A 141,314-nucleotide genomic window follows, 5' to 3' on the forward strand; every position below is an offset into this window, starting at 1 on the left:
CAATGGGTCTGTGTCTAACGATGGAGATGCTACTAACATAACCCATGTTATTCCTGGTTAATTATGTAAGGCCATATCTGCTCTGGTACGCTTCTCTTCGCTCTGTGACACAAAACTAATGAAGCTCATCGTAGAGAGAAAGAAAGAGAGAGAGAGAGAGAAAGAGAGCACGGTGCTCGCTCTACCAAAGGAAATAACACAAGCTGTAGGCCAAGTAGTTCTGCTTAGCTCTTGGTTTACTCATCTCTGTGATTGTTGCAGATGGTAATCAGAGCCCAGCTGGCCTGTCGGCTGCAGCTTAAGGCTTTCATTTCAAAATAATATCAGTTGTAGTAAGACGTTTAAGCCAGCGTCTGAGACTTTATTTTTAGTTGGAAAATTTCTGGGATTTTTCTAATCTTCATATCGGTTAGTTTGAAGAATTTCTAGGATCTATTTTATCCCACTTTCTTATTTGCTTTTTTTGAGTGATATTTTCTTATCTATGAATGAAGCAGTGCCGGAAACAATTTAAGAGGAGAAGGATTATTTGGTCACTAAATATTTACACCATTGATTTGAAAGAGTGATGTTTTTTTGTAGGTGAAAGTAAAAGGAGGCGTTGAGGTTCACAGCTGTTGTCTGTAGGAAAAATAACATCCCAATAGCACCTATCAGAGAACATCGTCAGACTTGCAAATCTTGACACGCTCGTATCTGAAAGATATCTGGTGAACAATATAATGGATACATGCATGCACAGGTGTGTTGAATGTACACACACACATGCGTGTGCGTACATGAACACACACACAGACACACACACACACGCCCGCGGCAAATTGCGGAAAAAACTAAGTGAAGCCATGCAAATCCCCAGATGTGCAGGACGACAGGGGGAAGTAGATGAGGAGGAGAGGATGGGGCTGGAGGAAGGGAGAGGGATGAGAGTCGGGGGGAGTGGAGTGCCCAGAAAGGGGGTGGGCAAGGAGGGGAAGGGGGGGGGCGGTGATGGGGAAGGCTGGGTCTTTACTACCATTTAAAAGGCACTGGGTGCTGTGTGCAGATTAATAAACAGGAGGTAATAGCAGAAGGACTCTATATATATTTTTTATCTTAAATGTTGCTTGTTTGTCGGGATGGATGAATATTGACTGTGAAATTGGGATCAGGGGCGACGCATGACAGTGCTCTGTCTTATCTCTGGGATGCAGGCAGGCCCGGGGCCGTTATCGCAGTGCCACAGCGGCGTGCCGGCACTCCAGCGCTCTCAAAGCCGCCACATTCCCTTTGTATCTGCTCAGAGAAGCCTGTTTACCTTTCACTGGCTTGATATTCCTATTAGAGCTGCTGACTATTTACTCACTGCCACCTCCTCCTCTCCCTCCACCAGGCGCTGTGCTGTCTCTCATCTCTTTCTCTTTCTGTTTCCCTCTCTCTATGCCTATCTGGCTCTTTTCTGCTGTTTGTTTCCTTACTGTAGAGCTTTTTGTGCTGCCTCCGCTTCTGACCTTCATCTTTACAGAAATACTGGACCCAGCTTTGCCTACCAAGAAGTAAATGGCTAAGAAATAGGGGCATACTTTTACATACAGATATTTCATACATAATAATGAAGTGGTTCGCTTCACACCACGGCGCAGTAGGAGGTTGTCCTCGCTGGAAAATGGACAACATTTATCATGTGTAAAGTCAAAATCTGGGTTGCAGTCGCCATCCTGACTCTGTCCTCTGCCTTTTTCCATAAGTTACGAATCTCACACAAGAACAAACTTGGTCTTGAATACCTAATATTTTATATATCTTTCATTTATAGACTAGATACTTCATTAAAAAGGGTAATCCTGTTGAGAAAATGAATCTGCATGTTCATTTTCTGCTAATTTTTCTCGATGAAAGAAAGGCCTTGCTTGAGGAGTGCAGTTACAGGCAAATGGGATTCTGATATTGATAAATGCACACATTTCTGTCCCTGATACTCGCCATGGGTTCAGGATTAGATAAATATAAGCACTGAAATGAAAATCAAGTCGGTGCCGTTGGAAAGACAGGTGAAATTTCTCGGCCCACAAATCTGGATTAACAGAACAAAACAAAATCTTTCTAAAGGACTGGAGAAGATGGGAACTTCTTTCAAAATGGAAAATAAACCCAAATCCAGAGTGGGACTCCAGAGTGATTTGAGAAGATGTCAGATTGTTCACTTAAAGGTGGAATTTCTCGGTAGTCATTAAGCGAATGTAAAAAAGGGTTTGCATAGTGTTTCCAAGACAACAGTGTAGCACTGAGCTGTGGTTGACGGTCATTTCCAGATCATTTCAGAGTTTCTTTGACTAGTTTTTGTTTTGGAAAATGTCACATATCTCAATTGTTGACATTTATTTTTAAGTCACAAGTAAACATCAGAGCCATTACACTCAGTTGAATTTTGCAGGAACAAGGGGGTTACGCCATCTGGGGGTTAAGATTCTAGAAATATTTTGTTAACCAAGAAATGTAGTTTTATTTCCATCTTCATCCATCTTGAATTTAATATTTTTGGATGAAACTCTTATTTTTGTTCTAGGAACTGGCCATTTATTGTAAATGTCTGCTGTACAGAGGACAGGAAGTCCTCTTTCAATAACTCTATAAGCAACATAAATTTTGACGTTTTTGAATCCATGCGTAAGGAGGAAGATGAAGAGGACATGCCGGTGCTGGAGACACATCGCAGGAGTCATACATAGTGCAAAGACGGTGAAATACACGCAAATGCAATGAGCAGAAATAACACCATCCTCCGTACTGTCAATGGTGACAGCTTAATTACACATATCTCTACAGTATTTATAAGGAAATTCAAAGGGAAGTGTTCCTGTTTTGAATCTGTAATAATGTCTGATATTGTATTTTTTTAAATAAAACAATTTTTCGACCGCTGTTAATAGTCAGGCAAAGATCTATACGTACAAATAGACTATTAATATATAGCACGTAACACATTACATCCTGAAGGCATTTTAGCAATCTAATGCAACGTCTGTGTATTGACAGCTTAAGGGATCATGTAATCAAAATCTTACGAGCACACATGCATCACACACACACATACGCACACGCACGCACTCATACACACACACATACACACACACACACACAAGTACCAGATGTGTTAAAAGCACAAAAGGTATGATCCCTCTTGGAGTTGCTCTCACCAGCCACCTTCCCGCTGCAGGCAGCTGTGTTCACCAGCTTCTAATTGCATCACAACCTGCAGGCAAACACAATTAGAACTGAAACAAAACTGGGTTTTGCAGACAATCAGTTGGTTGAAGCTTCCAGAAAATTAATTGGTACGCATACGACAGGAAATTCAGTTGCAACTTTTTTTTTCCGTGTCTGACGGCGTCCTCCTCTATGAAGGGCACTCAGATTCCACCAGCGATGACTGCTTCCTCTCTGACTGCAATCTTCATGGCAGTTTTTTTGTTTTTTGTTTTATCTCTCTCTTCCATGCGGGGCGCACCGAGGGGCTCCAGGCACGCTGTGCAGTACGCCATGCCACAAGGCAGGATAAGAAGCAAACAAACATACGGGCAGCACCCTGATCAGAACGTCTGCCAGGGTCCTGATAAGCCGCTGGGTAGAGGTGGAAGGAGTGAGTGGAGGTTGTGGAGATAGAGGACTGTTGACAATGGAGGGAGCTCTCCATCTCTGAGGGCTAATGGCCTTGAATATCACAACAAACCACAAGAAGGACTGTTTTATCTTGAAGGTCCTGAAAAGCGTGGACTGAAAATTGAGAATCTCCCATGCATGATCTCAGACGACAGAGTCTTTTTTGTTTGTAACGCAGAGGTGGAACTCCTGCCGCAAGGAGGATCTCCGTCAGAGCTCTGGAAACAAAACTTGTCTCCAGTCCTTCCACCATTGCTGATAGACCTCAACTAACTAAAACAGAAATGATGGCAAATCACATGCAACAGTTCCCTAAGGTTTATTAATTCGTCGGAGCGGACCGATCTGCCCGTAGGGGGCACAGCATCTGCGCCATCCGAGAGTTCAGGTAGCATGTAGATTGTTTGCACAATCTGTTTCCTTCTTTGGCGGACATGCAGGCTTCTCTACTACTTGGACGTCGGTGGCTGTGACGTCAGGGTGCTCTTCTTTGACTTTTCGACCGCCTTCAACACCATCCAGCCCCAGCTCCTGCAGGACAAACTGACCTCCAGAGCTGTGGACCCCTTACCTCGTGAGCTGGATTACGGACTACCTAATGGACAGACCCCAGTACGTGTGTATGGGGGACCGTTTGTCTTCTATGGTGACCAGCAGCACGGGGGCGCCACAGGGGACCATGCTCTCCCCCATTCTCTTCACCCTTTACACATCGGACTTCAAGCACAACTCGAATACATGCCACATACAGAAGTACTCCGATGACACTGCAATTGTGGCATGTATCTGGTAAGGTGATGAGGGGCAGTACAAAGCATTGGTGGCTGACTTCGTGGAGTGGTGCCACAGAGCCAGTTCCAGCTCAACGTCTCCAAGACGAAGGAGATGGTGCTGGATTTCCGGCGGGCACCTCCCTCTCCACAGCCAGTGATCATCGAGGGCAGTGAAGTGGAGGTGGTAGAAAACTGTAAGTACCTGGGACTGCAGCTAGACAGCAGACTGGACTGGTCACTCAACTCGGACTGTGTGTACAAGAAGGGGCAGAGCGGGATGTCACACAGCTCCTCCACAGAGAGGCTGAGGTCCTCCTTCGTGCCCCGTGCCATCAGGAGGTACAATGACTCTCTCAGGAGGAGCGGGGGGGAGGTGGCGAGGTCAGCACAGGGTTGAATGGATTTAATTTAATTTTATACTGTTTATATTTTAATTTTATACTGTTTATATTTTAGTTATAGTTTAGTATATAAGTCCTGTTAGTGCTGCATGTGTCTGTTAGTGTAGTGTATGTCTTGTGGTATGTCCTGTGATGTCAGTGTTTCTTTTTCTCCTGGTGTTTATCCAGTATTTATTCGTTATGTAATGCCTGAGCAGTGGATATGTACAATTTCCTCCAAGATTAATAAAGTATCTATCTATCTATCTATCTATCTATCTATCTATCTATCTATCTATCTATCTATCTATCTATCTATCTATCTATCTATCTATCTATCTATCTATCTATCTATCTATCTATCTATCTATCTATCTATCTATCTTCGTTGGCGGACACGCAGGCTGGATATTTTAAGGCGTTACGTCATTTCAGAAGGTTGTCTTTTTCCTTCAGTGTATTTGCACGGACTCGACCACAGATGTGCTTCAGTCACATCAACATGCATCATGTGTTTGGTTTGAATTCAGACCCTATTCTGATTCCTGCCATCCTCTTGCATCACCAGCTACCTGCTGACAGCTGATACCATTGGCCTGGTTTCACTTCTTTAACACTGACATATAAACACAGACTCCAACTCACCTTCTTTACTCCATTTCTTTCTACTTTTCGATGTAAAGTGAGTCATAATTGGGTTAATGTCAGCCATGTATCACCTTTGTCTCTGCGTAGCATCATTCTACCCCTGGGCTGATCAGACCTTGACAAAATAATTACGAAGCATGAGACGTAAATCAGCCTCAATCAAAAGCACTTTGGCGTCTGTTTTATTACAGTATGTGTTGCGTTGATCAAAGTCGATTTCAAAACTGAGTAAATGCACAATATTGATAACATTGGCTTGCCAGATTTAAATATATAAGCTAAACACAACCTCCATATGTTGATTATACGCTGAACATACATCGTTGTTTCACACGGATGTCTGCTCCACCTAGATCTTGTCGTCTTGCGTTCATCGCACAGGAAACATTTTGCAAGACGACTGACAGATTTTCCTGACTGTGTGAAACCAGATGAGACCAAATCAATTCAGTTCAGCTCATACTCTAGTGTGTACAGTACAGGCTGTAGGATATTACAGGATGTGTTTGTGTTTTATATTTGGGGCCTCCTTAACCCAGATGTATTTTCATTTAACTGTCTGAACATCTGCCTGCCTTTTGATGGTTGGTCAATCCATCTGTCTGTTGATTAGTACTCATCTGTCGATCCATCCATCTGCCAGCTTTTGGAGTCCATTTGTGGGGCACATGAGCAACACTTCTGTCCCTGTTCTACATGACAGTATAAAGATGAAAAGATCGAGATGGAAAGGACACGCCGTTGGTCAATAACGATCATTTCTCATTTAATCTGGATGCTTCAGCACTTCTGATGCTTTTATGATGCTTTTATGAGGTGACAGTCGCCTGCTTTAATGCCGAAAGTCTTGTAATTATTAGGTTTGATGTTAAAACGTTTTATTTCATGCCATTCGTTCCACATTTTTTACTTTACCGAACTATTGACTGCTTTGAAAATCCCCAAATGTATTTTATTTTCCTCTAAGGAACGTCGCTATGTAAAATGTGACCTCAGCCAGCTGGAATTGGATGGGTTTCCCTAAATCCCCAGGATTTTTTCTCGTTTTTCTTTTTTTTCCATTAAATATCTTGAAAGGTTGTCAAAGGATTTTGACGGACTTTTGTGAAGGCATGACGGTTGGACCAATGACAAAACCAAAATTCATATCTGACATCATGGGAGGTTTTGTTTTGTTGAACTACTGCAGATCACATGATAACAAATGCTGGGAGCAGGTTTCTGTGAATTTGTCAGTGTATCTTAACTTGCATGAGGCAGATTGTTGCTTTCATCACATAGTGTTGTGATACTGATACTTGAGATATGAACCCATGAGAATCACACATAAAGTGATCGAAGTGGTTCCCAACACCTCCACTGACAAGATAATCTGGCTTTTGCATCATACCAACTAAGATTCAACACAAGATTTCTCCTGGGTGGGATGAATGGAGGCAAAATTGACCCCATTCTCTTGCAGTGTGATCCCACCTTAAGTATGTGTCCCATGAAATGCCAGCACAATTTGTGCTTTTTAAACTGTTATTGATTCACTTCAGTTCCACGGTTGAAATGCTGAGCCGTAGCATCGGTGCCTATTGGGTTCACGGGAGGTCTGAGGATATAAAAACCTAAATGATATCTTAAGCTTATAAAACGTTTTCACCGGAGGTGGGTCTTATATAACTAAAAAATGCCGAAACTGAGATTCCTAAAAGAAACTATGGAATACTTTAAATACTGTTAAGTATCCGAACGCTTATCTGTATGTTATTTTGCTCAACCATGAGACTCTCAAGAAGCATAAACAAAGCATAGAAAGTATTCGCCAACACTATTTGACCAGGATCTGTTTACAGATCAGTGAGCCTTAATTGGTGCTGTCAGCCCATGCTCACTTCCAACCTATCCATTTCAATACTGAGACAATAACAGCATTATGGAGCTCAATAGTTCATATTCCTATGTGGCAATAATATCTAGATCCCTCCTCCTCTCAGTGCAAATCAATGCAGGGAGCTGGCCTTTGGTTTCATTTTTCATCTTTAATATTGATTGCTGTTCTGGTTTGGAGTGCACTGTCAGTCCAATTACCGAGAATTTAATTGATTTTTCTTCACGAGCTGGGTTAGATCGGATTGGTTTATGCAAAGCAGATCAAATACAAGTACTCCCTGGACTGCTTTCTATTTGTAAGAAGAAAAAAAACACAAGCAAATGCAGCTCTAATGAGCAGGCGCACCCTGACACTTACGTATCTCACCCTTATATTCCCTCAGTCTCAGCACAAAGGGGACACATGTGTGAACACACACACACACACACACACACACACACACACACACAATCCAATCCAGTGCAACTGTAGAAACATTAATTATTAATAGAAACACATTGATGAGTCAAAAAATGTCATGTGAATAATTGTCTTTTTCCAGAATGACTGTTTAGAATGGTTGTGTTCATTCAGGTGGATGTCAACTGTTGTGGTTCCCCCAGAGAGCGCTGGAACTTGGGCTATTATACTATTATTTGCAGTGAATAAAGGTGAGTGTCTCTTCATTTGAAAATGACCTTTACCGGAGGCCTCCTCTCATGAAATATACATGACCTCGAACACAATATGTCAGACAAGTAGACTCGGCTAATTAGCTGCAAGGTGAATTCTGAAACCCTCATGCTCGCTCCCTCCATCCCGAAACTTCACCTATGCAAGTAATTTATTCTCATATTTAGCTCCGTTGGAGCTAACACCTCTCCGATTCGCACATTTTTGCACAACCTCGCAATCGTGTTTGCGTTTGCGTGAGTTAACGGGTGGGAGATGGTGCCGTCTCCCGCGTCTCCGGTTGCCCCCTCGCTGAGCTGTCATCACTCCCTGGCATCGGCTACGCGGCACAGCTGCAGGGGAACCACTCTATGGGGAACCTTCGTTTCCATCTGTCTCCAATTCACAGTCGTACCTATTTAGAGCTGCTCAGCGCCTGTGCATGCCACGAGCAGCAAGAGAGAAGGGTGAGGCTGGTTTCAGACGGGCCAAGAGGTGTCCATCTACCAAGCCCATGCTTGAGTTTATTCAGCGTGATCCGTTATATTCACAGAGGCGTAATAAAGCTGTCATTTGGGAATTTGTCTCATTGATAGTTTGACCTCTGTGTAACATATTGCATTTTTATTGCATTTATGATGTGATCAGTGTGTCATTAGATTTTAATGTGAGAAGGGTACAAAAGATGAAAAATGAACTGATGATGGAAAAACAAGCCAAATGCATGCATCCATTTTTTACTGCAGTCGAGCAACCAAGAATTCAGTTTATTTATGATAAAATCCCAACAGAAGTTCTACCAATTGACTTTATGAGAAGAGAAGGTCTGGACTGTGTCCAGCAATCCCCCACGAGCAACAACATGGAGACAGTGGACAGGAAAAACTGACTTTTAACAGGGAGAATCCTGGAGCAGGTCTGAGGCTGGAGGTGGGCGGAGCCTCAGGGGCCACTAGTTAATTCATTAGGATAACAGGAGCTCCCAACATGAAGCAGGTATTCATTAGGTAATGTTGTGAATGTTGGGGAAAAAAGAAATGCATAAAGAACAAACAACAAAAAAGAATATGATGTGGGGGAGAGAGAGAGGGGCAGAAAATGGGATGGCTGGAGAGAGAGAGAGAGAGATGGATTAAAGATAAAGATATGTGCAACCACAATAACAATCACAGCTACTATCATAGAATCATCACAGTTTCTACCATTTATAATAACAATCACCATGACAACTCTAATAATAATAATGATGATGACAATGATAATGATGCTGTTAATTATAGCTATAATAGTGACGATAATGGGAATAGTGTGTAAAATGATCTTAAACACACTTTCAGTTAAACTGAGATCTTATCTTATTAAGTGTATAAACTTTTTGTTTTTTACCTTTACAGAGAAAAAAAAATACTTTTAAACCAGCAGATATTCATAATGTCTTTCAGGACAATCTCACCGGTTACCCTCTCAGTCCTTTTTCAGTTTAATATCACCCAGAGCGCACATCAGCCCCTTGCGTATGTGCTCCGGACCGTTTTGTGTGCTCTTGCGCACGTATGTACACACGGCGCGTTCACGAGAGCGCGCCTGCGTCTGTGGAAGTATGCGAACGGGTTTAATTTAGCAGGTGTGCTTTGACAGTTCTTGAATGAGTGCCAAGTCTGCTGTAGGAAGGATAAGAGAGGGAAGGCGCTCAGTGTGCATCTGTGTGGAGACTGTGACAGATGGGGACGGTTTAACTTATAGAGTTCTGTTAAGATCTAGAGGTTTTTCTGACGCTGCCTCTGGCAGCAGGTGTGTGTTCTGAAAGCACCACAGAAGAAGAAGGTGAAGGGGACTCCGCTAACTAATTCGTTCGGTGGTGTCTCTTCTGATAAAGGGAGGTTGGCGGTTTATTTTATTTTTATTTATGTGTGTTTTAGTTACTTTATGAGAGTTACACCTTATCCTGGGGTTTCATTCATCCTGGTTCATTGTAGGCAAGCTGTGAATTTTTATTGTGGTTTTAAGGGATTAAATTTCCAAATTATCACAAAAACTGTCAGAATGTGAAAAATACCACTTTGCACCATCCACATAGATAAATAATGAGGTGTTTTGGTTTCATGTATACAGAATAAAGAACAAAAATGTATTTTTCAATATATCCTTGTTCAATTAAACACATAAACGTGTGTTTGGGTTTAATCTAAAAAATACAAGAGGTGGATTACAGGTAAGAGGTTGACTTTTTTTAGGTTTCTGAGGTGAGTGGTAATTATTTCAGGAGGCGCTGTTTGCTTCACGTGTCAAATTTTGTTTTTTGTCATGTCTTCCTTGTTCATTTAAAAATTAAACATATTGATTTTAAATAACATGCACAAAACAGTCACTTCAAAAACTTTGAATATGTTGGCTAAATATGTCTGTGGCGTCCAGTCGTCGTGGCTTCTGAAGGCCGTTCAGTTTCCCACGCTTTGATCGAGACATAGGATGTGAAAAGTTCCATCTTGCCTCACATCGGGCTAAAAGTATTATTTTTATGTTCACGCTCATTTTCTCCAACATTAGGAAATTCTGCTGGCATTGACAAAGAAACAATTAATAACCTGGCTTGAAAACAAAAATGCCAGATTTTGATGCATTTCCTGTGGATTTCTGATACACCAACAAAGTTGCACATTATTTTGCTTCCCCTCCTGCATGCTGATTATAGTTTTAAAGGGGTAATGAAGTCCTGGTGTGTCCTCATGCTGGGTTTGTATTAAGCGAGGGTTGTCTGTGTGTCGCTGATAGAGGGATCTCTTTGACACGGCTGCTCTGGCTCGCCACATCTGGGAGCCGGCGGCGGCAGCCGCTGGAGGGAGATAAGGCCATCCGTTCGCCTGTAACACACGGTTTGTCCCCTTCTGCCCTGTTCTCCTCTCCTACCCTGGTCCTCTCTCCACCCATCTGCTGTCCCGCCATCCCCCCCTGACCTTATCTTAGGGGGGTAGAAGGCACCACTAGGTTGCTGCTGTGATAGCACCTGCTATAACTAGTGCTGGCCTCTGGTGATTATGGGTAATCATTATCTCTGGCTCCCCAAAAAACTCATTTTATACTTTCCAACAACTGAGGTGAGGAGGGGGCAAAAGGGCTTCTAACAGGTAACAGGATAAAATGGAAGTGGGTGAGTGTCTGTTGGGGTGTTTAAAACATCTCATCTCTGTTCTCTGTGGCATTCATTGATTTATTGATTATAAATTAGGATGGTTATTTAACTGCTGATCTGTTTCCAGCTTATTACTGTATTATTTTATGTCATTAATGGAGGAATTACATCATCATCACAAACTAATCCCATAAACTTTAGTGTGGATTAAAAACTGATTAGGTTAAACATTGCTAACAGTTCTTCAGCTTGATGGTGAGGAAGTTATAAGTGGTCGTAACAAATCTCTACCAATATTTTGGGAAGACAAAATTGTCCAGAAGATTTAAGTTATTCGCATTATCTTTGAGGTCATAATTGAGGTCCTAATAGATCTCACCAATATGACCTAGCCATGGTTTTATCTATTAGACAGGGCACATGTGGTAGCATTTGATTAGCTAAAAAGGCGGGAAATACAAAGGTTTGCGTCACATGAAAATGTGATATCTGAAATATCACCTGCCAGTCACAGATGAGGCGAGAGCTGATCGGCGTGCTGACAACGGTGAGCGAATAGCAACCCTAACAGCTGCTATCAGGGCTGTCAAGCGCTCACCTCAAATGTGTGGAAAACTTACTTTTTCTCTGTTAATAAAGTTGTTTCATCCGAAACACTTCACGCAAAAAGAGAAAGGGCATCGAGAGCTTGGAGTTAAAATGAAAACCTGAGGGCGACATTGCCAGCTTTAGTTTAGCCAGTATGCTAATTCTTTGCTTGAATGCAGGTTGATAGCAGAGGTGAACATTAAATCAGTGGATTTAATGTAACATGATTTGAATTGAAAATCCCATAAAGATGTTAGAAAATTAATTCATATGCAGAATACATGGTGGCGGGTTCAGGAAGTGCCGCAATCGTTCGATATGACCCTGCATTTTTGCGCCTTCTGCTACCATTTCCTTCCCCTTCCTATAATTGTTTCATCAGCAGAGAACAGAGGAGACAAATGGATCTCAGTTAACAAGAGGAGGACTCTTAATTGTCAGCTTTCACTATCAGACATCTGCAAATTCCTCATCTGCCCCGTCACCTGCAGAACACTTCACATCCCGCCACATGTTTTTCATTTTCATTTCGCTAACTGATGTAACGACAGGACATGTCCGGCTCACGCAAAAAATATGAGCACAACTAAATTTGTGCAAATCAGTTGCATAAATTCAGATCTTTAAAACTAAAGTTGATTTCATTGTTATAAAGATGTGTAAGCTATATAATCTGACATATCAATATTTATAAAAGAAAGCACCTGAAACCATGTGCAAGTTTCTCAATGTAAGTTTCTCTCACTTCCCCTTTGCTAATGGTCATATGTTTGTCGGTTTCAGGCACATCTGTGCGCTCACATCCCCTCTCACTTCTCTCATCAACACAAGTCTTGACCCGTGATGTTGTGCGAATGTGTATTTGTGTCAATGATCGTGTGTGAGGAAAATGGTTAAATACCGGCCACTGCATTAAGGGTTAATGAGTCCTGAGAGGGGGCAGAGGTCGAGGAGGTGACGGCTACAACGCCGCTCCGATTTCATCTCGGCACCCCGTTTCAGCTGTCCCAGTTTGTGAGGTTGGTTTTGTCGTCTTTGATCGTGGGCGAGGGACACAAGTGTTTCAACATGTGTCTTTTCCTGAGTGGGATCGGCCCTGAGTGCTTCTTCTCTATTTTTAAGGCGATCGCTCGGCTTCATCGACACATTTCAGACGCGATCTGAGTCCAGCAGGTCACTATTTATGAAGCATGTTGACCCAGTAACACAACACAAAAGCTGATTAGTTAACGTGTTATAAACATTCATAAACAAGCTGTAGTGTGTAAGCGACTGATGTTTGCACTAAAAAAGCTACATTTGAACTTGATTAGTATTAATATGTTAATTATTATTTTAATAACCTCAATTTTAACACTTCCCAAACTATTTATTTTTGATTTTTGTATTTTTATTTTTTGGTCAGCGTCCTAGTGAGTTAATTGAAATTTGCAGTTTTTGCTCTACAGTTTTTAATTTTCCAGCTCAAATATTGAGTCTTACAACTAAACAAATATTCACGCCGTATAAAACCTCATGTAGCTGCTTCCAACAAACAAGCTTCAAAAAGCTATCTGCCCAGCACAGAATGTCTGAGAACCAAACAGCTGGTGAAGAAAATCAATCATCTGACAGGCTGACAACACATATTTTCTCTGTAGCTGCACCAAACCACGACTTAAAGGCCAGGCAGCGCCAGACTTACTGGAGATGTGTCGGCCGACCGAGGAAAAGAAGTCGTACAATTATTAATCGGACTCGGAGCAATGAAAATGTGAAATCCTCCTCTGAACTCTTCTTCTGTGAACATGTTAGTGACGGAAAAGCTTGTTACTGTGATCTACAAAAAAAAAAAGACGCGTCACAGAAGAAAATACAAGAAATGCAAATCAACATGGAAGAAAAAGTTGGAGCACCCAGTTTGATGTTAGGATATACAAACGCGAGGTTTTTGGTTGTGCGACAGCAAAGGATTCTGGGAAACAGACTGGTAGGTGTAAACTGGCCACGTTAACAGCTGGTTCCTGATGGAGGAAGCCCAGACAGAGGCCCAGGTCCTGCAGCCTGCTGCTGACTACTGCTATCACCACTGCCAGCACCGCTGTAGAGCTGCAACACATACACACACACACACACACACACACACACACACACACACACACACACACACACAATATAGGAACACACACTTCTCTTTTGTGCAGCACAAGCAGTCAGGGCGGGAGGAGGGTTTAGATGAGAGCACAGCCCCTCAGCCACCAGACAGGCTGGCCTGCTACTGGTGTTCACACACTCTGATACACAAGCCCACACACAAACACACACACACACAAACACACACACACGCACACTGCTGAGAGTTAACGAAGGGAGATGAAGAGACCGAGATCAACGGAAAAGAAAGAGGAACGTGTACACAGGAGACATGCCAAGCAGGTCAGATAATAATTACACATGACCACCTGACGTCCTTCTAAAGTTTAACGCAGACGTGAAGCACAAGAGACGAACCGGAGGAATCCAGGAATGAGACGAGCAGTACAAGGATCTATGATGAGGAGATGAGAGGGAGAAGAAGAGGAAGCAGCCTTGGTTTCATTTTCTGTTAGGAGCTTCCTTGCTAGACGACCGTCTTCTGCGTGGCAGTTCAGTGGGTCATGGAGTGATCGATTCCACGTATCTACAAGTCCCCGCAAGAAAGCTCAAAGAAATTTTTTAATACCAATTGTTTTTACCTCACGGCTTGGAACTCTAGAGGAGACCCGGTGCCTCACCTACATCTGAAACCCTTCAGCTGGTGAACAAATTGGAGATCGATCTTCAACATGTCCGCCAAGGTCCACTTGGAGTGCCAGAAGAAGGCCAGCCTCAGAGCCGGAGCGTCCTCCGATCCCGCGTTTACGCCACGTATCCCGACGGTCACCCTGATCAGCCACAGAGAGCTGCGGGACAAACACGGCGCCCTCAGGCCGCCGCCCGGAGCCCTGGATCCGAACCTGTACACCGGCAGCCGCTACAGATACAGTGAAGGTAGGAGCTCGTTTTCCTTTAAACGACCTGCTTCAAGAAATCTTTTAGCAGCGCTTGAGCGGTGAGTGATGGAGAGTCCCACGGCTGTCAGGACTCCTCATTAAGTTTGAGTGATTGATGGATAATCAGTTTGTGTTGACTTAGTGCTGCATGCTATGAAAGCGATGTGAGGCTTCTCCGCTTTGCTGGCGGATCAGTTGATGTCTGAAGCTAGGGATTCAAGGTTAAAATGACTTCCAGCGTCGCAGTGGAAATTATTTTAACATGTAACATAATCTAAGGATCCCTTCCCAGTACGCTTGTGAATAAATATATATAAACTAAACTCATTTCAACCCAACTAAATCATGAATCAGGTTGAAATTGACCAATTTAACGAAACAGCATCCTGTTATTGTTGCATATTACGGTTTTCATGCAAGCTGTCAAGCGCAAATCATCAGTGTGAACAAGCCCGGTGGAGCACGTTCATCCCATAGAACAGGAAAGGAAAGGGGTAAGAAGGTTTCTGGGGGTCTTTCTCTGGGTTTCCAAATACACCTGTGGGGAACAGAACTTCATTCTTGAATTTTGCTGCTCAGTTTCGTTGGATTTTGCGAGAGTCGTGAGGATCGTGAGGCGAATCACAGAGGAGAACCTGCAGGCGGATGAGGGACACTTGAAAGTCTTACAAGGGAAAGAAAGAGAAGAATGTAATTGATTCTTAAAACACTGAAGTAGTGTCTTTATGTTAAAATGGAACCCTTCAGTAAAGGGGTTCAACGAGAGAGAAATGCATTAAGAATCCGACATTAAAGGCCCAATTTTATAGACTCTGGTATGTAGGAACTGTAAGCCAGAGCAAGGACTAATACCCAACGGAGTGAATTACCTGCAGCGGCTGCCGTCTCTTGGCAGTAATGAGCTTTGTGAAAGTCGCAGTGATAAGGCCTCTATAATTAGGCTTAGTCATAAGCACCCCCCTGTAATTCTGTGATAAAATCCAGGCAGAACTCAGAGGAACTGAGGAAATCAAAATGTGAACTGTAAACACAGCTTTTTGTCTTTCTAGTTCACCTGATGGAGCTATGAGTGCGGTCCAGCAATACGTTAACGCTGTATGGAGAAGGAGAACCAATGTGTGCGCCCGTGCACGTTTGCCTATATGCGTGTGTGTGTGTGTGTGTGTGTGTGTGTGTGTGTGTGTGTGTGTGTGTGTGTGTGTGTGTGTGTATGTGCAAGGTGTTGTGAGCTGCAGCATAGGCTTCCTGTGAGGGAGCAGATGTCGAAGAGCTCAGGCACAGCTGCGACGGGCGATAACTGCGGTGGCAAGAATATGTCGGCACGCTGGCTCTTCTCCCCGGGTCTTATCAGCCGCATGCAGCATACAGACACACACACACACACACACACACACACACACACACACACACACACACACACACACACACACACTTATATAGACACTAAGGAACTGCCACCCAGCGCTCGCACACCCTTCACAGCAGGCCCAGATAGACAGGAGGAAGGCAATAAGGGAGATGGAGAGAGGAAGAAAAGGAGCAAGGACTAAATCAAGGGACTTTAAAGGAGTGGGTGCAGTGAATCCCTAACAAAGCCACGGCTCGTGTGCGTAGTGTATCATAGACGTCAGGAATTTGGTGCCAATCAAAAAAAAAAGATGTAAAATAATCCTTTAAAAGGGACTTTAAGATGAGGTGTAAACACATGAACAAGCAGGATGTGTTTCATTTCTTGACTTTTTGTTTTTTTCCCCACCAAGTTCAAACCCCCACAGTTGTGTTCGGTGATGATCAGCTACAAACACACATTATCTGTAACCGCCTCAGCATCCATCCATGGAACGCTTGACGATCACATCACCTTATTTTTTCCACGGACACGAGCGGATATCGGTCGACGAGTTGGAAAAGATGGGCGCTGATGATGATGCAAGACGAGGAAGAAAAACTGAGTAAATAAGGAAGGAAAAATAAAGTGAGGGCACAAGTGGGAGGAGAGGTGTGTTCGAAAGAGAGCTGTGTGTGTGTGTGTGTGTGTGTGTGTGTGTGTGTGTGTGTGTGTGTGTGTGTGTGTGTGTGTGTGTGTGTGTGTGTGTGTGTGTACGTGTGTGTACGTGTGTGTACGTGTGTGTGTTACCCTCTCCATTTCCTCAGCAGCAGCTTTGTGGTTTCTATGAGGAACAGATGTTCAAAACTTGATACAGTGCCTCATCCACCTCTACCCACTATCTCCAGTGCCAGCACCACCAACTGTCTGCACACACAGACACACACACACTCTCTCACACACATACATATTGTCTCTTGGGAACAGTGGATATATATTTAATATATATATATAGCATATATAGCAGGTGCTTTTTTATGGGCATGTATTCACTTGCATGCTTAGGATTCCTTTTCCTCTTTCCCTCCGAGCTCAGGCTGCGTATCCTGGTCTTGACTCAATACTGGAGACAATCAGGTATTACTTTCTCCTGTGTCGGTTGTGTTGCTCAGATGTGACCCCGCTTTGAGGGATCTGTAAAGGAAATACACATGTGCCTATTTATTTAGAAAGCTTTTTTTTTTTTTTGCATGACTTAAAAAAATAAAACTTGGATTTTAGTTATTGCGTTTTGCTGTTGTGTTGTCACTTGAGTTGAAGTATATGCTCATTTTTTTCTCATGGATTAAATTTGGAGTTCACATAGTTCACACATGATTCAAACAAACAACATTCCGCTGCTCAAATTGCAAACAAAATGTCACCGGGTTGACAAGTTCAATTTGTAAGAACAGAATTCCAGCGTGAGTGAGGGTCAATGGTCTGTCACGCTGCGCTGCGTTACAGCCAGCCTTCTTGTCCTCTTTCACAAAATTACAGCACAACTTGAGAAGATGCTAACATCCAAAGAGAAAGAAGAACATCCTCTCAGAAATGCATCGCTCCAATCGCAAATCCCCACATTCAGGGAGGAGTCATGTGACTCAAAGGGAATTTATTATCGCAATAGAAATCCCTGTAACGCTTCTGGAATGGAGATACAAAAATGTGCTCTTTTTGGGATAAAGTGTCGTCTGCGATCATGCCTTAAATGGCGACCGATGTGAGAAAGGAGGTCTGGTGAAGGTGCAGGAGAGAGGAGAGGATAGCAGACGAGAGAGGAGTGTGGGAACACAATGGTCCTAGCCTTCCTTTCAGTCGGCTTAGGGCCTTATCTGCGGCTGCCACCATAGGAAAGGATTTACAATGTGTGATTGTAGGAAATGCTGCAAACTAAACTTCTCTCTTCTTCTCAGGCTGTTACTCTGACACACACAGAAATAGTCATTTCCATACAGACACAATAACTAAAGCCGGCTCTTGCATCTGAGTGCACGGCCAACTAGGAGGGGTCCGAATCCTGGAGCGGTGGAGGGAGTGGGAGAGATAGAGGAGAGAAGGAACAGACAAAGCTGTTTTCATCATTAATGCCATCAAAGAGATGAACGCTGCTGGTTTTATGGCTCGGGGGGAGTCCATCGAGGCTGGTTCCCAGAGAGTGTGTCTATTTCATTGTGTAGTTTATCAGAGGGGCCACATGGAGTGTCGGAGCTAACCCAGTGACCGCTCAACAAAAGGCCAAATTAAGAGGAGTGAGAGGCTGTCGGACGCGGAGGCTGACAGGTTGACTGACGCTGTTCCGGAGGAGAATAGCATCCTGTCAATCTTGGAGCTGACACCTTGACAGGACTCCTTTCTTTGGATGCAACCCCCATTACCAACCTTTCTGTCACTCAAGGCCACACACAAACAAGAACACACACATACACACACACACACCTTCCTTATTCTGCATTCTGCACAGGAAACAAATAAGACATCTATGGTAACATATTAAAGATGCACACAAACATAGAGGCACCTCAGGCCATACCTCTGAAGGAGAAGCATACATTGTGGGTTCGGTGAACGCTGCATCCATCTCCCTGACAACTGTACATGCATCCTGGTACGCTACGACACACACACACACACACACTGCTTCTAATGGTTTCTATGGATGAAGTGCTGCTGGGTTGGAGTGGATGTATGTGATCGGTTAATGATGTCAAGTTTTGAACATGAAGTTCTTTCATCTCATCGATCCACGCACAAGAGACCAGATATATCTCACTTGTGCGTTTTTTCTCCATGTATTCAACTCTTCTTAAAAGTCGTCCGTGCTCCACGTGGAGGTGGCGTTGGAGGCCGGTGAGACCAGAGTTATAGCCGAGCAGCTGTCGGTGTGTACTTTACAAGCTGGTTGTGTTTGTTCTGTAGGAAACGGGAAGGGTCAGCAGTGTGTCAGCTTTGTCTTCTGTTCTGTCGCCACGGCTGTGAACGTACGTACGAGTCTGGGCGGGCGTGTGCGTCCGCCAGAGGGAGAGAGAGGCCGAGTGGGTGAGGCAAAAGGTGGGTGACAGGTGGAGAATTCTCACCAGGTGTCGTACCTACCTGCCTCCCTCGCCTCGCTGTTTCTAGATGTGTGTGTGCGTCCATCGAGTGTCAGGGTACCTTCATTTCATGACGACACACACAAATCCAAGACGTATTTCAAAGTTCAAATCCTGCTAAAGAGACAGACAGACAGACAGACAGACAGACAGACAGACAGACAGACAGACAGACAGACAGACAGATAGATTCTTTATATTCTGTTTTTCTGCAGTCGTGGCCCTGACACGAGGAAACAGCGGCCTCCACTGGCAGACAGTGGAACAGCAAAACAAACATTTCAGCTGTTATTCTTTGGGGTTGGGGTGGGGGTGGGGGGGTGAATAAGTGAAGTAATACCCCAATAAAATTTGTTTGAAAGCCATTCGTGCACACATGGCCTATATCATCTACATTATCAGCTACCGTAATTTTAACAAAGTGTAACCGATCATCACTTATTCAGGCACAGGTAAAACAGATAAAACAGGGCCAAGTGTTTCCTCTTTTCATCATTTCTTTACTCCTCCATTTGGATCGCCTTCAATTCAGAAAGGATACCTGTACAGAAGCTGCCAAATCCTGCTTCTAGTGGTACCCGAGAGAGAGAGAGAGAGAGAGAGAGAGAGAGAGAGAGAGAGAGAGAGAGAGAGGGAGAGAGAGAGGGAGAGGGAGAGGAGCTCCAGATGGTGTTTAAACGCAGACAGAAGGCTACAGACATACAGACAGGACATAGAGAGAGGAGGAGGAGGAGAGAGCCGCGGTGACTGCGCGCTGTGGGCCCGTTTGCTCCACTCATCAGTGAAGACAACAACAGAAAATAATTTTTAAAAAAAACAAAACAACAAGTCCGTTTGACGGAGATTGTTCCCTAAAAGATGTTCTCAGCTGCCTGCGATCCTCTCCAGGAGATGTGTTGGTGAGCCGGTTCTGGATGAAGGCAGGTCCGCGGAGGGTCGGCGCGTCGGAGGAGGACCATCCGGAGAAACGTGGTGCGCAGCGGACTGTGAACAAACTGTGATTTCACGAGGGAAAAACACGAACGAAATTCATGTCCACGGCGGATGCGCGTGGATTCGCTCCTCACACCAAGGACTGTGAAGTCAACAAGATGCTTTTTTAAGTTGTGACTGGAGGAATAACAGACGCACCCTGCAGACAAGACGAGTTCGTTTGCTTATTTTTTTTTTTTTTAACACGGGAGACGCAAGGATCCGTGGAACGAACAGCGACACAATCATTACCTGTGAATAGTTTTTTTTTAAAAAAAATTTATGTTTTAAACACACCAGAAAGGACTGCCATTCGATTTCTTTTAATTTTATTTTTTTTTGTTAAAGTTGGAAGTGCGTGTCTTTCTTCTGTTTTTTAATTTCTTCTGTCTGTGATGGTTAAGATGAGAAAGAGAGGATTTAAAAGACTGGGACAAGTTGTGATTTTTTAACATCTCTGTCAACACAAGTAGCTGTTTGCTTTAAAACACACACACACACACACACACACACACACACACACACACACACACACACACACACACACACACGCACGCAGAAAGAGAAAGACTACAAAAACCAAAGACATCTTAAGGATCCAACAGCTTCGTTTTTCTTTCAAGACGAGAAATACCTCATAATTTATTTAAATAAAACCCTCCTGGAAAGTCAAGACACTTTTTTGAACCCCTAAAGGAAAGTTGAACCATTTCTTTTGTTGGACTGTGGCGTTTGCCTCTCTTTCCTCTAAACATTTTTTTTAAAACTTAAGAGGAATAATACCTGAATATTTCCCTGCACTATTTCCAGAGACAGGCTTTACCCTTTTTTTTATCCAAATAATGAGGAGGGAGACGATATAACCCAGTTTTAGTAACTACTGGATTATCACCGCTACAATTACCTCAACTTGACCTCGACCTTCACAAAGTAAGTAGTCCACAACCTTCAGACTCAACTGCATTGAAGCCATAATGGAAAGCATCTCATTTGTTCTTGGTGTGACTTGTTTTAAAGGTTTATAAGACCTTCATGAGTGTATGCTCACCCTTTTTATGTATGTTTCCTTTTCTAAAAATGGATGAAATTCATCCTATAGAATAAAAAAAATATATCTCAGAAACCGTCAGGATATTGAATTTACAAAAGATGATTTCTTATTAAATTCAAGCACAGAAAATTTGAATATCATGATCGTTATCTTTGTGATTATTCTTATTAATATGCACTCATCTCTTTATTTGGGCTGTTGTTGCTACTGTCTAGTGTTGTGCTGAGTGCGGTGAGAGAACTGAAGTGGGGAGGGAGACAGAGAGAGGGAGAGAACACCCCCCCATACACACACACACACACACACACACACACACACACACACACACACACACACACACACACACACACACACATCAAAGTGATGCTGAGACAAAGTGGTGACACAAAATGTTTGGTCTGGGTGAAATCGGCGTCCACCCGGATCAGATGGAGGTGCTTGGTGACCCCGAAACGGGACCCACGATTGCCTCGGAATCGACTTCTGTCTGTTGTTGATGATGCCTCAAGAAATCAGAGACTTGAAGTGTTTAGCAGGAATCCTGTGGCAGCCAGATGATATAAACACCAAGAAGCGAGCAGAAAAAAAACAAAAAAACCAACAAGTTGCGGTGGAAATTTTTAGCAGCCGTTGCGACTGTGGGGACACTCCCTGAGAAGAAGTCCAACCGGAGGCTTCCACTCCCACTCACACTACACCCTCCTGCCTCTGAGCTCCACAGTAAAACACTCAGGCCCCTTTTCTTTGCAGGGACACGGCCCCGGCGTAATTGGCCCTGGTAAATATCATCTGAATAATTGAACAGCTGATAATTGTCTCCAACAATGGATGGGAGGTTGCATAGGTGAAACCGCAGTGCAGACACCCTGCCCCACCACATCGCCCGGCCGGCGGCCTGTCATGAAATAGCTCTCCTTTAAAGGGAGCTCATTCATCATGACCCCCAGACTGCCGCGTTACAGGTGTATGGGATGGGGTGGTTTCACGTAAGGAAGCACACTGCTCTGTAGGAAGAAAGCAGAAGCGTAGAAGCCAGCAGACGGTCAACTCTGATACTGGTATTCAATGGGAAAATACAAGAAATCGTCCTTTACTTCCCCTTACTCCTCTTCTCTTTACTCACAGCTGCCATTTCAGCCACAGAAATAATCTTGTTTTACCAACAAAGCCTCAAAGATGCATTCATTTTTGTACTTTTTGCTCATGTCAGATTATTTGTGATTTAAAACCAGGGTTTTAACATCAGAAATTCAGTCATTTTTCACCTGATGCCAATAAGAACAATCTTGGGCTCTGCGGAGCATCCTGGGTTCGAGTCTCGGTTGCCACCGTGGGCGGTTAGGCCTGCAGGACGTGAGCAGGTACAACAAACCAGAAGCAGATATACTTCTGAATTTGCCGCCGAATGGGGTCCGTCATCCGTCCGTCATCTGTCGTCCGCAGGAACCTCCAGGGTGTTTAGAGATTGCTCGGACATTGATGCACAAAGAGCAATAACCCAGCACACATGACTGTTGGTCATGGAAGAGGACGCTGGACTGAGGGAAGGGAGCTCCCCGGTGCTGCTAAACCTGCAAAGACCACATTAAAAAATGTGCGCTGGAGCTAGCAGACCACACCCTCTAATGACAGAGAGCATTTAAACGTGGTAGATGTCAACCGACGCCGCTTTTTCCACCAGACTGGGTTCCACTCTTACAGAAGAGGTCATCAATAGAGCAATCAGGCTTCACCAGGACATCATCAGCTCACCAGCGTCAGGACTGACCGAGCCAAGGAAGCTATCGGTCAGTTAGAAAGGAAATGCAAATGTTCATGGCAAAATGGGAGAATCATCAGATCTGACAGAAGACAAGATGAACGCAGATAGAAATGACCTCAAACAGATAGTTCAGAGCGAGACGGATGATTCCTCATGTTGAGTTCAAGCAGGAACAGATTGACTTTTTGGAAGGAGCGTTGTCATTGATGTGACTTGTGAGATTTCAGAGGTTTTGTGCTTCCATCTCAAGTCATTGTCAGGAATAAAGTAGCCTAAAAGAACACTTTATGGAGGTTTCCTTTGATGGAGTCGTGGTTTTTTTGTAAAAACAATTCATTTGCGAGACAAATTTAGAGACAAATGTTTGCAGTTTGCAAAAAGTGTTGGCAGTTTATATCTAACCAGACCTCAGCAGGGAAGGAGAGGGTGTGTGTTTGAGTGTTTGTGTGTGTGTGTGTGTGTGTGTGTGTGTGTGTGTGTGTGTGTGTGTGTGTGTGTGTGTGTGTGTGTGTGTGTGTGTGTGTGTGTGTGTGTGTGTGTGTGTGTGTGTGTGTGTGTGTGTGTGTGTGTGACTAACTGGACCTCTCACCATTTTAATTGACGACCCTTCCCGTGGTACCGGTGGTATGTTTACATGTTTACTGTACGAGTGTGTGGGCTTATTGAGCATGCTTTGTGTGTGTGTGTGTGTATGTGTGTGTGTGTGTGTGTGTGTGTGGTGATTATTGTCATCTAAATGCGGGCGGTGCAGGTGAAACTGGATGTCTACTAATTAATGAGCGGAGCAGATGGCCTCTGGTGGGCGGGAGCCGCGAGCACACAGCGAGGCCGGTCAGGTGGTCAGCATAACACAGACACCTGGCCCACAAACAAGTGTGTGTGTGTGTGTGTATGTGTGTGTGTGTGTGTGTGTGTGCTGTTGTGCGTGAGCATTGGGGGGCTTCCTGAAAGTCATGCATGCTGAGTTTTCTAGGTGATGTGACAAACGCAGCATCCACTGCAAGATCTGAAATCTTCTCTGTCCAGACTTGTTTCAGTTGTAATCACAAGTTCTTATCGTTGCTGCTGTGAACGTGAAGCAACAAAAACAAAAAACGACCTAAACTAAACTGAACTGGAATGTTTTATAAAGACACGTTATTTGACTTTTTAAAGTGCTTTGGGGTTTTCTATGTTTAGGAGGATAAATGAATGTGTTTTTTTCTGGTGTGGATGCCCAGAGCAGAAACATATTGTACTTATAGCACAGAGAGCTCAGTGTGTGACTTTGTGTGTTTGTGTTACTATGGAGCAAGTAAACCTCTTCAGGATTGATGAAGTGGCTCATTCTGCTTGATATCTATGGTCTCACCTCTCTTTATTCTAATGCACAGTGGGAAAAGACCTGCGTGGGTCGAGGGTACCTTCTGGGCTGTCCACCATACTGTGTCCAGGAGGCTTTGTGCATGTGTGTGTGTGTGTGTGTGTTTGTTTGTGTGTGTTGGTCTGCCTGCCCTGGTCTGTTCCACATGTGTTTGACATTAGTGTGACAAGGCTGCCTGGCCTCTCAGGGGAGATGGGGAATGTCAGAGACCAGAGTGGAGAAGAGAACAGCTTCCCAACATCTGACGGAATGAGAAACACACTGCTGAATGGCTGGCCTGCTGACACCACAGCGTGGGAGCCAAACAGAGGGTGGAGGCCAAGCAAAACCCCAGATGTGTGTGTGTGTGTGTGTGTGTGTGTGTGTGTGTGTGTGTGTGTGTGTGTGTGTGTGTGTGTGTGTGTGTGTGTGTGTGTGTGTGTGTGTGTGTGTGTGTGTGTGTGTGTGTGTGTGAAATATCACTCTTTCACTCATTTGTTTCCCTACATTCGCAGTCCTGCACACACCGCACAGGCATTTTGTATTTATAAGGTTTATTATAAGGTTTTCTGGGTTTCCATGCATGCAGAAGCAGGTGAAACGTTTCATATCTAAGGCGTTTACGGATGTGCATTTCAGGGAATCCTTTGTTTCATGTTCCTGAAATTACTTTAGAACTCCAAAATTGCATCCTTTCTTATGCATTTCAAAAGGAAGGGAACGCTCCATCATGAATGTGGCTGAATATCTGGCACTTCCTCCTCCTCCCTCTCTTGTCTATTTCACCTCCTGCCGTCCTTCCTCACTTTTTACTTCCTCAGATTCCCGCTGACCTGCAGTCCCCTTTTGACCCCTTTCTCTTCCTCGTCCCATTCTCCTCGCGGCAACTTCTCCTCCCACCTCCTCCTCTTCATGGTAGGAAGTGTGTTCAGATGAGAGTCAGACACAGGAAACAGCTGGTGTAATCTACAGGGGTCCTGAGCTCGGTTTTAATCAAGCCCAACGGACGGGCCAACAGAGAAAATGGGAAGTTCATATTGCTACCGCTACCTGGTATCAGCAATCCCTCCCTTTCCTCTCGTCCCACGCCGAGGCCTTTTACGACAAGGGGGGAGGGGGGCAAACAAGCGCACACAGAATACAAACTGAAGTTGTTAATGCCTCTCCTCCGAACCGGTCATCTGTAGATGTCTGAGGAAGTCCTGCAACAGAGGAACATGCATGCAGAGATTGGAAAGGAAGGCACGTCGCTCACTTCTATTCTGTCTCTCTCTCTCTTTCTCCATGTACAGTATTTGTGAAATTAAAAAAAAAAAAAAAAGCTGTTATCTTCTGGAAACAGATCCTGTGCCACACAGATGGTTCCGTCTCTCTTCAAATGGGAGGCTGAGCCATTGAGGGCCGTTGTTCAGTCGTACAGACCTTAATCTTGGCTCCAGCCTTCCTTCCTCTCTCTCTCTGTCTCTCTCTCTGTGTCAGACACAAACACACGCAACTCTGCCAAATTAGATAAAAAGCATTACCTGTTGTAAAAGACATATTGTAACCAGGACATTTTAATTTCTTAGGTGATGTTTGATGCTTCAGAGAGGAGGAGCGAGGTGGTTAAAGTCATGGTCGGTTGTGTTGTAGTAGTTTATTCTCTCGGCCTCAAAGCGAGATCGTGTTCTAACCTCTATGAGGCTTTCAGGTACATCAGGAGATGTTACAATCTTTTTACTTTAACCTCAGTTTTTGTGATTTCTTCAACTTCCAACCTCTAACGTCTCACAAAGAGGCCGTGAGGTCATCAAAGCGGCGCCTTTCGTTGTCCACTTACTTTGACTTAATTCGCCACTTAGCGCGAGCGATCCGGGTGTCACTGACACCACGGTCACCCCCGCTCGATGCAGGTTTGTGACAGCGTCCCATAGTCTCCTGGTGTCCCTGAAGGATTGCTGGTGTTTATTTCAGCGGCCTCCAGCCTGAGATGACTGTGGGCTAAATGGAGATACCGTCAAAGCTTCTCTCTAACCTGTCACATGAATGCACCCCCACTCCTCCCAGTTACATTCTGTTTATGTGCATGTGTGAAACCTATGGGGGGGGGGGGGGTCCTGCAGGATAATATGCAACACCCTACCCCTGCATGTCTCATGTCAGGAGCTATTGTTGCTGCGCCGGTGTGATGAACGGAGAGACATGCGAGAGCTCGCCGGCTGTGGTGTGTGTGTGTGTTGGGGGGGGGCGGATGGAACTGCAGATAGTTTTGTCAGCGCTGACAGCTCCAAAGTGACGTTTAAACGTTTAAACGCCGAATGAAATGAAACACACGACATGGAGCAGGAGAATGACTAATCTGCTGTTTGTTTTCCTATCTTTGCACTAAGTGACAGCTCGGCGGTGGGGATTTTACCGGCGCACAAATCACCAGAGCGAGAGACATCGGGGACAAAAACAGGCAAACCGAAACACACGAGGATGTCAGGGTGTGAGAGGACGCGGATGCTGCAGTTGCTGCGGTGTGTGTGTTGCCAGGGTCAAATGGGAGTCTTTTGTGCTCCGTAAATCAGCAGGCGGCGGCGGTGACGTAAGAACAAACAGAGCTGCTCTCTGCTGCAGCTGGCTGGAAAGAGGGAGAAACGGGAGAGAGGAACACAGACGGGGAAAGAGAGAGCAGGACAGCAGCTGTCAGGCCTCCATCGCACACCTGTCACACAGGAAGTGAGAGTCGGCCGCCGTTTCCTGGATACACCTCCTCAAACAGCGCTTCTGGAGGAAATGGACGCAGGACATCTGCCGTGGGGGAGAGACGGTCAGGCAGACAGATGCATTAAAAAAGATCAATAGGTGCGGCCGTTTGAGACGCAAAGGAAATTCCTGATAACGTGAGGCGAACAAATAAAGTTCCCATGCCTGCGTCGCCTCTGTAGCATGTGTGTGTGTGTGTGTGTGTGTGTGTGTGTGGTGGTGGTCCAGTTAAGAGGATGTTTGTGTTATCGCAGACATGTCATGATGTGGAGACTCCGACCCAACTCTCCCACAAACGGGCCTGCACGCCATAAACGTAACGGCGAGACATTCTCACGCTTGCTCCGTTCACACACACCCCTCCCTCCCCCACCCAACTCCACGACCAATATTAACCAATCCAGATGTGTCCAGATGTAGCACAGATGTACCCATATCACGGCCCTGGTTTCCGCTCTCCTCACTGGCGTGCACGGCCGACAGGAAGTGACGTCACCCGTTGGGCTCCGGCGCCGCCGATGAGGCACTTTGAGCCGCCGGTTGTCGCTCCTTCTCCAAAGGGGCTGCTCTGTCGCGACTGTTGTTTTGTATTTTCTCGTCAAGCTGGGTCCTCAGGAGCCCCCACTTGCTCTATTCCCAGGCTGCCCTTCATGCCGCCTGAACACAATTAACAGAGTAATTAAGAACCTGATGAGCGAAGTGCTGATGGGTGAGGCTGCAGGTGTTTGGTCAGGCAGCTGATGAGGAAACGGAGGGTTGGATAAACTCGCTGCGTCGATATTGTTTGGTTTTCATGCTACGCTTTTGCAACCTGACCCCCCCCCCCAAAAAAAAAAAACATATCATGATGTGTTCAAGTCTCAAGTCTCAGGTTACTGTTACAGGTTCAGGCAGGACAGATTCTTGAAGCCACCTTAAAGTTTCTGCTCGAACCTCCTGACATCCATCAACAACATGCCGGGTTTTAAAATGCATTATGTCGTGTCTGAATGAGACCACGAGCGCATCTGATGGAAGGATGACGAAAGAGGGTCTGATCTGATCGACAAAAAAAGATCAGAACATCTAGATGAGAGAGAGACAGAGCAAGGGAGAGTGTGATAACCTCTTCGCAGAGCTGCATCTTCTTGTTTCCTCCTGCTTCTTCCCCATATGTCCCTCCTCTCTACCAATAGTACCCTCTCAGTCTCTCCCCCCCCCTCTCTCTCTGTGGCAGCTGTGCCGGTGATGGCTGTGTGCCCGTGGTGCAAGCCGGCTGTGGGGTCCCAGGTGGTCCACATGACAGTTATTGATGTTCAGGTGTTCAACTTCTCTCACACGGAGACCCTGGAACCCCCCCCCCCCCCAACACACACACACACACACACACACATGCATACACAGATACTCATGCATGCTCAGTATACACGCATGTCGTTGTGTCGTTGCATTATTCATCATAAACTCTGTATTTCTTTAGCACCTCTGAGGAAGTGTAGTCACTACAGGAACAAACACAACAGGCAATCTGTGCGCACGACTATTGGATCGCAACAACAGCAGTCAATGTGCAATAAAAACAGCTGCATAAAGCGAAGTCTGTTTTGTACATGATTCCTACGGCTGGGTATTGTGACTGTTTTCTGTGTGGTGGGATAGCCAGTATCGGAGCCGGTGCCCAGCGCAGCCCTAACACTCTCCAGATGTGTCTGGCTAGCCAGGGAGTTGTTCTTGGCACAGATGCCTCGGCCAAATGTCACAAATACTTTCCTTTATTTAGGAATGGCTAAGGGTTAGTGGCTGGAGAGAGAGAGAGAGAAAGAGAAGGCAGCGGGGATGGATGGATTGCATTGGGTCTGAAGGGGGAGTGTGCAAAAAGAGAATAGGTAGATGACAAGAGCGAAATAAATGATTAGCAGGGTAAAAGGACAGGAGGGAAGGAGGAGGAGGAGGAAGGAGAGAAGATATGGAGGGAGTGGTGAAGGAGCAAGGCAAAAACAGCTCCAGTCTAGCATCTGGATTTTATTAGCAGCCGTTGGGAAAATCTGAAAAGGAAGTTTTTTCTCTGCGAGCTGCAGTGATGTGCTGCACATAACCACTTCACCGCCGACGAGGGCAGCCAGACCCTCCCAACGGAAAACAGATGGTCGCTAGAACTTCAATACAATTACATCAATAACAGCTTTCACAGATATAAGCGCTGTATGACAGGATCCCTGCAGCTCCGAGAGACTGAAGTACAACTCCTCTACCCTCAGCACCTCTGGCTCTGGATGAATTGTCTTCAATCCATCCTCCCTCCCCACCTGACTTCAACTTATCTTTATTTACCTTGCCAGTTTATCCATTTTCCAGAAAATGCAACAGGCTTTTGACTTGGAAAAACCTTGCCGACTTTTCATTGATTTTCTCGCGGTAATTCGATCAAAGACAAGAGCGCCTTTTGTCATTGCTTATTAAGGAGAACCCCCCCTCCACCCCCAGTTTGTTTTTGTGTTCAGTGTGTTTGCTCAGCCGGCGCTGCATGTGTACTATCACAGGGATTCTCAAGTAACATAGAGGGAAATATGTGTTTGTTTCCGCAGCGTGAGCACATGCATCCTGCAAACTCACAAGCATGTGCGTATGCATCTAAGCATGTGTGTGTGTGTGTGTGTGTGTGTGTGTGTGTGTGTGTGTGTGTGTGTGTGTGTGTGTGTGTGTGTTTGTGTGTGTGTGTGGACGCAGTGTACAAGCCCATCTCCCACCGTGTCATTAGTGAAGACTTTGAAACCTCTGAACTAAATCAGCTCAAGATGAAGTCTGGGATTTGTCTTCAGGAGCAGATGCTAATACACATTCACACACACACACACACACACACACACACACACACACACACACACACACACACACACACACACACACACACACACACACACACACACACGTCTGACCGTCACACAAATATCCAAATCTAGAACCATCATTTTCAGAGATGGCACTGGGTCACAAGACGATGACATCCTTCTGTCTGCAGTCTTTATGGCGTCTGGGTGTGTCATCTGGAAGTGGAGGTGCTGTGCTCCTAATTCTTAGGTCCAGGCTAAGGGGTACAAGTCTTCACGTTGTCATCCGAAGGCCTCGCGGGGGGACCGGGGGCCAGGGGCTCAGGCTCTGTTTGTGTGGACTCCTTAGCGGCTTGATAGGGAACAGATGTGGAAAGGCAGGCAGCCGGGCAGCCAGCCAGAGCAGCTGGGAGAAATTAAAAACAACAGCATTCCTGGAGACTGGGGGAATTACAGAGGAGGTGGGGGGGGGGGTAAGAAGGGAGAGACAGAGGGAAAGTTTTAGAGCTATGTGGTCACTGACAAGAGTCTGTGAGCACCAGAGATTGAATAGTCAATGGGATTTAAAGGGACTGTTCTGCAGCGGTTAGCTACAGTGGTATTTCAAGTGAAACACACATGTGCACGCACACGCACACACATCCGATGTCCTCCTGATGTCTTCATATGTTGGTGTTTATTCCTGCATGATCATGAGTGTTTATTTAGGGCTTCAGTGGAAACATCCTGAAAATCATAACGGAGACACTGAAACAAGTTTAGTATAAAGCAAATAAAGTTGTGTGTGTGTGTGTGTGTGTGTGTGTGTGTGTGTGTGTGTGTGTGTGTGTGTGTGTGTGTGTGTGTGTGTGTGTGTGTGTGTGTGTGTGTGTGTAGTCCACAGTCTGTGATCTGTGTTCTTGGGTGCTTCTCAGTGAATTGTTTTTCATCTTGTTTCATCATGGCACAAGGGGAAAGCAGAAGACAGAACATTTTTAGAACTCAGACTGCAGACAGCTTCTTTGGTGAGCAATGTCTCAGCCCCAGTTACGTCAAACCTGAAGACATACAGCTGTTGAGAGTTAAAGAAACACAGACAGAGATGCAGACGGTGGCAGACGAGTGGGTAATTATTTTATTTTGTGTGGTTTGATTCTGATAGTTCTATCTAGATAAACGGCGAGGTATCTGTGTCCTGAGCGGATCTATAACAGGCTGTATTGATCACGTATCGGTTCAGAAAGAGAGAGAGAGATAGAAAGAGAACTCTGTTGAGGTGGTTTGTTGATCAGCAATAACCACAATGGGAAGGTAAAAGAAAGACCAAGCAGAATTTATTAATATATTGAAAATCCAGTCTCTTGTCCATGTAAGACCCCCACCACCCAATCAGTCAGATTAAACAGATGTCAATAATCCCACAACGGGGCAGAGATACCGACAAGTCAGTCCACTCCTCCCCTCCCCTCCCCTCCCCTCCCCTCCCCTCTCCTCTCCTCTCCTCTCCTCTCCTCTCCTCTCCTCTCCTCTCCTCTCCTCTCCTCTCCTCTCCTCTCCTCTCCTCTCCTCTCCTCTCCTCTCCTCTCCTCTCCTCTCCTCTCCTCTCCTCTCCTCTCCTCTCCTCTCCTCTCCTCTCCTCTCCTCTAATACATGATAGAATACACAGTATACAGTATGATGTAATAACATGTGTACATGTTGTATAGTACACACTGCTAAGAGTGACACACAAAATATAATCAAAGGGGAGGCGAAACAAGCCCCTCCCTGCAGGAAGCAGCCCACCGATGCAGCGTCGCAAATCACTTGTTTGTGTGTCGAGGATTCTTCAGAAGAAAATCTCTTTCTACCTGTCCTCTCCACAACTTGGCGTGTTTGTATTCAGAGGGGCAAACAGCAGCGTGTTCTTGAGGATCACTGTGTCAATGGCCCTCCTGCATCACACTCCAGAGCGGGGGCTCTTTAAATACTTATACCTGCTGCTGGATGCATCAACATGGGCTTTCAGAAATAGGCTAACAACACAGACAGAAGCTGACTGAGGAAACACACAGTTCACAGTTTTCTGAGATGGAAAATACATTATTATTAATGGTATTACCATTAACAGGGTTCAGGACAGTAATGGCCTTTGACTATTTTATTTTGGACTGGCAATGTAATAATGATAATAATACCAAGTTATTATTATCAATGTTTATATAATATGATATTACATTAGTAATAATATGAATTAGTAGTAGTAGTAGATGTATCATTAGTAAGAACAATAATAATACAAATCTAAATACTCATGTCTAATAATGATAATAATAACTTTTATTTTTATTTTTATTTTTTTTATTATATCTTAATGGTTTTTTTAAGTATTATTAGGGGCTAATTCAAAATACAGTATACAGTCGTAGCACTTGTGCATTAAATATGTGTTTGCTCAGAATAGTGAAAAGCTTCCGATGGCATTGGAACCTCAGAGGAATCCACATATTTATTCAAGATCAGGATTTATTTCATTTGCTGTGAGTTGAACGCATTAGAGAGCGACACAAAGTCAGAGAACTTGAATAAAGCCTTAGAATGCGACCTTGTCCAGAAACACTTGTACTCCCTGAGATGCCAGTGAGAAATAACACATCGTCAGAGAGAAAGGAGTTACTGAGAATCAATGAATTCCACAGAACATTTACAACACCATTTATATCGGCCACCCCCCCCCCCCATTTACTCTGCACAATAAAACCAACAATTACTAACTACATTTAACAACGGCATGTGCAGCGCTTCTGCACAAATGCGTGCATTTCTTTACGCCTGTATGTTTGTGTCATTGTTTGTAATTGCCTGGTGCACCTTTATTGTGCTCCCTGCCAGTTGCACACATGTACACGTTCTCTAAAACTATGTTCACACTGGCAGCAAAAGTCATCATCCAGCTCAGGTTTACATTGCAGACAGATCTGGTTCCAGCAGCTGCACCAATCCAGACAGACACAGAAATACATCCAACGCTCTCGATTCTGATAAAGTACATTGTGTTGTGTTGACTACCTTGACGCCATATGTATGGAAAGTAAGACAACAAAACCTTGTGCATATTTGTGTTTGTGGAACATCCTCCTGGTGTCGTGTTTTCACCTCACGTCGCCTGCTGACGTGAGATGAACACACGGATGCTGTTCCATCCATCGCCTTCGTGCCACCTTGCCTTGTTTGGTCCTGGCAGGATGTCTGGCAGAGGACAGAGAAGATCCTGGTAGCAACACGGAGCTCTGCTCAAAGCCGCTCGGCGGTGATGGACAGCAGCAGATCCAGCTGCACTTGTCACTGGCTGTCAAGTCGTCTGGGGGGGGGGGGGGGACGACGAGATGGGACAGGCGGGCAGGACTCAGTGTGTGCATGCGGATATATGTGTGTGTGTGTGTGCATGCCTGGGGGGGTTGGAAGTTTGCAATGCAGGGGCACTGATTGGGATGTCAGAGCTTCGTGGAGTGTGTGTGTGTGTGTGTGTGTGTGTGTGTGTGTGTGTGTGTGTGTGTGTGTGTGTGTGTGTGTGTGTGTGTGTGTGTGTGTGTGTGTGTGTGTGTGTGTGTGTGTGTGTGTGTGTGTATGTGTGTGTGTGTGTGTGTGTGTGTGGATAGAGAGAGAGAGAGAGAGAGAGAGAGAGATAGGGGGAGGGAGGAGGGGAGGGCTCAGTCAGCAGCAGCTGAGTGAGTGAGCAGGTGTTACTATATGTCTCCCAGGCCCACAAATCTCCAACCAGAGAGACACAATACAAGTTTGGATTCGTTTTCACTCCCTGCATTGATTTGTTTTGGTGCTTTTTTTTTTTTTTTCATTGGACATTTGGGTTAAGGAAACAATCAATGGTTCCCAGGTGAAAATGTCAGTGCTCTCCCTTTTAACCAGCTGTCTCCACTTTAAAATTTTTGGAGTTATTTTTCAGGTTGAACTTCTCCTTTTCTTTTCTTTTTTGATGACTGTGCGTTTGTCTCTTCCCGTTTCTCCTCTCCATTCATAGGTGGCAGACTGCAGAAGGTTGGAACAATGCCAGATTCACCTGCGGATGTGAAAACCCAGCCCAGGTCCACCCCACCCACCATGCCTCCTCCACCCCCAGCTGTTAGCCAAGCAACCAATCGCAGCGCTTCATTCACCCCCGCTACCAGTAAATCAAGTAAGGACAGTTTTAATTTAGTTTGTTTAGTATTCTAGGAATAAAGGCACCAGCAGGAATCTATATACCTATAATTTTATTAGCTAGTATCGAGGTAGATAACTCTTCTCTACTGCGCTGACATGCACAGGTCACTGGGTCAAATGTCTCTTTTGCATCTGGAATAAAACTTAACTAAACTGGGTCAAACGGCAGCCAAGAAGTTACAATGCATTTCATCCACTGAGACGGGAAACTGTGCTGTTTAATTTCAATCCGGAACTTTTTTTATTTCGTGTCAGTCGCTGCAAGGACAGACTGTCAAAAGCAAGAATACTTTTAAAAAGAGTGTTTAATTCGGTTAAAGAGTCACATTTCTGGTGACATAAAACGCTTATTATGACAGTTTTTCACTGCTTTAAGACCTTGAGGTGGAACAAATCACACATCTGTCTGCAAAATATGAGACAACTTGACACACCTCTGCAGCACCTGTGCAACGGATGGCGTGAACATTAGTATATGTTTGGTCAGAGGCACAATTATTCGAAACATGGGTTTAAGTCATTTGTGCGTCAGGTGTGTGTGTGTGTGTGTGTGTGTGTGTGTGTGTGTGTGTGTGTGTGTGTGTGTGTGTGTGTGTGTGTGTGTGTGTGTGTGTGTGTGTGCAAAAACCCCATCGTGTCTGTAGGTGCACAGAATGCCCATAGCAGTGTAAAGAGTGTCTTTAAGCGCATGTGCAAGTGTGTCTGTGTTGTTTACCAGCTGGTTGGGCGGCGGTGGCCTGGGGTGGCGGCGCAGTATGTAGACTACTTTCTTCCCTATATAGCAATGACAGACCATGTTATTTCACCTGTTGTGGCGGGCGGTCAGCGGTGTAGTTCTCTCCTTGCACCCTCTCTCTAAAACCGGAACACAAGTGCTGCCTGTCGGGATCACATGGGTCAGTCCATTTGTGCTCCAGCCTCCAACTGAGCAACAAGCGTGCCCGAGAGGAACCAGGGGAACGCAGTACGGACCGGCGAAGCTGTCTGTAGCCTTGTCAAATATAATTGATTTATTAGTGACTGTGATGTATTATTGTGTGCCATGCTAAAATCCTGCAAATATAGTCTGGTAAATAAATACTTCTGAAAAAAGTAGGACACATAAACAAAGAAGTTTGTATTTGACCAAAAAAAATCATTTTTTGAGCTGAGTGCATTTTGTGAAACAAAATATAGAAAGAGGGCAAAGGTCAAAAGAGTGCATGTGTATGTTTGTGTTTGTTTATGCCTTCATTGTGAAGAATATGTGAGTGATTATATATGTGTGTACGACTGACTATTCTGAAACATAAAGCTGCAAATCTACTCTCAGCTGGTGGACATGTGGACGGCCAGATTTAGCTACACACCTGCTATTGGAATAAAAGTAACACAGGCTTCGGGCCTATTTTTGGCTCCTCTTTAACAAGTTCCTCTTATAGTTGTGTCCTAGTGAGTGGGGGGTGAGGAGCACCAGAGTGGAATAGGCTGATACATGGGGGGGTCAAATGGTCAAATGGTGCCATTTGTTCAACAGCTGAAGTGACGGCAAACACACACGCTCACACACACGCTCACAGCTGAAAATGGCAGAGCTGAAGTCACTTGTGATATCATGTGTTGTGTGGGAGTCAAACTTCACTGAGGTTTGCTTGACTTGTGGTTTTTGTTAAACTCACAAACCCTTTATCTTCCAGGAGAGGAGAACCTCCTCATCCTACCCCACCCACCCCACGTAGATCTGCCAAACGCCTCTGGGCTCCTCCAAAACTACTGACCCAGTTTGTCGTCTCCTTCTGTCTGTTCATCTGCAGTGCTGAATGGGAGCAGCCATTCCCCTACGTCGCTGAACGGCGCTCCGTCCACTCCCAATGGCTTCAGCAATGGACCGGCGATGTCCTCCACGGCTTCGCTCTCCAACCAGCAGCTCCCACCAGCGTGCGGCGCCCGGCAGCTTTGCAAGCTGAAGCGCTTTCTGACCACGCTGCAGCAGTTTGGCAACGACATATCACCAGAGATCGGGGAAAGAGTACGCAGCCTCGTGCTGGGACTCGTGGTGAGATTTCTTGCGAAATTATTTTGATGATGTTTCCAACGACGTGCATTCATTCATTCAGAACCGTTATTGAGATGCATTGTGTTCTGAAAGCGTGATTCTTTGTTCTCTCTCACGCAGAACTCCACGCTCACCATCGAAGAGTTTCACTCCAAACTTCACGAGGCCACAAACTTCCCTCTGAGACCGTTTGTTATTCCCTTCCTGAAGGTAAGCGTTCGGGCACGTATTGATGCGCACGTATGTAGGTGAGCTAAATCAAGCCTCGCTTCTTCAATTGGCAAACCCGAGGATTACTCCTGGTCTCCATATGGCCAGTGTTTGGGACTGTGTGTTCATTTGCATGCACATTTTTTGTCTCCAGACAGACATGTAGGTTTATACTAAACAGACACATCCATTAAGGTCCAAATCTGACACCTGAGGGCCCTAAACCTCTAATAATAGTATTAGCATTAACGATAATAGCTATAATAGACATATTCGTTCAGATGGAAGCCTCTTACTGTCCACATTTGACCCACAGGTCACCATCGGTGACTTTTGCTCTATATGGTACTTAAAGTATTATGTGTGATACTGTGGGATGCGCTTGGGAATATCCATTGAGAGGAGAAGGAGTGTGTCAGGCCTCACGGTGTGCAGTGATCCTCCACATCTGGGACAATAAACCAATGCCTGTCCTATATCAACCAGACAGGTCTGAGAGAGCTGTGTGTAAAACACACACACACACACACACACACACACACACACACACACACACACACACACACACACACAAGCGCGTGGCAGAGGAAGGTGTCAGGGGACCTGTCTTATCTCATCCTGTCTCTTCATCTATCACTTTCTTTTTTCTCACACTAACCTGACATTATTTCACTCTCACCCTATCCATCTATCGCTCCATCACGAGTTCCACACTCCTGTCTTGTCCTCCTCTACGTCATCCGACACATATCTATATCTTTTCCTGCCACACGTATTTCCTAACCCAGAGCCGTCTGTATTCTTGATTTCTACCCCTGAAGGCCAACCTGCCCCTCCTGCAGAGAGAGTTGCTCCACTGCGCCAGGCTGGCCAAGCAGACTCCGGCTCAGTATCTGGCCCAACACGAGCAGCTTCTGCTGGACGCCAACGCCAGCTCGCCCCTCGACTCCTCCGAGATCATGCTGGAGATGAACGAGCATGGCAAGAGGAGGACCCCTGACAGGTAGCGGCGCTTTAAACACACAGAAAAGTCAGACTTCACCCACGCGCATGTGCAGACTCTCCCACAGTCGGTGTTATTCGTGAATTATTTCAGGGTGTTTCAGAATGCCAAGCGACGAGGGGAGTGAATAAATCCTCTGTGCGGGAGGCGGAAGTCTGGACAGCCTCGATGCCAGTCAGGCTCTGTCTGCTGTCTGAGAAGGAGGGGTTAGATAAATCCAGAGGAGGAAAATAAAGACCATGTCTGAGGAGCGAGAGCGAAGTTGGGGGGGGTCGAGGAGAGTAGATGTCACACAACCAGAAAGCAGCAGCGGCTTGTGGTTTACGATTATCCCACATTTTTCCCGTGCTATGAAGGTGTCACGAGAGAGAATTAACTGCCCCCCCCCCCTTTTCCCTCCTCTTGCCTTCAATCATTTCCCACCTTCCCGGATTTCACTCCCTTTCTCCCCCCTTGTTCTCCCAACTGCCTGACCCACAGGCTCCCGGCAGCTGCCCATATGTCACGGATGCATCCAGATGGTGATGTACTGACCGTAACACCGAGTACATCCTGAGTGGGGGGGGGGGGGTTTGGGGTGCTGGAAGCTGGAGCAGAATGCTCAATCCCACTGTAATCTGCACACCTCCGCCTCCCGACCTGTGACTTACGGGCAGGGCGGCGGCGGAGGAGGAGGGGGATGAGGCTGAGGCAGGGCCTACGTCGCGCCAGCTGTTCCTCCGATTTGTCAGATAGAGCCAGAGATTTGTACTTGTGTAGCCAACACACACACACACACACACACACATCAGGATAAGAATGAACACACACACACACACACACACATGTATAAGAGCACATCAGCTTCATAAAGCAGCCTTGCATTTAGTCGCTTTTGATCCCCGGGATGATAAAGAGTGATTTCCATCCAAATGCCCCACTATTGCCATCCAGCTAAACAGATTAATATCAACACTCCCGTTTATAAACTGTCCAGATGGCAGGAAAAACACAACCTCTCGCACACATCTACACACAAAAAGTATGCAGGCACAAATAAGTGTCGCTAAACATCTGTTAAAAACGCCGTATCCGGCCCATATTGCCCCTTAAGCCCAAGAGCAGGGTAGGACTCGCAATCTAAGAGTGGACTGAGGGATATTCACATTAATAGCCTGAGACGAAGGGTGCGCTGCTGGACTTGGCTTTGTCTGATGCATATGGCGAGCAGCTGTGCTAAAGCTTTGGAAGGCAGCGACCATACTGTAGCTGAACAACAAGCAGCTCTCAGCAGGGATACGTGTGAGTGCGCTTGTTTGCATGCACCAGGCCGGAGTAGTGAAGTGTTACTGGTGTGATATTTGACGATATGTTCTAATAAAAGTACATGGCAAACTACCGGTATTTTTTCTTATATGAGAAATTATCCATCACCAAAAGTCACAAGGATCCGTTTGCATCTAGAATCCAAGTCAAGGGCCGTTAGCCTTTGTTAGCCTGATAGCTTGCTTTCCTTCCTAAATTTGATGGACATGGTTTCCCAAACTGAAATAAGTGCATAGCTGTCACCTTGTGGTCGTGGTGAGGTGATAAACTCTGACCATTGATCCCATACTGGTGGAGAAATGCTGCATGCCTCATTCTGTGCCTGACTAGCTCGTGTTTCTACCCATCAAAGGACTGTATCATCTACTTCCTGTCTTTGGATTACCTTCTTAATTCCCCTTCAACTTCGTTTTCCTCCCCAGGACCAAAGACAGCTCAGAACGAGATGGCTTGCACCCAGAGCACCTGGCCAAACGGCCCTGCACCATCAGCCCCAGCCAACGCTTCAGTCCCAGCACGGGTCTTCCTGCTCACCCGCCTCCCAATGGCCTCCCCACACACCCTCCTAACGGCCTGTCTCACCCGCCTAACCCCCAAATGGGACCCCAGCACTATCGCTTAGAAGACATGGCCCTGGCACATCAGTACAGAGACGCTTACAGACACAGCGAACACCGCGACGCCCGAGACAGGCACCGGCAGACAGGTACAACAGCTGCGACACGTTCTCAGGGTCAAATAAATGTTGGGTCTGCAGGCCTTGGAGGTCAGGACTGTGAGCACGTGCGTCTGAAAGTGGGGTGCATGTAGAGAACAAAGGCCAGTTGTCCGTCCTGTGCGATAATCCTCATGGCAGTGCATCTATATAAAGACCACAGCCATACATGCCCTTGTGCTCCAACTGTGGCGTCCATATATGCCACCCTTTTGCTTTCCCAAAAGGACGGAGACGAATTCTTAGCCAAACTGTCTCACTGTTTAGACCGGAGGCTGTAGCATGGGCACAGGAGCACGAGTCATGAGTTAGTTTTGTTTTTTTCCATTAAAATGCATAGACAAAGAGAAAGATAGACTTCATATAACAATAAATTTGGTGTAGAAACAGAAAAGCAACTTCACTTGCTGGATTGATTGTTTGCTGTCTACATGTGTGATCAAGTCGCTCACGGGCAGGGCTGACTTTTCCCGTTAGCGAAGGACCCGGCAAACTGAGAACACCCATGTGTTTGCTCCCAGCAGTGCACGGAGCCCGCCAAGAAGAGGTGATTGACCACCGCCTCACGGATCGGGAGTGGGCAGAGGAGTGGAAGCACCTTGATAACGTAGGTAGCAGTGCGGCGGACGTGTTTTTACCCGCAGTGGAGAGGTTTACAGCCAAACGTATGACGTGACAAATTCACAACAGACACCTACAGTAACTGACTTCCTGGCATTTTAAGTCTACAAAGATGAACTCACGTATGAAAACACACACACACACACACACACACACACACACACACACACACACACACACACACACACAGTAGAAGGGCTCCAGATGGAGCTCAGGACCCAGCAGAGAGCAGCTCCAGCTGGGGAGAGCAGCTGAGACAAGAGCTGCAGTCATGGAGAGAACCAACCAGGCCTGGACCAAAGCCAAATTAGAAACACTTCACTGAAATAAATATAGCTAACACAGAGGGGGGAGGGAGACGGGGTGGGGGGAGGGAAAGATGAATGGGAATAATGATATGGATTGAATGCCAAACATGCTAAACCCATTTAGTTGTATCAGGCTTGATCTGGAAGTACTGGGCACTGTGGAGGAAAAAAAACAAAAAACGACACTGTTTACGGCGGCGAGGGGAAAAGGAGGGAAAGGAGAGGAAATCTGTTGAGCTGGCAGAGAAAACAGAGCAGAAGGGTGGAAGGAATTGGCTCAACGTTCTCATCAGCAGCCCAGCTGTTACATTATCAGTGTTGTAATGCTCTTAGACATTGAAATTCTCTGATGAGCGCACAACAAATGAACAAATAGACACACACACACACACACACACACACACACACACACACACACACACATACTGTAGGTGGTGTGTGCTTTGCACTGCATTAAAGCGGTGTGTAGATTTACAGCTTGGTGAGTCGAACATGATGTGTTACCTTTTCAATGGGCTTGGTTTCTGTGGGTTGTGGGGTTGTGGTGGGGTTGGAGGACAGCAAGGGGGGGGGGGGGTCACTAAGAGGGATCAAGGGGTTAAAACAAGGGGTATTCTTCATGTTCCCCCATGAACCACACATAAATATGTCATTAAAACAGTAGTCCCGCCTTAAAACAGGTTATTTATTTTGGTCTTAATTTCCCACACTTTGTGTGATGAACCCTAAAATCATGCCTGCCCCCCCCCCCCCATTTTAACACCTCCATCCCATCTCTGCAGCTCTTGAACTGCATCATGGACATGGTGGAGAAGACGCGCCGCTCCTTGACGGTGCTGCGCCGCTGCCAGGAGGCTGACCGCGAGGAGATGAATCACTGGATTCGGCGCTACAGCGACGTGGAGGAGATGAAAAAAGGTGGGAGCAACGGCCAGCACTGCCTTCCTCCTCCTCCTCCTCCTCTTCCTCCTCCTACTACTCACCACAACTCCTCCTCCAACACAGCTAGCAGCAGCGAGTCACTGCCCATAGGAACCTCCTCGGCTGCCGAAAGGCAGACGGGCAGACAGACAGGTAGACGAACACACGCAGGGTTATTTTTTGGCAAACACTCACAGTGAGGTAGGGCTTATCGGAATATCACATGTCAATACAGACACACAAAGTTGCATTGGCCTATTTTTTTCCTGCAGATTTAGCTCAGACTATGAAACGTGATCAGCTGATTCCACCCTGAAGCTGCCAGCGTGTTCATTTATATTTCAGATGTGTGTTCTGTTCTAACTGCTGTCCCAGAAATGGTTGAAAAAGTTAATCATAGCTTATTTGCTGATGTTGCCATGCACATAGTTTTTATAGTTCTCGATACATATCAAATTATAAACTATGTGAAGACTCACTGTGTGTGTGTGTGTGTGTGTGTTTGTGTGTGTAACCGTACACTCAGCGTACGCCTGCTTGTGTGTTTCAGAGATCCACAGGGACTTCCTACACCGGCCTCCCTCAGGATACCTGCCGGAAGAGATCTGGAGGAAAGCTGGTAAGAGCCAAGAGTCTCCCTCCTCTCTATTGTCTTTGGGAGTGACCCCACCCAGACCGACAAAAACGCACGCAATCACCATCATCAGCCTCACGCCCCTTCCTCCCCCACCACCCCATACCCAAGGTTAGAAAAGGCAGATCAGAGGCCACGTAGCCGTAGGTCCATCAGGGCGATGGGTCGGAGGTCGTCCGTGTCATCTGGGCTAAATGTGTGCCATCTGTCACCACTATGAAAGGCCACTGCAGTTAAACCAGCAGTGAAAACGCAGTCACCTGCATAGCCTCAGCAGCGCAGCGCAGGTGGGAGATTAGCCCCCCTCCTCTGCGCTAAAAACACTCGAACTTACGTTGTTTTTACGTCACGTTTGTCCTCTAATTGATTGCAAAAGTGACAAATTCAGACATTCAGAAACACGGATACAAAGAAGCTTTGTCTGGTTCAAAGTCGGAAGCAAATGCATTTTTTAATTCATGTCAGACGGAGCTCCTCCCAAGATTCATCTGGCTCAGCCCTTGTCCACCCCACCACCACCACCACCACCACCACCACCACCTCGCCATCCCCTGCCCAAAGTCCCAGCACTATTATGTTGCCGTCATACTCCAATACCCCTCAGAGGAAAGATGCTGCTGCTGTCGGCAAAAATACTACGCTGCATTTTCACCGGCTGAAAAAAAAAAAAAAAAAGCTCTTTTAATTGCAGTTGTTTTTCATACAGGTACCACAAGTATCCCGCTCTCCCCAGCACTAAAGCACCTCCAGAACAGGCAGGGTGAGTAACACCCCTCACGACATCTCACACATCTCACATCAAGTGTGTGCTTGTTTGTGTGTGTGCGCGCGCGCGCATGTGTGTGTGTGTGTGTGTGTGTGTGTGTGAGTGTGTGAGTGTGTCTTAGACAGCGTGTGTCACCTTTCCTCTGTCTCAGCAGCCAGATCCCCCTCCTGATGCTGCTGCAGCGGCTTGTGCTTTTAATTAAACCTAGAAGAATGTTTTCCGGTCGGGTTTGGGTTACCACACTGAGGCGCTTTTGAAAAAATAAGACCCGAAGTGTGAAAATCAGACAGAAACAACACATTTCAGGGACTTGCAGAACCTCTGTGGAATTAAAACATTAATATTTGCTGCCCCCGTGTTTTCCATTAAGTGCTAATTGCCCGAGCATCTGCTATGCAGCCTCCTTGATATGAATTAATTGAATTTGCAAACTAATCTTAGTGGTGCATGCATTAGGCCAGATAATGGAGAAGCTGCAGATAATGCAGATAGTGTTTGCATGAGAGAATGGATGGAGGAAGAAAAACACTAAGGAATAGGTGAGGTGAGGGAAAAAACATCAAGATGGAATTTGAAGTATACGAACTTTTTGGTGTATGAGCAAAGGGTTAACACACACATACACACACATACACACACACACAAACACACACACAAAATAACGTCTTCAGTCTCTGAAAACAAACTGAAAACAAACAAACGATTGACTGAAGTTTTTTCAGGTCCGATCATTCATAAAAAAACATTCAGAACCTTTTTGTGTTGAAGGTCCATTTAGTCCTTCAGATCCAGATCAGGTCTCTGTTCTTTCCTTGGGTTATATTCTCCACTTTAGTTCTGTGCTGTCAGTGATGTCAGAGCTGTCACTAGTGGATCACTAGTAACCCACAGATCACCTGTGACATGAGTGAGGTGACACACCTGCGCAGGTAGTTGTAGCGGCCTTGAGACAAGTTGGTTTTGCAGTCAGTGAGGATGTTTAGGTTCTTGAGCGTGGGAAGAACATCATAGGTAGCTCAGGTGATGGAGCTGATTTGGCTTCCTTCCGTTTCCCAAAGATCCGTCCATGTGATCTTACGGTGCCTCCTCCTGTTGCCGCACATGAGAAGGAAAAGACCGCAGGAAGTTTCTATTTTAAAATGCCATCTGGAAAAAAGTCTTCCATACTCACATGGCAAATTAAAGAGGCTCAATAGAGGATGGAGAATGGCAGGGTGGGATGATAATCACCCACTCTAACTCTCTCTCTCTCTCTCTCTCTGTCTGTCTGTCCTTTCTGTGCGTGTGTTTCTATGTCGCTCTCAGAGGAGGCGGTGAACGAGGTGAAGCGACAGGCCATGTCGGAGCTGCAGAAGGCCGTGTCGGACGCGGAGAGGAAAGCTCACGAGATGATTTCAGCCGAACGCTCCAAGATGGAGAGAGCGCTGGCCGAGGCCAAGAGGCAAGCCTCCGAGGATGCACTGACGGTCATCAACCAGCAGGAGGACTCCAGTGAAGTGAGCATCACAGACCCCCCAGCCACACTTCCTCACCCTCTTCCTCCTTTCACTCGTTCTCCTTCCTCACTCTTCTTTGGCTCCATCCACACCCTCCTGGGATACGCAAGCGGTTGTCATAATTATCGCAGAGGCAATCCGGTTGTCTGCCCTCATAAAAACAGAAAGACCCAGATGGTTGGAGTCGGGTGCCAGGTGGGGGTTCGTGACAGAGCAGTTGACCACCACCTGCTGGGAACACAAACTAGCGGTGGTGGACGGTGGGAATGAGATGATGAGAGGTAGTAGTAGAGGTAGTAGCCTAGTAGACTAGGCTATAAACATGACTTCTGTTAGGTTTGGACATCTTGATTGTGGTAACACAAAGAGACTTATTTCTGTCAACCCACTCTACCCCCACTGTCTCCCCAGAGCTGCTGGAACTGTGGGAGGAAAGCCAGTGAGACGTGCAGCGGCTGCAACACGGCTCGCTACTGCGGCTCCTTCTGCCAACATAAAGACTGGGAGAAGCACCACCACGTCTGCGGTCAGGGCCTGCAGGGGCTGCCCGGGGGCAGCAGCGTCCCCCTGGGCACCCCCTCCTCCTCCTCCTCTTCCTCCTCCAGCTCTTCGGCGTCCTCCAGCGCACCCCCCATCCACCCTGAAAGCACCCCGCCGGGCGGACCCCTGTCCCTGGCGGGCCAGAACAGCATCACGGGAGGGGCTGGCAGCGGCAGCATCTCTGCCAGCCCGAAGGAGAGCAGTTCCAGCAGTGCCTCTCGCTCCACCACTCCGGCCACCCCCGCCCTGTTGGACGCCACTTCTCGCTGAGGTCCCATCCTTTTAACACCAACGCGACGACGCCCACACTCCACACAAAAAAACAAACTGAGGAATCTTCACCACACACTGCTCCCCTTTTCTCCTCCACGAAAGAAATTCTTGTTCTAAGCTTTCTGGAAATCCTGTTATCTGATTATACACGTATCTCCAATTGTCACCTAGACCCCCCCCCCCTCTCCCCATGCAAATAAAACAGTCACAGCCACAAATACAAAGATTCCAGGATCCGGTGCGGTGGAACGCATGAACATGTCTCCTATGTGTGTTCAGTTACAGAAACATATCAGAGTTTGCTAAAAACGAAAGCTTTGACTTGAATGTGTGAGGAAAATGTGCTCTCAGTGATGAACCAACATTAATTACTGTCCACATAAGGGTAAAACACAAGGGCTGTGGTAAGGCAATATCAATGGGGGGTGGGGGGCGGTGTTAGCACTTGGATTAGATTTCCCTTTAATTTTAATCTACCAATGAGAGAACAGTACCCAGCCCTGACACGTGGTCCCAACCGTGCGCGGACGCGACAGTTATTCTACGGTGTCCTGATAAGGACAAGAAAGGAACAAACTTTTTTTTTAATTATTTTGGAACGAATGAGGGAAGAAGGTGGGATTAATTCCTCATAAACACAGTTTAGTATTTATGAACTGGCTTTAAAGGAGAATAAAGAGAAGTCCAAATATCCTAAATAAAGATTAAATAGCGATGCTGATGAAGCTGATAACAATATGAGAATAAATTAATTTTAAACTGCTAACTACCTTGCTAGCGAGCCAAGAAAATCTACACCGGACTCACCTCTCTGAACCCAAATGAATTCAAAGATGAAAAAAAAAAAAAGAAATGACATGATCCAAACCTTTGTATTACACTGCCAAAGTGATAAAGCGATAAGGAGAAAGCACTCATCTTATAACCAAACGCAAAGCAACATCACCTCCTCAGCAGATAAGCCAGCCCTGAGAGGACCGGGCTGCAGAGAGGCTGTAGAGCGGGACCCAGAGGAAAACAACAAAAATTTAAAAAAAACACTGACTTGCTCAGATTTGCAGCAGATGTCTGCGGTCTGGATGACACTACGATTCCTCAGTGATGGCCCAGACTAGTGAATATGGACAAAGCTGTGAAATTACCTGTGGGAAAGACTTCAAACGTAATGGACGGAAACCCTGCCGCAGTGTGATTTTTATTTTACTTTATTTTATTTTACCGTGAATGGTAACAAAGAGGACAGACAGACAAAAAAAAAATTAAAAAAAAAGGAGTAAAGGAAAAGCTACACTGCCTCAAAGGAGATGACGGTAGTGGAGCTGCCAAAAAACCCCACCTCAAAACAAGCTTGAAGACATTATCTGAGAATGGGCTGCAGACTTTAGAGGAAAGGAAAATTGTTTGAAAGTCCTCTTTTTTCAAAAAAACAACAAACAACAACTCCAAAAAGAGGAGCAAGGAATCTCTGTTACCTTCATTTTTGCTCCCACCTTTTCCAAAGGATGACAGACAGACGAAAGAGCCCGGTAAAGTGTGGTTCTCCTCTTTCTACCTCCCCTCGCCCCCTACACCACACCTCCCTACTACTCCCCGACTACTTGACCCAAGTCTGCCCCCCACCCCCGAGACGCAGTCTGCTTTGGACAGAGCCTCAAAGTGGGATGGGTTCAAAACCTTGTAGATATTGTTCCTCATTTCAGATTCCAAACGTGTCTCTTGTCGCTGATGTCCACATGTGCTGCCCGTGTTTATATCCACCAAGATGGACTCAGTTTTGTTGGTTTATTTACCTTTTTTTTTTTTTGTGTTCCTTTATTGTGTTGGGACTGAGCGGCAAAGTTTTTGAAAGGAGGCCCCCGCATTTTATTATGGTTTGATTTTTGTTGTATCTATATTAAGGAGATGAAACCCCTCTTGTAGAATATTTTGTATTGCTCGCATTGTAAAACAGTGAGAGGACGGAGGTGCAATATGAAGAGAATTCAGCTACTGAATGGAACCTCAGCAACTGCCCATAGGGTGTCATATAATAGATACATATAAATATATTTAAAGTAACATCAGTAACTTAATGTGAATGTACATAGTATTTAAAGAGGTCCAAAAATGTGTTTGCCAAATAACAGAAACCTTTAAAATTTAATGTCCAGGATATGATTTTTTTCCCCCTCACAGTTCATTTATTTCTCTCATGCAATTCAGTTTTGTCATCCAAAAAAAAAAGTAATTAAACGGTCATGTGACCAATCCACCCCCACCCAGGTAAAGGAAACAAAGTGGCCCCTCCTGCCGAAACTGGGCCCCTAATGGAAAAAGAATGAAAACAGATTCAGGGAAGATGAACACAAACTTCTAGAATATTATCTCAATGCGTCAACTTGTCTAACTTGTTTAATCTCCTTAATGTGAATGGGGGTGGGGGGTGGGGGATAAATGGGGAGTGGAGAGACCGAGCCCTAAACGTCCTTCCGTTCTTCATTCACCCCTGGTCAGCTTTCACCCTGCAGGACGAGACCAGAATCGAGGTCCTTCATACCAAATTTAGGAAACTCTCATCACGTTAGACGTTCTCTTTCTCACCATCCTTTTCGCTTAAGCTCCGCTGTGTTGGCCCTCTGTCTCGTCAATCTATGTGTGAGTGTATGGGGGGGGGGGTTTTAATCACATGCAAGCTACAATGAACCTCTAAACCTACAGGCTCTCGAATATTTCCTTTTATCCCAGTTTTTTTTTCCATTCTTAGATGTAATATGAGGAAAAACTGAAGCTCTGATACAATTCTTTTTAATTCAAGTCAGTCCCGTCATATTTACTGTGGTTGAAAACATGTTCAAAAGTGTCCAACCAGGGGAACAGACAGGAACAATGCTCCCACAAATCAGATACTGAATCCACACAGTAGGCCTCAGACACACTTGGACCAAACTTGAAGCAAAAGTCACTTTTAAGCTTCAAATTTTTTTCTCCTTTTCGGTCCCGACACATTAAATTTTTCCAGAACTATCTGAGAGGTTAATTCAAAGGAGATGAGCTACAAGGGACCCCATCTGCATCGCATCTTTGTACGTGTGTTATGATCACCACGGTAAAGGTGCTGACTTTGACCTTTTTGTGTCTTTTCACTCTTCCACCCCGTCATGACACCCCCCCCCCCCCACACACACACACACACACTAGCTACCTCCTGTGACCATACAGCTAACCACCAGGAGAGGTTGACCTGGATTTTTGAAAAGCTGGGCCGAAAGCAGACACGGGACACGCGTGCCGGAAATCATTCGAAATACAGACCTGAATGGAGCTGCCGCTACCCACGAAGTGGAAGAATATTTCTTTTTCACCAGACCTCACCTCTCACATCCCATTAACAAAATCAATACTGCTGGAATTTAGTTAGTACAACCCTGCATGTTACCTAATTGAACACAGAATCAACCACGACATACCATTTAATGTCCAAAACCAATAAAAGCACAGACCAAAGTTCTCCTGCATTGCTATAGTAGGCTTTGACACAGTGTGTATTGACAGACTAGAAATAATGGAGGTTAGAGCTCCACCACAAACGTTAACCAAAGTGTCTGAAGTGCACACAATCAGGGCCAGAGGGCGCCCCGCATGCGCCCTGAAGTCTGAGTTCGAAACGTACACAATTCTTTTTTACACCAATCAGAGTGTTTGTTGTCTACGTATTGAGTCGTGCTTCTGGATAAAAATGAAATAACGGAAGCTTCTCCTGATTGTGTATTCAGACAGTTAAAAAGCCTTGCAGAGGTTCTGCGTGCGGTGGGTGTTTTGTTCGCGCCCTTGTGCGTGCGTTTTTGTACAAACAAACAAAAAAAAACCAAGAAAAAAAACGTGTCTTCTTTGTACAAACTACTTGAATTCCTCAGAGCTTTAATGAACCATCAAACAGAGTCTAGTGATAAATAGATTCACGACATGTAGCAACATCTTCGTGTAGTAAAATCGTGCGTTTGCGTCAGAACCATCACCACTAAGGCAGTTCCATTCAGGTCTTTACGCGTTTGTCACGCAGCTCTGTCTGCGGGTAAGGCCTCGGATTAACTCAACAAAGCCGACCCCTAAACAGACGTGTCATAAATGACCAAAAAAAAAAAAAACTCCAACCAAAATTAACAACTTTCTTCTTTGCATTTCATTTCGGTTTCTTTTTTTCTCTCATCTTTTTCTTTTTGGCGTTCCGGCATCAGAGAACCTCCACGAGGTTCGACTCTGCAGAACGCCCAATCTGGCTTTCAGATGAAAGGAACGAACTTTCCTCTTCTCTGAGAGCCTCTTTCCCTTTTTTGAGTTCACTGGACAGGATACGAAACATCCTGCAACACGAAGACCGGCGCGGATGTGATCTTCGTGCGTAACGCACGACATCCGCGTCAAGGTGTGGCGCTCTTCTCACTTTTGAAAACGTTCTATAGATTGCAAACACATAAGGGCTGTGCTGTTGTGAATACCATCTGAAGAAGGGTCTCTGAACACTTTTTGTGAGCCACTTTTTCGATTTTGTTCTACTATGTACATGATATGGGGAAAAACGCATGTTTAGAAGAGACAAATAATAGAAAGTTGGCATTTGTCTCCACAACCCCGACCACTAACTCTGTCAATGAAGTTTCAAGGCTCCTCTGATGTGACAGCGACACATCCCTCCTGTGAAACAGGCACTAATGAAAAGCTACAGTAGAAAGCTGACACTTTGTTTCCTGAAAGCCATAAGCCGTGGCTCAGGATGGTCCTGTTTTTAGCCTTTACATGAACTGATAAAAGGTTGCGTTTTTTTTTTTATATATGTGTAGGGAAGCATTCTATACTGTATTGTGCAATACATTATTACAGAAAAATCATGTTTCTGTAGGAAAGGTTGGCGCTTTGAAGATCTTTCTCTCCTGTTTTATTTTCCCTCTTCAGAAGTTCCCTCCCGTTGCCGTTTTTAGACAAAGTTAACTGTGCCAGAAGAATTAAATTCTGATTTGTATTTATTTCTTGCATGCTTTCCTCCCTGTTGCTAATACCGCTCTTTAACTGTTCGCTCTGTTGGATGTGTGAAGCTGTAAAACATTCTAATTCAGGTTATTGTCTGTGTTGAACAATGTAACTGTGTAATTAAAACATGAAATGAAACATTCATCGCTCTTGTTGTGTCTCATCTTTACATGCCACTGCATTCTGAGATGATACCCCCAGAATGGGAAAATTACCCATTGGCTTCAAGCGATTATGTGAACTTCAATTGATTTGCATTTGCTCTTCTCTGCAGAAACACAGCAGATGAATATTATAGTCCAAAAACACAATTATTTTATTTGAAACATGTTCTGACATTTTGATATAGTATTACTAAAAACATATTTGAATACTTCATATTTATGATGTCATATTTGTGTTTTGAAAGTTGCTCAACGGGGGTTAGAGTTGTACTTTATCCATGTTGCATCCATTGAACACACAGCGTCACAGCTCCTCCTTTACCCTCTGTCCTCCTTCAGGTCTCCTCCTGACTCCATCCTTTTGCCTCCAACAAGAGCCAGAGTCACTTCCCTCAGTTCCTTCTCCATTTGTGGAAAAAAAAACTTCATAGTAACCTTGTCTTTGTCTATGCTCTTGGATCCCAATTGTAGTTTGAATGGAACACACAAATTCTTTAGATTTAAATCTCCATAGAATTATAAAATCTGCTATAGGTCCAGACGTTTCCATTGAAAAAAAGAATTCTGTGCGAATGTGTGTACCAAATAGAATAAGGATAGAATAATTACATTTGGAGAAACATTAAGTGATAATTCACTTCATATATACATGATGTAACTTCATAAAAGTAAAGCAGAAGAGGAAATAAATGGACATTGTAATATCATTTATTCGTTTTCCAATTTGATCTGATTTCATACCACTGTAAATATCAGAAATGTGCAACATGATGTTAAAAAGAAGTGAATTCCATGCCGCTGCTTCAGTTTCAGCTTCCAAAAGTAAGCAATGCCACCTGTTCCTTGTTCCTGGAAAGATTCACCTGACATTTTTGTGTTATCATGAGGACAACAAACAAACACACTACTGTATATTATTTCCTTTTTTTTATCAAGAAATTCTTATCAAACACTACCAGATTGATCAACACAAGTTAGATTTATAATGAAACGACTCATTACAATTTCTCTTTATTTTTGATTTTTTTTTTGTATTTTTTTAGGGCGTGAACCGTGATGGGGGGGGTGACGTGAGGAAGAGGGGCCCCTCGTTAATGCGCCACTGGAACGTGGTGCGTCTCCTCCCGCGTCCGTCTCACGTGCTCGCCGCTGTCAATCAATCCAGCGTGGGCCGAGCGTCGATCACAGGTGATCCCTGTTAGCCTTCATCACAACGCCGTCAGGTGTCGCGTGGGCGGACGATCGATCCGTTTTCCTGAAACGGAAGAGATCTTCTTCTTCTTCTTCTTCTTTTTTTTGCGTTTGGCCGCTTTTGGCCAAAGCTGCGGTGAGATTTTGCAGATGCTCTGTTTGTGCAGTGCCAGCGAGCATGATGGAGAATCATCTGGAGTACGGCTACCTGGAGGACGAGCCCATCGGGGAGCATTTCGTGGAGGACCCGGTGGGTATTCCAGTGGTTTCGGTGGATCGGTGGGACGCGGCCGCGCTGGCTCCTTTTTTGCGCGCCTCAGCTGTGGCGAACGGAGGATGGCTGTCACGCTGGTCAAGCGAGCGCAAACCTAAGCTAAGCTATGTGGTAAAGCTAGGCCTGCATCAGTAAGCATCACCTCAGCAGCACAAGTACTAAAGAAGAACATCACGTCTCAGAACGCGATGCAGACTAGAATAACCCCCCCCCCCATGTCCGGAAAAACCTCAGGGTGGAACTGTGACTTCAGTGTGGGACAAATAAAATGCGGTTTTTAAAGTTTGAGCTGCAAATTTGGTTAAATGCATTTGTGTATTCATTAAATCTGATTTCACAAGGATTTAACAGAAGAAAAAACACTGGTTTTATTTTGAAACATTTTATTTTGAAATCACAGTACTGTAATGGTGTCAAAATGCACAGATAAGTGATAAAAGGGCAACTGCAGTTAACATAAGACTCACCAAAACTGGATCAATGCAGCACCATCTTGAAATATGTCAGTATTTATTAGTCAGTATTTCAGTATTTAGAAGTTATAAAATCTCCTTTAACCGTTAGCTTGTTTTAACTTTGTTCACCTGTCTGCGTTCGTGTTCCCAGGAGCTGACGGCCATCAAGGCCAGGGTTCAGGAGCTGGAGATGGAAGACGAGTCGGAGCGACTGGAGGAGGAGCGCTGTGACTCAGGAGACATGCACCTCCTGACCAACAGCCCTCGCCCTGGTGAGAGAGCCCACGGGTCGAACTCGCACTCGTGGTTTTGTAACAGTCGTGTCACATTGTTGTACAGTGAATTGCTGATAACACATTTGGGAAGTGTCTTCAGAGTGTCAGCGACCAGGTGTGTAGCGCTGCAGCCTCCAGTCAGGTGAGTTAGCCACATCCTGCACCATCTGGCTGACACCTGGGACGCTTCGCTTGTGCCTCATCACTGCCCAATGAGACGAATCGGCGAGGCCTCAGAGCGCCAGAAGGGTCCCCTCTGCTGCCTGTGGCGATTTTCTGCCTCTGTGCATCTCCACATCGTTTTACCCTCCCCTTCCTCCCTTCTGGTCCATCCTGAGAACAAAAACAATCAGAAGGGACCCAGACTCTGAGAAATATACTGTAAAAGATTCTATAAAAGTGTGTGTGTGTGTGTGTTTCCACCACAGTTCCTTTCTACAACATGACGCCCGAGGAGAGGATAGACGCAGACAACAGATCGGTCTACGTCGGAAACGTAAGCCTCGTCTCGTCTCTTCGTTGCCTGTCTTTTGTTCGTCTGATCTGACTCGCTGAACAAACCCCCAGGTGGACTACGGAGCGACCGCAGATGAGCTGGAGATCCATTTCAACGGGTGCGGCCCCGTCAACAGAGTCACCATCCTGTGCGACAGGTTCTCAGGCCATCCTAAGGGGTAGGCCAGACTTCTCCTACAGTCCAATACCTTCACATCAAAATGACTCTAGATGTCTGTCAGAAGCTTGTCAGCCTCCAAACGTCTTTTTTTTTCCCCCTTCCTCTTTCACAGATTTGCTTATATTGAGTTTTCTGATCGAGACTCTGTGCATAGCGCTATCGGTTTGCATGAGACCTTGTTCAGAGGAAGAGTCCTTAAGGTGAGAACAATTACATTCCGTTAACCTTGAATGTAGAGATTCAGTCTGGAAAGTTCCCTGATAAGGTATGACTATCAGGGAACTAGATTTTGGTCAGGGGAAGGGGACTTGATCCCTATCTCTCCAGGTGAATTGGAGAAATAGCATTTGATCCTAATGATGGACCATACTACTGTTGTTGGGAGTAAAACAAAATTACTTAAATTTTAAATTTCTGTGATTTTAAACTGGCTTTAGAATAAATTATAATCCTTTGCATCAAGACATTTGTTTCTCCATCACTGCAGTCAAGTAGAAACTGTGTTTTGGTTTGCAGGTGATGCCCAAGAGGACCAATATGCCGGGCATCAGCACCACAGACAGGGGTGGACACCGGGGCGGCCACTCCAGAGGCAGGGGCCGCGGCTACCGTCCGCCCAGATACCAGAACACCACCCGGGGAAGGTTCCGCTACCAGTCCACTAGGCCGCAGCATCAAACGCCCCACCCTTACTTCGGAGGCTCGTCAGTGGGGAAGAGACAGTGGGGTCACATGGACTACCAGGATCAGATACCCAAACGTTACCCGTGTCTTCTTCTCATCACCCCACCGTCAGAGGAGTTGGGGGCGGAGTCAGATGGACAGCACTACCCTCAACAGCGCTAGGACTACCCACAGCAGACGTGATGAAAGGGGGGGCGAGTATTAGAAATGATCGTTTTGGGTGTGTTTTTTTAAAAAGTGTTTCCAGGCAATGCGTGGTCGAGTTGACAGTAGAGATGACTTTGCGTCCCTTCGGTCACAGACGAGTGACGAGCGGCCGAGTCGGGAGGCGTTTCGTTGTTAAGTCATGTTTCTGTGAATGCATGGGACAGTCCTCAGATTGTTGTGATGTTTGCATCTTAACACTTTTAAAAAATGTGAGTGTACTGTGATGCTGCCTGCAATGGTACGTATAAATTCTCCCTATATACATGTATAACTTAAGTTCTTTGCTATGTAAGTGAATGAATAAATAAAAGAATACCATGCTGACTTTGTGGTAAAATAACATGCATAAAGTGTGAGACAAGAGTTAAGATTTATTTCTGCATTTCAAAATCAAGGCAACAAGTAGGCAAATCAAACAGGAGATATGTACAGGTCAGCTCAGACGGTAGGATGTCATCCATTTTGCACCATCATTCCAGATACGATGCCATCAAAAACCCTGGGGAGGGAGTGACTGTTAACTGCAGGACTGGGAAAAGATATACCAATATTTTGGTATGAAGTTTTAAAAAAACTTACTTGGACTGGATGGGGTCTCCGGGGTTGTGGAAGGGGTTGCACATTACATCAGTAAAAGAATTGTGTAATTTTCTGAACATCTGGAATAGAAACGACATTACCAATCATACACCAGAATGCCAACGCTAAAATTTGAGGTTCCTAAACGACTGTGTGGTAAAGGTTCTGTGCTTCAGTCAGGGCTGCCATGTACAGTTAAGATACCAGCAGCCCCACATACGAGTTATTTGACATAGGAGCCATCGCTCTGTCCATACTTTTGTTCGACACACAAGCGGAAATCCGAGATACGAATCGTGATTCAGGCCACCACCGCTAGTTGGTGAACGGATATATCAGCTGAGACCGGATCTCCTTCTCGCTCATAGTGTAAAGACGTAACTCGTGTTCGCTTGAGTTTTGCTTTTTTTATACTTACAGTAATCATTGTTTACGTAACTTCTCTATAATTATTTATGCACAAGCAAAGTCTACACATCTGTTGATTAAAAAAATTTTCTTCAGAATTTAGAGGCTTTTGGGGCTTTTTCGAGGCTGAAATGGATTAAAATGATTCTAGTTATTTTAATTGGGGAAAATTTGTTTGAGTTGGTTGACTTATGAGCTCAGTCATGGAATGAGTTAAACTCATATCTCAAGGTGCTTCTGTCCATTGAAAAGCTCTTGTAGCATATGTCACAAACCCATTAATCCTGCGTCAGAGTACACCCCTCAGATTATTATGACCAAACATTGTGAGAATAACATATGTCTTTTTAATCAGTCCTATTTAATCTCTAGGTCTACATCCTGACCCAACAGAATTTGTGGTTGTATATTAACCTATGAAAATGTTGCTTGTGAAGGATAGTGCTTGTCTGCTCAACTCACACTGCGAATTTCATTGTCCCGCAACGATGTATTTGACGAATCCACAACAATGACAAATTTCACCTTGGAGTTTGTTACATATCCATATCTGATTAACAAGTTAAGGATGTCCCACTGCTAACATTCAGACCTCAAACATTCAACAATGACAAGACAAACTCAATACTGTAGTCTAAACATCTGTGTGTCTTTCTTCAGTAGCATAGATCTGTGCATTTGACTGTTACAAGAGTGCAATATATACAGATATTAATAAGATCAAGATACAGTTAAGGCAGATGCTGGGACTCCATGTCTTATTGAGTGTTTCCTAACCCATGACCTTAAAAAGCTAAATAAATAAATAAATAACATGAAACGACATGAATTGAAACATAAATGACAGGATACACTTTGTAGTCTTCGGTGGGATAGAGCAGACCCAGGTACAGCTCTCTCTGGTCTCCCAGAGACTTGCCCACCGCCGAGATCTTCTCCTCCACCACATCCAGGGACGTGTGCACGGTGTAGTGGAATTTCAGCTCATTTTGAGTGGGAACACTGCGAATATAGAGCGGGTAGTTCTAGAGGAAAGACCCGAGAAAACACACACAGACATATAAAAAGGAACCTGTTAAGGCAACGCAAGGATGTAGAAAACAAAGACGACAATGCTAAAGTTGTTAGCTGTTCTGCTGGCTATGATTGGGTTTTGAAACTAACAAATAAATGAAAATATGTCACTTACTGACAGACGAACATGTTGTTAACGAAAATGTTTGACGTCAAACACAAGCTGTGAATAAGACATTTGACGTCAGCAATCTTTGCCTCTTACCTCTTTAGCTATCACTGCTATGCAAACCGCCATGTTGCTTGTCGCTTGTGAGCTGTCAGATGCTGTCACGTGATACGCTGCGTTCAAGTACGCTTGTAAAATTGGAAATACAAATACTGATACCTGATTTTTACATTTTACTGGCCCGTGTGTACTGTACTGTATTACCTTATTTCAATAATTACAAACCAGTCATACTGTGTATTTATACGTTTAACATAAACAACACAAAGTTAGCCTTTTCTTTTCGACTGCTCCCATCACATATTCTTGTAGCATTATCACTCGTAAATGAATGATTTTTTTTTTTAGTTCAGTTACAATTTAAAGATTCCATTCAAATATAGCCATCATTATTCAGAAAATCAATAAATGTGCATTTAAATAAAATCAAACGTGGAATTGAATTTAAAAAACCGCGATGTGCTGTCTTGAACCTGCGCAGGAACCGCGCTCCAAACTCTCCTGAAGGTAAAAATTACTTCCTGGATCGGCGGTCATGTGACTGCAGCAGAGCAGCGCGAGTGATGGGGACCGAACTTCTGACGCTATTCTGCGCGCTAATATGTTATTCTCTAGCAGAAATAACAGAAAATGTTGCGCCACCAAACATCGTCATCATGCTTATGGATGACGTGAGTTCTTAATAATATATTTTCACTTCATTACATCCGTGAGCAGAGTGGTGTTTGAACTGCGATTGGCTGAAAGAGTCCCAAGTGTGTCCTGGCTCTGTCGTACAGTGTGTGTTCCCTGAGCCTTTGTGTTGTGTGTCTTGATCTGTTCTGCCGCCCAGATTAAGACTTTTGTAAAGATCTTTAACTGAAAAGTAGAAAAGTAGAAAAACACCAGGAGAACATTCCTATATTATTGTACCTAAGGCGTAAACCTGAGTCAGAATACCTGCATGCTTTCACCTGGTGTGAAGGAATTTTCTGTAGACTGATTATCTCCTTCAGATGGTAATATGATGTATATTGCGAAGAAACTAAATTGAAGATATTATACTTTTATACCAAAGACTCAACAGGGTCTCTAAACTGAATCCATCACAGAACCCTTTCGTTAACAGTGTACATAACAAAGAGATGATAATAAACTCCCCTTTTCCTTCTCCTCAGATGGGTTGGGGCGACCTGGGGGTGTTTGGCCAGCCCTCTAAAGAAACCCCCTACCTGGACGCCATGGCGGCTCAGGGCATGCTGTTTCCTAATTTCTACACTGCCAACCCCCTCTGCTCCCCTTGTGAGTCTGCAGACAAACTATTATCTTGGTTGGTTTAACAAATGCTAGTTAAATAAATCAGAATCAGAAGAGGTTTTATTGCCAAGTACAGTAAAAATTACTGTCGAGGAACTTGACGCGGTGTCGGTGCATAGAAAGGCGGAAGAGAATATTAGTGAGTGAGGAATAGGATAAGAATACAAAAACTATTTACAATTCACATTACGGTGTGTTTAGATACTGTATAAGGATGGTGATTGCAGGTGAAGAAAATAAGTCCAAACAGTAAACTGTCTTTGCAGAGTGGTGAGGGGCGGATGGTTATCTGGGGGGGGGGGGGGGCATTGTTCATGAGGCTGACTGCAGTGGGGAAGAAGCTGTTTTTATGGCGTGAGGTCCTGGTCCGGATGGACCGTAGCCTCTCACCGGAGGGGAGGGTCTGGAAGAGGTTGTGGCCGGGATGAGAGGGGTCAGCGGCAATCCTGGCTGCACGACTGCGGGTCCTTGTGTCAGACAGTTCCTGGAAATGTGGGCGGCTGCAGCCACCTTCTCCGCAGAACGGATGCAGCTTGGCCTTGTCCCTGGCCGTGGCTGCAGCAAACCACACTGACATGGAGGATGTGAGGATGGACTGAATGGTGGCAGTGTAGAAGTTCACCAGCATCTTCACAGGGAGGTGAAGAAGTACATCCTCTGCTGAGCCTTCTTCGTGAGGGAGCTGATGTTCTGCTCCCATTTGAGCTCCTGGGTGATGGTGGTGTCCAGGAAGCGGAAGGACTCCACAGGTGTCACTGGAGTGTCACAGATGATGACGGGGGGGAGGGCAGGAGGGTCTTTCCTGAAGTCCACTATCGTCTCCAATGTTTTGAGAGCGTTGAGCTCCAGGTTGTTCCTGCTGCACCATGATACCAGCTGGTCCAACTCACTTCTGTAGGCCGACTCATCCCCATCAGAGATGAGGCCGATGAGGGTGGTGTCGTCAGCAAACTTCAGGAGTTTGACAGACTGGTGACCAGATGTGCAGCAGTTAGTGTACAGGGAGAAGAGCAGAGGGGAAAGAACACAGCCTTGAGGGGAGCCAGTGCTGATAGTCCGGGTGTCGGAGACATGCTTCCTCAGCCTCACAAACTGCCGTCTGTCTGTCAGGAAGTCCGTGATCCACCTGCACATGGAGTCGGGCACGTTCAGCTGGGAGAGCTTGTCATGGAGCAGAGCTGGGACAATCGTATTGAAAGCAGAGCTGAAGTCCACAAACAGAATCCTGGCGTAGGATCCTGGGGAGTCCAGGTGCTGGAGGACAAAGTGTAGCGCCATGTTTACAGCATCGTCTACAGATCTGTTGGCTCTGTAGGCGAACTGTAGAGGGTCCAGGACGTTGTCAGTGATGTCTTTGAGGTAGGTCAGGACAAGGCGCTCAAAGGACTTCATGACCACAGATGTCATAGCGACGGGTCTGTAGTCGTTAAGTCCTGTGATCCTTGTCTTCTTGGGGACTGGGACAATGGCTGAAGTCTTGAAGCACGCTGGTACGTGACATGTCTCCAGTGAGGTGTTGAAGATCTGAGTGAACACCGGAGCCAGCTGGTTGGCACAATGCTTCAAGGTGGAGGGAGGGACGGAGTCTGGGCCTGCAGCTTTGCGGTGGTTGAGTCTCCTCACCTCTCCTTCTTTGATAAGGAGAGGTGTGGGGAGGGGGGGTGGCGCTGAGGTGTGGGGCTGTGAAGGACCCAATGAGACAGTGGGGGAGAGGATGAGGCTCCTGACCAGTGGCTGGTCGTTGATAGTGATGGGGGATAGTGATGGGGGATAGTGATCAGGTCTGTCCCATTGTCTTTCAAAATGACAGTAATAGTCGTTAAGGCTGTTGGCCAGACGTAGGTCGTTGGCAGAGTGGGGGGCTCTAGGATTGTAATTGGTGATGGCTTTGAGCCCTTTCCAGACAGAAGCAGAGTCGTTAGCTGAGAATTGTTCTTCCATTCTCTTACCATATGCAGATTTGGCTCTTTTCACCTTCTTACCAAATCTGTACTTGGCCTCCTTGTATCTGTCTCTGTCCCCACTTCTGAATGCAGCCTCCTTCTCTGACCTGAGCCTTCTGAGTGTGGCTGTGAACCAGGGTTTGTTGTTGTTGTAGCTAACCCTGGTGCGTGTTGGGATGACGCTGTCCTCACAGAAGGTGATGTAGGACGTCACAGTGTCCGTGTACTCATCCAGGCTGTTGGTGGCAGACCTAAACACATCCCAATCTGTGCAGTCCAAGCACTCGTGAAGTTCTTCCACTGCATCACTGGTCCACTTCTTGGAAGTCCTAACAACAGGTTTGCAGAGCTCTAATTTCTGCTTGTAGGCAGGAATCAGATGCACCATGATGTGGTCGGACTGGCCCAGTGCAGCGCGGGGAACAGCGTGGTACGCACCGCTGCTGGTGGAGTAGCAGTGGTCCAGGATGTTACCTACTCTGGTGGGGAACTTGATGAGCTGCTTGAACTTTGGGAGGTCTTGGGAGAGATTACCTTTGTTAAAATCCCTGAGGACAGTAACCAAGGCATCCGGGTGTACACGTTCTACTCTCAGTATCACGTCGGCCAGCGTGCACTGCGCCTCAGGCACGTTAGCTTCCGGCGGGATGTAAACACCGACGAGAATGAATGAGGAGAACTCGCGGGGCGAGTAGAAGGGCTTGCAGTTGATGATGAGGGCTTCCAAGTCCGGGGAACAGTGCTGAGTTAGTACTGTCACATCGTGGGTTAGAACAACCTGGACCAGCCGTTCCTGTTTCACAGGATGCCACATGTTTTGAATTCTTTTTCATATTTAGTGTGGAAGTGTTTCTTCTTCTTACCTGTCGGCTTTTCCCTTCAGGGGTCGTCACAGTGAATCAGTTGCCTCCATCTAACCCTGTCCTCTGCATCCTCTTCTCTCACGCCAACTACCTTCATGTCCTCTTTCACTACATCCATAAACCTCCTCTTTGGTCTTCCTCTAGGCCTCCTGCCTGGCAGTTCAAAACTCACCTTCTACCAATATATTCACTATCTCTCCTCTGGACATGTCCAAACCATCTCAATCTGGCCTCTCTGACTTTATCTCCAAAACCTCTAACATGTGCTGTCCCTCTGATGTGCTCATTCCTGATCCTATCCTTCCTGGTCACTCCCAAAGAGAACCTCAGCATCTTCATCTCTGCTACCTCCAGCTCTGCCTCCTGTCTCTTCCTCAGTGACAACAGTCACCTCTTCTAGTCTTTGTTCTCTGTCATTTCCCTCATTCATCAACTCTTCAAAGTACTCTTTCCATCTTCCCATCACACTACTGACACCTGTCAATACACTTCCATCCCTATCCTTAATTACCCTTACCTGCTGCACGTCCTTCCCATCTCTGTCTCTCTGTCTTGCCAACCAGTATAGATCAGTCTCTCCCTCCTTACTGTCTTCTCTAGCATACAAGTCATCATAAGCTTCTTGTTTGGCCTTTGCTACCTCTACTTTCACCTTACGCTGCATCTCTCTGTAGTCCTGTCTACTCTCCTCAGTCCTCCCAGTGTCCCACTTCTTAGCTAACCTCTTTCTCTGTATACCCTCCTGTACCTCCTCATTCCACCACCAAGTCTCCTTATGTACTTTCCTTCCAGATGACACACCAAGTACTCTCCTACCTGTCTCCCTGATCACATTAGTTGTAGTTGTCCAGTCATCTGCAAGCAGCTCCTGACGACCCAGAGCCTGTCTTAACTCCTTCCTTAAAGTCATGCAACACTCTTCCCTTTTCAACTTCCACCATTTCGTCCTTTGCCTTTGCCCTCTTCATCTTCCTCACCACCAGAGTCATCCTACACACCACCATCCTATGCTGTTTGGCTACATTATCGCCTATCGCCTTTACAAGTACATTAAATATATGATGGCTTGAAGGTAATGCATATTCATATTCAGAAACAAATGTGTCTAGATTTTATTTATGAAAATTAAAAATAAATAAATAAATAAATAAATAAAGGTAGTCAAGCTAACCAGCAGAGGGTAGATTCTCATAGATTATGTGACATGAGATTAGATTTTGAAAATTTAAATATAGCACCTTACAAATAACGGATTTTGCTCAGGCTTTAATTTGATAAAATACAATTCCTTATAACTTTTTTGTCCTCTCATCAGCCAGAGCTGCTCTTCTCACTGGGAGGCTGCCTATCAGGAACGGCTTCTACAGCACGAACGCCCACGCCAGGAATGGTAAACTCTCATTTCTTAGAGGTTTTCTCATTACGGCACCAGACTCTAATGGACAATGTTCAATAAAGTGTAGCAAAGTTCTGTCTGCTAAATATTGACTTTTTTATAGCATACACTCCACAGGAGATAGTGGGAGGAATCTCTAAGGAGGAAATTCTCTTACCCAGCATGCTGAAGAAAAAGGGCTACATCAGCAAGATAATTGGCAAATGGTGAGCTCTTTATCTTTAACTCACATGTACTGGAAGTATGATTGCAGTGGATGAATTAAATACTCTAAATAATAAAACTGTAAAGTGATTTGAATTAAAGAATCACAGAAATGCAGCCAGTTTGATCAAAATGAGCCAAACACTACTACTCAAAAATCAGTGAAAAGCTGTTATTTAAAGTGAGTAAAGTTAATAATAAACTAATATCAATATGCTTTTATAATGGATACCATTATATTCCATTCGACAGGAACAAAGCGGTATATTTCCATCACATACAAGAGTGTCTTTTGTCCTAGAAAGGAGAGGAATGAAGGTTAGCCGCAGTAAGACAGAGTACATGTGTGTGAATGAGAGGGACCCAAGTGGAAGAGTGAGGTTACAGGGAGAAGAGATCAAGAAGGCGGAGGATTTTAAGTACTTAGGATCAACAGTCCAGAGCAATGGAGAGTCTGGAAAAGAGTTGAAGAAGCGTGTACAGGCAGGATGGAACGGGTGGAGGAAAGTGTCAGGTGTGATGTGTGATAGAAGAGTTTCAGCTAAAATTAAAGGAAAGGTGTACGAAACTGTGGTGAGACCAGCGATGTTGTTTGGTCTAGAGACAGTGTCACTGAGGAAAAGACAGGAGACAGAGCTGGGGGTAGCAGAGATGAAGATGCTGAGGTTCTCTTTGGGAGTGACCAGGAAGGATAGGATCAGGAATGAGTACATCAGAGGGACAGCACATGTTAGAGGTTTTGGAGATAAAGTCAGAGAGGCCAGACTGAGATGGTTTGGACATGTCCAGAGGAGAGATAGTGAATATATTGGTAGAAGGATGCTGAGTTTTGAACTGCCAGGCAGGAGGCCTAGAGGAAGACCAAATAGGAGGTTTATGGATGTAGTGAAAGAGGACATGAAGGTAGTTGGTGTGAGAGAAGAAGAAGCAGAAGACAGGGTTAGATGGAGGCAACTGATTCGCTGTGGCGACTCCTGAAGGGAAAAGCCGTCAGGAAAAGAAGAAGACGACACAAGAGTGTCTTTTGTTTTTGCTGGGTTATAACACACCAATAATAACTATTAGTGTAAAAAACAAACCTGTGTGACAGTTTCAAAGAAAAAACTTGCTCTAAAGTCAAACATGTGGAACACAATGAGTGCATTTAGCCTTTTTTTTTTTTTACCACTGCAGGCATCTGGGCCACAGACCACAGTATTTGCCTCTGGAGAACGGCTTCAGTGAGTGGTTTGGGTCACCAAACTGTCACTTTGGCCCCTACAACGTAAATGTCAGACCGAACATCCCCGTCTACAACAACTCAGAGATGGTTGGCAGGTAGGATCACACCTGAGCACTAATATAAACATAACAGCAGGCAGAAAACAAAGGCTGAGAATTTATTAAAAGTCCTCTTCCCCCATGACTCAGAGGAATACTTTGTGTGGATGAGCCGAGTGTCTCTCCTCCTCTTCCTCTCTGTACCAGCTGTGCTTGTGTATTCCATTTTCCGCCCATTTGTTTTCCCCAAAACAGCCATATGTGTATTCAGGGTCATTGGAACTGGCAGCCGGGCGTGTTTTTCGCTTAGCCATGGGTTTAATCAGTGCTGCATACCTGAGCCCTGGACACACACACACACACACACGTACATGCATACACACAGACACACATGCCCTCAAGAGACGGCAGGTTGCTTTGGCTGTATGCGGAGACACCTGGAGGAAACGAAGCGTGAGAGAGAGATGCCTGTCACTGCTTCTCTGCTCGCCACGCCACGCTTCAGCAACACCTCCTAACAGCCCCCCCCCCCCGCCACTAGCCCTCCCCCATCCCCGACTCAGCTTCGCTGAGACGTCCCAAATACGTCTTTCACCGAATCCCTTGCAAACACGAGAGGGAAGATTTACTTCCGTCGTCGTGTCCATTTAGAGGCTGATTGGAAGGCCTGACAATGCCGTTGGGTCACGGCTAGAGAATCGTGGGTTAAATAAGAAGAGGAGGGATGACGTCTCCGAGGGAGTGGGGGTGAAAATCAGGTGGGACGGTCGCTAACGAATGATGGAGTGAATTTGTTTTCCAGATACTACGAGGAATTCCAGATCAACAAGAAAACCGGAGAGTCCAACCTCACACAGATCTACCTGAAGGTCAGTCACCTGAGACTCTAGTTCACGCTTGTTTCGCTCGTCTCCACCGCCAACGTCAGTCGTGAACAAACAGCCGTGCGACGTGTTGCGACCTTCTCTGACACCTCCCACCCCCCCTGCAGGAAGGCCTCGACTTCATACGGCGTCAGGTGGATGTCCGGCGGCCGTTCTTCCTTTACTGGGCGGTTGACGCCACCCACGGCCCCGTCTACGCCTCCAGTAGCTTCCTGGGGAAGAGTCAGCGAGGCCGGTACGTCATCCTTTGTTAACGACCGGTTAGCGACAGAATGAGTGTGTGTGTATATGACAGAGAGACGCTGATTGCTTGTAGGTACGGCGACGCCGTGATGGAGCTGGACTACAGCGTGGGCGTGATCTTGTCGTCGCTGCGGAACCTGGGCATAGCCAGTAACACCTTCGTCTTCTTCACCTCAGACAACGGCGCCGCTTTAGCGTCGGGCGCAAAAGAAGGTAAACGCTCAGGCCGACTGTCTCACAGCTGCCGTCGATGCGTGGCTTCACCGGTTCTCCTGCTTCTCCTCAGGCGGCAGCAACGGGCCGTTCCTCTGCGGCAAGGAGACCACTTTCGAGGGGGGCATGAGGGAACCCGCCATTGCCTGGTGGCCCGGACATATCAAAGAGGGCGTGGTGAGAACACCCGTAAAACATTCCCTCACCGCCGTCCTTCTCCCCCAGAGCAGAACCTGACCTGGAATCCGGATCCGGAGCCAGATTTTTCTGTCTTCTAATCGTTGTTGCTTCCTAACGTTCAGGCCTGTCAACAAGTACCGGCAGAGGAAACGCTTTTGTGTCGCCATGGGCGATGGATGAGGACGTGGGGGTGGGGGGGGGCTACAAAGCAGGTTGAGAGTAAAGGAATAATTATTTCACTAATCCTCTCTTTTGAACGATTGTTGCTTTTTGTTTCATTTGTGTCTCGTTTACCACTTTACAAGTGTTCCCTCTTTGGGCGCCTGAACCCGTTAATCTGGACTCTGTTCCACTTCTATCGAGTGACTCAACTCCACCAGCGCCGGAGATAAAACCCTACGATTGCATCCGCTGAGCGTGTGGGCTTCTTTTTCCTGCTTCTTCAAATATGTTTTGGCTGGAATTAATGCCCCCCAAAAAACTCTGTCTCCCTTTTCCTTCCTACCCTTCCCCAGTTTAACCCCCACCCACCCACCCACACCGTGATCCTTTAAGCCTGTGCGTTCTGCAAATGACTTTTAATTGTATTAGGGGCAGCTGTGACACAGGGCTGTGACGCAGAGGGATTTGGTGGAGGAGCGAGCAGAGGCTGCAGTCTGCAGTAAGCCTTGCCCCTGGCTCATCTCACGGGGGTGTGCTGGAGCCTGATAGCACAGCGGAGTAGTGAGGGAGAGGGGGATTGGGAGCGTCTTAAGCAGCTAATCTGTTTGTGTGTTTGCTGAGGTTGGATTGAGCTGTAATGAGGACTTCAGTATCTGAATATGCCAGGCGTTCAGGATAAAGGAACTAGGAAGGTGGGGGGGGGGGACGACGGGAAAGGAGGCAAAGAAGAAGTAAAAGAGATGGCTGGTGTAGAAAAGGAAAAAGGAAGGGGAGCGCTAAAGACGCTGGCAACGCCATACTGCCAGGAATGTGGTGCCACATTATTTTTGACCAACGCGTCTGCGCTCAGAAGATTTTTAAAAAATTTTTGTTCTAAACGCCTACACCTTGTGTGTGCATGCGTTCGAACGTCGGGGTTACTCGAGTGCGACAGAGTTAACTTTCCAGACCTGCGGAGGAGATTATAGATGTAGGTGTGTGTCTGCAGCTGTGAGAACCAGGGTCAGTAGATCATCCTCTGGGGTTGTGATGACAAAGCTACTTTGTTGGAGCTACTGTGCACCACAGCGCTGGAGTTATTAATATAAATTCTGTGTAGAGGGAGGGGTAAACCGATCACAGGTTCGCTCCCTGACTTTTTCTTAAGTCCTCAGAAAAATCTGTGCATGCAAAAGTTTGTGAGCATTCGGAGAAATCGATGCAACGCATTTTATATTAAAAGATAATTTCTGCATGTTCATTGTAACAAAGAGACAAAACAAAGTTTTATCCTCAGATGCATCTGAGCGATAACCTTCCGTAGAGGATGGAAGGAGCTGTGCTGGAATGAAGGGACCGGTCCGAAAAAGCAGGTGCAGATTCAGCATTCTCCAAGTGTCCGAGGGGTGGGCGAGGGGCCAGGGCTGCCGGGGGGGCCTGTGGCTGTAGGAACAAAGATGGGGGGAGGTGGGTCGACCATCACAATCCCTTTTTGTCACGTTTTTTTATCAGGGAGCAGACGCACAGGCAGAAGAGTGGCAGGAATTGGGGATAGAAGCGCTGCCTCCTCAGATAACCGGCATCGCCACTCACAACTGGGGGGAGGAAAAGCGAGGAGGAGAGGGACGGGGGGAGGATATGACGTTAATAGAGAGTGATGAGTTGGTGAAAAGCTGGGAAAAAAACAAAGCTTAAGCTTCGGAACGAGACGGAGGTAACAGAGGAAGGAAAAAAAGTCAGCTGGTGTGATAAAATCCTCGGTTAGTCCGGCCTGAGTCTGAAAGTTGGGGCTATTTTTTATCCCTGCAAATTATTACCCCCTAAATGTCACATTTGCTTCCTCTTGTGTCCTTTTGTCCCGTCTTCTTTAATGGATTGTGTGGGTCTGTGTGAGGCGGACTTAAATAAAATGAAGTGAAGGACTAAATCTGTGTGTGTGTGTGTGTGTGTGTGTGTGTGTGTGTGTGTGTGTGTGTGTGTGTGTGTGTGTGTGTGTGTGTGTGTGTGTGTGTGTGTGTGTGTGTGTGTGTGTGTGTGTGTGTGTGTGTGTGTGTGTGTGTGTGTGTGTGTGTGTGTGCGTGCGCACGGCTTTGAGAAAGAGACGGAGTGTCTGGATGTGCAGATAGATCATGGAATACATTGCAAAGCCCTTTCTGTGGCTACTTCTGTGGATACAGAAGAAAGGGGAATTCATTTCAGTGTTTAGGAGCTTGTGCATGTGTGTGTGTTCGTGTGTGTGTGTGTGTGTGTTCGTGTGTGTGTGTGTGTATGTGTGCTGGCCGCCGATAGGAGCACAGCGGCACATGGCGGTGCAGCTGCAGAGACCAGATAGCGCTATCTGATTGTGAGCGTGCCGTCTCCCTCTAAGGCTCGCTCAGGAGAGAATGGAATGGAAGATCAAGGATGACAGCGAAAAAATGGCATTTTATCAGAAAATAGTTCAAAGTTTATAAATAAAATAAAGCTTTTCACTGGGACTGCGAGGAGGAGATAAAACACCAGCTCGCTCCAGCTGCAGCCGCCTGCTGGCCCGGGCCTTGTCCTCTCCCTACTTCCTCTCCTCTTTTTTTGTACCTCCTCTTAAAAATATATATATATTAGGCATTTTGGAGGTTTTTATAATAAACCTGCAAGCAGAGATTAGAGAGGAGACTGAAGAAATGTACCTCTTTCCTAGACGTGTACACACAACTGCACGTGCAAGCATCCTATCATGACTCTGCATTTTAACTTTACTCAGAAATGCAGCATAACAAAAAGGAACCTGGTGGTTTTCCAGCAGTTCATTCTGGATTTGTGAACAAAATCACAAAAGGTCCTCGAAAGAGGGACTTGGCCTGTCCTCTTTTCTGACTCTTGCAGCTTCTCCGCTACACTTTGTGTTGTTCTCTGCAGGTGAGTTACCAGTTGGCCACTGTGATGGACCTGTTCACCACCAGTCTGGCTGTGGCCGGCATCAGCCCTCCAGACGACAGGACCCTAGACGGGCTGGACCTGACCCCAGTCCTGTTGAATGGCTCATCTGTGTCCATAAACAGGTAGGTACGAATGCCAGCTGAGATTTGTGGCCTTTTCAGACAGAAATTCATTCCTTCATTCATTTTCCGAACCAATTCCTTCGCTTTCGTGGGTTCTGGAGCCTATCCCAGCAGGCCTAGGGGCATTTGACGAGTAGATTTTCCAGATGTGTCCCAGATGCTAGCATATTGACCAGCAAATTCCCCCAATTTGGGCTTAATAAAGTCAGTCTAAATCAAATTATGATCCCACAAAACGACGGTAATTGCTAAACCTGATGAATGTTAGCATGGTAATGTTAGCTTGTAGATCCGACTGCTGTAATCGCTCTGCAGTCAATCTTTGTCTTTTTTTTTCACGCAGGAGAGCAAATTTCTTTTTTTAAATGCAAAAATGGGTAAAAGAAGAAGACAGAATGAACTTTAAGCGTTGCTACATGAGCATCATTTCCTCCTCCCAACAGGCCGATCTTCTATTACCGTGGAAACGAGCTGATGGCTGTCAGGCTTGGACTGTACAAAGCACATTACTGGACCTGGAGCAACTCATGGGACGAGTTCAAAAGTGTGAGGTTTCCATTTAACACGGCGCCGCCACGTCCTCGCCTCTCTTTGTCTCTCCTAATCTTACCCAAACACACAAACGCTTTCACTGCTGGTGTTATCTTGAAAATAGCTCATCAGTTGACTGCTGTGTACATCAGAGTGTAATGAATATTAATGAAGAGCCCCCACTTCATCCGACTTGCATCATTCATCAACCAGTTGACTTGTTTGTTCAAACTCCAGCGGAGATTTTCTTCCTCCCCGTTTTATACCGACGACGCCTGTCGTAGACCTTGTTTCCTCTCTCGTCACAGGGAAAAAGAAAAAGACACGTGCCAGAAATATCTGTCCACTGTAAACACATCAAGAGGAAAGGTGACTGATTGCGTCAGAGAAAATGTGAAATCTTGGACACACGAGTAGAATCGTGTTGGTCCTCCTTCCTCCCTGTGGTCCGTAAAAAACCATGACCCCCCATCTTCCGTCCGCGGCTCTGCTTTTCCTGCGATCCAGTTTGCTTTATGCCCCATCAGCCGCCTAAATTGCTCTCTCCTTCAGGGCCGCTGAATCAATAGCAGCCTCCTTTATCAACTCATGTGAACTGAAGTGGAACTTCACAAATAATAACATCTGATTGCCTGTGAGTTGCCTATCGATTGGGGTGTGTGTGTGTGTGTGTGTGTACATAAGAGAGAGAGGACAAGAGAAAACCTGCGTGTATGTTCAGTTCTCCATAGCTCTAATATGTTATATCTTATTAATATATTCAGTTTAAACAATAGGTTTTATTTCGAGAATGACCTTTTTGAGTGTTCTTGCGTCTTCTTACAGGCGTCAGTTTAAATCCATTTGCTTCTTAAATCTACAATCAAACCTAAGAAAAAAACATCCTGATTTACACTTTCAGAACTTAATTTGGTTGACTACGGTGGCCCGCGTGAAATAAACAAGAGAAGATGTGAGTCTGGGGAGACGAGTGAAATTACAGGTTGATAGTTGGCAGACTTATAGCGCTGTCCAGGCTGCGTTCATCCGGCTCAGTCATGAGGAAAATTAGAAATTTCACAGGCTTAAATGGCTCTCATCAAACTCTCCTGAGTCGCTGTGGTGATGTTAATATTGTAAAATATAGTTTGTAGTGACTGCGGCTGCTTTTGTATGTGCGTCGCTGAGTAAGCTGTGCAGCAGTGGGAGCTCAGACGCAGCTGTGGTGGTTGTTTTAACCCCAGACCCCCCTCAAAAAAAAAAAAAACCCAACATAAAATGACTATTATATTAGATGTTATATCTGTTCAAATCATTTTGTCCTTAGTGTATCAAACTGTACAGTCTGGCTTCACCAGATGTCACCGCCATAGGTTGACATACCTTTTATATGTAAAAAAATATTTTAAAAAAAACAAAACAACATGTTGCATTTCATCAGGTTTCTATGGAAACTGAAATTTAAAAGTGTGTTTCAAAAGTATGGTGCTGCTTCAAAATGCTGAATCAATCAAATATACATGGAAGTAAATTATATTGTTCCAAATATTCAACTTTGGTCATTCTCCAATCACCGATGCGTCTGGCCCCCACCAGTGCGTCTGGCCCCCACCGATGCGTCTGGGCGACCAGAGACCGGGTCAGAGATAGATGCTCACAGCAGGTCTTCATTTCTGCTCCTCTGGGATGAGTTGGGGTTTTTTTTTTCCTTTCATTCTCTTCTGCATTTCGTTGCTGTTGGCTTGAAAAGACACGACAGGCCCTCATGAAAGGAGGCTCCGCAGGGCGGGAGGTAAACGTCCTTCGCTTCTCCCTCTTCCCGTCTCCTCTATATGTATGCCGAGGTGCTCCGTCCAATGATCTCAGAGGGGGGGCAGCAGCAGTGCCTTACAGATGAATGCTTTCTCAATATTAGTTTGTGCTCATCAAAATGTGTGTTTGTGTTTGGGTGTGTTGACGACAGAGGTGGATCTCCGGGGGGGGGCCTCTGGAGGAGCGAGTGTGAATCAATCAGACTGCAATCACTGCCAGGCTCGTGGGAATGGAATGAGGGGTGGGGGGCGGGGGCAACAAGGAAAGAGGAGTCCTTGACTTGAACTCCTTTAAATGTACTGCAGGAATGGAACCAAGAGTTAGAAAAGTGTGTCTGTGGCTCTCAGGATGTCTGGCGAGGTTCAGCCTGGACTCGTCCTCGGGCCACAAAGAAAGACTTTCAGTCACAGTTAAGGTGAGATCAGACTGACCACAGAACCGTCTGGCCACGAGGCCACGGCACTACCGACCACGCCTTCAGGCTGCCCACAAATAAAATCGACAATCGGACTGAAAGCGCCATGAGAATAAATGTAAAAATACACAGAAATATTTTTTTTGTGCGTATAAAACATTCAAAAGGATCAAACTGAAGAATCTGAAATGACGTACACCACGGCAAAAAAAAAACAACAGATGTCAGAATAGCATCAGATATTAGAAAGAAAACGTGTTGAAATTCCGTCATAAATGAAATGCAAATATATTCTTTGGTTACTCTGTGGACAAAGACTGATCTTCATATTGAATTTCTAAGGGCTTTGTGTCGTACGTAGAGATTCTCAAGGCCACGCTACCCGAGATGAATGTTTCTCAGTGATTAAAAAATAAATTTAAAAAATAACTCTGGAGTCTTTAGAAACACAGGGGAGTAAAAATCTTTCATTAATTTCCTCTCAAATGTCAGATTGTGTTCTCGAGAGTGTCAGTAATAAAGCGTCTGCAGGCAGCCGTCACTAATCGAATCCATATTCTGCTTGAATTACATCATTATACAAACACACAGATCTTACTCACCTATAATATACAATAAACGTAAAGCCTTTAACGCCACGGAGGATCCCTAACTCACAAGCTGTCAGCTTTTTATGCCTCGTTTTCAATCTTTCCTTCTTTTGCTTCAAATGCAGAAACTAGATTCACATTTAAGTAAGATGTGTTTTTTTGTTGTTGTTGTTGTTTTTTTTATAAATCGTATAGGGAATCAACTTCTGTCCAGGCCAAGAGGTCCCGGGTGTGACCACTCATGAACAGGAAGAGCACACCCTGCAGCCACTCATCTTCCACCTGGGACGGGATCCTGGGGAAAAGTACCCAATCAAGTGAGTTCTCCAAAAAGTCTGCTCACATTTGATTTCCTGTGTGTGGGGGGGGTGTCAACCAGGAACAAGTACAGTATTTTCCGCACTATAAGGTGCACCTAAAAGCCTTTAATGTTCTTAAAAACCGACAAGGCGCCTTATAGTCCAGAAAATACTGTATAGGGATTTCAGAAAAAAGCACAAGAGAGGGTTGAGAATGTGGAAACAGACGCGAGTGATAGAAAGTTTTAGAAAACTAAGATTCTGAATTGATGGGATGAGCCAGATGCAGTCTGATTGGACGCTTCCCTCGGTGACACAGTGCTGCAGGTTTAAACTGCAGGTTGGCGTCTAAATGGCGTGCTGTACTCCCAGTTGTATTCATCTTTTGCCTCGACCCGGAGGAGAGGATGGATCGACTCCAGGAGACTCAGAGGAACTATAACCATATTAGGGCGCGGGGGGACTGTGAACGTATTCGTATGATCTTTGAGAAGGAATTTGCGGATTCTGAAACTGATAGTTTAAGATAATAATGAGAGAATATCCTTTCTGTGGATGCTTTCGCTCATCCTGCCCTCGAAAACATCTCCATGACCCCTTTCTGCCTCCTGCAGCTCGTACGTTCGCTCCTGCTTGCCTGGTCAGATTGGATGATAAAACATTAATGCTGTTTTTCAGTCGTTCATCTATTAGCCTTACTTTTCACTCAAAAAAAACACAAAAAAAAACATCGCTAGGCAACCGTGTCTTATCCGAGCGCTGGACGCTCAGGTCATTGAGTTCGTCTCCAAGGTCGGCGCTCGGGCGCCCGTCTCCTGGACCTGGCCGCTTGTGTGCTGCTCTTCCTCTCTCCGCACTAGTCCGTCCTCTTCCTCTCTAAACTTCTTCACGGTTTTGTTCCCTCGTCGCTCCCCCCGGTCCATCCACTGCTGAGCAACGCGGCTCAGTCTCACCCCTCAGCTGCTGTCCCTGTGCATCCTATGGGACCGTTCTACTCCATCCTTGTTAAGTGTTTGTGTGTGTGTGTGTGTGTGTGTGTGTGTATGTGTGCGTTTTGTCCGTGTGCTCCTCGGTCCCCCAGCTGGACTGGCTGCCTGGCCGTCATTAATCTCTGTCTGCACCTAAAGAGCCACTTAAGATGATGTAGAGCCTGTCTGCACACATACCTTCACTACTGTCGCAGCCTGTGATGTAGCAAAGAGTGCACACACACACACACACACACACACACACACACACACAACACACACAACTCCCACAAGAGTCATCCAGAAAAACGGCATTGATTGTGGTTCTTGAAATTCAGGAGGAAAGACGCAGCGGCTTTATGTTCCATGTTTTCATCTTTCCATCCGAGTCCTAGCTGCCGTTTGATTGGACGATGACCCACCCCGGTTGTTCAGACCACACCGGGTCTGCATCGCCTCACCGGTGACTTTGGACCCCCCCTCTGGATTCATTCACCGGCCTTTTGCTCGCCTTCCACTCCGGCTTCAGTCTCTGTGACCCCCAAGGTTAACACATCATATTCTCACCACCTACCTGGGATCACATCCCCAGAGGGGGGGGTGGGGGTGTTGGGGTCCGGATCATGACCACGGCCCCTAACACCGCAGGCGGCCCCGCACCGTCTGGCCTCATCTGCTGCCTGCCACCAAGCTCTTGTGTCTCCAATCAATAGTCCTCACTGAAGTGCTCAATTTCCACCGGGGTGGAGAAGCTGGTGGGGGGGGGGGGGCAGGACAGATGTAGTTGATTGTCTCCTCAATTCCCCCACCTTCTGCCCGTGTGCGAGTGTGTGTCTATGGGGGTGTGTGTGTGTGTGTGTGTGTGTTCCAGCAGTAGTGTTATGAATCAGTAATCAGAGTGGTGACACACCTGAGCAATGCCCCCATCCCCCTTGGGTGCCATACATTATAAATCAAAAGACTGCATTTGCATACAAGCTGCTTATTATTCCAGAATTTGTCTCCCCACCAGTAGGCATAATCATGATAATGAGCCGTGCTGACTGTGGGCTTTTTATTGTTTGTATGCAGAGGGGGCATAAACAAATGATATTATTAGTTTTTGATTTAGAGGTCTGCAGTGTAAGATTTTAGGTGCATCGACAAAACAATAGAAAACTTGGTTGTTGTTATTTTTTTTTATTTTTTTGGGGGGGGAAGTTTTCTCGAGACGTTCCGTGCTTGGCTTGCAGACTCACGCAGGAAGTCAACACTTGTAGCCGACTGATAAATCTCGCTTACATTCACTCCTATTAATTCACTTCATCGCCGATCACAAAACGAAGGGTAGCAGTAAGTAGCGGGAGCAGACAGCGGGGGAGGGGTGGGGAGGGGAAATGTCCCTGGTGCTGATTAAGATTGGGCGAAAGCAGAATTTGAGATCTCAGATTGACTAAGTGTCTGAATGTCTTATTTCCAACCAAGGGGGGAGTGATCCTTTATTTTTGTGTGTGTGTGTGTGTCTTTAAATCTGGGGTCACGATGATTACAGTATTTTCCGCACTATAAGGCACATCTAAAAGCCTTTAATTTTCTCAAAAACCGACAGTGCGCCTTATATATATATAAAAAAGTTAAACATATGTCATTAATTGAAGGTGCGCCTTATAGTCCAGCGCGCCTTATATTGCGAAACATAATGTAGTTATGACCAATGTGCTCCGTCAGGAGAGACTAACAGCAGCCAGTGCATTACCAGTCGAGTAATTGTTGTTTTTTTGTGGGGGGTGCGGGGCGGGGGGGTTAAAGTAAAGACTGGGAGTATCGAGGAAAGGAGCAGGTGCTGGCTGATGGTGGAAGCCCCGCTGCCCTGTGGGAGATCTAAGAGGGGAGGGTAGGTGTGAGCTGGACAGGGCCTGGGGTTATTACTCTAATTGACACTTCACCTCACATGCATGCACATGGCCCCTGGGGGCCAATCAGAAGGTTGAGTTTGCAGCGGAGGGAGGATGGAAGGCTGGCACAGGTGCTGCCAGCGAGCGTATCAGCGGTGTAATTGCACTGCTGATATTTGTCTGTCCATGTGTCACGCCACCAGACACCCACTCCCCTGGCACACACACACACACACACACACACACACACACACACGGTGTGTGCATACACAGCCCATTAACCCTACAGGTCCTATTGAGAGCAGCGTTCCTTTGAAAGCCTTCAGGGCCCCTGTGTTTTACACACTGAATATAATAATGCACAGAGGTGCTCGGCTTCACTGGTGTCCAGCAGCAGTAATTGAGAGACAGGGGATGGGGATGGAGGTCACATGGTTCGTTCCACTCGGTGTGCCGAGTGGACCGCGTGTGGATTGGCTCACCGAAAAAAAGGGAAAAAAACAACAACACACAAATTCAGAGACTGTCTTCATCATTGTGATGCTTTTCATTTCCTAGCAGAGCGAACCGACAAAGTAGATTCAGCGTGTTTAAGTCGGCGTGTATTTGTGATGCTTTAATTTAGTTATTGTATCCTCTCCTCATGTATTTTTGGAAATGATGATGTTATATAAAGGTCTAACCAGGAACAGGAGGGCTCACAAAATAATTGTGGATAGAAATCCTGTCACAAATTGGGTTTTCATGCATCGCTCCTTACAAAACAACAATAAAACAAATCATTAAAGCTTAGAATTGGAAAAATATGTGTACTGACTATCTAAACTGAGCAGTTCAAACTGCGTTGCAGTGTTCTGTCCCAGGAGTACAAGGATGTGCTGAGGAGCCTATCTCCGGTGGTGGAGGAGCATAAGAAGAATCTGCTGCCTGGTATTCCCCAGCTCAACGTGTGTGACTTTGCTGTGATGGTGAGAGTTAAATAAAGGAATATATCTTTTTTTTTTTCTGTTTTGATGGACCTTTGGAGATGAAATGGGACGCAGTGAAAACAGGTTTGGTCACATTTTGCAGCTCCACATGTGTGTTTTCACAGCAGATTCTTTCATTCGTGAGATAAAACAAAAAAAAATCACAATAGCTAATTATAAATCCTTAGAAAGAAATTTAAAAATCAATGAAAGCCTATGAAGGAACTTTGTTTTTCAAACTTATCTCTCTTCTGCTGGTTTTGACCCTTCAGACTTTTTATGTTCCCCTTCAATAGATTCGGTTTTTATTCGTTAATAACTAAACTAAACTCACTCCGGCACATAAATCCCAATATTACCGTAATCTGGAACCTTGTTCTTATGCTGTTTTGAGTAAAATCTCGAGAGATTGTTTAGCTGGCCAAACCGCTGCGCATTTATTTGCGACGCATCACTGCCCCCTTGTGGTGGAGTGTGTTACCGCTGTGGCAAGAAGGCTTTATAATCTGCCTGAAAATTTAAAATACCTGTTACAATCTCGCCTGCTTCTTGTGATGATGATGATGATGATGATGATGGTTGGTCTCTGTTGCAGAATTGGGCGCCTGCAGGCTGTGAGAAGATTGGGAAATGTCTCAAAGCTCCAGAGTCCAAACCTTGGAAGTGTGAATGGCCTCACTGACGGCAAATAACGAAGAAGCAAAAAGAAAAAAAAAGTGCCTTTGAAAGAAAACTTTCTTGAATTATTTTTTTTTAAAACGGGTGACATTGAAGAGAAGAACAGATGTAAAAAATAAGGGGCATAGCATTTACTGTGTCGATGCAAAGAGATTTTGCATCCATGACTTTTATTCTTCTGCCTTTTTTTTATTTTTATTTTTTTTAAGAAAACTTGTTTGCGTCACAATTTGCTTTAGTGACTACAGGGAAGAGGAAAATCTATTTATTTTCACCATAACTTAATGAAAGTATGACCTGTATGAAATTTTAATAACTTGTGAAACCTATAATTGTTAATTAAAAGTCTTTCCTATGTTTGTATCTTTGACAATTACCAGACAAGTCATCACATGACAAATTGATTCATATGAACTTTGTGCGTATTTTCTTGTACATTTCTCGAACGAGCCAAGCTGCCGGTGTGAAAAAGATTGCGCATATATCCTAGCAGTCGTTTCAAAATGCAGCGAAGGGGAACTGTTTGAGGAAACGAAGTTTGGGCTTCAAATGAAACTTGCGCCTTCATGTCAGAGAATCCAAATAAAGTCCCGACCCTGGGCGTGGATGCTGCTTTTCTCAGATCCAGGAGGGGAATCCTGAAGCTGGCAGAGATGGTGAGATGGAGGTGGATGATGTGTGGCTGTGGATTTAATGCGGAATCAGTTTTTATTGGAAGTAATGCCCTGTCTGGAGGATGTACATAATGTAGGTGACTCTTAAAGTTGTATTTTTCATATTAAATAAAATTCAGATTGACTTTTTAGAGGAAGGGGGGGGGGGCATCAGTTTGCTTGTGGAAATCAAAAACGTGAAAGCGGATGGTGAGTCTCCCTTCCTGTTTGCGTAAAAACTGAAATGCGTAACGCATGAAAGTAGAACACATCAGTTGAAATAAAAAAAAGAACTTGTTGACCTATTTCACACGGATGCATGTTTGTATGAACAAATTATTAATTTGTCTCTTAGGGGGCCCTGCTTGTGGCTTTTGTGTGTTTCACCGTGGCGTTCGGACCAAAGTACATCGCGGCCGCCGCCTTGGAGTTCCTGATCACTTCACTTCTGGTGCTGCTTTACGCGCTGAGGCTCAACAAGAGGTTGACCTTCTTCTTCTGGCCTCTCATTGTGGGTCACCCCCGCCGCATGACGTCATAACACCGAGGAGGACAAAGCTGCTTTAAAGTCTTTCTTCTTCCTCTCCATCAGGATCTTTTCAATTCGGTGTTTGCTGCGGTCTACTTCGTTGTGTTGAGTTTGGTGGCCGTGATTACGCACACCGTTGCGGGCACGGTGGTCGGAGGGGTGAGGAGTGTTGGATTATAAATCTATCAAATTGACATTCTAGTCCCAGAATATCCACAAAAAAAAAACAACAACAAACAAAACGACGTCTTGTGAAGATGTTTGTGTTTATGTGTTTACAGGTCGCGGGCCTCGTGGCGGCTGGACTCCTGTTTGTGGACGGGTACATCCTGTTGAAGAACATCACGTTCAATAAGAGAAGAAGTGAAGCTCAGAATGAAAGCAATGGTTAAAATTCTTGTAACCGATTACTTCACATAATGATTTTACGCAGATGCGTTCAAATCTGTCAAAAAAAAACCCCCAAAAAAACAACAACCCCCCTATAAACTTCAATAAAGATTTCGTGACATCATAGGTTGAGTATTTTCAGCTTTCAGCCCAGGATCATGTTGTCTGCAGCTGGAAGGAGGAGGAGGAGGAGGAGGAAGAGGAGTCGGAGGGGGGGGGGGGTCGCATTTCACATCTGGAGCAGGCAGATGTGCAGCCTTTCCGCACTGTCATTGTTTCCGTTTCCACCTCTAAGGAGCCTCACGCCTCCGCAGAACTTTTCTTTTTAAAACTCCTGTCACCGTTACCCTGAGTGGAGTGTGGACTATCTGAACCTGCGGGGAGAGTTCCAATCTTTTTTTTTTCTTTTTTTTTTTTCTTTCCAAACATGGGGGACATCGAGGCTCCCGAACCGAATCGGCCGCACCAGACTGTCCTCAAGTCGGTTCTACCGACCAAAGAGTTCGCCACTTCACGGAAAGGCATGCTGCTTATTGCTGAAGTGGTAAGAAATGACCAAAGGGAGCGCCTCTCCTACTGTTTCTGCGCCGTTTCTTTAAAACGATGCGCAGCACAAAAAGTTCCGGAGACTTTTTTTTTTTATTTGCGGGTTTCCAGAAAGCGATAAAAGTTTTGACGCACACTAGAAACTAAAGTTAAGGTTACCATTTTAAACGTGGTCAGTTCCCGTCACAAGGTTTCCATTAGAGAGGGGAGGAGCTGCGCAACTTTGAAACCCAATTTCCTAAAGTAGAAATAAACATGCGGGACTTGAACGCAACACAGGTTCTTCAGAATCCCTGATCTGTTTAATCAGCTTAAATTAAAATGTTATTTCTCTATGTTCAAAAACAAATACATCATATAATTTATAAGTTCACGGAAGAATTCCATTTTTATTCCCAGCTCCAAATGAATTTCTTCCAACCGGTAAGTTGGTCTGTTATCAGTGAATGTTGTAGAGCCTCACATCCGTGTCATGAGGCCTGAGATCATGATGGACCTTCTGTCTGTTGCCACAACATGTAGGCTACCCTGGAGCCACACACACACACACACACACACACACTGCAGCCTCCTCAATAACCTGATTATGATCTTGGGCCCTAAGGCTAAAATTCTTTAGCCGAACCAAAAAGCCGCTGTCCTCCACTGAAACTCCACAACATGCTGCTTTGTTAATCCTTCCACTGAGCATTAGAATATTTGTGACATTTTAAAACAGATTTAATGATATAAAGACGATTTCCAATACGCTAAAGTGTCCATTTTAGCACTATATATTCTGCTACTTTAGTTTTGACGTTAATCACAGTTCAGGGTTGATTAAGTTGTAGAAATACTTTAGCAAGTTAATTCTTTTGAATTTAACAGTCACCAGCTTAACTTTTTAATATTTCTGGAGGCCTGTCAATTCAACAGGAGCCATAACTGCTTAGTTCAATAATGTTTGAAGCAAACTCACCGTTTCTTGTTAAAGTAATAGTAATAATTGTAGAATTAGAAGCCTAAAGTAACAACAAATAAACAACACTCAGCAACACATTATGACATGCTACTGTACACAAAGGATCATGAACGAACTTGTACGAAGATTACTGTTCTTATTTATGCACCATCTGACATTACTTACCCAAAGCTATCATAATTCAACGTTTATTTGTGCTATCTAACGCTACAAACTGGTCTCAAGTTCCGGTTTAAGGTTTAAATCAGGGGTGCTCAATACATTGATCGCAATTGATCTCAGTGGTAATGCAGTAATTCCTCGTTACTTGCTGTTAATGCGTTCCAGGAACCACCCACAACGACTATTTATTTTATTATTCACGGTAATTTAAACGTTTATGAACCCTCCCCCATACTGATATTAAACCACCTTATATCTGCATTACCTTTTCCCGCACTCTTCTAGACTGTTTAAAAGCACTTTTGTGTCTCACCTAAGTGCGTTGCGTTCCAAGACTCAAGGAACAGAGCGTACTTCCGGACGCTGTCAGCCAATGGAATGACTACCTACTAAAAATCCGCAATGAGGTGAAGCTGCGTGTGTTGATGCGCGAATGCGTGAGGGATTACTGCATTTAAAAAGAAAAAGCCGGCAGCCTATCATCCATCCCATCACTTGATCCACAAACAGGTCAGCCAGTCAGATGACATCTGCTCAAACAATGCTTTGCTAGACTTCCTGAATTACCGCTGCATGATCCATGAACAAGGGTTATTCGTTGAAATGCTTAACATAAAAGGGATCATGAACGTGCAAATGTTACGCAGAGCAGATTGACAGGTGTCTGTCAAGAGTTTGACAAACACTTTCAAGACTTTTCTTTGCTAATGCCAGTCACTACAATCATGCGCTCTCCTTTTTGGGACGATACTGAGGTTGATTCACTCGCATCAAAAATTATAGCTCCGTTTCTCCTGAACTCGTCTGGAGCGGAAGATGAGATTTTGACACAGCAGGCCAACATCCAGCTGAAGTCCAGAGCTCATGGACAGTTCTGGAACTTACTCAAAAAAAAAAGTACCCCAACTAGAGGAAATGTGCTACCTCCTTGACTGCATGACTCAGCTCCACTTATTTATGTGAGTCAGCCTTTTCCCATAAGATAATTAAGTCCGACTACCGTTCCACTATGACTGGTAATCACTTGGAAGTGTGCTTGAGGCTGGTTGTTAGCAGCTACTGTCTGTAGCTTCTGTTGTGTTGTGCAATGTGAGCTCATGTGGGTATGCAAGGTACATCAACATACCTGTACTATAAAATCTCAATATATTTAAAATAAATATATATTTTGCGTTTTTGTGGTAGGTAGATGTTTTTGAGTTGGTCATTTTATAAGTAGTTTGCATGCTGAAAAATTGTGAGCACCCCTGGTGTAAATGGTCAGACTGAGCCGCAGACAAACAGACCAGCGTATTTATGTTATTTATTTCAGATAGACATATATAAAAGAAACATAAATAACAAATAATATCCCTTAAATTTACTTTAAGCCACATATTTCATCTCTAAGGTAAACGGCAAACTGAACGACAGAATGGAAGACTTAAAAGACAACCTAGCTGTTAGTGGCTAAGTTGAAGATCAATAAAACAGATCATCATCAATGAAACAACACATCATTAGTAGAAAGAAAAAAAAAGACACAAACATCTTGTCAACTAGCAGCGCCTTTTGCTTTCAGAAAGTCAGTGTGAAGGATTTTTGTAACACAACTCAAAAAACTGAAGCTAAAGGCTGAAATGATATGGTTATATCAGTTTATATCTGTAGCTTTACCATCAGTCAGACACGCATCCTGCTGAGGTTGTGTTATTTCACTAAGTGTGTCGGACCACCGTGTGGAGGGTTCTCCAACTCAGCCCACAACAAGCCTCATAAAAATAAAGTGAAATCACAGCTTGCTGAAAGTCACAAAACATATTTTTGCAGGGATTGCAAAATGAAAACACGTGTTAACAAGGCGTGGGAGTACTGATAAATGTGTTGTAGACGTAATAATAGAATTCTTTGTTTCGTGTGTAATACACTAATGCATTAACAGAGCTTCACAACCTCCAAGGACCCGCTGGTCGGACACGCTGCGATACCTTTTAAGGTAACAAAACGTTTAGCAGACCTCCTGTCTGCCATAAAAAAAAAAAAAAAGAAATAAAAAAAAAGAAAGAAACAATGAAGAATTGGAGCAACATTCTAAAAAAGTAATGAAAATAAATCAAAATGCTGTGTGGATTTGCTGGTGAAAAACAGAGCGCCTGTGGCTTCTGGACTGCTGACTCGACCGTGGATGAGCTGCAGCAGCGCAGCAGTCCTTCTCTGCTGATATCAAACAATGTGAAAACTAATTTTGTCTGAGGAACTCGGAGCAAAGCTCCAGTTGGCCTTTGGGCATTTCTTTATTAGAGGGAAACATTATGGACCCCCTGACAGGATGCTAGTGCAGTAGCAGCATTTATGAAGAACTGCAGCTGCAGCCTTTTGGGTTCGTTTTGGGGGTGGGGTTCCGTACCTCGGGGCAGTGTGGGACGACAGACTGAGACAAAGACAAGATGGCCGGGCCTGTTTGAGTTTACAGTGTCTGGACCTGCTTTCCTCTGCTCTGATTGGGTGCTTCCAGCCCCTTTAAGGGGAGAGCATCAAACACGGGATGGCCTCGTTTCCTCACGTTGTAATTACTCAGGACTTTGTTGAACACAGAGCACATTTTAAAGTCTTCTTTCATTACCGAAGTCTGTTTGTGCGTGTTTACACAAGTGTGTGTGTGTGTGTGTGTTTGTGTGTGTGTGTGCATGTGACGGGATGAGAGGGATTCAGGGTAATAGTGTACAAGCCTGTGTGAATAAATATTGCCCTATAACAGCTGTATCTCCTTACAGGAAATGGGCCCCGGAGCTATAATTCATACGTACAGCTTCAGGATGTTATCTTAAAGAAAGACGATCAAAGACTCCTTATATTTTTGTGTGTGTGTGTGTGTCTTTTTTATCTCTCTGCTGGATTAAAAATGTAAATTTGCTTATGGCTTCCAGCAGCTGGTTTAGAAATAGATAAATAAAGAAAAAAGAGTGCATCCTAGAACGCCTCCTCATTGTCAACCACAATAAAAAAGACAGGGAATGGTTTTCTTGTAAGCCTCTAGTCATGACTTTTACATCAACGGGAACTCGTGAAACATGTTCTGTTTGTTTTCCAATCGTCTCTGCAGATCCTGTCCTTCGTGTCTTTCGTGTGTTTCGCGGCGTCGACGGCGGCGGCCTTCGTGACGGTTCCCCTGCTCGAGTTTCTTGGTGCCTTCTTCTTGCTGTTCGCCTACTCCACCAAATTCAATGAGAGGTTTAAAGGGTTCCTCTGGCCTCTCATGGTGAGGTCAATCATCACATCAGTGAATACATGTAAAGTATTCCTGTGTTAAAAAGAAAAAGACAGAGAAGAAGTTGGATAGTTTCTTCTTTCTTTTGTCTTCTAAGGATTTCATGAGATGTGTGACGGCCTCCATTATTTTTTTCATCGTCTCCATAATCGCCGTATCCAAATACTTGGATGGCTCCTCTAAGGCTGCTGGGGTAAAGAAGACACCATGATTTACACATTACTAATCACAACACACTGACTTTGTGACAAGCTGGCAAATGTCCTCCTTCCAACAGATATTCGGATTCTTCGCCACCATCGCCTTCGCCCTAGATTTCTACTTTATTTTTAATGAGCTGGCCAATTTCCTAAAGGAAGGAGGGAGTCCTAACCCGGAGCCGACAAGGCAGCAAGGTACTCACCTCCTGTGGTTTTTTGTTTGTGTTGGGCTCTCATGTTTGTCATGGCTTTCTCATAATGAAGTCAAATTGATCATTTTGTGCTTCTCTTTTGTCTTCCAGATGAGTTTTCAGACTCCGATTCAGACTGAACCCTTTGGGAACTTCATCCAATCAAGGAGCAACTTCATCCTGAGGAAATCCAGCCACTGAATTCCCATTTAGGATTTTTATTTTTAGAATTACATTATGTCACATTAAATCCATGTGCGGTGGATATTACACGGATTGTTAGATGTCTTCTAAAAATGATGAGCTAGATCTTCTTCATCCTTCGAAGCGGTCCTCCTCCTGACTATAAAGACTCATTTACAAGTTGTGAGGAGTATTTTAAAAAGCACGCCATTCTTTGTTGTCAAGTCACAACCAGAGCCTTAAGTAATTTAGGAATGATATGAAGGTCATCGTAAACCTAACAGTGAAATAATCTTTAAGCTGTGAATTTGTATGGAGGAACAATCTATAATGGTTAATAATGATCTGTAGCTGTTTTTACATATTCAAATGTCAACACAAAATGTTCTTGATGTGGTAATGTCTCGGCACTCTAATAAGTGAGTTATGTTGTGACAAAAATGTTTTAAATGGAAGTATTACAACAACAAAAAAAAGGAATTGCAGAATTTCTGAAGCATAATAAGCATCCTCCTCCTCCTGTTTTCTACCACTATGAGAACGCACGTACAGCAGGAGAACACATCTACCGAGGGTTGGCTGGTTACAACCTCTGTCCAGTAGCTTAACTCGTTGTATTTTTGTAATGAGGGTGTTACTCATCTTTTTGTGTAGCGATGATCGTTTTTTGTATTATGTCTCAAATTCTTTTTGTTTGTAGACAATTTTAAATCCATACAAGGAACCCAGAGTTTTAAAAAGTGTAAATTTGTGTTTGTATTTTTCTTCTTTCAACCTGTTTGTGTCTAAGAGTGCACTGAAGCCATTTACTGCATTATTATGTAAATTTCTATGTGATTTTTTTTTTTGTATAGAAAAAAAATGGGGTTTTTTTTGTCTGCTTGAATGTTAGTTTTTGCTCCATTGCCACTACTGAGAAATCAGACGCACGTGAACGCATCAGTGAATGTGACGCCATAGAGGGCACTGTGAATTAGAAACGCGTGTGACGTCATTCATATTCGCCGTCCTACAAAATTATCTCCCAGATTTTTTTTTTTTGAAAATGCAAAGAAAACCACGTAAACTTTGCCTTTAAAAAAAAAAAAAAAAAATCTGATTTGTTGCGTTTATGAGTAAAAATATATGGAATTTTACGCATTAAAAAAAAATCACCATTTGGATTCAAATGGAGAAGCTTTGCTGCGCATGAAGACGTCAGAAAATAGAACTGATGTTTACATCTTGTATTGTTTGCAAAAAATTTTTCATAAGGTTAAAATAAATTAAAAAAAATATTGTGCTACATCCAACTGTTGTCAAATCACTTTATTGAAACTGTCACATAAAAGAGGTTGAAGCATTTCGTCAATGTTTAACATATAAAAATGACAGCCGAGTCTGCAGGACGGAGACCTCGCTGTCAAATGTCAGTCACGCAACAGCTCGTCTCCAACTTCAATAAAGTCCGCTGTTCATGGCGAAATCTGGAAACTGGTGGAAAGCTTTAGTTCTCTTTCCCATAAAATATAGCACTGTAGCACAAGGTTGTATATATATGTAGAGCTGCTGTGTGATCGGTTTATATTATCAAAGAGCATCACGCAACTGTTGTCGTACAAACATTGTTTTAAAAGTTGTCCGACGGACATAGTAACAAGTATGATTGTCTAAAAACGTGTCTGATCAAGCAGGAAGATGTTTCAAGAAGACAGTGTATTATTATTCTTCTAACTTCCTCTTGGCTGATCGAGCAGTTCAACTAAAAACCAGGAGATGGCGCCAGAGAGTCATTTTGCGTCTTGCTCAAATTCAGTAACAGTCCAATATTCATATACTGTAGATCTGAAAGCGCGCACACACACACACACACACACACACACACACACACACACACACACACACACACACACACACACACACACACACACACACACACACACACACACACAGAGTGAAGGTTAAATACATTAGAGAAAAAGGAACACACCAAAGAATTAAGTTGATAATTCTTCCTTCATTTAAAAAGGAAACAGGAAGTGGATTTTTTTTTTTTTTTGACACAGAAGAACCTGTCAGCTGCAACGTGGAACAAAGGATCTCATACATGAGGGGTGTGATAATAAACTACAAATACAAGTGCAGATATTCTTATTCAACTTGTAAGGATAATGTTTGCATGCACTACTTCTACAACACACCTTTCATTTCTCCACCTTCTGGCTTTTAAATGTTTTTCTCTTGACGTCTCTACTACGGCCGTGTCTAATGATTCGGAAGGGATTTTCAAAAAGACAGCATTCAGATCGAGGCACGCAAATGTTTTGGTCGATACCTGAGATTCAGCGCATGCAGGCTGAGGGTACTGATATGATGTACTGCTGACATTAAGCCTTGGAATGCGTGCAAAAAAATAATAAAAAAGTTCTTTAACTTCATCTGATTGTTGTAATTAAGAATGATCCCATGCTGTAGAATTGTCAGACATTTTAATAGCAGCTAATCATATATCAATGTATAATCTTTAATTTGAAATATTATATCTAAAAATACAAAAGGCGCTTTAGTTGCAGTGCAGGAAACTGTTTGCTGTTGGTCCAGTTCTACCTGGATCCACCATCATGTTCATCAGCACAGGTGTTAACAGGAAACTACTGCACAAAAGCTGGTCTTCTTTTAATTTGACTTGCCTTCATTCACAGTGAAAGATGAAACAACAAAATAAAATATAATAAAAATTCAACGCGGCCTATTTCTGCGATCCTTCGGAAACACATATGTGGAAACCAGCGTTGTGAAGAGCGTTTCAATCTAGACCGGAGCGCTCCTGTGTGTTGCGTCTGTGGGTGGGAAATGAAGATTTTTTTAAAAAAATCACAGCTGAGGTGTCGGGATGAGAAGCGTGGAACAGCCCTTCCCCTCAACTCCGAATGAACAAAACGCTATCCTGAAGGGTGGAGGAGCTTCAGTCGGATCTCCGTCAGCTGCCCGTGGCACAGCTTTCGCTTAGTCCCTCTGATTGTCCGCCGGCGCTTCAAGCGAGGTCGGGCCTCGCCTCCATCTCACCGCGAGAAGCCGTGCGAGCCCGCATGTACTCGCTGCTCTGACCCATCACCCCCTGATGCCCGCTGGAGAGGCGCCACCTCCGCACCGCCAGGACAGTGTTCACGCCGTACACACCTGTCACCAGGAAGCCAAAGATCTGCATGTACAAGGGAAGCAGGAAGTAGAACAATGATGCCATGGCAACCACAAGAATAAATACTGCATGGAAACGCTTTGTTAAATGCATTCTTGAAAAAGATGTCAGTGGAAACTGAACAGTGTAAAACAAAAGAGATTAACCAGTCTAGCTAGAAACGCACACACACACACACACACACACACACACACACACACACACAGATTGATTGCGATCCGCTGGATGATTGGTGAGGTCGTCGTGTTCCGTATCCGTGTTCTGACTACTCACCAGTGCTGCTATCTCAGCCGCAGTGTTGTGGTTGATGAAACCCAACACAAGAGACGACAAGAAGAAGAAGAAAGTGCTGGCAGAGGTGTTGACCAGATCCTGCGTGGAAGAAACACACAAAAAACAGCGACCATCAGACTCCAGGACGAGTAACCGGGATCGCTTTATTTATTTATGTGATCACATATGGTTAGAAAACAAATCAATCAATACCAAAGTCATGAATCAATTTTAAAGCTGTGCTTTTTTTAAACACTAATAACTCAACGTTTTTGTTTTTTTTTAATCTAAAATAAATGTCTAATAAAATGAAAAATAGTCAAAATCCTGATTTAGTTCTGAAACATCCCACAATGTTCAACTTCATAAGTATACATTATATATAAATCAATATATAATTGATTACAGAGGAAAATAAGCAGCCCGTCGCCTTCTGGAATTTATATCTGAATAATTTTCAACAGAAGTCTCCTTATACCACACAGTTATCTGGTACTCAAACGCACCATTGTAAGGATTAGTGCAATAAAATAAAAACTAACATTTCACATAAGTGGAATGGGGCCACCTAAATCCCGACCCCCCACCCAACATATGTGAGGTCTAAACCCACATTAGTCTCTGCTGGGGGGCCGACGTGAAGGATGACACACACCCGCTGATGGTGAACAGAAAGAAAAAGGGTTGCCTAACCGGCCGCTCTGCTTCCTGGTGCTTCACCCTGACTTTAAACCACAGGTGCTCACAAAGGAGTCAACAGCACATGACACACCCTCTATGTGCACATGACTCCCCCCCCCCCCACTCCCTCACACACACACACACACACACACACACACACACACACACACACACACACACACACACACACACACACACACACACACACACACACACACACACAGACGACAATGAGATGCTTCTGGCTGATGGTTTCCTCTCATGCTGTCAGCAGTGCAAACAGAGAGGGGAGGGTTAATAATGAAAAGGGCAGCGTGACTCGAGGCCCACTCGTGATCAGATGCATGACTGTGATCAAGGCAGACGCGGTCCCGTCATGTGACCCACATCGCTCGGCAAACAAACGCACATAACGAAGCAGACACGTTGGCAGGGTGGAACAATTACTCACCCATCCTGCAGTTTAATCAGTAGTGTGTTAATATGGATCCGCTGGTGCGACCACTGAACACCAGTAAACTTCAAAGTGGATCCAAACTTCACCCAACACACGCACGCGCACACACGCACACACACACCACTGTAAACTCTACTCACAATACACACACTTATCTTACCTGACTGGTTCAACAGGAAGTACTGTTATTTGTGCTCTCATGTGCACAAAGGCTTTTCCAGTTTTCCCTTATGCTCTCCAGCTCCAGTCACGTCACCACACGACTCAGTCTTTTCCCAACAGCCTCCTAAAAACCTTAAATTATCAAGACTTCCTTTTTTTGGATCTTGTCATGTTAATTCATCACGATTAATCAAATAGTTTTGGACTAACCCTGATTTATGACCCTTGACCCGTTGAGTTGCAGCAGATGAACTGATGAGTATCTTTTTGATACGGAACTTAACAGGAAATACCAATCTCAGGAATCAAAAATCTAGAAATTTGAATTTTTAATTTGAGATTTTATCCGCTTCGAACTGAGATCAGGATTGTCTTCCCCCAAATTGAAAAGTTTAGTGGAACATCAGTCCTGCGTTCAAGGACATTTGTATTCTCTAAACTAAAATATCGGTGTTTGTGATGCAGCTCATGAAATAAAACGCGGGAGAGTCAATGCAGTTTGGAAATGAGATCGCATGAGCTTCTGAGTTGATAACTCGATGTGGTAGTGATTGAGAAAAAAAATGATCAATTCTTTAAAAAGTATGAAGTAAAAGGGGATGAAAATCTGCTCCAAGAATCTTTATGGGGCCTATTTTGTTTCAAAGACCAAGTTTGACAGAAATCAATCGAGTAATGAACCAACGGAGGAGTGAAAACGTCCTTGGCAGAGCTAACAATGTTCTGCATTATTACAGGTACTTTATGAGGGTCTTAGGTAGAAGCTACACAATCTTTGGAACGTAACCATGGAAACCTTAAAGGATGAGTCAGAAGACAAATGATGAAATCCAATCTCCTGACAGTCAGGCAGAGTCAAACAGGGACAGAAATCATCAAGGCCAAAAAAAAGGGGAAAAGGAAAAAAGAATGGTGTTTCTCCGTGTCTTTCATCTGCCTGGGTGGCAAAACTTTAGCTGTCAAAACAGAGAGATTTTATTGGATTCCACTCGCAGGTAAAGTAAACGCAACGCGAGTCAAGTGGTCTCTGGTCAGAACTGATGATAGATTAACAACTGCAGCTAACAAGAACCTCAGGACCTCAGCTCTGTGTCTATTCAGCAGAGAGATGTAGATCATTAGCAGCAGGAGTGACAGGAGGATGGATGAACACACACACACACACACACACCACACACACACACCTCAAGTTCACCAAGCAAATTCTGTTGGAAGCCACCGTAACAGAATGTGCAGCACTTGGTTGGCCACGCCTCCCACCTGTTATGACATCATCATGGATGACTGCACAATGGCCCAAAATCTGACTCGTCAGACTGTGACCCATTATGAAAGTAGACCATCCATCCAGTGTCTAGAGCCGCCCATCCTTGCAGCGTAGTGGATTCTATCTGAGGAGACTCCGCCCACAGATAGTTGCATTTTCTGGTCGGCAGGAGGAACCCACAAGGGGGACATGAAATCGCCACATGGGGATTTAAGCCTATGAATGTTCTCGCCGCTGAGCAACGGAGACAACAACCACACGACGATGCTGCCGCCACAAAAGCAAACCAGATATGATAGATGTCTAAAATCAGGGTTAGATGGAGGCAATTGATTCGCTGTGGCAACCCCTGAAGGGAAAAGCCGAAAGGAGAAGAAGAAGAAGATTTAAAAAGGGTAGTTAGCGAGTTTGGAGCACTCTTGATTCACCTCCAAGTCGAGTTAAACTAAACCCAAGAGTCAAAACTCCCCGAGTGCCTTTACGACGAGGTCCCGGGGCTGCATTCATTTCGGCGTTAAAGGATAGGAAGCAAGGGTACGGTTTCCCCCATCTGCACTGCCAAAGTCATCACAGAGGGTGAATTGGAGGATATGGGATCATGTAGCATATAATTGTACATTTAAAAAAAACAAGCTCTCTGTCTGAGACTCTCTGCTGCTTTACAAAACAAGACCGCTGAGAAGGGACGGCAGCGTCACGTCACGGTTTGGAAACACCGGGAGGCGGCAGAAGGGTTAACAGTTGGCTAACATCCTGAAATGCTCGCTCGTGGTGAATTGCCCAGGGGCTCGGCGTGACGGGAACAGCTTTGAACTCGATAGACAAACAGTATGGGGTGTAGCCTTCAACTGTGGAGTGGATGGGTTCGTTAGCAACGACCGTTTGGAGTCTGCAGAGACTTTGAAACCCGGAGAAGTACAACATCTGTCTTTATTTGGTATGGAACTGGACAGAGAATGCAGTAAACACACAATTTACTGCATTCCATTTATACAAAGACAGTAAGAAAACATGAAAGGCTTGGCCTTTGTCTCCTAACAGCAGGTTTCTAGTGTTACAAATGAGAAGAACAGCAGCCCGACACATCTTAGCAACAGCCTCCGCTGTGGGTGTAATGGCTAAACACATCCAAACTTGCCTCAACACACGCTTGTGTGCAGAAACACACACACACACAAACAGTACGCAAGAATGAAATATTTCTAGATTATCCATCGCCTGATTGAAAATGAGACAAGCAGATTTCACACAGAGGAGGAAAAAATAAAACAATAAAGGCTAAAAAAGGTTTTTAAAAACAGTGTGAACTGCCTCTCAGACTGTAAAACACTTTCATGTGCGATACAGACGCCAGACACACACACTCCATGTTGGAGGTGGAATATTGCATCAAGGACAGGGTAAAGCAATCTAACCCTAACCCTCTCGGTTAAAGGACTCAGCTGCAGCCTGGAACATGCAGACATGTATGTGTAGGCAAATGAGGCAACCAGTGTCTGCTGGCCAACAGCCACCGGCTCATTTGTTCACAGCTGACAAAGTGATCCTGTTGTCAACATCCAAACTGTAAATGATGATATGTCGTACGCTCACAGCTAACAGCTAACACATCAGTAGCATGCATAAACAGACAATCCACACATTTCAGTCTGTCTCAACTAATAATGAGAACATGATGTCAATTTAACCCCGTCAAAGGCGAAGTAGTACAAGTCATGGTCGTATTTAACTCTTATCAAACGTTACATTCAGTTACGAGTTTACCGAGGTGCCACGACAACACTGTCGGTAGAAAACTCCAACTTCCAACTCCCCTTGGTTTCTACATATTATGATATGTATGATAAGTTTTTTAGCCCAATTTGAGGTCATTATGGTCAACAGGCTAGCAAGAGTATGTCAAAGTAAAATATACGTCAAGTCATTTCCTGTTATGACTGCAGCCGAATATTGGCTTGGCTCACGTTGGAAGTTTTGTTTAGTGCAGATTAGACAGTGGGTAATGGAGTTATAACAGTGTTATAACTAGTTAGTAGTGGCATTATAACAGTCATAACTAGTTAATAATGGTGTTATAATATCTTTCAAGCAAACAAGTGCTCGTCTCAACGTGGAATCAGCTAATTCCCTCCTGATGCCATAGATTACCACAAAATCTGATGGATCCTTCGGAACTTTCCAAGTTATCATTTTTAAACCCACACACAGACATTATTTGGAATCAGCCACATTAAGGCCACCACGTTGGCCAAGAGTGGTGTAACAATCCAAACCCTGGGACTTGCCCCCTACCTACCGTTAGGCTCCAGTTGACATGAGGCACCTTGGTGTGCAGGTTGAGGCTGAAGATGATGAGTAGCACCCCCGTCACCACGAAGGCACTGCAGCTGACAAACTCGAAGAAGTAGACGCCTCCACAGGGAGAACACAGCATGATGGTCTCTATGCAGATGAATCCAATGAGTGACAGAATCTGGAGGGAGAAGCCAAGAGAAGAGGAAGAGCAGAAGAGGTTGAGCAACCTGTATTCTTTGTTTTTCTTACATGCACCTCTTACATGCTATGTTTTCGCACCGATGAGTAAAATTGTTCATGTACAGGCTATGTTGCCCTTAATCATGAAGGGAACAGGAGATCAAACCTTTCATGTGACTGTTTTTTCAGAGCTGAAACTCAATGCCTCCCAGACGATGAAGCTGTTGCCCTACGAACAGCCTAGAGGCCATGAGCCCATCTCAAGAGCCCCACTCCTGGCAGCCTGCAAAGATGCCTCCACCCAGCCAACATCCATCAAGAAAACCACAGTATGGGGAGAATTCTGCTATTTAGGTGTTCTGCTGCCATCTAGACCCTGACAAAACCACACACGGATTACCGATTGGCTCGGAGCGGTCCAGGACCCAGAGACATAACAAAGAAAACAACGCTGTGGCATTCAAAGAAGTCCAGTTCATTCCAGATCTACTTGGTGTGGACTAAATATTACTTTCATTATAGAATAACTCTGACTTGAGGGGTGATTGTAGGAAAATAGGCCAAGTCATATTTCAAAACAGTCAAGTTTGATTACAAAGGATTTACATAAGTTCATGCTGACAAGAAGCTCTGTTAAGTTTTCCTACCATCTTAAACAAGGTTTTCTTTTCACACATACTAGCTTTGATGGGACACAAACCCCTGGATCTTTTATTCCAGTTAATGACAAAACTCCAGCCAACATGAACAATTAACAGTAAAGACTCACAAACCAGCCCCCAACCAAGACCTCTTAGACATCTGCTTCCTCCATGTCGTTGTGGCAATTAATGACAGGAACTGAAGGGGTCACGAGTTAAACGATCAGATTGTCTGACTTGATTTGCGAGATGAACACAAGTCTGCTGAAAATGTCAGGATAACCGACACAGTCAAAGAAAAGCACATGAACAAGATAGAGACACAAAGACGAACACTGACAGCAAACCTGAGAAGCATCAAGGCCACAAGACATTGATAGAACCCCGTCAAAAAGGATTCCACATATCCCCGTGGTAGTCATGGTAGTTTATTTGTGCGTGCTGTGATGCGCAATTCACACAATCTTTCCACCCTGACAATCCTGTGCCATCGTGTAACACTCAACAGCGTAAAGTCAGCGACCCATAATTGCCTTCCATGCAAAGCAGCGTTCAGACTGCTATGGAGACGCAGAGATGGAAAAAGCTGCGACCAGACATTTGTATTTGTGTATCTATAAGTCGGTGTGTGCATAATTGGCCTCATTTATGAAAGTACAAGAAAGAAAATGATATGCAATATACACTCAACAAGAATATAAACGCAATAATTTTGTTTTTGCTCCCATTTTTCATGAGATGGACTTAAACATCTATAATTCATTCCAGATACACAATATTACCATTTCTCTCACACATTGTGCACAAATCTGTCTAAATGTGTGATAGTGAGCACTTTTGCTTTGCTGAGATAATCCATCCCACCTCACAGGTGTACCACATCAAGATGCTGATCTGACATCATGATTAGTGCACAGGTGTACCTTATACTGCCCACAATAAAAGGCCACCCTGAAATGTGCAGTTTTGTCTCACAGCAAAATGCCACAGAGGCCAGAAGCATTGAGGGAGCGTTTAATTGGCATGCTGACAGCAGGAATGTCAACCAGATCTGTTGCTCGTGCATTGAATGTTCATTTCTCCACCATAAGCCGTCTCTAAAGGCGTTTCAGAGAATATGGCAGTACATCCAACCAGCCTCACAACCGCAGACCCCGTGCAACCACACCAGCCCAGGACCTCCACATCCAGCAGGTTCACCTCCAAGATCGTCTGACACCAGCCACTCAGACAGCTGCTGAAACAATTGGTTTGCATAACCAAACAATTTCTGCACAAACTGTCAGAAACCATCTCAGGGAAGCTCAACTGCATGATAGTCGTCCTCATCGGGGTCTTAACCTGACTCAAGATCGTCACCGTAACAGACCTGAGTGGGCAAATGCTCACATTCGATGGCGTCTGGCACGTTGGAGAGGTGTTCTTTTCACGGATGAATCTCGGTTTACATTGTTCAGGGCAGATGGCAGACAGCGTGTGTGGCGTCGTGTGGGTGAGCGCTTTGCTGAGGTCAATGTTGTGGTGGGGTTATGGTATGGGCAGGCATCTGTTATGGACGAAGAACACAGGTGCATTTTATTGATGGCATTTTGAATGCACAGAGATATCGTGATGAGATCCTGAGGCCCATTGTTGTACCATACATCCATGAACATCACCTCATGTTTCAGCAAGATAATGCACGGCCCCATGTTGCAAGGATCTGTACATAATTCTTGGAAGCTGAAAATGTCCAGGTTCTTGCATGGCCAGCATACTCACCGGACATGTCACCCATTGAGCATCTTTGGGATGTGCTTGACCGGTGTATACGACAGCGTGTACCAGTTCCCACTAATATCCAACAACTTCGCACAGCCATTGAAGAGGAGTGGACCAACATTCCACAGGCCACAATTGACAATCTGATAAACTCTATGCTTGGAAGATGTGTTATACTGCATGAGGCAAATGGTGGTCACACCAGATACTGACTGGTTCTGAGTCCCCAGACCCCCAATAAAGCAAAAAACAACAACAACCCTGCACATTTCAAGGTGGCCTTTTATTGTGGGCAGTATAAGGTGAACCTGTGCACTACTCATGATGTCAGATCAGCATCTTGATGTGGTACACCTGTGAGGTGGGATGGATTATCTCAGCAAAGCAAAAGTGCTCACTATCACACATTTAGACAGATTTGTGAACAATGTTTGAGAGAAATGATAAGATTGTGTATCTGGAATGAATTATAGATCTTTAAGTCCATCTCATGAAAAATGGGAGCAAAAACAAAAGTGTTGTGTTTATATTTTTGATGAGTGTATGTGCAAAGTACATTGTGACCGGTCCTGAAACACTCAGGTCAACTTTGACCAATGAAATGAAAATACACTTCCAGGGAATGGGTTTTTTCTTGTTTAAGGCATTTTACACGTTGCTGAACCTCACCGACAGTCAAGTAAAGATCCCACTTCTTCAAGTCTTTCCGAAATGGTTATTTCTGAAAAAATACTTTGAATTGTTTGTAAGTCTATTTCTTACTTATAAATTTAATCTGACTCGGGGTTGTTAAAGCAAAAAAAAAAAAAAAAGATTAAAGACTCGATGTCCCTCCTGAACAAATGGACAAAAACAAAGGGTCTCATTGGCAAAATGCCCCCTCCTCTTCACCCCAGACTCAGTACCTCAACAGTCGACCACATTTATTCCATTCCATCAACAGATTTTAGTGTTTTTGTGCAACGGCATGGTCAAGCTGTCTTCTATTTACGACAGACTGTCTCTTTGTCCCAGGCTTGGAAATTTTTGCCGGAGACATCACTGCGCAGAAACACTTAAAACGTCCACAGATAATAATGCCCGCCAGTCACATTACAAGTGCTACAAAGCAAAGACATAACAAAAGCAACCCGCCAGGCTGGTCGTCATTATGACAAAAGTTCCAGTTTATACTGCTGCCAAAGCCTCATTACAGCCCGCAGATGATGGCAGTACATCTGCGACACTGAAACAAACAACTACAACATTTGTGTCCAAAGACACAGATGCCCCCACCAGCAGAAAGACTCAATCAGTGCGGATGCAGATACACCCAGTGGCCTCCACACATTATATACGGGACTTAAGGATTAGGATAACTATATATGTTCCCTTTGGTTCCACCCAAATATGAGCAGAGGGCTGCTTGGGTTGAAAGATGATGTCACATGTAGAAAGAAGGCATATTGCTTTCACCAAGCCCCTGTGTAGCAGGTGTCAGGCAGCCACAGGGGAGGAGGTGGAGGATCGCAAATCACCACACTGGATAATCTTGCGAGTAACGATTTTACGTCAGCTTTCACCACTTTGCCACCAGTTTGCACACTCGTGCACGTCTTTCTCCATCCTCTCCCACGTGCATCCTTATTTTTGAGATAATGCACATTATTTGATGTCTTAAAGACCTCTGAAGGACCCCCCCCTCCCTCCCTTTCTTATACACCATCTGTTCCATGGACAAAAAATTAATGAAGGAAAAAAGAAGCCTCACTCTGGAGACCTTGTAGCATTGCATGCGTAACTCCCAGGGCTATGAAGCCTTGTGCACAAACAATAGTGAATATACTCCTGCAACAGCCCACGGTCATTTACGTGATGGAAAATGAGGCCACAAACAACAACAATGCAAGCATGTCTCCCCCAGAATGCTCGCGCAGGGTTTTTGTTGTCTTTGTGACTTCTACAAGCTCCAATAAGTAATGTTTTAACCAGAGGAGAATGAGCATGTGGCGTCTCTCTCGGAGCAGGAAGAGCTCACTGACATTTGGGAGCATCTGGTAACTTCATTATAAAACATTCAGAGACAGAAAACTTTATTAACCACTGGCTACAAACACGGCTTTCTGCACCGTCGTAAATGAAAAGGGACTTGAGGCATGTTCAGAAACAATTTGGTCAGTGTACCGTCAAGACCCATGAGGTATCAGATTGCTGTTGGTGCAGGCGGACACGAATTGTGTGTCAACTTTATTGACCAAGGCAAAGCAAAGAGAAAGATGAAGACGTTGAGTTGGACACGCCTCGGTCAGGATACATACTACTACTATGGGTTGTTTCTGATTAGTGCAGGGTCAACAGCTCCAATCGTTCATCACTGGTGCTTCAATGTCAAACAACTTTGAGCAACTAATGAGTACTCAACACCTGGTGTGTGCCCAGAGTCACATTTATCAGTAAACTTGGGTTTGTGTGGTGCAAAGGTCAACTTGGGTTTGTGTGGTTTCAAACTCCCACTGTAATGCAAATAAGACCAGGGCACGGAAGTAACATAAGAAAGAAAACAGACTTTGCCAGAAGGTTTGCATGATAACTTCCAATAAGGTTTGAGTGTTGACTGGCATACCAGACACCACAGTAACCTCCAGTTAAACCAGTGTTTAACACAACAAAACTTTGCTTGAAAAAGCACGTGCCACAAAGCAACGCCCACTGCACGGCGCCAGTCGATGCTAATCATTACTTGAAATGAACAATTTCTGCAAAAAGATTATCCTTTAACAAGGCAGTGACTCCAGTTCTCCCAGCCACAGAATAACTTTCCATCGACACAGGGATCCAAAGAATAGACACAGCACGACTTCTTGATATGACGTTTCCAGACTAAGCAGAAACTAAGTCCTTGAACATTTAATCTCAAGCAGTCGTCTCTAGACTATCGCATCATTTCAATAAAGATCGTCATGCATTCTCAGCCAACGGAGAGTTAAGCAATTAAAGGGAACAAGCAGTAAAAATTCACTCCTTCAAAGCCATTAATGCCGGGCACCGTGCCACGCAAACCTCCTCTGAGGTACTGAATGTAAACTTGGATGACTTTCAACAATCCCCGTCATTGTTGGTGAAGGAGATATGACTTCCTCAAACTGGAAAGTTAGTATCAGAGCTGAACAAATCATTCAAGCAAACACAAACTGTAGATGGAAGATAAATGCAAACACCCTTGTGTTACTGCACCTTGGGTGTGTTTTAATCCTTGGAGGGTGAATCTGAAAGAACTAGACTTCTGTTGGGGTTCTGAAGAGCCCTTCAAGACCTAAACAGAATTCCAGTTGCTTAAGCTTCAACTTTCAAGGACCATTTATATCTTGTGTTCCATTTCATTGTCGTGTTTTTCTAGTTGCATTGGTGTTAAATTTTATCTTGTCAAAAATCGGTAGAAAATGTCTAGAGGTCATAATCTTACTTCAAATAAAATAAATGTTTTTCTGCAGTTTGTGTTTTTATTAACTCTTAACATTTTAGAAATTAATGTCATTAAATTGAACGAAAACTAGCTTGTTGATTTCATGTTTACGTTCCTTGACGTCTTTGATATCTGCAGAAGTATTAAGAAATTTTAAACGACCTGCTCTAAAGACCGCCAAATTTGTAACGGGAGGAATTCCAACAATTCAAACAATTAAATCATCATTTTAAATGAATGGGATATCATTTTTGAACTAGGAAGTCAGGCAACCGCGTGATTGCACACATGAATAATAACATAATCTTTATTCTTTTATTATTTTAATCCGTTTTGTTTCATCTATTCAGAACACCGACCACTAAATGTACTTCATGGTTACAGCCAGCTTCGATTTTTTTCTCCCACGCTGGTAACAGATGGAAACTTCGCTAACTTCCCACATACCCAGAGGTAAACAACAGAGGTTTTATTCAAGTTAGCTGAGCTCTTCGGTAAGACCACGGCGACTCTTAGCCTCCTACTAAGATCAAGTAATAGTGTTCCTTTAAATGTAAGTTTGAAAAGTGGAGATCTAGGCTGGCCTATCTAACAATTTGGAATTTCAGTTTGCTTGTGCTATCCACAAACATTGTTAGAGGTAATTTCCTCATTTCCTCAGCGCTACAGTGACTCCTGTCATGAACACACCACTCGCTTATGTTGGAGTGTTTTTGGCTCTGAAATAAAAGAAGTCGCTTTGACCCGATAGAGTCTTCTAGTGCTCTCTGGGAGTCTCCATGTGGGCCAGTTTGGGTTGACTAATGAAAAATAAAAATCTGTTTTTCAGAAGTGTCACTTGGTGCATCGAGTCCTAAAGTATTTGAACACATCAAGGAGTCAAATTGTGGTCCAGAAATCATGTAAACCAATGATTATCAAGTGTGTTAAGACATCTTTATGGACTCTAAAGATGTCTTAACACATAGCAAGAGATAGAATATTGTCCTGTTTTACTGGAGCCAATGTGAGTCCAGCAAATTACCAGGCAACTGAAAAGTAGAAGAGTTAGGAAGACTATTAGCATGATAATCCAGGGCCTGGACAGCCGAGCCTGCTAAAATATGACCTAATTTTTAGGGTTATATTCTACAAAAACATGACATTTTTGCCCAGAGCGCTGTAGAACCTCAGCTTTTAAAAAAAGTTATAATTAAATATAGTTATGACTTTGTCCCCGGGGTCTGTTTGACCCATTTTACTGGCGCACATGCCCCAGCATTGATCTGCTGTGTCCCAGTAAAATCTGATATCAAAGTTTTATCAAGCTCCCATATTTTGTAGGGATAGGTCTGTGCATTTAGACTGATCATAACTGAAAACGCATAATTTCTTCTAATTCAAGCAGCACAGCTTTAACAGTAATGAAAGTGCTGAGGCCAACAGTTAGCATCTTATACAAACCAGTCTGTGTGAAACTTTTCAAACCAGAAAGACAATGTTCTCCGTTTTCATCTGAAAGACGATCTTTTACTCTGGGTTGACTTCTCTTACGCCGCTGTAAATGGCTTTAAAGCAAAGATCCTGATTAGAAACAATCGACTGGACCACGACAAACACGGGATTGAACTGCATTTACAAAATTTCTGTCATCCTGGAGCATAATAAAACCAGCATTTTTGGCATTACAAGTAGTATTCTCTTATTTAAACATTGCCCTTCAAATGCCAGATTTAAAAAAATTACCAGTCACCACAAGAAGTTACTTCTACGCACAACAGTGCTCAACATTCAAGGTTAAAAAGGTGGCTGACTGGTGGCCCCTGAGGTACTCCAGGTCGAGCAGCGCCTCTGCTCAACACGGTGAGGGATGGAGTCCAGACCAGGATCTGGGTTGTTCTGGTCTCCTTGAATAACATTTCCAACTTTACAACTTCAGGAACAGTAAAAAATGACGCTCCAAAGGCAGGAGAGCTTTTTAACGACATTCATTTGTTGGCCTGTTTTAAATGAATGGTCCTTTAACGGCGCGTCACAGCCTCACCTCATGGAGACCTCGCGTCGATCACCTCACAAGTCAACAAACTTACCACTTCAACCACCTTTAAAATCCCAAAGTAGGACTTCAGGTACTTCACGTCGCATCTTATCCCGCCCCAAATGTTCCTCGCGTGGACGGGCTCGGTGGTGGGCTGGTAGGGGCTGGTGGCCCCGGAGATCATGGAAGTGTTGGAGGCCTCGCCGTCAAAGCCCTCCGGCTCCTCGGTGGTCCTCATGATGATGATGATGATGATGAGGGTGAGGATGAGGAGGATTAAAAACGCTGCGACGCGCAAACCAAAGCTGACAAACCACCTGGATCCACCTCACGGCCGCAGGTTCGCGTTCATAAAGCACACTTTGTTCCACGCAGGCTGTGGAGTGGATGGAGAAACCAAACCGGACCGTCCACTTCTCGCAACCGCCGCGCCTCGAGGTGGGGGAAACCGGCCGAAGGTGCCGCGCAACGAGGGGAAAAAAAACAAAACCCTGCTGCGGTCGGTGGAACGTTTCCCCCCCCCTGCTAACAATGTGGAGTCTGCGTAAGGCGGGTCACTTGTTAGACCGAGTGTCACTTCACCGCGGACGGCTCCACTCAGTTCGGCAGCGCCGACAAATAACGCCCCGCCGGCTCTTCTAACGCGCCTCCGCGACCGAACAGCAGCCAGCCATTGTGGGGGCCCCCTACCCCTCCAGAAGAGGCCGAGACGGAGCGTTACGGATCCCGGTCGTGAACTCTTCTCTCCGGCTGCCCGCAGCGAGGCTGCCCCGAACGCAGCTTTCCTTGTTATGGATGCGGGGCCAGCTTGTCTCCGCCCCTCCGAAGGCTGCACATTCTTTAGCGGGCTGCGCGCCCGACCGAAGCGCTCCCCAACAGCCTGGATCCACCCGGGACCACCGACATAAAACTTCTGCCTTATGTTCTTGCTCTTCCTCTGTATCATCATGATCACCATGATCATCATCACCGGTTGTTGTTGTTTTTTTTAACCCCTCACAATCTGCGGCCTGGAAGTCCAGGCCTGGTGGAAATATTCCCTTATTATTCTCCAGAGGATGAGTGGCCGCACATTTTTTTCTTATCATTGTGGTTGATCAGTTTTTTTTTAATCATCCATTGAAGCTAAAATATCAAAATATGTAGAATATGATTAGATAAAGCTGGTTTCCCTGAGTTTTGGATTCCAAAAACTCGGGAAAAAGTTGACTGATTGGGTGGTTTGCTAATATTTCCTCCCAAAATACCCGAGAAGTGACAGAAAAACTTTTATCACATGTCATGCCACTCAGAAGTAAAAAATTTATCAAGTCAAGAAATAAGTGTGATTTTGAAACCAGCCGGGCTTGGCTGCGCGCTACTGCCCTCTGGAGCACGGAGGAGGAACTGAACGGTTGTCAAGGTGACAGAAAATATCTACAGACGCTCGGGAGAGATGATGCATAAATGTTGCGGCCAAAGATGTTCTAACGGGCTTTTAATATTTTCTCTTTTAGTCTTTAGTCCTATAAGTAGCCCAGCTGTTGCATAATAAGAATAAAGGGTTAGTGTTCCCCATGTCGGTGGGGAGGGGGTTCAGTTTGTCCACATCTCAAACCTAGAGAGAAATCTAAAAACAAAAACATTGGAACGAACTTTCTTTCATGTTAGTTGGGTGACATTCATCTATTTTAGAGGAAAGGTTTTTCCACTAGTTGGGACATGTGAGTCCTGGGACACACATCTAATTTCATAGAGATCCATGCTTTGAGTAATTTTTTAAAAAATGAGTCAAAAAATACACTTATTTTTCTGCAAGTCTATGAAGGCAGAGGTATTAAAAATATGCCATGTTTAATGTGTCTGAGTAATCTGGAACAGTAGGATGGCAGAATCGATAAATATGAATAAACAAATAAAATTTGGTTTACATTCTGAGTAAACAATCAGTTGTGAGTTAATGTCACTTACTGTATATCATATTTTGATTTGTGCTGTCACATGGGGTGAACGTCAGGGATTGAGGTGAAATTTCCTGTGAACTTTGACATTAAAAATAGCACGAAACCACACAAAAATGCCAATATCAACGTAAGTTTTAATTCTCGTTTTATTGAAGCCAGGGGTCTGATAACATTTTCCTTATCTTTGCCGGCATAAGAAGCTTGAGTCCACACGGCAGATTAGAGGCTACAGAATTATGTTAAAGTCATACAATCAAACTTCAGAATTAATTCAAGACATGAAAATGCAGCCAGCCATGTGCTTACAGTGTCCTGATATCGAATACAAAAAAGGACCGGAAGCAGAAGCTCTTATAAGGAGTCTCGTATAGGTGCAGACTGTAGTGGTCGAAGGCAATTCAGTTAGGACGTAAAGATGCCGTTGCTTTTAACCAACATCCAAATACAAAAGTTACAACTGTTCAGAGTTGTGGGAAAAACATCTGACATATTCAAAAAGGGTAAGTGCAACGTTGAAACCAGCAGCATGAGAATACTTCATTGCACTTGGCTAAAATGCGCAATTTCAACAAGTGTGGCCATGTTTTATGAAGAAATCCATCAGGACAGGGTTTCAAAATTACTCCACAAACAGAAGTCTCGGAGGGAAAGGCGTTATTTGACAACAACAACAAAACAGGAGGGTGGTAAACACAAAGCAGGGGATGAGTCATGAATAAAAAGGGCAGATGAGAATTCATTTGGTTTTTGTACTTCAAGATGTCCCAAGAGCATTCTTCTCAAAAGTCATCATGACAGTGCTTCCTAGAAGTTTGATATGTTTAACACTAGCAGGAAAAAGGTGTTATTCCATATTTGACCAGCAGGGGCAACGTCCTAAACTTGAGCAGCAAATGCAGATAAATAAGTTGTACTGTGCAAGGCTACGTTCCAGGTTTCTTACTGTAAATCATCAAAAAGGCAGAGGAAATGCAGATTCTGCATCTTGGACTGGACCAACAGGGAATCGAGACAAGCATCCAAGGAAAAGTGCACATTTCCACACGTGGCGGTTCTGCTTCCGGATGCTTAAACTAGACTTCCACTTCAGCAACAGTTTGTCAGGAGACCAGTCCACCCAGTCCCAAAATAAAAGAGCAAGAAAAATACTAAGAGCTTTGTTTTTTCAAGACTACATTCAGAATAACTGTGTCACATCACCGAAAACAAAACTAAATGCATAGACTTTACACCAATATGGTTTTATGGTTATTTGTTAAAAGAGCAAAATATTAATCCTTAACAATAGACCAGGTTTAGGGATTTTTATCATAGCCTGCTGTACAAACATGTGTTTTGTATTTGACTTCTGAAATCCCAGATATGGTTGAGTGAATTAAGGCATTTCTACCATTTTTTATGGGGTGTTTTGTATAAAAAAGAAAAAAAAACTTCAGGTGTGAAGTTTGGAATGAAAGGAATCCATAGAAGGCCAAGAAGTCTTAATTTTAGATGATTTAAAAAAAAGAAAAAGAGGAAGAGTGATAAAGATGCATCTTTGGTTCCTTGTTCCAATTCACTCGTCTTCCTTCCATCTTCTTTAATTCTGTCGCTGTAAAAACCAACCTCCTCACACTTGCTGTTAATTCTCTAAACGCTACTGACGTACATAATCCACATTATCAAACAGGGCCCTACTTACAGACTTAAGGCGAGTGTACTCATTTTGATTAGACTCCAGTCTTACGAAACCGTATGTATCATTATAGGTTTCTGATATGGTGCAGCAACAAAATAATAAAACCACATCGGAACAAGAAATAAAGTCGGAGAATTCCAGTGAAGGCAGGCTGCTCTGCTGGCAAACAGTTGGCAGGGCATCGAAGGCAAAGGTTGTAATTCTAAGTGGGCACTGAAAAGAAGAGAACAAAGATACCTGACTGGACAAATGGGTTTGCTGGGGGGGTTGTGTGTGTGTGTGTGTCAGGGTGCTTCTACATCTACTTTGAGTAGAAACTAGGAATGTTTAACTAACGTGAAGTACGGTGAGGAAAGAAAGAAAAGGTGTGAAACTCGTGCTGTGAGACACTGAGGGATGTCATCTCTGATTTTGTTTGGACCACAACAAATCATGGCGTCTCCTTTGGCTGTGAAGCGAGTGGGTTCGACCACAAGTGCTCGTCTGATGAGTTCCATCGGGTGGTTTTCCTGACGTCAGCAGCCTTTACAGTTCTGTATGAAAGCATTCAATCCATTGTTCTAATGAATACTATCGACCAGGCCACAGAATTCTTACTCGTGAAAAATAACAAATCACAGCCTTGTTGTACATTAACAAAAAATGTAAAACAAAATAAATTATTTGGATGACAAGAAATGGACATAAACCTACTAGGCGATGGCGCTGCAGTGCATTTCCTCTTACGCACGACGAGCACCTCTACTATGACACAAATAGGTAACTGTGCGAGGCACTTAGGAGTAATAGTAGGAAAGACGCTGCCCAAACCCGACCCAAAATGTACACACCTGTAGCTAAAGAAGGGTTTCCGTAGCAACCGCTAAGCCTGTCTAACCACAACCGATCTGTTTTACTCAAAGAAGCTGCTTTCAGAATTTTGACAGAGGTTAATTTTATACAATATCAAACTAAACCTGAATAGATTTTTTTAAACTAATATTTACATAATCCTAGGAGATGATTAGGGCGAACGATATGAAATGCTATCAGCTGTCTGACCGTGTCGTATTGGTGTCACAACATCGGGGGCGTGGATACAGATGAATAAACGATGCACAAAATTAACTTAAAAAGAAGGAACTGTATAAATATAACAGTATCATAACCAAAATGTCTTACAAGCGACATGTTTGCAACTTTTAAATCTTTTTCTAATTTCATATATTTAATGTTTAAATACTTTTCCAATCGCAACTAAAAATTCCTTCCGTGAGATAAGCTGACCCAGAGGCCACAGAGCCAGGAAAAAATTCCACTCTTTAAACCCATGAAGGTGTTTCTACCTCAGAAGATGGTACGTTTTTGGTGGTGGTGGTGGTGGTGGTGGTGGGGGCCTGGAGCTGAGTACATCAGGCAGGTTCACAAAATAACAGTTACAGTGGAAGAGAGGGGAGAAATAAAGCCAAGCTGTCAGCGTTCATCATCTCACGAAGAAGCCATCCTCTCTTTGCCCGTCTCGCCAGAGTGCCACAGTATCCGACAGAGTCTGAAATTCATTTTTTGGCGAAACCCCTGTGTGTGCCGACTGATACAGACATTAGGAATTTGGTCTTTTTTTTCTTTCTTTTTTTTAAATGCTCACACATGGATGAATTTTTCCAGAGTAGTAAATGCAGTGGACGATGCAGCTGTTGTTGCCTTCACGCTTCGTTCTCTGTCGGCGGGGGGATGTTGTTAGTTGAAACCGTGGAGTCCTGTTTGCGAGTCATCCTGTCCAACTCGGCCTGGACGTCAGTCAAACCCGGCTTCTGCCCTTGGGAAAAAAATAAAAACAGCAGACAAAGTCCAGAGTAATCTCCTGTAGTGTCTGTGTGTATTCATTAAGAAGGTTGATGGGGAAGGGAAGCAGGGAGGGAGGGGGGGCGGCTGGTGATGGGTGTCCCATGCCGGAGGTTGGCGGCCGCGCTGCCACACTTGAAACACATGCAGAACTAATCATCAGTGAGTCTGTAGGTTCTCAGTTATCCAGGTCATGGTTATCCAAAGCTGTTTAATTCGATCCACTGGACTTTAAGAAAGTTTCTTTAAAACATTTCGTCTCTCATCCAAGAGACGTCTTCAGTTCTGAAGGTGGCTGGTCTTGTCCCAGCTTATTAACCCTGTGGGGTGGGGTCAGTGCTGTTCACATTCCAACGACCGTCATTGGAACCCGTCTGGCTCCTCAACGATGGTTGATGGGGGTGCCAGAGGGTGTCAAAGGGGGGTTTGTTGAAATGCGAGTTTTACCGAGCCTTTGTTTACACATCACCTGGGTTAATCTGCTGACACAATCTTTTTGGGAGTTTTGAAAGGACCCGATAGGCCTTGTTCCGACTAGTCGTCTATATCCAATTTGTAGCCCCATCCAGATTGATGTCGCGTACCTCATGAAGTTTCATCAGTCCCAATCGTATTTTTGCAGGACGGATTTAAACCACATTCGGGAGGTAGTTTCGTGTCGGACAGGGACAGAGGCGTCTGCAGTCTGAACAGCTCCAAACACTGAGATCGGACACGGCGAATCGTGACTCAGCGAATCGTAAAGTCCAATGGAGTGATTTAAACAGCTTTGGATAATCATCAGTGAGACAATAAGGACTGTGTACATGACAAATGAGTTACGCAGCGTTTCCTTCGTATGTCCAGCTGTTTCACGCCGGGTTGAACTTAGTTTTAATTCAACATTAAAACAAAGTGGTGGAGCTGAAAAGTGAGAACAGTCGCCATGCAGCACAGCTGAGGTAAACAGGTCAATACATTAGTCGAGCGAGAGAGGGGAGTGGGACGAGACGTAGAGTGTGGCGTGAGTTTCGATGGGGCATGCATGGTTGGAGGTAGTTGTTGTTGCTTTTTTTGTTATTTTACATACAGGCCTGTCACATGTTGCCTGAGAGGAAGAAAGTTCAGTCAAAGAGGACAAGTTCGCTTTTTTTGTCCTGCTTAACCTTCAGACAGCAAAACGGTCTACAGCTGGGGTATTCAGTTAAAAGTCACGGAGGCCCGGTTCTAAAAATTTCCTCTCAGCTAGCTCTTCTACCTCACCATAAATAAAAGTAGACCCAGGAAAATACATTTCAAACCTTTATGTTAGATTGAAGAACACACAAACCTCAGAATTAAAAATAAAGTGCAAAAAGAACTGAATTATCCTTTTTCTCGTAAATTAAAAACGTCTCAGCCTAAAGAACTGAAGGCCTACACTTCAAGTAAAAAAACATTAACATGTTCAGAAAGCATGAATAAAAACTGCTGGCTCTTTTAGGAGAAAAATGCGAACAGAACTTTCCTCATGAGAGAAAGGGGCATGTGGCCCGCCAGTCATTTACTTGTGCACAAGGTTACTTGTGCAAAAAGTGTGCACAGAGCACACCTTGACTGTTTTGGAAAGCTCCCACCATTTGGCACAGCCCCCCTCTTTTCCCAACATGACAAGGTGGTGGAAAAAGAGAGGGTGGTGGTCTCTGTCATCTGTGGTGTCAGAGACCCCCGCTTCAGATCTATGTCCCTCTTTATCAGCATCTTATTGCTGCATACATGTCCCCTCCTCTTGAGGGTGTTAGTGGTGTTACACTCAGCAAAGAGCTCCTTGTCTTTGTGAAGGAACCCAACACACACAAAAGCTGGACATTAACATCTGTAGACTCAACTAGCCTTCTGGCTAATTCTGACATTTTTTAACTATGCATAATCATGTGTTTCATGAGATTGCATTGTCCCCTTCAAATAAACTAAATCAGTGGCCAAAGATATGCATAGTGCTCTCTGAATAGCTTCATCAAGCTGTTACTATTTCTGATTTTCTGGTTGCTGTTGACATCGGGATTTGTTTGATAATGTCTAAACAACAGGTTTTAAGCAGTCCTTCACAACTGTCCCATCACTAAAAGATGTTTTTATATTGCCCCAAAATCCACTATGTCTTTACTGAACATTATTTTGCATTTTTCTCAGTTATTTTGTCCTCAGCTCGGACTTCAGGGGATAATGCTGCTCAAAAGCTCTGTGCTTTGTTTCATAGTGGCGCTTCACGTTACCATTTTTAATTAATGCTACGTGTTCAGACCATATGAGACACAATGGTTTGAACTGCCTGACGGAAGAATAAACATAAATTCCGTCCACCCATTGTTAACCAGCGGTTTTCCTCATTAACCTCCCTTCATTTGGAGCGATGCGGTCTTCACGTCTCCCTTCCTCTGTGCTCCTATAGCAGTAAACTCACAGCGGCAGCAGAGCTGTCTCACTTCCAGGTGCGCTGACGGCGTAAGGTAAAGACACGATCTGATTGGCTGAACTGAGTGGCGCTATTACCGTATTAACTGAAGGAGCAGCACCCGCCGTCAGTAGCAGCGACAGTCAGAAAAAAAAAACTCCAAGAAAATGTACTCAAATTTATAGAGTGGTCACGGGTCCGGACAGAACCATCACGCGGACCGGATCCAGTCCGCCATTTGGTGACCCCTGATCTACAGCCTCCCGTCAGCAACGAGTTCTATCTCCTCTCGTCTAAAGCAACTGAGTGCTACAGCATAACTCAACTGTAAGTCTTTGAGTGTTTTCATAGGAGAACTGCTGGCCTGTGTAGAAGTTCTAGAAGCAGAAAGATGGGATGTAAAAAGGCATCGGGGCGGGGTCGTACCTGTTTTCTTGACAGACCCTTGCACTCCGGTTCCGCTTCCTGGGCTTCCTGGGGATCCGGTCTTTTTACTCAACAGGCTGTTGAAGAAGTTAGCCAGCACTCCCTCGTTGGCAGCCCCTGCTGAGGGAGAAACAAAGTCACTTATCCAGACACATAACCCTAGTTTAACAGGTGTATTAATAAAACCCCTTGTCATAGTTATTGAGAGAAGTTCAATACGTTCTGCTGATGCGTGGATGACTGAGAAAGGTGGAACAGGAACAATCAATGTTTTACCTTTCATGTTTGGGTCAGGTTTTTTAACAGCAGTGATCGGCGAGCCCCCGGTGACGGAGGGCTGGCTGGCACGACCCGCAGGCCTGGGAGACCCCGAGGCTGTCCGCCCTGGAGACTCCTGCAACACAAACCCCAGATGCAGACAGCGGTCACAAAAGGAAGCAGAACAGGTTATCGATCTAACCGTTGAGATGTTCGGACACTCACTGTCGATCCTCTCGTCGGGGTGGCTGGCTGCTTTGCTAACAAAGACTGTAGACAAAAAAAAAAAGAAACAAGTGGTTTATCTGATTTGGTGGAAAGTTAGTGTAAAATTCTTGCATTTGTATTTGGAAATCTGCCAAATGTACGGCAAATAAGAGCAGTTTGTCAGAAAAAGTCACGCTACCTGTTGCTTCATCAGGAAAACCTGCTCGTCCTCTGCATTAATCTCTTTGTCGTGAACCAGCTGCAGAGAAGAAATTGAAAGAGAGCATGAGGTTACACAACCAACACTCCTGAACTGAAATGTCAACTTTTTTAAGTGTGTGTTTTTATGCTGTCACACCTTTCGCACTGGAGGCTTCGTGATAAAATCTTCAAACGGATCTTCTGGTCTGACCGTTGTGAAGTTTTCATGCAAAATTGAAATTTTCTTTTCGTTATCCCATCCTGATGGACTGGAAGAACAGAAGACGTTGACATTAAAAATGATTTACCTGGAGTAAAAATTAAATATAGAATTCTATTTGAATTCTGTGTGTTTTTAAACCGTGAAAACAGGTGCATCCTCTCCTTACATGAATACTGCATCCTTCTCTACCACTAAGGCAGGTGTGGTGAACTGGAAGTCATACATCTTATGTGCTATATATTTGTAAAGCAGATCCAAGTTTTTCTCCTCTTTGACTGAGGTATAAATCAGGCCAGCGCCATCTGTTTGGTTCCATTAAGGCAGCAATATTTCAGATTATTGATGATCATTAATCAGTCGGTTAAATAGTAGTTGACAGAAGTATGGCTTTTTCTATTTGAAGGATACACTGTAAAGAAAATCGCCTGATGTGTGACTGGATGAAATCAAAGTGCTCCTCTCTGTAATCGTGCTCCTTTTCTAGCACGGTGATGGCATCGCACTGAGGAAAAAAGGACAGAAAAGGAAAAGATATAAATAGATTAATCAATGAAGAAGGTTCCACTGCAGTCTGTACAGCTCCTGATGGAATGATATGGGACAGTATAAATAAGATTAGCCACACAAAAAAACCCCTAATGCCTGGATTTGGTTTATTTCTATGATAAAGGGATAATTGCCTTTTCTTTCAGGCTGAGGCTCAGATTTTGGACAAGGACAAAAAAAAGGGAGCATTCATAATTGTATCGTCACAGCTAGCATGTGAAGCTCTGCTGATGGTTACACAGTGGGTTTTTTTTTCTTTGTTGCCTGGAGGGTTCAGAACCAGTAGAATCACAGCTTTTCATGCCTTACAAAGCCAATCATTTACCAATCTATGTAACATTTAAATGTATGTGGAGACTGGACAGGCTGGGCGCACAGGATCAGTGTTGGTCATGGGTGGGAATCAGAGGAAAACAGCAGGGACCTTGGCTGCAAAGGATTTTTTTAAAAATCCTTGTTCATGTTACGTAAACTCATGGCTGAGCACAGAAGCACCTGCAGGGTAAAAGAACTTAAAGGGAGTTTACCAAGTATACCCATCTGCAGTCACTGCATAAGCCTTCAATGAGGGTGGAATTCCACATATGTTTTTTATGGGAAGAGACTGAAAGCCTCATTTTGACTGAGGGAGGGGGAGAAGTAGGACCACCGATGTAAACACCCTCCATAACAAAGTGGAATTAAGAGCATGGGACTATTTGGGAAGTCAAAAAACAAAACAAAAATGGCAACAAAGATGACGTTACATTCAGTTTGTCACAAATAAGGGCACAAGTGTCTGCTTATGGATGGAGAACATCCGACTGGTTCACATGGCTACTTTGGCTACTTTCTGACTACAAGTTTGTAACATTATTTGGTGGGGGGGTTAATAGAATAGCTGAAGATGTTGATGGGACACGAGACAAAGAATGAGGGGTAGACATGCAGCAACAGCGGGAAACACTTTGGAGCGACGTACCTTTGTGCAGACTATTAGCACTGGAATGCCCAGGTTGCGCGTGAGTGTGTTTTCCCCGAGTGGAAGCACAACAGCCTCGTCTTCCCCTGCCGCTGCAGCCCGTCTCTGGGGGGAGGACGGGGTGGCGTCCTCTGGTTCTGCGTACTCCTGAAACGCTTTTACCACTGGCAGAAAGACAAAGCAAAGACAAGACCAATTCAGACGCACAACATCAACATTAAGAAGTTTATAACAGCAGCTCTTATTGGTCAATCTCTGGACAATGACACAAAATCAAGCTGCTTTTTCTGTTTGAACTCAGTATTTCTTCACATCTGTGGGAAAAGATTAAGCTACACTGACAGCATAACTTTCTATTTATAGAATTAGAGCCAAATCAAAATTGACTGAAAAACAGATTCAATTATTTCCAAAATTACTTTTAGAGTGTTTTAGCTATTTACACAGTGAAGCACACACCTGTGAATCGAACAAAGGGGTCAAAACAGCCTCACATTAAATTCACATGAACGGAATCAGCTGCTAGCGTTTCACGCTCAGTTTCTCAAACTCAGAGAAGAAACACAAGAGACGATTCTTTCTCTCTCTGGGAAGTCGATTCCTGCTTTGGGGCCAAAAACTCCCTTCACCTTTAGAAACGTTGGAAAACAACACCAACAGTCCTGACTTTGGTCTGAAGAAGCTGCAGCCTTCATTTAAAATGAGCTTCAATCAGCATTTACTGCTAAACCTTCTATCCACTCCACTTCCTGCTTGTCTTTATTAGAACTGATTAGATCTGTGATTAAATTAATAATCCATCTTTACTCACTAAATCTTAGCCATACTTCCCCTCAGGTGTCCAAGATGGTTTGAACTTACAGTATTTTCCACACTATAAGGCGCACCTAAAAGCCTTTAATTTACTCAAATACCGACAGTGTGCCTTATAATCCATTGGGCATTATTTGTGAAAAAAGTTTTGAAATACGCCATTCATTGAAGGTGCACCTATAATCAGATGCACCTTATAAACCAGTGCGCTTTATATATGAAAAGGGTTTAAAATAGGCCATTAATTGAAGGGGCACCTCCTAGTCCAATTGCACCTTATTGTGCAGTATTTGACAATTAAAAAAGGTAAAAATTATCATCATCAGCCAGGACATAAGAGTGATTATTGGCTATTGATGGTCAGCTGTGGCCCGTCCCTAAACATGAAGCAGATCAACTGAATTTAAAAAAAAAAAAAAAGATTTATTCCCATTGTGGGTCATCATTGGCCACAACCGGAACACCAAGCAACACCAAACAAACAAAGAAAAAATTCTAATCTATAAATGTTCAACACTAATGGATTAATGGATTAATATTTAACCCGCGTAGATCTTTGCAATGCCCATCCGTACTTTGGGAACAACACATTATTCCTGCTCAGGGCTCTCCAGCTCAGCTTCATTGATGTTGATTTCACAGAGTTAACCCATTCACATCATAAGCCTTGGGTGTAAGATAGAAAACAATGCATACATGGCATCCTTCACACTCCTGGTCTGTTGCCTCAGTTTTTTTGGCCTTCACAGGAGAGGGGCTGTACATACAGGAAGCTTTAGCTTACTTCCTCACAGTTTCAGGAATGCAGCAGTAGCGGCGCACAAAGCCAAGCAACTTGCCTGTTTGAGCCTCTTTCAATGTCAAACATGGAATTTCACATATGTGACCAGAACTGGAACTACATTCTCACACACAGGATTATAGAAATCCAGAGCATAAGAACAAATAGGCTGGAGTAGACAAACGTCATACAAGAGAGCATATTTTCTGTCTCAAGTTTGCACCTTTCCAGAAGATCACAAAAATCTTTTGACTTTTTTTTCTTGTTGAAATTTAATGTAAAATCATGTCTGAACACCTGACATTTATTCTGATAAGATTAATTTCAGTGAAGACGTTTTAGATATTTTGCACATGGCTTCAGAATATTTCTGAGTAAAAAAAAATAAAAGCAGAAATAAGAAGCAACTTGCTGAATAAGAGAAAAACTCCCACACGAGAGATCTTAGGGGAAAGAAACACCAAGTGAAAGAAAGACTTTGTCCTCTGAGACATGCCTCGATCTCACAAACAAAGGTGAGGTCAAAATACATCGGTACACCAAATCCACAGCTGTTAAGCCTTGAGTAAATTAAATATCCATTAACTAAAGCTTATAAACCGCAAATTGATTTATTTTAAATGACAAGAAAAGGCCTAAATTGTTCATGTAGGTCCTTTTTAGGTTAAGTATTTTCCTCGAAGGCGATGATAAATAAAAAATTTTTTTTAAAAAAACAAGGCCGTGCATTTAAAAATAAAGAAAAAAATGCAATAATGCTGCACAGAATTTTCTTAACTTGGTTAAGAAAAGAAGCCTTGACACAAATTTTTATGACAGTACTCAAGTCTTAAGTTTGAGAATTTATGACAAACTGAACGGTTATTTTAAGGCACACCCAACTTTTCCAACCATCTTTAACTACTACTGAGTTAAAGATAGTAAGACAAAACATTTTTCCTGCAGTCAGATTATCATTTTCCTTTAAGTGTAGTAAAACGGAAAAACATAAAAGAGACCTCGTCTCTCCCAGAGCCGTCCCTGATACGGTTCTGTTTTCAATGTGTCATCCCTCCAGCAGCCAATCCCAACCTTCACTTACAGCCGCAGCCAGAATGTCTGGTCCAAGAACTGTTTTCAAGCCTACTCATTTTACGTCCCTTCCTTTCCCTCCCTGCGGGGAGGGAAAGGAAGGGACGGGGAAAAGGAACCATGATGCAACACGCCTGTAAGACCCCTTGGACAAAAGCCACACACACACACACACAAAATCTGCCTGTCTCGCTCGCTCACACTCTTGTACAGCACACAAATACAGATCTAACTGGGTCTCACCAATCTGCTACTGACATCAGATCTGGCATGCTGGAAAATGATTTATCCGGATGACAAGGTTTAACTGAAAAGCTGACCATGTCACACTGGGTGGAAAGAATGCTTAAGCATTTATATGTTAGATGCAAGATGAAAAAGACAAATAACAGCCTTCTACTATGCTGAAGAAATCAACTGTGTGTCACTAAAACAGCTTCCGGATTTTAGATGAGTCAGGACAGAAAGGCTGAAAATGCTGCCCGATTTAAAGTCATTACATAAACTCGAAGTGCTCATCATTATGATGGAATCCACATTTGATCAACAGCTCAAAACCTCTAACCACTTGTCACACTGTTTGTCAAGATAATTAACAACTATTTTGGCAAATTCATCAGCAATTATTATAAAATCTGGCCTCTTTGTGATGCAGACTAGCTACAGCAAAAGCAGCGAGAAAAATGTGTTCTGCAAAAGCCTGAAGATTGAAATTGTCTCAAAAGCAACAATGTTTTCACACACAAAAGAACTGTTCATAAGCAAGAAGTGACCAGTACTAAAATTAACCAGAGGACAACGCCGGAGGGCTCTGCACTCGTTCGTCTGCAGAACACGCAGCTGAGAATCATGGGCCTCTTTCATGATAACCCAGAAACATCAGTGATAATGAGTAATGCTACACAGAGCTAGCCCTCAATGCTACGCGGTGACCAAGCTCTACTTTTCCCAGCAGCCACTGTGCAAATAGTCTGACTCTCATGAAAATGCAAAAAGACCACTGATTCCATCCCTGGATGCTTCAGGCATCTCCGAGTACTGTATCCCAGTCCATTCCCCAAGATGTCACACCCCCCAAAATGAAAGGCACAGAATATTTTATTCATGGAATTTACAGTACATAATTTATACGTACACTGCTTCCCTTCAGCCAAACATAATTGTCTTAGACGTTTCTCTGTCCTGATTGATGACTACATTCTCCTCTGCTCTGGTGTTCCTACTGAGGGTGTGTCATGGCCACGCTTCAGACATGACCGGTACAATGACAGCAATGCAAGTTGAGGATGACGTCAGCATGTTACCGAGAACTGACTTATGTGTATATATCCCTTCATTTTGAAGATCCGTCTCTTTCCTCATGAGGTTCAATAAACAAACATCTCTAAAAGGTGACCAAAACAAGGGTAAATCAAGTCAAACATCACTTACTTGTCTGCTCCATTTCTCTCATTTCCTCGGGCGGGATCTTGAGCTTGTCCACATGGTCACGCAGCACGCTGGCCCACTTCTGCAGGGACTCCATAATGGTCCAGGGTCTCGACATATCCACAACAAACACAGCTAAACAGTCGCGTAATGACTGAGCCGAAACGGCAAATTTTAGTAGGCCTTTGTGGTATAGGTCTCCATCCAGGATCCACACGTTACAGCGGGTAAGGTCTGCAAATGAAAACCAAAACATAACATGCATGTTAAAGAGGAGTGATGCAATAATCTAACTGATGTAAAGCCATCTTTCAACAACAGGTAAACTCACCATCTCTGTACTCATCATGGACATTTAAGTACAGATACTCCAGTCCCCTCCCTCTCTTGTTATAATCACTTCCTTGAAGTTTGGCCATAAGAGTTGTTTTACCTGATCCATCCTCACCTGTAAAAAATATCTACTACATTAGCACACATGTTGAACAATATTCATAACAGTTTTCACTTTGTTCAATGTTTCCTCATCACTGTTTCTACAATCTTTTGAGACTGCAACATTCTCACAAACTTGTTTGGCATTTTTCACATTCTTAGAAGGCCAAGCCTCATGGGTATAGGTATAGCATAATGTTTGATAAGTCAAAAAGGTTTTAATATGCAGGTCATGAGATTATGTTACAAGACTTCTCTCTGGGAGGACCATCACAAATACACTGCAAAAATCACAAGCAATCACGTGGACAGATCTAAATAAAAAATTACCAAATACAAGGATGTTTTTTCCTGATGGCAACTTTGAACTCGACCTGGTTGAAACTTCACTCAGTATTGAAGACCTAGAAGAAACAAAAGGTACACACTGAAAAACCATTTTCGGCTATTGTCATGCTAGCACTGATTTAACAACGATAATGATAGAAAAGAGGAATCCGGCGTTTTAGTTAGCTTTGTAATGTGTCCTCTACAGCAGGAAACGATCATCTCTGCTGCCGAGTAAGGTGGAGATAATCGCTAATGTGAATCCATTCATAACCCCCCCCCCAAAAAAAACATCACGACTCCTTACAGAAACGTGATAAATCAGCTCCTTCCGCTCTGAATCTCACGTTAGCTCGTGTTCTTCTGTCAAAATTGTTAGCTTGTTGTACACAGTACTGCAAAAAGTAGCTAACGTCAGATGGGACTTCACCATCATTTAGTGGACATTAAAGTAAACAATTTGTATGAATGCAAGTCTCAAAGTTGAGTCCTCAATTCAATATTCTTTGTTTTAGTAAAACTCTGTCAAGGCAACATGTAACGCAGCTCATCGACACTAATGTAGGGCTGGTTAGCATAGCTGACGTTAGCTGATTGCTACGTTAGCGTTAGCACACTGACCGCCCAGCTAATGCTGGTGCTGCTCTAGCCGGGCCGGTGTCTGACTGTGGGGTACCGGCAGTGACAACGCAGAAACACCGCTGTTGTTCCTTTTTTGAGGAACGCTAACGCCGGGAATCGAGTCGTTACAAGCGTAGCATAACTTGCCAAAGATTTTGTCCTTCCTCGTCTTCGTTGTTATTGTCGCTTGGCCCGGCTGCGCCCGGGAGCCGTTTCTCCAGAACGGGAGCCATCTTCTCTTTCAGTAACCACAAAGGCAAGGCCCTGGTTCTAGGACACCACTAGCACCGCCTTCTTCCAACGAGACAAGGGTGCGTTACATTTATTTACTGCGACGGCGCGCCGGAACACAGGCTACGTCTCTGCACATCCGACGTTCAGTAAAAAAAAGTTATAAAGTTTTGTTTACGACCTCTTCCAGGATTGTTAAAATGAAATCAAATGAGAAAATATGAGGACAGCCTAAAAAAGAGAATTTTCTACACGTGGTTATAACGTCACCTCAAACAATCAAGAGTTACTTCTGGGCACATCCTGATAGGTGATGACGTCATTGGATGGCGATCAGCCATCCGAGGCAAACGATACGACACGATGTGGCATTCTAAGAACGACTGTGTGGGGATGCATCTCTAGTGATTTATCCATACACTTTTGAAGTACAAATAGAAATAGTCATGAAAAATATTAAATCTGATACACAATCTTTCATTGGCAGTGCTGTATGCTGAGATTTATTCTGTATAGTGGTAAACACAGCTCTTGTACGCGTACAAATGAACTAAAAAGAGTCGTGCAACATTGTGTTGAATTGAATTGAATATAAAATCCCGAATATCGTGAAATACAGTATTTTTTCCACATTGTTGAAAAATACTTGTCCAGTAGAGGGTGCCATTTAACGTTCTCTGGTGCCGAATAGAATGTACAGTATTGAAATCTTGACAATCCATGCAACCATCCATTCAATATGCAAGGATATCCATGTAGTAAACTGTTAGTTAGGTTGGGGTTCTTGAGCCATTTTTATATTGAATTCTGAGGTAACCAGCTCAAAGCTATCACTACATTTAATTGTTGTGTTGGTGTCGTTCTTTGACTTTATGAAAGAAAAGAATATAGAAGAATAGACTCTATGATTAAGATAATGTTATTGCATGCCAAGTTATGCAATATATGCTTTAAGAGAAAATCTGTAGGCTAATGCATTTGTCTATTAGTTGAACGTCGAATAATGGGTGTAATATCTGAAACATATTAGGAATTTTAGATGAAATCAGATTGTCAGTTCATCTATTTATTCAGATATCTGAAACAATTCAGTGCAATGTTTCTTGTGCTGTGAATCCCCCTACATGAGCCCAGCAGTTCGACACATTCCTGGTCATATCCTGCTGATCTGGTGGTGAGTAATATGACCAGTGGCACATGGTAGCAGCCACCACCTGTTTCTTCATTTCTCTACCTCTTTTGTTTTGTCAGGCTGGGTCAACAGGACCAAAACCTGCAGACAGATGGGTTTCAACATGATAAATCTGGGGGCTTTTCCAAGGCCTCCCCATATGCCTGTGTCTCCTGACTATGTGGAGCCGAGCGGGTTGCTCTCCAGGGAATGCATTCCAGACCTTTTGCATCATGTGAAACTCTTTGCTGCACCATGTCACCGGCGAGCTTTGCTGCCAAGAGGAAAAACAAATAAGATTGATCTTATTTACTTGTTTTCCCAAATAGAACAGTTTGTCATCTGGAAAGCAGGAAAAGTAAACAACAGAGCCTTTTATAGAATCCAAGCTGTCAGTCTATCAAGATTAATCAGAAGATTATATTTGTGCCTGTCACATCACAAGGATGTTGTAGCTTTCTCTACACACACACATGCACACGCGCACACGCAAACACACACACACACACACACACACACACACACACACACACACACACACACATACACACATAAATATCCATACATACACAGTATATATATAAATGTCCCTCTCATCCTTGTGGGGTGGTATCTGTGTGTCATCCTCAAGCTCGGGTCCTCTACCAGAGGCCTGGGAGTCTGAGGGTTCTGCGCAGTATCTTAGCTGTTCCTAGGACTGCGCTCTTCTGGACTGAGGCTTCAGATGTTGTTCCAGGAATCTGCTGGAGCCACTCTTCCAGTTTGGGGCTCACTGCCCCAAGTGCTCCTACTACCAAGGGGGCCACATTTACCTTGATCTTCCACATATGTTCCAGCTGTTCTTTCAACCCTTGATATTTCTCAATCTTTTCGTGTTCCTTCATCCTGATGTTGGCGTCAGCTGGAATCGCCACATCAATCACCACTGCTCTCTTCTGTTCTTTGTCCATCACCACTATGTCCAGTTTGTTAGCCAGCAGCTGTTTGTCGGTCTGGAAGCTGAAGTCCCACAGGATCTTAGCCTTGTCGTTCTCAACCACCTTCGGTGGTATGTCCCATTGGGATTTGGGTACTTCTAGTCCGTACAGATGTTCCTGTACACTATCACAGCTACTTGGTTGTGCCTCTCCATGTATGCTGAGCTGGCGAGCATCTTACACCCTGCTACCACATACTGGACTGACTCTGGGGCTGCTTTACATAGCCTGCACCTTGGGTCAGATCTACTGTGGTAGATATTGGCCTCTATTGCCCTTGTACTTAGGGCCTGTTCTTGTGCTGCCATGATCAGTGCTTCTGTGCTGTCTATCAGTCCAGCTTTATTCAGCCATTGGTAGGTCTTCTTGATATCAGCCACTTCCTCTATCTGACGGTGGTACATGCCGTATAGGGGCTTGTCCCTCCATTGTGTCTCCTCCTCCTCCTCCTCCCCCTCCTCCTCCTCAGGTTTCTGCTGTCTAAGGCATTCACTGAGCAGTTCATCTGTTGGGGCCATCTTCTTGATGTAGTCTTGGATTTTTGATGTCTCATCCTGGACAGTGGCCCTGATGCTCACTAGTCCTCGGCCTCCCTCTTTTTGCTTCGTGTACAGCCTCAGGATGCTGGACTTGGGGTGAAACCCTCCATGCATGGTGAGGAGCTTTCTAGTCTTGATATCTGTGGCTTCTATATCCTCCTTTGTCCAGCTTATGATCCCAGCGGGGTATCTGATGACCGGCAGTGCATACATGTTGATGGCTCGGACCTTGTTCTTGCCATTCAGCTGACTTCTCAGGACTTGCCTTACTCTCTGGAGGTATTTGGCTGTGGATGACTTCCTTGCGGCCTCCTCATGATTGCCATTAGCCTGTGGGATTCCAAGGTATTTGTAGCTGTCCTTGATGTCTTCTATCCTGCCCCCTGGTAGGTTGACCCCTTCAGTTCTGATCATCTTGCCTCTTCTTGATACCATACGGCCACACTTGTCTAATCCGAATGACATCCCTATGTCGTCGCTGTAGATCCTGGTGGTGTGGATCAGTGAGTCAATTTCTCGCTCTTTCCTGGCATACAGCTTGATGTCATCCATGTAGAGGAGATGGCTGATTGTTGTCCCACTTCGGAATGGGTATCCGTAGCCACTCTTTGTGATGACTCGACTGAGGGGGTTCAGGCCTATGCAGAACAGCAGTGGTGATAGTGCATCCACTTGGTATTTCCTCCGGGATTAATAAAGTATCTATCTAACTATCTATCTATCTATGCCGTACCAGGAGCACAGGTTGGTCCGCTGTTATTTCCCTGCCACTGAGAGTACACCTCAGTGGATGTGCATCTTACCATAAGACTGATAAAACATTTAAAACTCCAAATATCATTACAATTCAAGTCTTTATCTTAACAGAAGAGGGCGCTGTCTCCTCAAAAACGTTGTGTGAAGTTAACGCTTCACAGCATGATTGATAAATGCATGCTCTCTAGTCCCAACAGAGAAAGAGAACAATAGAAAGGGAGAATCCAAAATAGTTGAAATTAATTACACCCAGACGACATCAAAAACAAACTACAATACACTTGTGTGAAAAATTAAATAAGAAAGATATGAAACATAAAACTACTCAAGTGGAAACAAATAGTGAGCCGTATGATGGAAGCAAAGCCCGTTTGCAACCAAGAAAAATAATTCTATAAATTATATGATAGCAATTTAAATTAGCCTGCAAAAGGTAGTTTATAAATATTATCATTGTTTAAAAACATTAAATATCTTAAACCACAAGTTGCGTTATAAATGAACATCTGATGAATCTTCTTTTTGTTCATCCTGAATTTTTCAGTGCTTGATGCTGAAGTTGAAAAGACTGAAGTTTAAATGAAGTGAACACTTGATTTCAACTTCAAAAAAGAGTGTCATGATATTTCAGTACTTAAATGAAGTTTAAAAAAAAAGAGTCTTCACATTTTGGTGATTATCTTTCCTACAAATAACTAAAGGAACAGGGGAAACAAGGTAATAATCAATTTCAGCCTGCAGGTTTGTGCACCGGCGCTGGAGTGTGGTAGAGGAGGGGTTTAAGACTGGGAGGGTATAGATTGCACACGGAGAGAGAGGGGGTAATGAGAGCGGGACTGGGGGCATTGCTCAGCTCCACCACATACCCAGACCGCACCTCAGAGAGCAGGGGTGGAATCTGCAGCTGTCACTCCGCAGGCTTACCGTCATTATCACATCCAGCCAAAGGTGGAAAGGAGAAGAAACCCTAGTGATCATTCTCAACAGATACAGGTTGGTTACAACAGAGCGTTTTTATTCTCACGGTTTTATTCTCAGTTGCACCATTTCTGGGATACGCGTTTCTGCGCGTATGATGTCGGTGAAGGCACAAAAGAAGAAAAAGAGAGATGCTGAACTCCATTCTTTTCTCTATGTCTTTGTTTGTTTGTGCAAATATTTCGTTGGAAAGCTGGCAAACTAAAACTGTTTTTTTTCCCTTTCTCTGGTCGATTTTTAATTTAGTGCGTCTGCTCGGGTATAGAAAGTGATTTCTAAGACGCCTGTGTGATTTAAAGAAAAAGAGAGCGCAAAACTAAACTTAAAGAAGTTTGTGTCATTTTGCTTGAAGTAATAACACACTATTGTAGTGAATTTAATTTTTTTTTCCTCATACGATGGCGTGAATGAGACATTTTCAAACGCCCGTGAACAAAAAAAGGGCAGAACTGAGAGGCGCAGATATGGGTGGGTGAATTGGGGGATGGAGACAGAGACCCCATCTAGTGTTTTTGTCACTGGAGTATTCGTAGCTCCTGTACAGTGTCATTTTCTGCGTAAGAGGCGACAACATAAACTGATGGACTCATTGTTTTCTTGTCTGCTCACACGTTTACTTTTGTCACCGAGTAGCTGGCGAGTGAAGACATATCCTTTGTTACCGGGCAGCGCATGGTACCTCATGGGTGTTTGACGCTTAGGAATAATAAAAGTACATAACCAGCCCAAAATGGTAAGTTTTTTTGCGCGTTTTTTAAATTTTTGAATCCCCGGAACACTGCAGCGTTTTGATGAGAAATAAAAGACATCAACCTTGTTTTTTTGTTGTTTTTTTTAAAGCAATATAACTGACAAAAGTAATTTACGTCCCAAACACAGACTTGGTTTTGTTTTGCTGGAAAAAAACAAAAAGACTTATTTTTGGCACCACAGCGCAGTAGATGGTAATTAGTGTAATTGATGCGCAGCTATCCTGGTTTGTGGCGCAGCTTGGCTTGATGGCGTTAACCTCTGTGGGTAGTGATGTGCTACCCTGTATGGGGGTGGTGTATGACTCTTTGGACACAACACAACCCCCCCCCCCCAAAAAAAAAACAATTTAAAAAAAAGTTATATTTCAGTGTACTAACTTTAAAAAAGAATCTAAATCAGGTTCAGTCTGTGGCAATTTATGAGGAATGTAATAAAATATGTAAAAAAAATATAATAAATAACCCGAGACGCAATTGGATCAAGTCGAGCTTCCAGTTCTCTCTCCTGCCACTGAAAGGAAGTGGAATTCTTTGGCAATCACTGACTCTTCCTCTACATCCAAACCAGTGTTGTAACATTAACAGAAATAGATGCCTGCATTTTGCGCAATTCACAGAATGTTTCAGTTGGTTTGTTGCGGTTTTACACTTGATCGAGCATTTCATATGAAGTAGTATGTGACTGTCAACTGTGAGCTCCTTATCTCCTTTGGGATGTTTTATTATGTTTTGTCATGCTGAGAAGCAGAATAGTTGTGCATACATGATAAATGTTCGTGTCAGATGTGGGCTCATTTGGCGTTGAGCCTGAGCCAACATTCTTGAAAGGGCAGAGGGTCAGTGGAGTAATTTCATTTCAGGAAGGTTCCCGTGATTTACATTTGTTTTCCTGCCACACTGGGTTTGGCAAGTAGCATGTGCCTAATTAAAGTTCCAGTTCACGTCAGGACGATGCATTTCTCTCCATTCTCTTTTACGTGTGAAGGGATGAAGTTGAACCAACCTGCATTCTGCTTTGACAAGAAATCACACACCGCAGCTTTGCATGCTGTGTATAATTTTTAACCACCTCAAATGATTTCCTAAGTAAACATGAACTTTGAGAGTGTTGCCTCAATGCTTGAAAAGTGGTTCAGTTTAGCTTAACCCCAGTAAGCTGTAACACAAGCCAGGTCCATTGTTGACCTGATTTCCGAGCCTTTGTTGTGGAGTGTAGGGGGATTGTTGTGGAGTAATTCTGCTAGTAGTTAGATTTGACTGCTCCCAACAGAACCATCAGTCCACCAGATGAATTTCTGACAGATTTTGTTCAGACGTCCTCTTGATGTTGCATAGCTGAAGCGAGCCATGTGTTGAATGCACAAACTTTTTTTTTTTTTTTAACTGTGTAAAGCATTGACCAAAAGAGAGGAACATGGATCTTACTGCTTAGTAAACAGTGATGTGTCTGATTCTCTCTGGAAAATACATCATTTGTAAAACGATACAGTGTTTGTCTGGTTTTAATGATGGGTCTGTTTGTTCTTGAGTTTGTCTGCATATAGTCTGGGTGTACATAAATTCTGTATTTCCTGTAGGAGTTGATATTTGTGTGCCTTAAAATTTACAATTTTAGTTGGATGCTCATATTCACTGTTTCCTGGCAACCCCCCCCCCCCAATTTTGAAATGCCCAGTAGACCACGCCTGGATTTAAAATCTGTGAATTTCTCAGTTTGCACCATCAAAACAGAATATTTCATCAAAGGTACATCATGAATCATTCAGCTATGGCTCCAATCGACCTTGCATTATCTACAGAAGATCCCGTGTGAGGTGGCGACGTCACCTCCCTGTTGCTGGGTGTTCAATACAAATTAAATGGGGGTCCAGTAAATCAAACCTCCCCTGCTACTGATGTCAGAACATTAAATATTACAGATATGGATCAGTTGAGCTCACATTAGAAGCTCAACCCTTACAGGTGGAAACACAGATCAAGCATCACAGCTCACCATATGTTCATGAATTGGTTTTAAGTCTTTCCTACTAGCATTATATGTGTGAATAATTTATTTTTCATGACAATTGTTCTTCTTTTTTGTTTTGATAATGTTAACTGTAGAAATGGTGATTACCGGCTGCATGTGTAGCCAAACACAATCCAGGGTCGGCCACAGTTGTAAATCCAATGAAAATTGTCTCTGGTATCGTCTGTAGCAACATTGTGTTGCAGATCAATAAGTTCCATCTGTAGAGATCCATTACTGTATTCCCTCTTCTAGGTCTCATAGATTTGTCTCCTGTGGTGACATGTCTGACCGTAAAGTGATTCTGAATGAAATGAAGCTTCTATTTTAAAATCATTGCAGAAGTTTCCAAACAGTTTTTACTTGAACACAATATGTAAGGAAACTTATGTCTCACTTTGGATTTGTTGAGTTACATGAAAATAAGGGGAGTTCTCTTGGAGAGAGGAAGACCATAATATAAATTATCCTGTCATCTTGGACTGAGCACATCTTCTGGTTGTATTATACCTCTGTAGTGCCAGAACCATTTTTGTTTTACTTCGATCTACGGCCAGCCAGCTATGTTAAGGTGGACTGGAAGAAAGAAAAGGTAAACATTTAATAAGAATAGTAGCACAGAACACAGAGCAGGCTCTTCCAGTGGTCAATATTAACAAATTAAGAAAATACTTTTATTTGACAAAGGTAGGTGGTTTTCCCACCAGGCCTTGAGACATTGAATTGGGAGTCCTGAGTTTGGTTGGTATTTGGATGCTCACGAGTCTTTCCTGAGGTGCAGTGGTTGGTTAATGGCAGATGCTTTGGTAGACTATGTTTAACTTTATTTGCCAATGAATTTTAACTGCAGGTTGATTTGTTGAAGAAATTTATTGCTCCATGTCATTAATGCCATTTGACTGATATGGGAAGGAGAAGCACACTTACGGTAGGGAAGTAGTATTATGTGTAGTACCAGGCAAAATGGAATGGATGTGATGTATTACAAACAGGATGATTTGTGTAGCTGGCTAATATTGGCTGAAGTGGCGCATCATTAACTTACAAGGCGGTTCAGCTCAGGCAACCGAGGGGGCAATGCTTTGGGGTAGTGTTTGTTTGTGGTACTTTTTGCAGTGTAGAAGTCACCAACTGTTTATACAGTGGAGCAAAGAGGTCTACTTCTGATTGAGCTCTGAGTATCTAGCCATGATACTTGTCTCATCTGTACTATTTTTGCATTGGCTGAATGACATTGGTTATGTTAAAATAAGCTATATTTTTTGTGGTTTAATGTAACCTTGGCCCAGTTGTTTTGTTCACTTAGTCTTGCCTCTAAGTGCTGTCATGCTAAATTTGCAAGTTACATCATGAGGCCATTGGATTAAATATTTTGATCACTGTACGTGTTAAAACTCCGGTCTAAAATTTGACAATGTTGTGTTTTAAGCATTCAGTATTAAACTTGAATAATATTTTATTTCTCCCATTAACAGACACTTTTATCTACTTGTTCCTAGGAGACACCATGGGAGGTAAGCTGAGCAAGAAGAGGAAGGGATACGATGTGAGTGACCCTAAACAGACCAAGGATAAGATTGAAGTGCCAGCTGGAGGTACAGAAGAGTCTGCTAGAGTAGAGGCTGGACCTCCAACAGAATCCGTACCAGTAGCTGAAGCAAACAATGTAGTAGAAGTAATTGAAGCTGTAAAAGCTCCAGAAGAACCCAAATCTGCACCTCCAGCAGAACTAGAAACGGCAGAAGAATCCACCTCAGTAACACAAGAACAAGTTCCAGCATCAGAGGCAACATCTTCTGTTGAGGAACCAGCCCCAAAAGTGAAAGAACCAGTTGCAGTAGAAGAGACTCCGGTGGTGCTGGATCTAGCTCCAATAGTAGAAGAAATTGTAACAGCAATAGAGTCTCTTCCTGTAGCAGCAGAACCGGCCCCAGCTGTTAAAGAACTGGCTGTAGCGGCAGAAAAATCCTTTTCAGTTGCGGCAGAATCATCCCCAGTAGAACTTACAGAGACCAGAGCAGTAGTATCAGAAGAACCTCTCCCAGAACCCAAGGCTGTATCTGCACCTGAAGAAATCCCTGTAGATGCAATTGCTGCAAATTTAGATTCTGTGCCAGAGCCAGAGGTTGCTTCTGAGAAAACAGAGGTAGCACTTGAGGAAAAAGACCTCGACCCAGAGATTGTTCAAGAGCCAGAGACTACAACTGAGGAAACGGTGCAGCCTCCTGCTGTCCCTGAAAATGAACCAAAAGATGAGGGGCTTGTGTTGGAGGAATCTTCAGAAGCAGTGCAGGCCCCCGAGCCCGAGGTGGAGCAGGCCCCCGAGCCCGAGGTGGAGCAGGCCCCCGAGCCCGAGGTGGAGCAGGCCCCCAAGCCCGAGGTGGAGCAGGCCCCTGAGACAACACCGGAGCTAGAGCAAGCGCCCGAGCCCGAGGTGGAGCAGGCGCCCGAGCCCGAGGTGGAGCAGGCCCCTGAGACAACACCGGAGCTAGAGCAGGCGCCCGAGCCCGAGGTGGAGCAGGCCCCTGAGCCCGAGGTGGAGCAGGCCCCTGAGACAACACCCGAGCTAGAGCAAGCGCCCGAGCCCGAGGTGGAGCAGGCCCCTGAGACAACACCGGAGCTAGAGCAAGCGCCCGAGCCCGAGGTGGAGCAGGCCCCTGAGACAACACCGGAGCTAGAGCAAGCCCCAGATCTAGAGCTTGAACAATCACCAGAGCAAGAGCCAAAGCTAGAGCTTGAACAATCATCAGAGCTGGAGCAAGCACTTGAACTAGAGCCAGAGCTTGAACAATCACCAGAGTCTGAGGAAAAGGCTGAGACTATGGGAACGATAGAAACTGAGGTCTGCGACAGTGCTGCAGAGGAAGGCCCCACTGATCAGCCTGAAGAAGTCTCCAGCATGGAGGTGACAACTGAGCTAGAAGCAGCCGACCCACCTGCCTCTGCCACTATAATTGTTTCTGAGTCTGAAAAGGGAGTTGATTCGTCTGTGGAAGTTATGTCCTCCCTAGAGTCCCAGGAAGTAGAAAGCAAGATGGAAAATGGGAATTTAGAGAGCTCTGCTGTTACAGTTAATGTGGCAGAATCAGATGAACTTTCAGCTGTGAGTACAGGGTTCACAAATTCTGATGTCCCACAGATCCAGGAATGTGTAAATGGAAATGAAAATCCAGAGGAGACACCGGTCAAGGAGCAGAATGACTTTGAACTGAAAAAGAATGTGATGCTGAGTGAGGATGTCCATGAAGTTCCAGATGCAGTCTCTGAAATGGTGGAAGGCCTCAGCACCGAGGTCACCCAGGCAGTCTGAAAGGAAAATCAGCCTACAAATCAATGTGAATTCCATTCAATCATCTGAATTGAGAAAGCCATTAAGATATTACAAAGGGAGGCTTTCCGGTATGCTGTAACCACTGCAATGTCTATAGTGGTAACTCGGGCAAAAGGACGTTTTCTTTCATGTGAACTACATGAATTGGAGCCACTTCGTGATAGTAATGATGAAGACAGAGGGTCGGAGATGAAGAGCTTGAAATGTGCAGGTGAATGGGAACAGCAGAAATGTTGGACGTGGAATGTAAAGAAAGTATCTGCAAAGTGGTTTGTTTGAAAGGCATCCATTATGTTATCTGATTTAGAATGTCATATATCCTTTCTATTACTATATGCAGAGATTTGACATGAATGTTTTGGTCTTTTATAATAATTGTACTCATGAGGACTGTTCATTTTAAACTGATTGTTAGGAATACAGAATAAAGAGTGTCTTAGCCCATTGCATTCTTTTGTTTCATTCTCTCAACCTCAAGTGTGTCAGAATTTCTGAGGGTTACTTTTGGGGACTGGGCTTGATTACTTTTGAAACAATCTAGAGTTTAATTAAAAGTTTCTCAATTGTGGTGAAGGAATATTTGTTTTCTACACTGGCAAAACTATACTGTAGTTAACCTGAACTACTGAAGCGAGGGGTAGTTCTTGTTTTTCTTTGGTGCCTTCTCCACCAAACTTGATGCAAAACACATTGCTAATGATAAATAATGGAATCTTATTTGTCGTTAACCTTTTATTGGCTCTATTCAGAATTTCGCTGCTTATCCAAACCTATGAAGAACAATGTCCATTTTGGTCTTTGGCCACAGGACAAAGATTTCTGATCTCATGAATGGTTAAAGATATTTCTCCGTCCTCGAAGAAGTTGGTGATCTTTCCTGAGGTTTTCCAATTTTCCTCATCCCTTTTCTCCCTCTCATCACCATGCCTATCACGGAGGCTCCATGCCATAGCAGCATACCCTGCCAACATTTCACACTCATACCGGCTAAAGGGGGGGAGGGGCAGGAATGCTTGCAGGAGGCAGTGAAAAGGAAGAATGGGGAGGGTAGGGGAGGTCTGGGATGAAAGCGAGTGCTATGATGCTACACAGAGTAAATGCAGTTGTAAGAAAAAGACACTGGATTTTAATTTCAGACAAGCAGTAGTAATGAGTATAATTTCATGGATTTTTCTGGCACCCACCTGATGCCTCGTAGAATTCTGCCTGCTGTTCATACTGATGTCAGAGATAAGGGGTTCTTTTTTATATTAAGAGGGAGTAACGTGTGTTTCTGCGAATCTGCATACATAATTGGGAAGATGGCTATGTATGTTTGAGATGAAGGGTGATCCTTTGTAGAATACACAAAATAATTACAGGCTGTGGTTCAAAGGGTATCGGATGGCGATAACCTCCAGTCGTAGTGTGGTAATGGGTCCATCCACATACCAGCTCCCTCCACGTCCTTAAAAAAATACACCATTAATGGCAGGAATGTTGTGAACTGGGTTCGGGGCCTCAGATGAAGAACTTATTGCCATGTTTTCATCTTTCTTACTGAATAAATTTCACATAGGTTGCTTGCATAAGGGAATGATCGGAAAAAGCAGTTCTGTCTGCAGAAATTAAAAAAATCATGAACTCATGTTTTACTTTCAAATCATGAATTATGGAATTGTTGATTTACAAATTTCACTTTGACAGCACTGTGACCTGCTGAGCTTCAACAAACAATCGATATTGCAGGGTGGAACTGTGAATGTGGAAATCCATCCAATTAAAGCAGAGTGGTATTTGTAGCAACGGAAGAAAGCCTCATCATGAAATATCACCGCTGTTTAAACCAGAGATGTTTTCACCACCGCCAAAATTGCATTAACAGCCACTACTGAAGCCTTAATGGTGCCTCAACATTTGCACGTTTCACTTTCCTTCCCTTTGTTTCCTCTTTATGTGCTGGAGAACAAGGTCCTTGTCTTTTTTTTTTTAATCTCCATTTAAACACAGATTTAACATTGCAATGTTGTAAAAGGCCAGCTGCACTGGCTAGTCAGCCAAACACTATGTGCTCTATATGCAGGCTCCTTCACAAAGCTCAGATTGTGCTCCAGCATCTTCCTTTGCTGTGTAAAAAGACTTCTCTGTCGGATTTATCTGACTATTTCTGATGGATATCTCGGAGCATCAAAAGGAAAACAAAAATATGGTGCAAAATACATCTAAGTCCTAATAAAGTCCAACGCTATGCAATTTACTGATGCAGATACAGTGTGCCCTCACCCACTGTATCCACCTCATCGTGGATTCGAACTTAAGTGAGACACAAAAGTGTTTTAAACAGTCGATAAGAGTGTCGGAAAAGATAATACATAGATAGAAGGTGGTTTCAATATCAGTATGGGGAGGGTTCATAAACGTTTAAATTACCGTAAATAATAAGATAAATAGTTCATCGTTCTATCGCGGAATTCTTTAATCGCGTGTGGTTCCTGGAATGCATTAACCGTAAGGAACGAGGGCGCACTGTATTATTGTAGTGCAACTTTACCGGTCAGTGGTGACACAAAAGACTGGTAGCAACCATTTCAGGACCATGGGGACTGAGTGAACTGAATATTCCTGATTAAATTAGCAATATTCTATCAAATTTCAGAAAAAAACACCCCAACCTAACATCAGTTTAAGAATCAAAAATGCTGCGTCATCAGGACAGTTGTCATTGGCCTGGCAGCTAAAGCCAAAACGACACATGTCCAAATGTCAAAAGATGAGGACAGAAACTGCTGCTTTCTGATTGGACAAGATGCACATCATACTTTTTTCATGCTGGACTAAGTTTATAGAGACAATTTGGCCTCGGAACCGTGAAAATGTTATTATCCAAAGAGAAAACTGAGACAAATGACAAGAAACACATTCTGGCAATTCATCTTGAGGAGCTGTCATATATTAAAGACATCGTGCTCCTGGGGAGGAATCTTTTAGCGCTGTCTGGGTTATTACTGAGATAAAAAAAAGGGAGGGTGTAAGTGTGCGAGGGAAGATTAACCAGACTTCAGAAATGCCTCCTGATATCAGAGATACTCTCCCTCTGGCTCCATCCACTCAGCTGGCTGAGTAAATATGAAGAGGCACATGGCCCAAGTTCAGCAACAGCTGATCGCTATTTATTATTCAAACAAGAGGGTGTCAATGCACATGTACAGACAGGAAAACACATGCATTACATGAGCAAAAACAAACAAATTTCTCTTTCCTTTTCACCTACACACACACACATAGACACACACTGATCTAATGCTTTCCCTATGACGGCTGCACAGAGACCTCCCCTCTTTCCCTTTATCTACTCTGGTACAGCCAATCAGAGAACAGGGCACCAAGCAACTCACACCCTGACTGAAACCCACGTTATTAATCTTTAATGTTTCAATATTTCTTTCGTGTTCAGTCTAATTTTTCATCTATGGAATTCTCTTATGATTTAGAAGTCACATGACCAGCCTTACAGTCTCCTTGTCTTTCTCATCCTCTTTGCCTCTTCATCACTTTTTTTCTCTCTTGTTCATTTTGCGGCTCACCCTCCTACTCCCCAGAATCCACCCGTATGCACATGTTGGGTAATGCTCTCTTTGTACCGAGGTCGGCAGAGGCCTATTAGACTGAGCTTGGGTCTAGTAAGCATCAGTATTGATCCACAGGGTTAGCCTAATGGACACTGAGAGTAGCAATGACTCCCCTTTGTCTGCTCAAAGATCCCTTCACCCTCGACTCGTCACGCATTTACACAAAACCACACACACACACACACGCACGCACGCACGCACGCACGCACGCACGCACGCACGCACACACACACACACACACACACACACACACACACACACACACACACACACACAGAAAGAGAGAGGGAGAGAGGGAGGGGAGAGAGAGAGAGAGAGAGAGAGAGAGAGAGAGAGAGAGAGAGAGAGAGATTGGTTTTCTCGTCTGCTTCACTTTGCTGATACAGCTGCTGTACTGACTGAGCACTTTAGATCCGTGTGTGTGTGTGTGTGTGTGTGTGTGTGTGTGTGTGTGTGTGTGTGTGTGTGTGTGTGTGTGTATGCAGACTGTATTCCTACCCTCTCAAGCTGTACATCCCTTGATTAAACATCCCTTGATTTATCCTTAACATGCATTCCAGGTCTTATTCAGTGTCAATTAAATTTAACCATCCACCCATTTTCTGTTATGGTAATTCTACTGGGGAAACACCCAGGGAACCCCAGGGCCTTTCCTCATAGAAAGGAACACACAGAACACTCTTGTTCTGAGACAATAGTGCTGACATCCTTATGCTGTTCCAACAAAATCTATTCACAATCAGATAGAATGGAATGGTATGGAAATCAAAATTGTCCTTCTGGCACAATGTCTACAGAGTGTGTAGTTTTTTGTCCTCAGGCCATTTTATTTTGCAACTACTCAATACCATGTTTGCTGATTGGCAGTAAAAAGAAAGTTTTGTTTTCAAGCCAAGGGAGTATCTACAACTGCTACATCCACTATTCATTGGAATTCAGGCACAATGGATCCATTTTACAGCAGATAGTTAGAGCTGTCACAGCAAGAAAAGCTCATGCAGCACTAACAACATTAGCGATGGCAAAGACATTTGCACAATTATTTTTGGCAGAGGCTTACAACCACACTGCTATAAAATGCAGAAAACTGAATTATAGAATTGCTAGCAGAATGTTAAAATTAACTTTTAGGAATGAATAATGAGACTTGAGATATGTGAGGCCTAGTTTGGAGATCTCAAGCGGAGATGAGGCTCATTGACAGGAGCCTCACTATTCATGGACTTAAAAAGAACAGGTTCAGTATCTAAATTTATTCTTTTGGCACACATTTATAGGTGTTTATAAGTTAGCACCATCCATCCATCCATCCATCCATCCATCCATCCATCCATCCATCTTCAACCGCTTATCCGGGGCTGGGTCGCGGGGGCAACAGTCTCAGGAGGGATGCCCATACTTTCCCTCTCCCTCTTCCAGCTCCTCTGGGGGCATCCCGAGGCGTTCCCAGGCCAGCTGAGAGACATAGTCCTTCCAGCGTGTCCTAGGTCTTTCCTGACGTCTCCTCCCGGTAGGACATGCACCATTCAGTCATCTGAAATATTTAAACATCCATCCATTTTCTTGTAGGGATGATCACAATCGTCAGTGTCTACTGCTGCTTACACAGATCATGAGTGAAAAGAGGGGTGCAGCCCAGATGAGATTCCAGCTCATTGTGAAGTGCAGGATGTTACCCAGGATACATTAATGGGATGTGGCTTTATCTGGATGTATAATTGTGTATCATCTGCATAGCGGTAAAAAATGTGAAATACTGTTTTGAATAAAGTGTCATGCAATTTAGAGTAGTTATTGTACTATTTCACCATCATCAAACCGAAGCTAACTTGCATACAAAGTTTCACAGTAAACACACCTGTTATCTCAGTTTAGTCATCTAATGGAGGTTGTGTTAAGTGTGTAGAAACAGTGTATGTTTTAGATTAGTGATGGAAACTTTGTGTGCAGTCACCTTGATCAAGCCTCTGGGCCACGCATGTTCCACTGAAATGTACAGAGTGAGGTTCACACATAAATCTTCCTCAGTTAGGTGTAGTCCACCTGTTTGAAACAGCACTAAATGTGTTTCTTCTTGAATCAGACACACACTTGTGATTTCAGGTCAATGACAAGGTAGTGATGGAACAAAATTCAGAGCAGAGTGTTTATGCTCTATAAACACTCAGAGCAGGAAGAAGAAAAATGAATGTTTTTAAAGAGCAAAATTTAAAAAATTTACAGAGAGAAGAATAGATATATTCTGGAGAAGAACTAAAACATTACTTTTCTGTAACTCAAAGACATGTACCATTTTTTTACACAGCAAATATAGAAAAAGAGACAGAACTGTCACTTCTATTTCTAGAAAAATTACAGCTTTTGCATCTTTGTAATACAATTCCATTTGTAAATTGTTTTAGTCTCAGCCACCCCGGCTGCAAAGGAGTGTCTGCTGGGGGACAGATGACCTTCACCATGCCTCTGGTGACAGAGCTAAATCAAAGCTGCTGCTTGTTTAAGACAGCCACTGGCTGCATGGCCTCTGGTGAATTATTTATACACGAAATGAAATGACCTCTGGTACTTTGAAGACAGCAGGAATGGGGCAAGGACAAAACAGACGGAGAAAGCTAAAGGATCGGTAGAGAGAAAGTGAGGAAGGGAAGAGGACACAAAGATAAACTGATAGCTGAGGTCAAGAGCATGTAGGGTCCATGTTTTAAGTCTTTTCCAACCTGTAAGAGCCTCTTTATGTTTCTGCACTCTATGAGGACTAACATCAACTCTGTGCGCTCATCATCTGCTGCAGCTACGTATAAGCGATTAAAGGTAAAAGATGTTAAATTATACGTGGGTTTGACCCAGGAAATGTGCAGGCTAAAGCAAAAACAAAAACAAAAGCAGTGCTGTTTATCGATGGACGCAGACAAGTTTTTGTTAGAGCTGAATGGCCAAGCTATCGCCTTCTGAAACACATTTGAGGTGAGCAAAATATTGTTTATACCGATGAAAAAAGAGAGCAGCCCTAATCGACAGGTATTTTCAATGACATATGACTCACACTGATAAGGAACAGCAAATCCACTCCAATGACCCTCTGTAGAACGCATACCCTCGCCAAGCCTGAATGACCCTACAAATGACTGTTCGGCTAGCCGTGCCCCACTCTTCCACAAACTTCCATGGAAATGGGTTTAGCAAATTTTTGCATGACTGCAAGCATGAATGGTCTGGATATGTCGGCCTGTGACCAACAGGTGACCTGTACAGGGTGTGGCTCGCCTCCCGCCTGCTTCATCCTCCCACGTGATGCTACAAAGGAATAGCAGCTTTGGAAAAATATATGGAACTATACAAATTAAAGGTTGCAGGCTGTCAAACAATGAAGAAGTCAAGAAGCATTCGACTGACAGGAAAAGGAGATATGCTGATGGAGAGGTGTCGGATTACAACATGCAGAAAGAGGTGAACAAATGTTAACAGATTAAACATTGGGTAAGACATTTAGCAATGGAAAGCTGTGTTTCTTAGGTGACAAAGCACTACCATCATCATCATCATCATCATCATCATGCTCCTCCTCCGTTCTTGTTATACCCTTCAGAATATAACACTGCCTTCTGGACCAAACTCTAAACACTCTGTGACAGGCAGATGTGAGGAGTGTTTTTCTCAGCAGCCGACTAGAAATAGCGTCTGAAAGCATCTGTCACCTACCGTCCAGCTGCTGCTGGCACACGGGCCATTGTAACAGACATATACTATTACTAACATACCAGGCCTTAAACCATGGTCACATATTTAAATGCTATGATTCCTCCAAAAGGCCTGACATTAGCTCTCCAACTGTATCCAAACATAACCTAAGAAGTCTGAATATTGTTTCACATCATTGTGTTCCTTTTGTCTTGGCCTGTCAGGATTTGTTTAACTGTGGAGCGCTCTGAAGGACGGCGTGGCGAGCCATCCCAGCTTTTCACGTCAAGTTATGTCAACACTGAGGGTGGAGAGGAGAGCAGGGAAGTAGGATTTATTTCTATATAAACGGGCAACAAATTAAAACACACACGAACCATCAACAACTCCAGGATGTTTGAGGATTTACTGATTTTTAGCGCCAAAATGATAAACACAAGCTAAAAAAGAAAAGCCAGCATGTTCTCAACAAAAGAAGACAAGATTTATAAGATAAAGATTTATAAATAGAAAAACCCAGACACACGCTTGAAATGGAATGGAGCCATCACATTGGTATGGGTTACTCTTCAACTCTTTAACGTTAAAGACAAAACCTGAACTGAAGGCGTTTGACTGAAGGCCTGAGATGGACAATAACTCTATAACTATTCAATCTAGCACCTCCTTTCAGGCTTAGAGAATCTCTGGGCAGGCGCTTCGACCTCCTTTTGACGCCTTAGTAAATCCTTTAACTTGGTCAAAGTTTCAATCGAAAGTGTGCACACACACGTGCACGCACATACACATCACTATGCCTCCACCCACCATGATGCCCCCAGCCTGGGGCATTGCCATATGTTTGCCACACAGGCCCTGGCAGCTCCTTCCTGCGTTTTGCTCTCTGCACACACACTCTTAAGTTTCTGCAAAAATGTGTTAGCAAACCCTGCAGATTGTCTAGCAGGCAGTTAAACAACGCACCAGGCATTCGTGAAACATGTTCATATGACCGATTCCCCTGTTGCCTCACCTTTTAAAACCTGATGAACACTGAAAAAGTGTGCCAACTTTCATAATTTTCATTCTTTCCACTGGAGTTAATGGATGACATATTTTCCTTTGAGTTGGGACATCTCTGCGAACTCGTATTTTCAGATGAGTGCTTGCAGGAGATTAAATCTTTTTCAAACAAGAGTTACTCGGAAGATGAAACAGCCGCTTTACAATTCCCCCAAAACACTGTATAACAAATGCATTGCCATATAACTTATCATCCGTTCCTTTCATGAGCCTGAAGTGGTGTTTATAGCTTTAGATGTATGCTCTGGAGAAGACCAACCAGCCTGCAGACACAAAGGCTTTCACCTCAAACACAGGGATGATTCTGCCTTATTTGGATGACAAATGCATTGTTCTATGTGTAACCCTCACGCTGCCCCACTATAATACACTTTACACCTCCTCTGTCGTATGTCTCTGCTGGGTTAATGCAAACAGCGTGTAATCTGGTCTAAGCGACCGTTACAGGTGAGTAAAGTATATTTATGCCACTTTGGATCCTGTTGTAAAGAGGCAAGAAGTTTTCCTTCACCTTAAACCCCTGTGATTAGTTCAGGGTTAACCATGAAAACAAGGGGTCAGAAATGGCGGCAGTGTCATATTTCACAGATGATTGCAAAAACATCTGTGATGCATGGATGGAGTTTTTGTGTATGGTGCAACAGGCGGACTGGTGCTAGCATGTTTGGTATGGTTATGTTAGACAGAACTCTCAGTCGGATCTTAACCATGACATTGCCTTTTAACTGCCTGGTTGAACAACATGTTGACATGGAAAGCAGGAAAATTCTTCCTGCTAGTGCCGACACGAGGAAAGGCAGGACTAAAAGCACAATGAAATTGTCCTTCCTCTCCTTCGCCGAGCAGCGAATGTCAGCCCGTCCGGAAGCTGAACCAGGCAGAGACGGCAGAGTGACTAAGCACCCGGTGCTGGGACATCACCCAAATCCGCCATTTATGGAGACGTGTCAAAGAGGCTGACATCACTTAAGACTGTTACCGACATTCAGAGGCGGAGAATGAAGACATTACCTGAAGCTACTCAGCGTGGGAGACAATTAAGATGGTGCTCAGGAGGAAGCAAGGAGTGAGATAGAACAGCTGTGGTGTGTGTTTGTGTGTGTGTTTCTATGCACGTGTTTAAGTCTAAACCTCCCAGTCAGGTTCCCATTAAGTTTCTTTCAAACATCAACATTCAGTTATCCCTCATAATTTTGCTGAAGAAGTACAAGCTGCTGACTTCCACCTGAACCTCCTGCATTATTGAACCCAGAGGCTTTAGGAGAATGACAAAATTACAAGGGTGCATGTGCAGCATTAGGCGTATACGTTGTACAGATATTCTCCCCCTCGGTCCCCATCACGAGATTACAGCTCATTAACCCTCTTAACTGTTAATAAGATCATGTTGTAATAAAGGCGACGAACAATGTTCTATTGTTGCAGAACATGGAATGCAGACCTCTCCTCTGAGATGGGTCGTGTTGGGTTTGTCTTCAAAGGGTGCCTCTGAGAAGAAAAGGGATTGGGGTGGGGGGGCTACAAAGGTGGATACACATGGATTCAAGAATTCAAGAGCCACTGTTAGCGGGCTGACTTCTTTGAAATGACTCACCAATAGGGGTGGGCGGATCGATCCAAATATCGATATTATCGATACTAAGCAAGTACTTGGATCGGATCGATACTATTGTCCTGGGATCGATGCTTCGCTCCTCCACCAATTTCCTCAGAGCGCCGCTTCTCTGAGCAAATAGCGCCCCTCTCTCTCGCCCAGCGCCCCCTGCTACTCTCTGAGTGTCTGCCTGAGTGAGTCAGGTACACCTTCAGCCCCTCCCCCTACCTGGCCACTGGCCTGCTGCATCCTCCGGACAGACAATGTATTCTGGCAGAGGCTTTTCAGCCAAAACATCAACAATACCCACGTAATCTGTTTTTCACAATGTAATTGGGTATCAATTTTGGGAGATTGGTTCAATGGTTATATGTTCACCCAGTTGTAAAAAATCTTGTTTACTAAGGACTACAGCTATCCATTACCCAAGTAATCGATTAATCTATTGATTAATACTATTACTAAAGTAATCAGCTAAAAATACAAGGTTCACAATATGTTATTGATATTGTTATTTATGTGACTGCTTTCCTATTTGGTCTGAATTGTACTGACATAAATAAAAGTTATATAGTGAATGAGAAGAAACACCATTTCCATTAGTGTAATATTTATTATCCCAAAAATTAGTTTCTCATAATCTCTAACTTATTGCGAACCATGTACATTAAAGTGTTAAACAAACGTTAATGCCTGAAATAACGTTACGTTACATTGCTGCTTTTTTTGATTTGACTCTCTTGACTTTTGTTCTGAAACAGTTGTTGTAGTAGAAGTATTTTATTTTTTATACTGTTAAAGTTTGCATTGTAGTTATTTAATAAAATATGAAACATTTTTATTGCCTAAAATCTTTGTGCTGTGTTATCACAATTATAATAAACTAATGCAAAGGGGGGGGGTCAATTATTTAATGATCATGACATTTCCAAGCAAAAAGTATCAGTGTCGTATTGCTATCGGCCGATACTACCCTGTATTTACTTGGTATCGGATCGATACCAAAATTCCCAGTATCGCCCACCCCTACTCAACAAAAGAACAAGAGTGGGTCTCTGGAGGACGACCTTGAATGCCAGTTGTCATGGCGACCAAGGAATGGTTTTGGTGAATAGTTTTGGGTCCGTCAAGACTGCCATAGCTGAGCATAAGGACAGTAAACAAGAGGAATCAGCTACCTGAGCTCTGTCACAAGATAAAATCTACCAGCAGCACCTGCAAAACACCATTAAACTCAGTCCCGTCTGTGACCACAGGGGGCAGCAGTGTTAGATCTGTGCCAGATCTGGACAGATGAGTCGGTGAGAACAATACCAGGTGGCAAACGCAGCATCGCAACGAGTATAATCCCAGAATGATCCATTTAAAGAACAGTTTGATATTTGCTCTCTTGCAGAAGCTGCAGCTGTCAGCCTGTCGGCGAAGCCTGGTTTCGTCTACGCCAGGAAAGGCGAGCGGCTAAACACACAAGAAATAAATTTGAAGAGAAAGCGTGTTGTGTTGGGGGGGAGGGGCACTCCATTAAACTTATTCAAATATAAAATGACTTTTTTTGGATCCTGAAAAGAAATGATTTCAACAAAAATTATTTCTCAAGCCGAAAAAGGCGAGAAGAAGGCAGGAAAAAATAGTTCATGCAGTAGAATTGTGTTTGCAGAATTATTCTAGCTGAGTGAAGCAGAAATTATATCTGTTTTGGATAACTCTCTTCAGAGCCAAAGAATTTTTCACTAGCCTTCAGTACATCTCCTCTGATTGCACCACACACCCCCTGCTGTCTGAAGAGAGGATTAGACGTGACATATTTGTTTCAATCCTCCGCTCAGGTTCCCCTTCTTTTCTCCTCCTGCTCCTCCTCTTCTTCCCTCTCCTCCCTTTAAGGCCTACCGCTAAGTTTATGGGTCTCTGTTGTTTAATAAGAGTGTATTCCCCTGACCTGCTGACACAAGGAAAGCACATTCAGGCATGCACAAAAACAACCTCCACATGCCTTCATACACCCACACACAGCAACATACATGATGCACACACACACACACACACACACACACACACACACACACACACACACACACACACACACACACACACACACACACACACACACACAACTGCAAACCAGAGTGTAATAGAGAGGAAATATTTATGCTCTGTGGGGTTTTAAAAGCCGACGGCGAGGCAAACGGAGGATCCTCCGCGTTCCTTCACTCGGTATCTCTGCTCTCCATCGTGCGCTGAGCACAAAAGGGTCTGAGGATGATTGCTATCATCTTTTCCCGTTAGCTGATGAAGATATATAAAGCTCAATAGGACCTGCCAGTATAATTACAGGCAGGAATCTGAAGAATGCTGTGATCTGAACTGAGGTTGACACCATGTTTAGGGCCCCGTGCAGCTGATCTGCCCACTCCCCATGTGTGTGTGTGTGTGTGTGTGTGTGTGTGTGTGTGTGTGCGTGTGTGTATTCTCCACTGCTTACATGCAATGCTTTAAGCAGATCCCTTAATTTTCCTGACATTATGTTGATAACTGGTGGATCATACTAGTACAAATGGTGAATACTTCCAAGCATGCGCTCTGGTGGCTGCATGTGTTCCTGACGTTTACCATATACAGCCTCATCCAGAATGGAGAAAGGGGCCGCGTCACTTATCTGAGGAATTCACCCTGAACATCTCCTTTCCATAAACACTCCCCCGTGGCGCACATCTCTTTCTTTCCTCCCCTCATACACACACACACACACACACACACACACACACACACACACACACACACACACACACACACACACACACACACTCTCCCCTCTGGATCTATACATATATGACCAGCAGAAACCGGATCGTATACAAGACAGTATATAACTAAAACAACATCCATCATCAGGATCCTGCCCGATCCACAAAAGGCCAGCTGGAACCTCCACGTACTCTTCACAATGCTGGCACGGTTCTCCATCTTTATGTTTTCAATGTCATGGCTTCACCAAACAGGTGGTCCTCATTAATGCTCGCCTTGAAAAATGAGCTGAGGCTAAGAGCAACACATGTGAGCATCTCTCATGCTGCGTTTGGGTGTTTCTTGTTGCTGTAGAAATACCCAGCACAAATCATCCCTCTGGCTGGGACACGACCGTCTGATTTTTCCTTTACCCTCATCAGGGTGTATCTGGATATGACAAAAGCAGACATGGCGGCACAGACAGAGGGAGAGGTTGCATTCCTGCTTTTGAATGACATTCCGGCAGCCTGCTTCCGACTGATCCCGGCGATGAAGAGAATGTCAGAGGGCGATGGCAGAGATACGAATGGCTCCTGGAAAATGCTGCCTGGAGCACGTTTGTGCACTTCTGGAGATAGGATAGAAATGGGTAAACATGAATGATCCTACAGTGCCGTTACTGTTCAGCCCCGTTGGAGATAAGAGCATCAGCAGAACATCTCAAATGTAAATTCTTGTGGGTTCCTGCTCAGCCTTGACCAGGAAGTTGGGCAGACTGCAGATAAATAAGTGGAAGTTTTTGCATACTTTATAAAATAGTTGTGTGACCGAATGTGTGCATCATCTCCAGTAAGTATTGCACACACACTCATGCATCTGTGCTTTGTAAAGTGTAACATGACACCCAGGGCAGGCTGAACGTCTGACCCCGTCTGGAGATGCCTGCTTGGAGGATTTTTTTTAAAGGCCCTGCTGGTAATGGAGCACAAATGTGGATGCAGAGACGAAGGACGCAGGCAAAAAAAATCCATTAAACCCCCACTTCTACCGGCATCTCCCCAAATAGAGTATCACACAATCAGGGATGAGTTCACAAGTGTCTGGATGAGTAGAATGAGCTGAGGTATTCAAAAATATCTCCCATTAAATCACGCAATAAAATGTTGAAACAAATCCATAAACATGTCTACCCGGTCTGACATAGTCAAATACCACCACCCCCCCATTACATAATTTAACACACACATATGAGATTGATAAAACCTTACAATCAGAGTCAGCATGTACAGATTCACACCTTCTCGTATCGTTACTGACAGCTCGAACCAGAACGATCTTTCAGGAGTTTCAGTTTGCTTCTCTGCTTCACCGTCTCCTGCACCGATGCTGAATGTTAGCTGGACCAAAGCGCTTTGGTTTTCCAAATACTTTCCAGGTTTGGTAAAGTAAAGGTCACATTTTTATCTCCTCTTCATATCAGTGGGTTGGATCGTCTGTTTTAAGTGATCTCATTAACAATGCATCTGGAAAGCATATGACCATTATGAACTGGCAGACGGTGCAGCTCCGCCCTCCCAGATTCAGCGTGCAGCACACATCACAGATACGACTGCTAACAAGCCAAAGAGCGCAGCGGCAATTTGATCATTCGCACATGTACAGTGGTGCACAATTTTACTGTATTTGTCAGCACTGCACGGTTGCTTAATGTTTATCTCTCACAACAAGGTTTTTGCATGAAGTTTGCATTAGTTTGGGATGGGGGTGTTGGCTGGAAGTGGGCCTCGGCAGCTGCTAGAACATGGATTAAATGCAGAGAAGAGATTTCACCACAAGGTTGAATAAAAAATAAAAAAAATCCTCATTTCTAAATAATAATCAAATTAAAAAAAAGTTGATTCTGCACCGTTCAGGTCTTTCTTTCATTTCCATATGGCTCTCAATGTATTGTACATTCCTCAGTCACGGCTCCATCTGTTTGTAGGAAGAATGGAGGGGCCCTCGACGGACCCCTGAGAGGTTTAAAGTATGCCGGCCTCCCGCAGTCTCCCAGCAAACACTGAATATTCCACTCCGGTCTGGCAGGCCGGTTTTAATTCAGCCTGGGCCTCATGACGGGGTGAACCAGTTGGACCCCAGCCAGGTGGAAGGCTCTGAGTGAAATCCATGAGCCATCAGAACCCCCCCCTCAACCCCACCCCTCCCCCCATGTCTATTTTTTTTACTGCCTCCTGTCCTCTTTCCAACACTATTCTGAAAAAATACAATCTTCTATCCAGTTGACACGGGGTGCACACACGACCCTCGCCCTTGTGGAAGATAGGACCACTTATCCGCCACTCCCCCCTTCATGTCCCACAGATGGTTCATTCAATCCCCTTCTCCCCCCCCCCCTAACTTTATTGCTCAAAGCTCCTAGTGAGAATCATCGTTGGCAGGGTGATCTCTCTCTGTAGGCTGCGCCGCTGATTTACTGATTGATTTCAGCATTAACGACCAGTCCCTCCTTCCTACTCACACAGACACACACACAAACACACACACACACACACACACACACACACACACACACAC

General features: G+C 44.2%; 9 protein-coding genes and 1 long non-coding RNA gene across 25 annotated transcripts in view; 6 read left to right on the forward strand and 4 right to left on the reverse strand.

Annotated features, from left to right (window-relative positions):
- The window catches only part of LOC137610965 (uncharacterized), a 6,648-nt gene extending 3,160 nt beyond the window's left edge, over positions 1-3,488 (reverse strand). For 2 of the 7 annotated variants that reach the window (XR_011038590.1, XR_011038581.1), the window contains exon 1: positions 3,177-3,488. This is a non-coding gene — a long non-coding RNA (uncharacterized lncRNA). Of the gene's footprint in view, positions 1-3,125 lie in introns of all 7 variants that reach the window. The other 5 variants (XR_011038584.1, XR_011038578.1, XR_011038587.1 and 2 more) reach the window with 4 other exon arrangements.
- A 10,387-nt stretch (positions 3,489-13,875) lies between these two features.
- cbfa2t3 (CBFA2/RUNX1 partner transcriptional co-repressor 3) lies at positions 13,876-49,975 on the forward strand. 5 transcript variants are annotated; one of them, XM_068336576.1, is made up of 13 exons: positions 13,876-14,697; positions 33,819-33,974; positions 35,794-36,035; positions 36,156-36,245; positions 37,067-37,248; positions 38,976-39,259; positions 39,790-39,875; positions 40,980-41,115; positions 41,203-41,271; positions 41,669-41,737; positions 42,459-42,512; positions 43,824-44,014; positions 44,426-49,975. In XM_068336576.1, the coding sequence occupies exons 1-13, from the start codon at positions 14,493-14,495 to the stop codon at positions 44,822-44,824; spliced, it is 2,163 nt and encodes a 720-aa protein (XP_068192677.1). In that variant the 5' UTR covers positions 13,876-14,492; the 3' UTR covers positions 44,825-49,975. The 5 variants fall into 5 exon arrangements, with proteins under 5 accessions (XP_068192677.1, XP_068192755.1, XP_068192521.1 ...); XM_068336654.1 differs by lacking the exon at positions 41,203-41,271 and having other exon boundaries at positions 13,877-14,697; XM_068336420.1 differs by having other exon boundaries at positions 13,878-14,697; positions 40,980-41,271.
- A 1,070-nt stretch (positions 49,976-51,045) lies between these two features.
- Positions 51,046-54,062, forward strand: pabpn1l (PABPN1 like, cytoplasmic). Its single transcript, XM_068338315.1, has 6 exons — positions 51,046-51,436; positions 52,067-52,187; positions 52,619-52,686; positions 52,758-52,864; positions 52,979-53,066; positions 53,383-54,062. Exons 1-6 carry the CDS (start codon positions 51,365-51,367, stop codon positions 53,710-53,712), a joined length of 786 nt encoding a protein of 261 aa, XP_068194416.1. The 5' UTR covers positions 51,046-51,364; the 3' UTR covers positions 53,713-54,062.
- Positions 54,063-54,114: 52 nt separating this feature from the next.
- Positions 54,115-56,076, reverse strand: trappc2l (trafficking protein particle complex subunit 2L). Its single transcript, XM_068338822.1, has 5 exons — positions 56,024-56,076; positions 55,597-55,769; positions 55,207-55,294; positions 54,337-54,416; positions 54,115-54,256 (listed from the first exon to the last, which is right to left on the reverse strand). Exons 1-5 carry the CDS (start codon positions 56,054-56,056, stop codon positions 54,211-54,213), a joined length of 420 nt encoding a protein of 139 aa, XP_068194923.1. The 5' UTR covers positions 56,057-56,076; the 3' UTR covers positions 54,115-54,210.
- Positions 56,077-56,529: 453 nt separating this feature from the next.
- Positions 56,530-76,117, forward strand: galns (galactosamine (N-acetyl)-6-sulfatase). Its single transcript, XM_068337568.1, has 14 exons — positions 56,530-56,658; positions 57,145-57,268; positions 61,405-61,479; positions 61,589-61,691; positions 62,863-63,006; positions 63,752-63,818; positions 63,941-64,068; positions 64,150-64,289; positions 64,363-64,466; positions 67,506-67,648; positions 68,092-68,194; positions 71,171-71,292; positions 74,967-75,084; positions 75,680-76,117. The coding sequence occupies exons 1-14, from the start codon at positions 56,551-56,553 to the stop codon at positions 75,764-75,766; spliced, it is 1,566 nt and encodes a 521-aa protein (XP_068193669.1). The 5' UTR covers positions 56,530-56,550; the 3' UTR covers positions 75,767-76,117.
- Positions 76,118-76,192: 75 nt separating this feature from the next.
- On the forward strand, positions 76,193-77,449 carry LOC137610810 (chemokine-like factor). Its single transcript, XM_068338697.1, has 4 exons — positions 76,193-76,418; positions 76,771-76,926; positions 77,008-77,103; positions 77,226-77,449. Exons 1-4 carry the CDS (start codon positions 76,329-76,331, stop codon positions 77,334-77,336), a joined length of 453 nt encoding a protein of 150 aa, XP_068194798.1. The 5' UTR covers positions 76,193-76,328; the 3' UTR covers positions 77,337-77,449.
- Positions 77,450-77,521: 72 nt separating this feature from the next.
- cmtm3 (CKLF-like MARVEL transmembrane domain containing 3) lies at positions 77,522-84,116 on the forward strand. Its single transcript, XM_068338569.1, has 5 exons — positions 77,522-77,878; positions 82,086-82,241; positions 82,348-82,443; positions 82,528-82,645; positions 82,753-84,116. Exons 1-5 carry the CDS (start codon positions 77,762-77,764, stop codon positions 82,779-82,781), a joined length of 516 nt encoding a protein of 171 aa, XP_068194670.1. The 5' UTR covers positions 77,522-77,761; the 3' UTR covers positions 82,782-84,116.
- A 1-nt stretch (position 84,117) lies between these two features.
- On the reverse strand, positions 84,118-100,271 carry cmtm4 (CKLF-like MARVEL transmembrane domain containing 4). The gene is made up of 4 exons (XM_068338445.1): positions 99,231-100,271; positions 91,139-91,315; positions 86,276-86,374; positions 84,118-86,005 (listed from the first exon to the last, which is right to left on the reverse strand). The coding sequence occupies exons 1-4, from the start codon at positions 99,414-99,416 to the stop codon at positions 85,838-85,840; spliced, it is 630 nt and encodes a 209-aa protein (XP_068194546.1). The 5' UTR covers positions 99,417-100,271; the 3' UTR covers positions 84,118-85,837.
- A 1,489-nt stretch (positions 100,272-101,760) lies between these two features.
- dync1li2 (dynein, cytoplasmic 1, light intermediate chain 2) lies at positions 101,761-115,633 on the reverse strand. 4 transcript variants are annotated; one of them, XM_068337921.1, is made up of 13 exons: positions 115,479-115,633; positions 114,714-114,787; positions 114,280-114,396; positions 113,952-114,182; positions 109,856-110,019; positions 108,757-108,850; positions 108,515-108,650; positions 108,283-108,394; positions 108,124-108,183; positions 107,943-107,987; positions 107,736-107,853; positions 107,460-107,576; positions 101,761-104,589 (listed from the first exon to the last, which is right to left on the reverse strand). In XM_068337921.1, the coding sequence occupies exons 1-13, from the start codon at positions 115,562-115,564 to the stop codon at positions 104,573-104,575; spliced, it is 1,371 nt and encodes a 456-aa protein (XP_068194022.1). In that variant the 5' UTR covers positions 115,565-115,633; the 3' UTR covers positions 101,761-104,572. The 4 variants fall into 4 exon arrangements, with proteins under 4 accessions (XP_068194022.1, XP_068193857.1, XP_068193940.1 ...); XM_068337756.1 differs by having other exon boundaries at positions 101,761-104,594; XM_068337839.1 differs by having other exon boundaries at positions 107,460-107,579.
- A 4,204-nt stretch (positions 115,634-119,837) lies between these two features.
- Positions 119,838-126,521, forward strand: si:dkey-56m19.5 (fibrous sheath CABYR-binding protein). Of its 3 annotated transcripts, XM_068337326.1 has the most exons (3): positions 119,838-119,998; positions 124,243-125,177; positions 125,280-126,521. In XM_068337326.1, the coding sequence occupies exons 2-3, from the start codon at positions 124,251-124,253 to the stop codon at positions 126,051-126,053; spliced, it is 1,701 nt and encodes a 566-aa protein (XP_068193427.1). In that variant the 5' UTR covers positions 119,838-119,998; positions 124,243-124,250; the 3' UTR covers positions 126,054-126,521. The 3 variants fall into 3 exon arrangements, with proteins under 3 accessions (XP_068193427.1, XP_068193270.1, XP_068193348.1); XM_068337169.1 differs by having other exon boundaries at positions 124,243-126,521; XM_068337247.1 differs by lacking the exon at positions 119,838-119,998 and adding an exon at positions 120,512-120,716 and having other exon boundaries at positions 124,243-126,521.
- The last annotated feature ends 14,793 nt before the right edge of the window (positions 126,522-141,314 follow it).

This window comes from Antennarius striatus, chromosome 1 (genome assembly GCF_040054535.1).
Source record: "Antennarius striatus isolate MH-2024 chromosome 1, ASM4005453v1, whole genome shotgun sequence".
Classification (NCBI taxonomy): domain Eukaryota; kingdom Metazoa; phylum Chordata; class Actinopteri; order Lophiiformes; family Antennariidae; genus Antennarius; species Antennarius striatus.

Coding starts and splice junctions, on each gene's coding strand:
- cbfa2t3 (XM_068336420.1), top strand. CDS start 14,493: ATGTCCGCCAAGGTCCACTTGGAGTGCCAGAAGAAGGCCAGCCTCAGA. Junction 33,975..35,793: donor CCCCGCTACCAGTAAATCAA/GTAAGGACAGTT, acceptor GTTCATCTGCAG/TGCTGAATGGGAGCAGCCAT. Junction 41,272..41,668: donor GCAGACGGGCAGACAGACAG/GTAGACGAACAC, acceptor TGTGTGTTTCAG/AGATCCACAGGGACTTCCTA.
- pabpn1l (XM_068338315.1), top strand. CDS start 51,365: ATGATGGAGAATCATCTGGAGTACGGCTACCTGGAGGACGAGCCCATC. Junction 52,865..52,978: donor TTCTCAGGCCATCCTAAGGG/GTAGGCCAGACT, acceptor CCTCTTTCACAG/ATTTGCTTATATTGAGTTTT. Junction 53,067..53,382: donor TCAGAGGAAGAGTCCTTAAG/GTGAGAACAATT, acceptor TTTGGTTTGCAG/GTGATGCCCAAGAGGACCAA.
- trappc2l (XM_068338822.1), bottom strand. CDS start 56,056: ATGGCGGTTTGCATAGCAGTGATAGCTAAAGAG. Junction 55,295..55,596: donor CCCACCGAAGACTACAAAGT/GTATCCTGTCAT, acceptor CTTGTTAATCAG/ATATGGATATGTAACAAACT. Junction 54,257..54,336: donor GGAGACCCCATCCAGTCCAA/GTAAGTTTTTTT, acceptor CTCCCTCCCCAG/GGTTTTTGATGGCATCGTAT.
- galns (XM_068337568.1), top strand. CDS start 56,551: ATGGGGACCGAACTTCTGACGCTATTCTGCGCGCTAATATGTTATTCT. Junction 64,069..64,149: donor GGGAAGAGTCAGCGAGGCCG/GTACGTCATCCT, acceptor GATTGCTTGTAG/GTACGGCGACGCCGTGATGG. Junction 68,195..71,170: donor CATGGGACGAGTTCAAAAGT/GTGAGGTTTCCA, acceptor TAAATCGTATAG/GGAATCAACTTCTGTCCAGG.
- LOC137610810 (XM_068338697.1), top strand. CDS start 76,329: ATGTCAGAGAATCCAAATAAAGTCCCGACCCTGGGCGTGGATGCTGCT. Junction 76,419..76,770: donor TCCTGAAGCTGGCAGAGATG/GTGAGATGGAGG, acceptor TTTGTCTCTTAG/GGGGCCCTGCTTGTGGCTTT. Junction 77,104..77,225: donor CGGGCACGGTGGTCGGAGGG/GTGAGGAGTGTT, acceptor ATGTGTTTACAG/GTCGCGGGCCTCGTGGCGGC.
- cmtm3 (XM_068338569.1), top strand. CDS start 77,762: ATGGGGGACATCGAGGCTCCCGAACCGAATCGGCCGCACCAGACTGTC. Junction 77,879..82,085: donor TGCTGCTTATTGCTGAAGTG/GTAAGAAATGAC, acceptor TCGTCTCTGCAG/ATCCTGTCCTTCGTGTCTTT. Junction 82,242..82,347: donor GGTTCCTCTGGCCTCTCATG/GTGAGGTCAATC, acceptor TTGTCTTCTAAG/GATTTCATGAGATGTGTGAC.
- cmtm4 (XM_068338445.1), bottom strand. CDS start 99,416: ATGAGGACCACCGAGGAGCCGGAGGGCTTTGACGGCGAGGCCTCCAAC. Junction 86,375..91,138: donor ATGTCAACTGGAGCCTAACG/GTAGGTAGGGGG, acceptor TCTTCCACGCAG/GATCTGGTCAACACCTCTGC. Junction 86,006..86,275: donor CGGCTGAGATAGCAGCACTG/GTGAGTAGTCAG, acceptor TTGTACATGCAG/ATCTTTGGCTTCCTGGTGAC.
- dync1li2 (XM_068337674.1), bottom strand. CDS start 115,564: ATGGCTCCCGTTCTGGAGAAACGGCTCCCGGGCGCAGCCGGGCCAAGC. Junction 110,020..113,951: donor GAGAGAAATGGAGCAGACAA/GTAAGTGATGTT, acceptor TCTTTCTGCCAG/TGGTAAAAGCGTTTCAGGAG. Junction 107,580..107,735: donor ACCTGACCCAAACATGAAAG/GTAAAACATTGA, acceptor TTTCTCCCTCAG/CAGGGGCTGCCAACGAGGGA.
- si:dkey-56m19.5 (XM_068337169.1), top strand. CDS start 124,251: ATGGGAGGTAAGCTGAGCAAGAAGAGGAAGGGATACGATGTGAGTGAC.